A 144,179-nucleotide genomic window follows, 5' to 3' on the forward strand; every position below is an offset into this window, starting at 1 on the left:
TTTACACCATGACTAGGGAAGGTTGTTTGCCTTTGGTCATATAAATAGATGCTGCACATTCTAAACATAACAAGTCTTTGACCAGGAAAAACTCATGTTGTCCACTAGATTGTGTCAAAATAGCAGCATTTAAAATGTAATACTTTTAAAATGAATATGAGATTTTTTATTAAACTCAAGACGCACAAACACATACTTACATGTGTGGGATGTTGTAATTATTTTTCATGAATACACTGCCACGAGTCAAATCCAAATTTGGCCAAATGGTTGAAAAAAAAAATCCCAAAGATCTCGCCAAAAAGTATGGCGAGATCTCACCAAAAACTATTGCAAGATCTCGCCAGAAACTATGGCGAGATCTCGCAAAATACTTGTTTCCCCTCCATGTCCCTTTAGGGGCTCCGTAGTTTTTCAACCTTTTTTGAGCCAAAGCACATTTTTTGCGTTGGAAAAATCCGGAGGCACACCACCAGCAGAAATCATTAAAAAACTAAACTCAGTTGACAGTAAAAAGTCGTTGTCGTAATTGTTGGATATGACTTTAAACCATAACCAAGCATGCATCAATATAGCTCTTGTCTCAAAGTAGGTGTACTGTCACCACCTGTCACATCACGCCGTGACTTATTTTGAGTTTTTTGCTGTTTTCCTGTGTGTAGTGATTTAGATCTTGTCTTGCACTCCTATTTTGGTGGCTTTTCTCTTTTTTTTGGTATTTTCCTGTAGCAGTTTCATGTCTTCCTTTGAGCGATATTTCCTGCATCTACTTTGTTTTAGCAATCAAGAATATTTCAGTTGTTTTTATCCCTCTTTGTGGGGACATTGTTGATTGTCATGTCATGTTCGGATGTACATTGTGGACGCCGTCTTTGCGCCACGGTAAGTCTTTGCTGTCGTCCAGCATTCTGTTTTTGTTTACTTTGTAGCCAGTTCAGTTTTAGTTGTGTTCTGCTTAGCCTTCCCTAAACTTCAATGCCTTTTCTTAGACGCACTCACCTTTTTGTTTATTTTTGGTTTAAGCAATAGACACCTGTTTACCTTCACGCTGCCTCCCGCTGTTTCCGACATCTACAAAGCAATTAGCTACCTGCTGCCACCTACTGATATGGAAGAGTATTACATGGTTACTCTGCCGAGCTCTAGACAGCACCGACACTCAACAACAACAACACATAATTTGCAGACTATAATTACTGGTTTACAAAAAATATTTTTAATCCAAATAGGTGAATTTAGATAATCTCCCACGGCACGCCAGACTGTATCTCACAGTGGTTGAAAAACACTGGTGTAATGGCACGTTGTGTATTTTCAACCATCCCTATTGAGGACAATGACTTGTCCTATTCCCTGACCGTTCTTCCATGATCGATGCATCCTGGGACTCCCTTTGCTGTTGTCTTAGTAGTCCTGGAGGAGAGTGTGTCCACGTGCCCTGAGGATCTTTACACTTGATGAAAACATCCATTTGATTTGATCAAATTGGGGAAAAGATTAGACAACAAAGAGCCTGCATAGTGCTGCGGTCTTGTTGAAGCGTGGGCTTTTTGGCCTGTCTGTCTTGTGGTTGTGTATTGATTTGTTGCCCGATGTACAACAAAACAGTTGGACTCTCGCGCAGTTTTTCCTTGTGTTTTCATATGCACACGCGCCAGGTCGAGTCATTCAAACCCAGCACACGGTTAGGTACTATGCTTTACCATGAAAACATTGACTGTGTATATTTAAGTATATCTAAGGCGTCTTTGTTGCAGACACACATACCTATATGGGTGTGCATGCTCCTTTATGATCTTTCTCTCAGGAGAGTCTGATAGACTCTGATGCCCTGCAGTAATGGCTGGCCGTACCTGGCCATTGCTGCCTTTCTTATAGCCTCAGGCAACTGCTTAGCAATTCCGCTCTGAATACAATGGGCTACACACACACACACACACACACGAAACAGACCTCTTTCAAAGCTCCCGTGCAGTAATGAATTTTCAGACCTTGGACGGCTCCTTCTGATAGACTTCAAAGAACTACTAACTAAAGTAGGCCGATTCTTTCACCTTTGTGCACCACTGCCTAGTTGTGTATTGCCCCTTCAAACTAAGACGACCTGAGTTTTTGGGGCACCCCCCCCCCCCCCCCCCCAAATGATTTGATTGCGTCCTCCATTTAGTTATTGTCTTCTTTTGTAGGGTCATTTAGATTCTGCTTACTCCTCCTGTTCACTCAATCTTCTTTATTCCCATTCCCTTTTGTATGCACATATTTGTACTTCTATTTGTTGTTTGACACTGCCTGTTTGTAAAAAAAAAGAAGAAAATGATCAAATAAAGAAGAGGTTTTGGAAGAATCCGGGTGCCACATATGAAGACGTGCCAATCACAGAGAGGAGAGCAGACAAGGGGTTTATACTACGGCAGACTCTCTCCAGCCAGCGTTTAAAAAGAGAATACATTTCTGTCACACTCACTTCCCATCTGTGGTGTCGTCATTTTTTTTTTCTTTTTTGACTCTGGTGCTGGAGACAGTCAGTCAGACCCTGAAGTACACCAAAATGACACAACATTACATTACCACACTGGAGTCTTAGTAGTGGACACATATGGACGCTTGAATAACCAGGGTGGCTGTTTCTTTGTATGGATGGATCGACAACCAGGGTGATGTAGAGGCATGTAAATATAAAAAGCTTGACTTCCTGCCGTCTCCTCCATTATGGCGGTTACGGAAACCTAATATGGCTGAGCACCGCAGGCTCCTTGCCAGCCTACTTTAACCCCGTCGCCCGTCAGTTCCATCTCTTTCAGGCGGGATTACATTGCAGGTGCCCTGATGCAGTGTAATGCCTACACCAGTGGTTCTCAAAAAATGTTCAAGTACCACCTCAGAAAAAAAGGCTCCCCAAGTACCACCATAATGACCAACATTAAAAAACAGTAGCGTGGTAGGCCAAAGTATTCATTAAAAATCAAAAAGTATATTTAATATTATTGGCCACTGTGACAATAAACTAAATTTGAACAGTAACACTGTGTATGAGAATTTTAATAAGTGATTAGTTGGCATACCACTAGATGGAGCCTGCATACCACTAGTTGTACACGTACCTCTGTTTGAGAATCTCTGGCCTACAGTTTGTCATTTTAAGTTTTCAAGTGACACGTAATTAGGGATGGGTACTGAAATTTGTTTCTGTAATTTTTATATTCAGTCACGTGACTTTTCCTTGCCTGTTTACTTCCGGTCAACCAAACCATTACGGCTACTGGGCAGCAAAGAGTGTGCAAACTACTTGAGTACGCAAGGGACAGAGGTTTTACCGCTAAAAACAGATAAGATGAAAAAAACGAACAATGTAATAGAATACATCCCTCTATGCTTTCAAAAAAAAGATGTGCTGAGTGATATCAGGAATTATCCGTCGGTCGCAGAACATGTCCAAGACATGTCGAACTATCTGGTGCTCCAGACATCATTCTACACGACAAAACAGATGAAAACTTGGAAAAGCACGGAGGTCTACAACTTCTTTGTATAGGGCATGTTCAAGGAAATTGGTATCAAGACTCTCCTGGATAAATATGCATACATTTTGCCAGTTTAGGTTGCATTTCATGATTTAACTTTGCGTCTTGCGAGGACACACGTATTTGATAGCCTTGAATCACTGTTTTTCATTTTCCTATTATGTTAACCACTCATAAAGGTAATCAGAGACAACACTGAAGACCTGGCTGGTTGTAAAAGAAAACAGAGAAGTGATCACAGCTGGGTAATTTTCGGCCATTAGTGTTGTCCCGATACCAATATTTTGGTACCGGTACTAAAATGATTTCAATATTTTTCGGTACTTAAAGGGGACCACAAAAAATTGCATTATTGGCTTTATTTTTATTTTAACAAAATATCTTAGGGTACATTAAACATATGTTTCTTATTGCAAGTTTGTCCTTAAATAAAATAGTGAACATACAAGACAACTTGTCTTTTAGTAGTAAGTAAGCAAACAAAGGCTCCTAATTTAGCTGCTGACATATGCAGTAACATATTGTCATTTTATTTTGTCAAAATTATTAAGGGACAAGTGGTAGAAAATGAATGATTAATCTACTTGTTCATTTACTGTTAATATCTGCTTACTTTCTCTTTTAACATGTTCTATCTACACATCTGTTAAAATGTAATAATCACTTATTCTTCTGTTGTTTGATACTTTACATTAGTTTTGGATAATACCACAAATTTGGGTATCAATCTGATACCAAATATCACGGGCATGTTTTGCAAAAATAAACACTGATTTGCAGAAGAGTTACCTTACACCAGGGGTGTCCAAACATTTTGACTTGGGGGCCGCATTGGGCTATAAAAATGTGGTTGAGGGCTGAGAGTCTACTGGATGTAAAGTAACTACATATATATTTATATATATACATACACACACACACACACACACACACACACACACACACACACACACACACACACACACACACACACACACACACACACACACACACACACACACACACAATATATATATATATATATATATTAATATAATTTGATATTAAGAGTATGCGAAAGTTTGACTCCTACCTTGTTTTACTTCTGTGACAACCTCCTTAAAGTTTTGTGACCAATCAGAATTATCAAGCAGCTAAAATGCACCAAACATGGATAAGTGTGGAGAGTGTTAAGCATTCCCCCACAAAGTTCAGTGACCATGTCTGTTTACATTTTGTGTTGGTCTGATTTTTTTTTTTTTTTTTTTTTTTTTTTACACCATGACTAGGGAAGGTTGTTTGCATTTGGTCATATAAATAGATGCTGCACATTCTAAACATAAGTCTTTGACCAGGAACAACCCATGTTTTGTCCACTAGATTGTGTCAAAATAGCAGCATTTAAAATTTAATACTTTTAAAATGAATATAAGATTTTTTATTAAACTCAAGACGCCGGCGGGCCGTACTTTGGACACCCCTGCCTTACACAAACACATACTTACATGTGTGGGCTGTTGTAATTATTTTTCATGAATACACTGCCACGACCCAAATCCAAATTTGGCCAAATGGTAGAAAAAAAAAAATCCAAATTGTGTCACTCCTTACACTGCACACAAGCTATCTAATTATAACCTCGTCTTATCTCATACGTGACATGGCACTTACAGAATAGCAAGACAGGTTAAGACATCAGTGCAGTGGATGGCACCACCATCCTAGTCACTGCCGTTGTGTCCTTAGGCAAGGCACTTTACCCAGTGCCACCCACACTGGTTTAAATGTAATTTAGATAATGGGGTTCACTATGTAAAGCGCTTCGAGTCACTAGAGAAAAGCGCTATATAAATAAAAAGAAGAAGAAGAAGAAGATGGCAGCCATTTGTATTTTCTGTTGAGGGTGTGGTGAACATCTATGCCATTATTCCACTTTTTTCCTCCCTACAATGACCTTGCGCGTGGAGGGTACTTCCAGTCAGCAGAACGCTTTATCTCTGAGAGCGACAATCAATAAGGATAATTAATGATGCCCGCCGCAATGATAGCCTCAGCAGTCATTACCAAGCATTAATCCGTGCAGTCAGAGGAGGGTCAAGGCCGGCCGCATTGCTCACCTAGAGGCGGGGCACAAATTAAAATAATCTACACGCCGGCTGCTCTGTCAGGCCTTTTCTGATACATTCTCCTCTGTCGGTCCATAATTAAAGATGGCCTATTGCTAGGTGGAGGGGCGCCTGGGTGACAATCCGCAGCGATGTCTCTTTAATATACAACACTTAGCCCGGAGGATGACACTAACAGCAATCTGCGAGAACTCATCTCACCTGCAAGCGTGGGGGGGGGTGGATGTTTCCCTTTTTTTGTGTGTGTCTAGATACGCCGGGACATAAATCAAACGCACAACATGCAATTTTCTAATAACGCGGCACCGTGAGGAATGTGATTTAGCAGTAAATATAATTTGGTCTGGGTGGGAGACATATCAAGTGGATGTATTATCTTTGCCGTAATGCTCCGCTTAGGGAATGAAATATCACCCCCTTTAACAGGTGATTTTGGGATAACTCTGAACACTCCTATAATGCCTTAATATGAGATGTAACATTAGATCCCGTGATGGAGGACGTCAAACAGACAATGTTCTTGCAAGAGATGCAACGGCCTGATGCAGTGTTGTCCCGATACCAATATTTTGGTACCGGTACCAAAATGTTTTCGATACTTTGCTAAATAAAAGGGACCACAAAGAAACTGCATTATTGGCTTTATTTCAACAAAAAATCTTAGGGTACATTAAACATATATTTTTTATTGCAAGTTTGTCCTTAAATAAAATAGTGAACATACAAGACAACTTGTCTTTTAGTAGTAAGTAAGCAAACAAAGGCTCCTAATTTAGCTGCTGACATATGCAGTAACATATTGTGTCATTTATCATTCTATTATTTTGTCAACATTATTAAGGACAAGTGGTAGAAAATTAATTATTAATCTACTTGTTCATTTACTGTTAATATCTGCTTACTTTCTCTTGTATCATGTTCTATTAACACTTAAAATCCAAAGCATTTATTCTTCTGTTTGGATAAATGGATTAGTTTTGGATGATACCACAAATTTGGGTATCAATCCGATACCAAGTAGTTACAGGATCATACATTGGTCATATTCAAAGTCCTCATGTGTCCAGGGACATATTTACTGAGTTTATAAACATAATATTCATTTTTTTTAAACGAAAGAAGATGTTGTGATGCCAAAAAACATACGTAATCATAGTATCGACTAGATACGCTCCTGTACTTGGTATCATTACAGTGGATGTTAGGTGTAGATCCACCAAATGGCGTTTGTTTACATTGTGACGCCGGTGAGCTACGGTGTGTAGTGAAGCATGTTTAGCTATTCCTCGTCCTGCAGGGATGACACTTGTAAGAAACTTACTTTATTTGTCGCCATGAAGGCGAGGATTAGTGATTTAGAAGTAGCTACAAAACTGCAGACTGCGGCTAAACTTTAGCCTCTCGCTAGCTAGCCATGTCTTAAAGCACCTCTTCCTGAGGGCGTTTCAGTGTTAAAACTTCACCTTTATCTTTAGTTTTTAAGCCAAAATGCGTCAGTTCTCCCTTTTCTGTCTACACAATGTGTCTGCTTGTAAGTACTCCGTGATTGTGCGCTGCCGAACATGCTCCTCTGCTCATAAACCAGCAAGAAGCAAGAAGACTCTGGATTTTTTGGGGCGGTATAGCTCGGTTGGTAGAGTGGCCGTGCCAGCAACTTGAGGGTTCCAGGTTCGATCCCAGCTTCCGCCATCCTAGTCACTGCCATTGTGTCCTTGGGCAAGACACTTTACCCACCTGCTCCCAGTGCCACCCACACTGGTTGAAATGTAACTTAGATATTGGGTTTCACTATGTAAAGCGCTTTGAGTCACTAGAGAAAAAGCGCTATATAAATATAAGTCACTTCACTTCACAATGACATGACGTGACGACAACGGGGGCCTTTTCAGAGGCAGTATAGTACCGAATATGATATTGTGGTACTATACTAATACCGGTATACTGTACAACCCTAGTCTGATGTGAAATTACATCGCATATTAGACAATAAATTGAAATGAAGGATTCTCATCACCACAAAAAAATACAAATCTAATGAAGCAATGTTGCCCAAAATGGCTCCTGCCGATCAGCTGTTCTTCAATTTGTCAAGCACAGAAACAGCTCCTTCAAAAAAGGCATGATCCGCCCATCACCTTTATGCCTTTCTGGCTATAGCGCCTCATCGTGGGTAAGGAGCGGCACCTTGTCGTCAAGGACGTTCACAGTTTAAAGCAGGGGTGTCAAACGTATGGCCCGTGGGCCGGATCAGGCCCGCGAACAGGTTTTAACCGGCCCGCGGGAAGAGTTTGCTAAGTATAAAAATTAGCCGAAATTTTTGGAATGAAAGAAACTGCTGTTCTAAATGTGTCCACTGGATGTCGCAATAGCAATTTGTTGTATCTTTGTAGATTATGCTACACACACTATATTGCCAAAAGTATTTGGCCACCCATCCAAATGATCAGAATCAGGTGTCCTAATCACTTGGCCCGGCCACAGGTGTATAAAATCAAGCACTTAGGCATGGAGACTGTTTCTAACCTTGTCTCCAACTTTGTGGGAACAGTTTGGAGCGGGCCCCTTCCTCTTCCAACATGACTGTGCACCAGTGCACAAAGCAAGGTCCATAAAGACATGGATGACCGAGTCTGGCGTGGATGAACTTGACTGGCCTGCACAGAGTCCTGACCTGAACCCGATAAAGAACACCTTTGGGATGAATTTGAACGGAGACTGAAAGCTAACTAATGCGCTTTTGAAAGAATGATCGAATATTCCTACAAACACACTCAGCAACCTCGTGGACAGCCTTAACAGAAGAGTTGAAGCTGGAATAGCTGCAAAAGGTGGACCGACATCATATTGAACCCTACGGGTTAGGAATGGGATGGCAATAGCGCTATTTCTATTGGTATTTGTAATGCTCCATTTGTAGTGGAATAATGCTCATTGTCATTTCTGTATTATTATTTATTTCGCTAACTGCTTCTTCACTTTTAACATCATATTTGTACATATCGTATTTGCTGATGTTGCCCTATTGTTGTTGTTGTTGTTGTGTTTGCTGTTGTTGTTTTTGTCTCTCTGTCTAATCCCCCTCTTGTCCCCACAATTCCCCCCTCTATCTTCCTTTTTTTCTCTTTCTATCCCCTCCTGCTCCGGCCCGGCTGCACCAAATGATAATATAAATACATTTAATAAAGTCAAATACAAATAAGGCAACAAGAGAGGTATCCTACACTTCTCTTTTGTAAAGTACATGCCGATACGGGCATCTACATCAACTATATGATTTGCCTGAGAAGCTGGACAGGACAAAACAAAAAAACAAACAAAACAAAAAAAGGAATGGGTTGGCACTTCAAGTTCGTATGCGAGTCAAGACAAGGTGGCCAAATACTTTTGGCAATATAGTGTATGTAAAAAAAACAAAAAAAAACACATGATTTTAGTGCACCAGATGAGGAAATGAGCAAACTACATAAATAACATCCTGTAATTTGATTTTGATTTGATTTTGGTACTCTTTTTTTTTTATCTTGATAGATTGAAAATTAACACCAATGAGTTGACTGATGAACATTATCACATAATTTATTGAGAAAGTATAAATAACTACAACATGTAAGTGTAAAAAAAACAACGTTAATTTTTAAACAAAGATAACAATCTAAAGTTGTCTTTATTTTTAAGTTATCGTGCCGTGATTTTATCAGTCCGGCCCACTTGGGAGTAGATTTTTCTCCATGTGTCCCCCGATCTAAAATGAATCTGACAAAGTACTGGTATTGTTTATTATCAATAGCACTATTTCTATTGGTATTCATATTGCTCCATTTTTAGTGTAATAATGCTCATTGTCATTTCTGTATTTTTTTTTTTTAAATTTTCGCTAACTGCTTATTTGCTATTACTTTTACCATCATATTTGTACATGTCGTATTTGCTGATGTTGCTCTGTTGTTGTTGTTGTGTTTGCTGTTGTTGTTTTTGTCTCTCTGTCTAATCCCCCTCTTGTCCCCACAATTCCCCCCTCTGTCTTCCTTTTTCTCTCTTTCTATCCCCTCCTGCTCCGGCCCGGCTGCACCAAATGATAATATAAATACATTTAATAAAGTCAAAATACAAGTAAGGCAACAAGAGAAGTATCCTACACTTCTCTTTTGTAAAGTAAACCTGAACAGCCGATATGGGCATCTACATCTGCTATATGATTTGCCCGAGAAGCTGGGCAGGACATTATAAAAAAAAAATTGAATTTTTTTTTTAAAAAAATAAAAAAATAAAAAAAATAAAATGAATTTGACACCCCTGGTTTAAAGTTAGCATAAGAACATTTCCGCTTGTTTCCCCCATAATTTATTGGTGACATTTTCATTGTGCCTAAACTTGAGGCCAAAAATTTAAAATGTGAGATTAAATTTCCTGTAATGTTTAAATTACATCTTTTCACTTGGCCTGCGTCCAAACGCGGGGAAGCGCCGCGGGCCAGAGGGGAGATATTTAAGCAGAGGTTGCGCTTGCTGCCAGCGCCAAAGTGTAGAGAATCTATAATAATGAAAAATGCATTCATCCCTCGGCTGCCTTTCCTTCTTTTTTTCTAGAAAAAAACACAGCAGTTAAAAAAAACCAAACTAATGCAGGACTGTTAGCGAGAGCAGAATTAAGTGTGTGTCACATTCAACAAGCACAAGTCAAGTGAAAAATAACTACATCAACATCCGATAACCTCAAGTGTGTCAAGTTGGAATGGTGCTTCTCCTGAGTGATTAGGAAGAGTCAAACTACACGCATCACGGAGGGCGCTTTATGATGATGGACAAGCGGCGGTTATATCGGACTCCCACGCACTATTACGCTGGATTCATCCGTCCTCTACAAGCCCGCGCTCACCTTCAGCTCTGTGAGGAGGCGTACGGGCGCGTCACGACAGTTATTACCAAGTTAACTTGTGTTTATTTTTGGTTTCAAATGTCATATCACTTACCACGATAGTTATGAGGGTGACCTCTGACCTCCCACAGCTGCAAATCCACACATGCGGTTTGTTTGCTTGTTGGCAGGATTACACAACAAACAACTTTTGGGAGGACTGGGCCAAAGGAGAACTATTAGAAGAATTAGCTATTAGTGCAGAAAGACCATGATAAAGACAAAATGTACTTTGAGTGGTGGTATTTTTTAGTCTATTGTAGTGTTGTAACGATACCAATATTTTGGTACCGGTACTCAAATTATTTCGGTACTTTTCGGTACTTTTCTAAATAAAGGGGACCACAAAAAAATTGCATTATTGGCTTTATTTTAACAAAAAATCTTAGGGTACATTAAACATATGTTTCTTATTGCAAGTTTGTCCTTAAATAAAATAGTGAACATACATTGAACTCAGTGACTATTTAATACAAAATAAATATATTGCGGAATCTATCAATTGAATTAATTTTTTTTAACAGTTAACATGAAAGGCCTACTGAAATGATTTTTTTTTATTTAAACGGGGATAGCAGATCTATTCTATGTGTCATACTTGATCATTTCGCGATATTGCCATATTTTTGCTGAAAGGATTTAGTATAGAACAACGACGATAAAGATTGCAACTTTTGGTATCTGATAAAAAAAAAGGCTTGCCCCTACCGGAAGTAGCGTGACGTAGTCAGTTGAACATATACGCAAAGTTCCCTATTGTTTACAATGATGGCCGCATGAAGTGAGAGAGATTCGGACCGAGAAAGCGACAATTTCCCCATTAATTTGAGCGAGGATGAAAGATTTGTGGATGAGTAAAGTGCAAGTGAAGGACTAGTGGGGAGTTGAAGCTATTCAGATAGGGAAGATGCTGTGAGAGCCGGGGGTGACCTGATATTCAGCTGGGAATGACTACAACAGTAAATAAACACAAGACATATATATACTCTATTAGCCACAACACAACCAGGCTTATATTTAACATGCCACAAATTAATCCTGCAGAAAAACACCTGCGTGTTTGTTATGCTAGCTCCTAGCTCCTCTGCTAGCTCCTAGCTCCATAGAACACGCCAATACAATTCAAACACCTGATCAACACACACAATCACTCAGCCCAAAAGACCGTTCACCTAACCCAAGGTTCATAAAGCTTATATATTTTTAAAAAGTTACGTACGTGACGCGCACGTACGGTACGGTACGTGTTATGCTAGCTCCTAGCCTTTATGCTAGCTCCTAGCTCCATAGAACACGCCAATACAATTCAAACACCTGATCAACACACACAATCACTCAGCCCAAAAGACCATTCACCTAACCCAAGGTTCATAAAGCTTATATATTTTAAAAAAGTTACGTACATACGCAAAAAAAAGTTGCGCACATACGGTCAAGCGATCAAATGTTTAGAAGCCAAAGCTGCATACTCACAGTAGCACGTCTGCGTCTTTGTCATCCAAATCAAAGTAATCCTGGTAAGAGTCTGTGTTGTCCCAGTTCTCTACAGGCGTCTGTGTATCGAAGTCAAAAGTCCTCGTGGTTAGAGTCTCTGTTATCCGAGTTCTTCCATCTTGACTGCATCTTTCGGGAATGTAAACAAAGAAGCGCCGGCTGTGTACTGTTGTGGCTGACTACGTTCGAAAAATACGTCCATTTCGCACAGACAACTTTCTTCTTTGCTTGCTCAGCTTCCTTCTCCATAATGCAATGAACATGATTGAAACAGATTCACGAACACAGATGTCCAGAATACTGTGGAATTATGAAATGAAAACGGAGCTTTTTCGTATTGGCTTCAATGTGGAAGGCATACCCGTGTTCGCCGGTCTACGTCACGCGCATACGTCATCCTCAGAGGCGTTTCGAACCGGAAGTTTAGCGGCAAATTTAAAATGTCACTTTATAAGTTAACCCGGCCGTATTGGCATGTGTTATAATGTTAAGATTTCATCATTGATATATATACTATCAGACTGCGTGGTCGGTAGTAGTGGGTTTCAGTAGGCCTTTAAACTGTCACGCTGCCCTGCGCAAGAACACACACACAAAATCAGCCATTTAAGCCCCTCTGGCGCGTCACAGCTTCACAAATATTTGTCCAAAACAGAACTCTTGACCTCACAAATAACACAAGGGTGGTTCAAATGCAAGTGAAACACAGTTTCAGCTACACACTATTATTCACGTCCAGCCAGGAAGAAGAAGTTGTAACGTGCATACAAACACTACATAACCATGGCAACACAGGTTCAATTCCTATCCCTAGTAAAGAGCCTGCCTTTATTCCAGACTTGCACACTTTTGCCTGATTTACGCGGGGCGGGGTTTGCCGTGTCAGCAGGCTGGATGGGAGAATACAAACAAGAGAAACGTACGTAACTTAAAGCACTTAAGTAAACACTTAAGTGCAAGGCTGAAGAATAGGGTCCTTACTGAATAAGGCATTAATCTGAATGCCAATATCTAGCTGTATGCATGGTGAATATATTCCTTGCAGATCTCAGGAAAATGTCCAATTGTACCGCATTTGTTTGTGTAAGGCTAATTCTTCTACACCTTAATCGCTGCATGCAAAAGGTTGAGAATTTGGCAAAACACACACCCTTACTGTGTTCCCTGTTTTGTTATTTTTCTGACAATTACACTGCATGGTAGCACTGTTTTTAAACCCTAAAGGTTGACCCAATAAGTTGGATTGATTTGAAATGTCTAATTCCACTCAAAAACAAAAACAAAACGCCTGCTGTAACTTTATGGCGTTTAACCAAATTGCCGTGAAAATTGGTACACACTTTAAGGGGACTAATTGATTGATTGATTGAGACTTTTATTAGTAGGTTGCACAGTGAAGTACATATTCCGTACAATTGACCAGTAAATGGTAACATCCGAATAAGTTTTTCAACTTCAATTGATTCATGATACCTATGTAAACTATCAGATATATACTATCATCATAATACAGTCATCACACAAGAAAATCATCAGGGTATATACATTGGATTATTTACATTATTTACAATCTGGGGTGTGGGATGTGGAGGGGGGGGGTTAGGTTTGGTTGTTATCATCACCCCAGTCATCAACAATTGAAAACAGAGAAATGGTCATTGAAACAGTGTAGGTCTGACTTGGTAGGATATGTACAGCAAGTAGTGGACATAGAGAGAGAGAGAGAGAGAGAGAGAGAGAGAGAGAGAGAGAGAGAGAGAGAGAGAGAGAGAGAGAGAGAGAGAGATCAGAAAGCATAAGAAAAAGTATCTACATTTGATGAATTAACAAGCAGAAGTTTGTAAAATGACACTATATTGCCAAAAGAATTTGACCACCTGCCTTGACTCACGTATGAACTTGAAGTGCCATCCCATTCCTAACCCATAGGGTCCAATATAATGTCTGTCCACCTTTTGCAGCTATTACAGCTTCAGCTCTTCTGGGAAGGCTGTCCACAAGGTTGCGGAGTGTGTTTATAGGAATTTTCGACCATTCTTCCAAAAGTGCATTGGTGAGGTCACACACTGATGTTGGTCGAGAAGGCCTGGCTCTCAGTCTCCGTTCTAATTCATCCCAAAGGTGTTCTATCGAGGTCAGGACTCTGTGCAGGCCAGTCAAGTTCATCCACACCAGACTCTATCATCCATGTCTTTATGGACCTTGCTTTGTGCACATGGTGCACAGTCATGTTGGAAGAAGAAGGGGCCCGCTCCAAACTGTTCCCACAAGGTTGGGAGCATGGAATTGTCCAAAATTTGTTGGTATCCTGGAGGATTCTAAGGGGCCTAAGGGGCCAAGCCCAACTCCTGAAAAACAACCCCACACCATAATTCCTCCTCCACCAAATTTCACAATCGGCACAATGCAGTCCGAAATGTACCGTTCTCCTGGCAACCTCCAAACCCAGACTCGTCCATCAGATTGCCAGATGGAAAAGCGTGATTCATAACTCCACTGCTCTAGAGTCTAGTGACGACGTGCTTTACACCACTGCATCCGACGCTTTGCATTGGACTTGGTGATGTATGGCTTAGATGCAGCTGCTCGGCCATGGAAACCCATTCCATGAAGCTCTCTGCGTACTGTACGTGGGCTAATTGGAAGGTCACATGAAGTTTGGAGCTCTGTAGCAACTGACTGTGCAGAAAGTTGGCGACCTCTTTGCACTATGCGCTTCAGCATCCGCTGACCCCTCTCTGTCAGTTTACGTGGCCTACCACTTGGTGGCTGAGTTGCTGTTGTTCCCAAACTCTTCCATTTACTTATAATAAAGCCTACAGTTGACTTTGGAATATTTAGGAGCGAGGAAATTTCACGACCGGATTTGTTGCACAGGTTCCATGCTGGAAATCACTGAGCTCCTGAGAGCAGCCCATTCTTTCACAAATGTTCGTAGAAACAGTCTCCATGCCTAAGTGCTTGATTTTATACACCTGTGGCCAAGTGATTAGGACACCTGATTCTGATCATTTGGATGGGTGGCCTAATACTTTTGGCAATTTAATTGATATAACTTTGAGGATGTCTGTATTACATGTAACCTATCATGTCTTCCAATGCAAAGGAGACCCCACACATTTTTACGACTGTATTTATTTCTACTGTCGCATGTTCATTTTTTTTGGCTTCCACATGACATCGCTGGTGATATGGTCCAGCAAATTAAACCCCATAGATGGTCAATCTCCCACTTACTGTCTCCGACACCCCAGTTTATTTGTATAATTTCCACTGTGCACTCTCGTCACAAATGCATTAAGATGAGCCAGTGCATACCAAACACAATAACATACAGTTGCTAATTGATCATTACTGAGCTCTTCACATGTGTGAAAAATGAGTCTCGGTTGATTGTTCAGCCCACAACCATTTTCCACTGCGGGCTGGCAGTCCAGTGTGGCAATAGAGAATTACAGAGATTAGTAGTATGCATATGAAGGACTGTCAATCATTTGAAATTAATTCTTACGGCCTCTGATGAAGTGATTGCTAGATTGCTGATCCTTAGACTATTAGCTACTGTCAGACACCACAAATGTGTGGAGAAAATTGCTTTTTCTGCCTGGAATTCTGAGAACACGATGCTGGCTGCTTTATGTTTACTTCCCATTATATTTTTAGTCTTGTAAGGACAGGACTGTCTCAGAAAATTTGAATATTGTGATAAAGTTCTTTACTTTCTGTAATGCAATTAAAAAAACCAAAAATGTCACGCCGCATTGGTGCAGTAATCCGTGCAAAAGGATTCCCAACCAAGCACTGAGTGCATTAATTGACATTTTCAAATGTTTGATTTTGTTTTGCTGTTATAAATCTTTTTTTTTTACTTATATAATATCAAAACATTTTGAGATAGGATTTTTTAGTTTTCTTAAGCTGTATGCCATAATCAGCAATATTAAAATAATAAGAGGCTTGCAATATTTCAGTTGATGTGTAATGAATCCAGAATGTATGACATTTTTGCTTTTTCAATTGCATTACAGAAAATAAAGAACTTTATCACAATATTTTAATTTTCTGAGACAGTCCTGGATATTGAGCAGCAGTGAGAAATAATATTACTTGGCTTGCTTTACACACAAGGATATAGGCTGCACACATTAAGCTTATTTTCTCTATACGACACACTAATGTGGGAAGTTCAGTCAAATAGAATAAGGATCGGATTTGCCATGGCGGACATCTATGTGGAGCTCAACTTCGTTTGGCTGACACCTGTGTGAAGTTGCCAAAATATCGGGGGCATTTTTTAAAGTTGATTTAAATGATGCAAGTAAGCAATAACCTGTGATTAATCATTTTTAATTCAAATTTAAAAGTGTAATTAATATGATTTTTTTATTTATTTTACTTGTCAGCACAAATTTCAACAAATATTTTTCAGCAATTATTTATAATTTGTTAAGTCCCATGATGCTTGAAATAAATGGGGGTAAGACATTTAAGAGGAGGCTTTTATTTGCATTTGTGCAATAATATTCTAATTTTGAATTATTTTAAAAACATTTTCAAACAATGACACTTAATGGAATTTCTGGGTAATTGTAAAATCGTACAATTTTTTTTAATTTTAGGCCCTGTCTACATTAAGCCGGATAACTCATTAAATGAATAATTATTTAGCCTAAGCCCCGTTTCGGCCACACTAAATCATCGCTTAAGGTTCCCTTCCTCGGATAATATTTTACACGGGTAAGTGCGCCGTCTATTTCTTAAATCTCCGGCTCTTAGCTTTGTATGGACTCCTTGATCGTTTACAAACTGAGTTTGGAGAGGAAGTGACACCAGAAAGACGCGCCCCACACAGGAAGTGACGTCAGAAAGAACGCGTAACAGCCAGCTTCATAATAAAGCGGTTTTGTAACTCGGAGCTAACCACTGGAAATATGGAGGCGAGTCATCCAGACATGCCCGTGTGAATACCTTAAGAGAAAGCGATTGCAGCTATTTGGGATACAACACTTCTCAGATGGCAAGAGAACTTTCCAATGTCCAGGTCAGCTGTGATTCTACTTAGCGAAAAACATTGTCCATTTGTCAAAGGAGAGACAAGGAGAATGGGGGCTCCCGTAGATGTGATTAAAAAAAAGGTAGCGTGAGCTTTGTATTACCTGGCCGTCGAGAGAAGACTACCAAAAACGGCGAATGCTTATGGACTGGCAAAGCAGACTGTATCAGTTATTGTGCGCCATGTATGTCGTAGACTCAACGTCTAGGTCCAGAGTATATAAAGTCCCCAAAAACGAATGGACAATGAAGGTGAAGGCAAAAGAGTGAGGAGTGTCCTGATCAGATATCTAGATCAATGATATTGATTGATGTAAAATGTTGTTTACGTGTCCATTAAAGTTGTGATTAATTTATGATGTCTCAGGTGTGATTCACTACAATAGGGCCCCACAGCACACTGGATTCCAGTTAATTGAAATACCACAACACTGGATATTGTTCAGATGAGTTAAATTTTAGAACTTGCACACAAAGCAACACTGGAGGTGACTTTGACATGCGCATTTTCTGCGCATGCGTACTAGGTCGCGTTGCGCCGGCGGTCGTATGGGGGGGGGTTCTTAAACGACCATTGTGTGTGTGGACAAGGATAAGCTTGTGGGATTTACCCTGGCAAATGCATATTGGCTTCTATTTAGTCTCTACTACAAAAATAGGGTAAGGCAGCAGCTCTTTATAGACTGTATTTTTTTGTTATTATATTTTAATTTGTTTTATTTTATTTATTTATTTATTTTTTTGTCCTGTCCAGCTTCTCAGGCAAATCATATAGTTGATGTAGATGCCCATATTGGCCGTACAAATTTACTTTACAAAAGAGAAGTGTGGGATACTTCTCTTGTTGCTTTGTTTGTATTTGACTTTATTAAATATATTTATATTATCATTTGGTGCAGGAGGGGATAGAAAGAGAAAAAAATTGTGGGGACGAGGGGGATAAGACAGAGAGACAACAACAGCAAACACAACAACAACAGCAACAACAACAACAATAGAGCAACAACAACAAATAGGATATGTACAAATATGATGGTAAAAGAAGCAGTTAGTGAAATAAATAATAATACAGAAATGACAATGAACATTATAACACTACAAATGGAGCAATACAAATACCAATAGAAATAGCGCTATTGATAAAGAACAATACCAATAATTTACCTCTATTGTCAACAATACAGTACAATACATATACGTAGTGATAACTAGCGATGCAAAAGGAAGCAGTAAAATGGAGGGGAAGAAAGAGAAGCAACCTATATTAACCTTGTAGATTGTTATAGCAACAATAGGTTAAGCTTTGTCAGTGTGCCATGTGTTATTGTTATTGTTATTATATTGTAAATGTTTTATCAATTTCATTGTCAAGATAATTGTTCTACTGAGAAATAATGGCACGGAACTAATCAAATACATGCAGGCCCGGCCCTAACAAATCTGGCGCCCTAGGCAAGATTTTAGGTGGTGCCCCCCCACATCGGCAGTGAAGTGCATTACTCACAAGAAACCGAATAGCTTTGTCTTTGACCTTTTTTTTTACTTAAAGAAAGCAAATTAACAATCAGAATAGTTAACAAGATAAAAAAAATATGGATGAATAAATGAATACAAAAAATAAAAAATGAATATATGAAATACATAAACACAAAATAAAACGTGTCAACAAGTTGCATAAAATCAATTAAAAATATAATATAAATAAGGCACCGCACAAAACAAGATATCAAACCAGTATGACTTTAACAACTATATTCCAAAATAGGGGATCCTACAGAGTTCTCTATTTGTGCTTTTTAATATTGCATTAACTAGAATGACTTACTAATTACTGTACACCAGGGAGTACTGTAATTACCTAACGTTACATTATTATTTTCCATAACAATTTAGCCCCCTCCACAATATTAACCCGACGTTAAAACAGAACTAGCTATTTATTGATTAGCAATTGCCGAATCATGTAACATTAGCTTAATGCTAAAAAGACAGGTTACTATCACATTCTGTAACAGACAAATAATTTCATGTAGGCTAACGTTACCTACCTGCTACCTGTGTCTTTTTCTCGTTTCTCCCCTTCTTTTCTCCCCTGGGCACCTGACAGTTTTGGCCGTTTTGACATCTTGTGTTGATTTTTTTTATGTGGTGACGTCCAAAAAGAGTCATGATACGGGAAGGGAGGGGGCGCACCGTGCCGGGGGAGGGGGGGGCGTAATGTTGTAACAAATAATATTTCTATTAAATAGGCTTTACTTTGCATTTTAATTAACGTGGGATTATTTTATGTATTTAGAAATAACTTTTTTATTAAATTTTTTTTTTTCCTCCAACATTTGTGGCACCTGATGGACGGCGCCCTTAGCATTTGCCTATACGGCCTATGCCACCGGCCGGCCCTAAATACATGTCATGTCTTTTGATCATGTTTTGTTTGGCTTTGTTCTGTTTGGTTTTTGGACTCTTTTTAGTTCCTGTTTGTGCACTCTTGTTTGTTTTTGTTTCCATGACAACCCATTAGTTGCACCTGTTTTCACGTTCGGACTCACACACCTGTCAGCAATCATGTCACTACTATTTAAGCCTGTCATTTTCAGTTGGTCGTCCTGGCGACATTGTCATTATTCATGCCTGTTCATAGTTTTCATGCTGATGTTAAGTTCATGCTCCGCTCATGCCACAGTAAGTGTTGTTTGTTTTACGTTCATAGTTTCTGTCCATGTGTTAGTTTTTGTTTCATAGCCAAGTTTGTTCTCCGCCTTGTACGCGCCTTCTGTTTGTTCCTTTTGTTAGTGTTAAATTAAATCATGTCCATACCTTCACGCCATGTCCGATCCAACTTTTCTTGCATCTCGGGAAAACAAACCCCCCAAATTCCACGTCATGACAACACATTACATGATAATATGCATTATGCTAAAAAATACAGGTACGCATCACACGCTGAAAGGTGTAGCTTTCCAGCTTTACAGATGCCATGACTGGCCGTCCAATGTCCGAAGCTATAGTAACAAAATGTGTGTCTTTTCGGTCTGGTGATTATTGATTTATTCATTAATTACAGCACATTCCAGTCAAATGTAGGCTGTTGATCCCAGCTGGCAGCCGTTGACTCGATTTACAGGTAGCAAATGTTGACGCCTTTGTTTGTGCATAGCTTCGGATTGTATGCGTGTTGCTGTTATTTATGTGCAGAAGTCTCCAGACACGCCTTGTGTGTCTGCGTGCGCCCAATGTCTTGTCGTCAAGAGTCTCGTTTTGAAGCTGCTGGACGGTAATTAGAGCTGGCTTCCAGCCACCTTAGCTTCATTTGACTATCAGCCCCACCAGCCACTTATTCCATAATTTCCTGCCTAAATTAGGGGGGGCTTTACTATCTCTCACCCAGGCCGAGTGGAAGTTTTCGCTTGATCTCCTTCACCGAGGTTCCATGCTGCACTCAAGCAGGACAATGCATGATGATTACAAGCCCAGGCTGTAGAGTTGTGGCAAACTTTTTCATTTTCTTATGTTTTAATGACAGCGCATGAAAAGTGTGTGTGTGTGTGTGTGTGTGTGTGTGTGTGTGTGTGTGTGTGTGTGTGTGTGTGTGTGTGTGTGTGTGTGTGTGTGCGTGTGTGTGCCCTTGTCTTGGGAGTGTTTTCATCCTCGCTGTTGTCCAACCTGCCCCACTGCCTTTTTACTTTTTTATAGTTTTCCTTCCATTAATTGAAAACATGACGGGGTGCTCTCATGGCCTGATGAATGGAGCAGGAGAATTGAGAAAGCCATTAGCGTGACTGGAATCACAGCCTGTCAAGCAGGCAATACACAACAAACACACACACACACACTGCTTTATGTGTCTACTCGCAAAGATGGCACAATTATCCCTTTTTATGGGGCAGCCATACACACTCTTGGCGTAATGGGCTGCATGGCAATCATCTCAAATCAGCCATTCATTACTGTCAAGTACACCTGATTCCCAGTTATTAAAAACAGACATAATAGGAAGATTGAAAAACGTCATTAGTAAACAATTAGATGAGTAATCTTTCTAATAGACATGCTCTGCCTTTGACTTTCAGCCAGCTCTTATATTAGATTGTACTAAAAAGTAATACAGGTTTAAGAGGCGCAACAAAAGCATTGCTAATGTGCTGTATTGTGTTTGTGGCCTGTGAGTATCGAAATGGCCAACCAATTAAATAGTTTTTTATTGTGTGGTACATTATTTTATTGACAAAATATCAGCATAATTCAGCACTAACATCTAGCACGGTACACAGTCGTGTTGTCCCGATACCAATATTTTGGTACTTTTCTAAGTAAAGGGTATCACAAAAAATGGCATTATTTGCTTTGTTTTAACAAAAAATCTTATTAAAATTTCCTCAGGCTTTTATGAGGAAACTCACAAAAGCCTGCCGTGAGTTTTCTCAATTTGTATTCAGTAAAATTGGAAATGTGAATAATTTTACCAAAAAAACAAAACATTAATGTGAGGGGTAGGACATACGATAATGCCAAGGAGAAGTTTGAGCTTGAAAACCCTCAAAAGTCTCCTGTTTGCGAACACACCCAGGGAAATAAACGGACAAAGTGGCCTAAGATAAAAGCAGCCTTGTTCAGTAGAGCTAAAAAAAAAAGTGTTACAATTTCAAAATATCAATGGTGCACTTAAGGCAGGGGTGTACGATACGTCGATTGAAGGTAGTGTGAGTAGATCACATGGCATTAAAAAAAAAATAGACTTCAGCATCAGCCCTGACGGCCCACCACTGACTGTGCATGCGCAAACAACTACGCCAAATGCGGCAAAACTATCAAGCCAGCTTGCCAGTTACCAAGTTAGCCACCATTTTATAGCATTCTTTTTTTCTCTAAACTTAAGAAAGGATATACAAATGAATGGAGGAGCTAGACCAAGCAAAAATCCAAAAACGTATCACTTGCATACGGACTTTTTTTCCCCGCTATGTCATTTTCGAAGTGCACACTGCAAAAAGTCAGTGTTCAAAAACAAGAAAAAAAATACAAAAATTAGGGTTATTTTATTTGAACTAAGCAAAATGATCTGCCAATAGAACAAGAAAATTTGGCTTGTCAAGACTATCCAAAACAGGTAAAATTAGCTAACCTCAATGAACTCAAAAATACCTTAAAATAAGTATATTCTCACTAATAACAACTGTACTACTATATGAGTACGTATTTTCAATTGTTTCATTGAAAATAAAACAGCAAAGTCCATTTGGCTGTCATCTGTTTTAATATGAGACACAATTGTGTCAAAGTCATGATTTTTTTTTTCATGCTTGAAATAAGAAATTATTTCTTTTAAAAAGTAGTTTTATACTTGTGAGTGTTGATGACACAGCTTTGCAACAGTTGATATTCTAGTTTCAAGCATGTTTTACTCAATACAGGTCATAACATCTCATCTACAAGCTGTAATATCTTGCTGAGATAATTTAGGACCAAAACCCTTAAAACAAGTAAAACACTCTAACATAAAATCTGCTTAGTGAGAAGAATTATCTTATCAGACAGAAAATAAGCAAATATCACCCTTATTTGAGATATTTAATCTTACTTAGATTTCAGTTTTTGCAGTGCATTTGCCTCATCCGTCAGACTATCGTTGCACTACCAAAGAAGGGAAATGTGGAGCGGCATTTTTGGACCGTTCATAAAAACTACGACACCGACAAGCGAGCTGAGGAGGAGAAAGGTGACGGAACTAAAATGCCAGTTGTCATTTTTCTCACAGCTAACTTCGAAAGCGAAAGCCGTCCCCGAAGCATGGTTCCGCGTGAGTCATTTCACTCCATCCAGTGCAAGTCATCAGAGTAAGGGAACGACAAAAAAAGTGACATAGTTAATCGTGTTGTGCAATATGGACTCATTCGGTTTTGCAAGGTACATTAACATACATTGTACATATATAATAATTCTCAAAGTGGGTTTTAAGAATAGACTAAGAGGAGAAGTATTGCGGAAAGAGATTATTCTAGATTGTACCTAATGTCATGACTGTTTTTATTGACTATTTTATTGATTATGGGACAAGCAGTAGAAAATGGTGGAGGGAACTTTTTTCGTCACTTATTGTTTGTCTTTGGTACACTAATGTATATATTTTAGGCCATTGGTTCTTTGTTTTATTTTATTTTTTGCAAAAATATATATATATCTATTTTTATATTGCTCTTTTTATCTTTGTTATGAACAATATTATGTAAACTCGAAGTTATTATCATTTTTTTGGTTCTCTGTTGTTGCTATTTTTGTATTACAACATTTTATTATTTGATCATGTTGTACTGCATTTTAATCTTTTGTTTTGTGATTGTGTGATGTTTTTGCCTGGACCCCAGGAAGAATAGTCTCCACTGCGGTGTAGACTAATGGGGATCCTTAATAAACTAAACTAAACTCAATATATTCATAAATATATGTTTTGCATTTTTGTAGTAGGTAGATCATTTTGGCTTGGTCATTTTATAAGTAGCTCACATGGAGAAAAAGTGTGTGTACCCCTGACTTAAGGCGATTTTGAAATTGAATTATCTAAAAATGTATTCATTTACATTTTTTCAAACTGTTGTTGTTGATGCATTTTCCTATAAAGACCATTATTTCTTATGTGTTTGACTGAGATCGGTAGGTTGTGAGTTCAAACCCCGGCCGAGTCATACCAAAGACTATAAAAATTACCTCCCTGCTTGGCACTCAGCATCAAGGGTTGGAATTGGGGGTTGAATCACCAAAAATGATTCCCGGGCGCGGCCACCGCTGCTGCTCACTGCTCCCCTCACCTCCCAGGGGGTTAACAAGGGTGATGGGTCAAATGCAGAGAATAATTTCGCCACACCTAGTGTGTGTGACAATCATTGGTACTTTATAATGATATTTAGTGGAGCATAATCCACTAGAAATACGGCAGTGTTTGATTTTAAAAGGCATCAAATCTGGTTACAGTACATAACATCTGAGCAGTTTTGTTCTCTTAATGTAGCAAATATAAACTGAACGGTGACCTTAAAACCGAGGCATGTGCTTGTCAGGCTTGGGCGAATGGAGGGACTCAGATGCAGAGAGGGGAGGTTCTAAATAAGGCTTTTATTTTGAAAATAACTCTTAACCTCCAGAGCAGAAAATATACAATCACTATGAGGTTCTACTATATCAAAAAACGTTTCCAAAAAGGGAAAGAACCAAAAATCACTCCAACGGAGGAATAGACAAAAATAAGACAAATATAACTAGCAACGAATCTGCTATAAAAAACTTTAACAAAAAGCGCTCCAAACGGAGGAAGAAATAAAGGACTATCAAAACTTACTACTCACACAATTATTCTAACATTTATATAAACAAAAATCACTCAAACTTTGCGGAAGGAAATATTTAAAGAAAAATCATAACTCACCACTGCGGTTGAAAAAGGTTAAATAACAAAGGTCGCTCTAAGGGAGGAAAAGGTTAACTCAAAATTACAGCTTGAAAAACGCTGGATAAACATACGTGGTCGTGGGACGAGGCAAGACAAGAACATGAGCTAGGATGCAAGACAGGCACGAGGGATCGAGACAATCTGGCACAGAACAAGGAGAGGGATGGGCTTATATGGAACACGAGGGTAATGGGAAACAGGTGGAAACAATCAAGGGTCAGGGATGACGTCAGACTGGTGACACAAGAGGAAGGGCCCGTGATCTGAAACAAGAGGAGATGCTTTTCAAAATAATACATGCGAATCACAAGACAGAAAAAACCAAGACAAGACTCTCCTCAGTGCTGAACCGTCATTATGGCGTTCCACCCTTAGTTTGTATCAATAACAGTGCCCGTTCCTCCAGTCAAAAGTTTACATTAAATTTATTTAATAAATTATTTTTTAAAATAATTTAAAAAATATATATGTTTTATGTAAAATAAAAAATAATAGAAAAAAAACATGCAGGAAGACAATGATCACAGTTTAGGGTGGGCTTCTTCTAACATCCCTGTCCTCCCAACCCCTCTCTCTGAGCGGCGCTGAACTGGAGCGAGAGGTCAAAGGTTCAGAGCAGTGGGGGGGTCTCTTTGGTAATAGCAGGACACTGCGGGCTGTCTTTGAGGGGGCTGGAGATCAATACAATGCAGGTATAGAGGCCACGTAAAAGAAGCTGAGAGAGGAGGTCTCTGAGAGGATTAGCGCTGTCAGAAACACAGGGTTAAGTATGCACATAAAGACCCTTCAGCTCAATAATCATTTGTAGTTTTAGTTTTGAAGGCGACCATTTCAAAGAACTTGTCCATCTATAGCAGGGGTCACCAACCTTTTTGAAACCAAGAGCTACTTCTTGGGTACTGATTAATGCGAAGGGCTACCAGTTTGATACACACTTAAATAAATTGCCAGAAATTGCCAATTTGCTCAATTTACCTTTAACTCTATGTTATTATTAATAATTAATGATATTTACACTTAATTGAACGGTTTAAAAGAGGAGAAAACACAAAAAAAATGACAATTAAATTTTGAAACATAATTTATCTTCAATTTCGACTCTTTAAAATTCAAAATTCAACGGAAAAAAAGAAGAGAAAAACTAGCTATTCGAATCTTTTTGAAAAAATTAAAAAAATAATTTATGGAACATCATTAGTAATTTTTCCTGATTAAGATTAATTTTAGAATTTTGATGATATGTTTTGAATAGGTTAAAATCCAATCTACACTTTGTTAGAATATATAACAATTTGGACCAAGCTATATTTCTAACAAAGACAAATCATTATTTCTTCTAGATTTTCCAGAACAAATTTTTTCAAAGAAATTCAAAAGACTTTGAAATAAGATTTAAATTTGATTCTACAGATTTTGTACATTTGCCAAAATATTTTTTTTTGAATTTTAATCATAATAAGTTTGAAGAAATATTTCACAAATATTCTTCGTCAAAAAAACAGAAGCTAAAATGAAAAATTAAATTAAAATGTATTTATTATTCTTTACAATAAAAAAAATCAATTTACTTGAACATCGATTTAAATTGTCAGGAAAGAAGAGGAAGGAATTTAACAGGTAAAAAGGTATATGTGTTTAAAAGTCCTAAAATAATTTTTAAGGTTGTATTTTTTCTCTAAAATTGTCTTTCTGAAAGTTATAAGAGGCAAAGTAAAAAAAAAAAATGAATTTATTTAAACAAAAGAAGACCAAGTCTTTAAAATATTTTCTTGGATTTTCAAATTCTATTTGAGTTTTGTCTCTCTTAGAATTAAAAATGTCGGGCAAAGCGAGACCAGCTTGTTAGTAAATAAATAGAATTTAAAAAATAGAGGCAGCTCACTGGTAAGTACTGCTACTTGAGCTATTTTTAGAACCGGCCAGCGGGCTACTCATCTGGTCCTTACGGGCTACCTGGTGCCCGCGGGCACCGCGTTGGTGACACCTGATCTATAGGAAAGAACAGCAAAAAAAAGAGAGAAGCGCAAAATCTATCTTTGCCAACGCTACTGTATATAAGCACTTTACATAAGATTTATTACATCCAAGCAGAAATATTATCTTCTGTCAGTGCCATTCATCATCCAAGCTGTGAGACGCTGCGAATGATACGACCAAATTATGTAGATCAACCATGTCTGGGTGGGGAGGGTGGGTGGGGGGTTCAGTTTGGTAACCCTGGTAACCCCAAGTGCCCCCCCCCCCCACCCCACCCACCCAATACTTGCGACGGTGGTTCCTCTGCAAACCCAAAAACAGAAATTATAAGCTATATTAAAAGGTTGTCTAAACTTCTGTCACTGACCACAACACCACCGAATATGAGCCACTCCCAAGATGATGGCGGTTATCGCAATGTTCTCAAACATAATTCAGCAAAAGTAACAATGAAGTCGCCATACAAACTGGACAAGAAGTCCAGGAGAAAATTCTCAGCTGTTCATAAAGCTGAGCGCACTGTTCATAGTTGTCAAATTTGCACTAAGGGCCGTGACGCATGTGTAAAAATATGTTTTTAAAGGTGTGAAAATGTTATATTTAGTCTCTATTAAATAAATGCAGGACTTAAAAGGGACACCTTATTTCCCTAAAGAAAATAAAAAATTAAAATAGAGTACCTTTTCTGTATGACATGGTATGGTATGAGACTGAAAGAGTAGTGGAATGCAATAAAATTATATTAGTTGTATCGTGATTAAAATTCATATTCTGATTTAGGGGGAAGGGAAAATGTTGTGATTATCTGATATTTTTGTGTTACTTAAAAAATAAGACAAAAAACTGAAAGTATTTTTTTCCCAGAATGTTATTTTATTGCATTTATCTTCTTCTGCTTATCTGAAGTTGGGTCGCGGGGGCAACAGCCTAAGCAGAGAAACCCTGATTTACCTCAACAGACCAGCTGGGAGACATAGTCTTTCCACTGTGTCCTGGGTCTTCCCCATGGTCTTCTACCAGTCGGACATGTCCTAAACACCTCTTCAGGGAGGCGTTCGGGGGGGCATTCTGACCAGATGCCCGAACCACCTCATCTGGCTCCTCTCGATGTGGAGGAGCCGCGCCTTTACTTTGAGCTCCTCCCGAATGACAGAGCTTCTCACCCTATCTCTAAGGGAGAGCCCCGCCACCCGGCGGAGGAAACTCATTTGGGCCGCTTGTACCCGTGATCTTGTCCTTTGGGTCATAACCCAAAAGATCATAGGGAAAGATAGGGACATTGATCGCCTGGCAAATTGAGAGCTTTGACTTCCGGCTTAGCTTCTTCTTCACCACGACGGCCCGATACAGGGTCCGCATCACTGCAGACGCTGCACCGATCCGCCTGTCGATCTCACTCGTAAACAAAACCGAGAGGTACTTGAACTCCTCCACTTGGGGCAGGATCTTCTCCCCAACCCAGGAATGGCACTCCACCCTTTTCTGGAAAAGAACCATGGACTCGGACTTGGAAGTGCTGATTTTCATCCCAGTCGCTTCACACTCAGCTGCGAACAGAACCAGTGAGAGCTGAAGATCCCGGCCATATGAAGCCAGCAGAACCACATCACTTGCAGCAGAGACCTAATCCTGCAGCCACCAAACCGGATCCCTTCAACGCCCCTCAAGAATCGGTGACAAAGGGTCCAACGCTGACTGGAAACTGGTCCGACTGACTGCCAGTAATGCAAAACTCTGACACTGATCGTACAGGGAGCGGACCGATACCCCATACTCTCTGAGCACTCCCCACAGGACTTCCTGAGGGACACAGTTGAAAGCCTTCTCCAAGTCCACAAAGCACATGTAGACTGGTTGGGCAAACTCCCATGAACCCTCAAGGACCCTGCCGAGAGTATGGAGCTGGTCCACAGTTCCACGACCAGGACGAAAACCACGCTGTTCCTCCTGAATCTGAGGTTCGACTATCCGGCGTAGCCTCCTCTCCAGTACACCTGAATAGACCTTACCGGGAAAACTTTAAAAAAAGTTAAGACGGCCCACAAATTGGTGCATCCTGAAGAGACGGTCAGAAAGCTGCTTGAAGACGGTCTTTAAAAAAATAATCTATGCAACATTTTGACAAAGAACCACCATTACATGTTATGTGGACCACAAAGAAGTGTTTTAAATGTAGAAAAACATCATGATATGACCCTTTTAAACAAAAGGAGGTGCCTCAGGTTTTGTCGTATTTCTTTAAAAAAAAATGTTTCTAAATTTGTTTTGCGCTGACTCACAGGTGTCAAACTCAAGGCCCGGGGGCCAATTCTGGCCTGCCACATAATTTTATGTGGCCCTCGAAAGCCTGGAAAAAATGGGTTTCAATAAAATACTTTTTTTTCTTTTCTTTTTTTTTTTTTTACTAATTGCATTCGTTATTTCCATTTTGACTGAAAAAAAATGGCATATTTTTAACTTTAATGTAGGTTGATTGGCAACACTAAAATTGGCCCTAGTGTGTGAATGTTGTCTGTCTATCTGTGTTGGCCCTGTGATGAGGTGGCGTCTTGTCCGGGGTGTGCCCCGCCTTCTGCCCGAATGCAGCTGAGATAGGCTCCAGCACCCCCCGCGACCCCGAAAGGGACAAGCGGTAGAAAATGGATGGATGGATTATCTGATCATGCCAATTATATTATATACTGTATTGCAAAACTATTTTTGTGAGATAAAAACAAATTTCTGCTCGTCACCTAATATTAATGATTTTAAAGCAAGTTATACATAAAAAAATCTAATAATCAAATGCATGTGCATTTCGATTAATCATGATTAATCACAAGTTATTACCCGCACGCATAATGTAAATTATTTTTTTAAAAGCGGCCCTCTGAAAGCAGCCATTACTGCGATGTGGCCCTCAATGAAAATGAGCTTGACACCCCTGCGTTGATTAGAAAAAAAGCAACTGTCCTAAGGTCTCGTGACCTTAAACAAATCTACTGTTGTCAGGTTCAAACACCAAACTATCTATTAAACAAGACAAGAAGCAAGGAATCACGCAGAGACAGAGTTTAATTTTGCTCATGAGGAGAAACGTATTGGGCTGCACACTCACTTACAGTTTCACCCTACGCTCTTAAGGCAATGGTCTCCAACCTTTTTGTAACTGCGGACCGGTCAACGCTTGAACCGGGGGGGGGCGGGGGTATGGTATATTTTTTTAATTTATTTAATTTTTTATTTTTGTCATAAAAAAATATAATTATGCGTGCTTACGGACTGTATCCCTGCAGACTGTTTTGATCTATATTGATTTATAATGTAGGAACCATAAATATTAATAACAGAAAGAAACAACCCTTTTGAGTGTGAATGAGTGTAAATGGGGGAGGAAGTTGTTTCGGGTTGATGCACTAATTGTAAGTGTATCTTGTGTTTTTTATGTTGATTTAATTAATAAATAAATAAAAATATATTTTAAAAAAAATTTGTATTTCTTGTGCGGCCCGGTACCAATCGATCCACGGCCCGGTGGTTGGGGACCACTGCTCTAAGGTACGGCCCCACGCACTCCTCTATTTATTCGGGAGTTCCCTAGTGAACATCACTGAGGCTGCTTCTGAAGGGAGGGGTAATGCAAGCAGCCCCAGTAGACACAATACGTGATTATTCAGAATGGAAATGTGCTGACACTCGCGATTTCGCCCTGTCTCTGTTTTGTCTGCGTTGAGGTACTCGAAGTCCGTCCTTGGCTGTCAGCGGGCAGGGTCCGGAAACAATGGAAGATTACAAGTTGTGTGCCTTTGCACAGATAGAAAAGTACAACTTGAGCACAATAGATAATAAATATAGCAACGGCCTTTAAGCATAAGAGTTGTGTGATAACTTATACATAATTATTCTAACAACTGTATGTTCTCCTTTCATCTTAAACTGCCCTGAAACAGTCAGTTTTATTATGGTGACTATTATTGGGTGGAGTTCAAAGTCTGCATCTTTGTTTTGGTTTATTAGAAAAAATAAAAAAAATAGCAATAGGTGCAATTACCAGTCGTCTTTGAGCATGTTCAGAAATAAACGTAATCTCCCTTCGCCGCCACTTCTGCTTGCACTCAGCTGACTCAATTATGATGCAAAAGGGTGTGTTTGAAAAGCCTGGCTCATTCCTAATTAAGCCCCACACTCATACCTATTTGTAGCTCATGTCCTGACATCATGCAAATGCTATGTAAATTAACTGCACTGATCCGCCGCTTGCCGCGCACTCGGAGCTCCTCGGTGCTGAGCGGGGCATGGCGTGCCGCTTCGTGCTACTTCGGCGTCCCAGTGGCTGCAACACAGGCGGAGACGGTGGCGGCATCACGACACAGCAGACCGCCTCAAAAACTACTGTTACTGTAAATACCACATTTTTTTCTACTTGTTGACATGTTGATTTGTGGTCCTTTCTGCAGTCTCCAGATGCCTTTACAGGCTACAAGTGAACGCACCTCCGGCCCCCGTCCTTGCTTGGACAGGCCCATTAGCGTGCTCAGTCTGCCGTCACTAAACAAGCACACAAAGGCTGGTTAGGCAGCTGACTGACCATGGCTGAGTGTTATGGAGAGGTTAGGGAATCTGCCACTAGCACTTGACTTCAGGCTGTAACACGTCATAAACCTCCGTGACGCATGGTTTGCCCCCAGAATAACATTAACTATAGTAGGCCATAAATAACAAGAGCACATGGCATAATGGTTCTGTGTAGTATATTACTTGAGGTGGAAGATTATTTTGCTGTTGTGAAGATGGTCAAATGCAAGTTTTTCCACATATAAAATAAAGATTTAATATTTTTTCACATCATAAATCAAATAAAATGTTAAAAAAACATACATTCAAACTAGGGCTGCAACGATTAATCGATTTAATTTGATTAGAAAAAAAAACAGGGAAAACAGCGGAAATTTAAAAAATATATATTTCTATCAATTAAAATTTTAATGCAGATGATGTCCATTTATTACAAAAAAAAGAGTAAAGGTTATGGCAATCAATTTTTTTTTTATATAAGCTATTTTTATTGATTATGTAGTTTTCAGAAAATACATAATAATCAATTAATACAGAGGTGTCAAACTCGTTTTCTTTGAGGGCCACATTGCAGTTCTCAGAGGGCTGCTTGTTACAGGGGATATATTTGAATTACAATGTATAATCGCCTCTATGTTTTTTTTTTTGCGTAAAACTTTATAAATAACGCACTTGGTTTTAAAATCATAAGTTAGGGTACCAGATGAGGTGGTTCGGGCATCTGGTCAGGATGCCACCCGTACGCCTCCCTAGGGAGGTGTTTAGGGCACGTCCGACCGGTAGGAGGCCACGGGGAAGACCCAGGACACGTTGGGAAGACTATGTCTACCGGCTGGCCTGGGAACGCCTCGGGATCCCCCGGGAAGAGCTGGACGAAGTGGCTGGGGAGAGGGAAGTCTGGGCTTCCCTGCTTAGGCTGCCGCCCCCGCGACCCGACGTCGGATAAGCGGAAGAAGATGGATGGATGGATGGAAGTTAGGGTACAAGCATTTTATTCTAGCAAAAAAATGTTTGTCATATATTGTAATACCCTGCAATGAGGTGGCGACTTGTCCAGGGTGTACACCGCCTTCCGACCGAATGCAGCTGAGATAGGCTCCAGCACCCCCCGCGACACCGAAAGGGACAAGCGGTAGAAAATGGATGGATATATTGTAATAATATAGGGGTGTCGCAACGTTTTCCAACAAGGTCCACTGTACTGTAAAGTATATGGGGGCCATTTTTATTTTGTAAAAAAAAAAAAAAATGCTAGAAAACAGACAGGTATGTTTCAAGACAAAAGTATGTGTCAGCTTTGTGTTTCAGGTGACAAAGTATACTGTTACTATTACAAAGGTAAAACATTTTTTTAAAAAGAGCAAAACAAGTAATGTAATGAAAAAAAGCTGAAATGTTGATACAAACACCTAATAATAATAATACAGTGTAGGGTTGTACGGTATACCGGTATTAGTATAGTACCGCGATACTAATTAATCATATTTGGTACTATACCGCCTCTGAAAAGTACCCTAAGATTTTTTTTTAAATAAAGCCAATAATTGCAATTTTTTGTGGTCTCCTTTATTTAGAAAAGTACCGAAAAGTATCAAAATAATTTTGGTACCGGTACCAAAATATTGGTATTGGGACAACACTAATACAGTCTCACCTGTAACACAAAAATAAGTTTCGTCTTTAAATACTGATATCTATAATGTCCTTTTTCATCATTTGTTATCTATGTATTTATTTTTATTTAAAATAAATCAAAATGGCCCCGCGCATAATCTGACTTTTTCCGTATGCGACCCTTGGTGGAACAAGTTTGGACACGCCGGAGTTACTAGTATCAAATGTTTCTCTTTTTTCGCTTCACATCACAAATTTCCGCTCTTTTTATTGACATTTTTACTTTTATTCTTTTATCCAACAATATATGCTGCGGGGGGCCGCACTTTGGACACCCGTGGGTTAGAATAATGTTTTTTTTGCATGGTCAGAGTGTTCTCAGGTTTAAAAGACATGCACTTTTTCTGTCACAAAATATGTTCAGTAAGAAAGATGAAGTGCTTTATCAATGCACATCATTGATAAACTAGACTCTTGACAAGAACAAGAAAGTTTGATCATATTACGCCTATACTATACTGGCTCACCTGCACTGGCTTCCTGTGCACTTAAGATGCGACTTTAAGGTTTTACTACTTACGTATAAAATACTACACGGTCTAGCTCCATCCTATCTTGCTGACTGTATTGTACCATATGTCCCGGCAAGAAATCTGCGTTCAAAGAACTCCGGCTTATTATTGGTATCGGGACAACACTAATACAGTGTCACCTGTAACACAAACCTAAGTTTCGTCTTTAAATACAGATATATATAATGTCCTTTTTTATCATTTGTTATCTATGTATTTATTTTTATTTAAAATAAATCAAAATGGCCCCGCGCATAATGTGATTCCCGGAGCCCAAAAAAAGTCTGCGGGCTACAGAGCGTTTTCTGTTCGGGCTCCAGTACTCTGGAAAGCCCTCCCGGTAACAGTTAGAGATGCTACCTCAGTAGAAGCATTCAAGTCCCATCTTAAAACTCATTTGTATACTCTAGCCTTTAAATAGACCCCCCTTTTTTTAGACCAGTTGATCTGCCGTTTTCTTTTCTCCTTTGCCCCCTCGCCGGGTTATTCCGGTTCCGGTGACCATGGATGATGTGCTGGCTGTCCAGAGTTGGGACCCGGGGTGGACCGCTCGCTTGTGCATCGGTTGGGGACGTCTCTGCGCTACTGACCTGTCCCTGCTCGGGATGGTCTTCTGCTGGCCCCACTATGGACTGGACTCTCACTGTTATGTTGGATCCACTAGGGACTGTACTTAGAGGGGAGGTTACCCACATATGCGGTCCTCTCCAAGGTTTCTCATAGTCATTCACATCGGCGTCCCTTGTGTGGGCTCTGTGCCGAGGATGTTGTTGTGGCTTGTGCAGCCCTTTGAGACTTTTGTGATTTAGGGCTATATAAATAAACATTGATTGATTGATCATTTCCAGGCTTTGGCGGGCCACATAAAACGGTGGCCAGATCTGGCCCCTGGGCCTTGAATTTGACACATGTGCTCGAAACCTTTTTTCTTTCTCTTCTCGTCACCTTCATGTGCGTCCCTGTGTCTGTCTCCGGCGTGCGGGCCATTAATTGTACCCGAACCGTGCCACATGCCTCAATGAAAATAAATTGCTTTTAATTTGGGCTTCCCTTTTTTTTTTGGCCACGGCCAGCTTCACTTAATTTCATTAGCTGTGAACCTGTGGAGCGCTTTTTCAAAAGGCCTCATCTCATGGACGCACTTGAAAATGAAAAGAAGAAGCCCCCTTTTTTTTTCCCCCTTCCCCTTCCCCTTCTCTCTCTCGGTCTCTGTTGCGGCGCTCCTCAATTAACAGAATCGTTTCCTTTAAACTAAAAGGAATGTTATTGAAACCAATTAGCATGGACTGGAAAATCTCTCGTTAATGAGGGGAGTGTGGGTGAGTAAACAGGAATGAAAAGATAAAATTAGAGAAGAGGCTCTTCTTGTTGGCCTGGAATAATGACATGCTTAGTCGCCTAATTGTCTGGTGAAAGGCGCGGCTGCGATAGTAACAGATTGCCGTGTTCATTAGGCAGCAATGAGCCACCTGCTGCTGGGGCGGCGAGCCCACCGTCCCCCCGTACACGTGTTTATCCCAGGGGGCACTTTTTTTTGGACCCGACACTCACTATGAAAAGCAAATGAGCTTGCCAATATGCTGCAATGTTGCGTCCTCATTGCCAAGGCACAGACGCGTGATATGTCAAATCAAATTAAATGAATAAAACCAAATAGTGGAACAATTGTTTGTTTCTTCCTTTTTTGGAAAGTTAAAGGCCTACTGAAAGCCACTACTACCGACCACGCAGTCTGATAGTTTATATATCAATGATGAAATCTTTTTTTATTTTTATTTTTTTATTTATTTTTATAATGTCCTGCCCAGCTTCTCGGGCAAATCATATATCAGATGTAGATGCCCATATCGGCTGTTCAGATTTACTTTACAAAAGAGAAGTGTAGGATACTTCTCTTGTTGCCTTACTTGTATTTTGACTTTATTAAATGTATTTATATTATCATTTGGTGCAGCCGGGCCGGAGCAGGAGGGGATAGAAAGAGAGAAAAAGGAAGACAGAGGGGGGAATTGTGGGGACAAGAGGGGGATTAGACAGAGAGACAAAAACAACAACAGCAAACACAACAACAACAACAACAACAGAGCAACATCAGCAAATATGACATGTACAAATATGATGGTAAAAGTAATAGCAAATAAGCAGTTAGCGAAAATTTAAAAAAAAAATACAGAAATGACAATGAGCATTATTACACTAAAAATGGAGCAATATGAATACCAATAGAAATAGTGCTATTGATAATAAACAATACCAATACTTTACCTTTATTATCAACAATACAATTGTTCAAATGCAACAATACATATACATAATGATAACTTGAGATACGAAAGAATGCAGAAAAATGGAGGGGAAGAAAGAGAAGCAACCTTAACCTTGTAGATTGTTATAGTAACAATAGGTTAAGCTTTGTCAGTGTGCCATGTGTTATACCCAGTTTACCCTAGGGCAACAACGTTAATATATGTTTGATGAAACGTGATTATGTGCATGAGTGTATGTGTGCATATGTACTTGTATATGTACAGTATGTGTATGTGTGCTTGTACAGTGAATGTATATGTACAGTATGTGTATATGTGTGTACAGCGAATGTATATGTACAGTATGTGTATACAGTATGTGTGTTTGAACAGTGAATGTATATGTACAGTATGTGTAAATGTGTGTTTGTACAGTGAATGTATATGTACAGTATATGTATGTGTGTGTTTGTACAGTGAATGAATGTGTAGTATGTGTATGTGTGTGTTTGTACAGTGAATGTATATGTACAGTATGTGTATATGTATGTTTTTACAGTGAATGTATATGTACAGTATGTGTATACAGTATGTTTGTATAATGAATGTGCGTGTGGATGTACGAACTTTGAGTGTGTAAATATGTACTGTATTTATTTGTATATGTATGTGGGAACGTAGGTACCTATGTATGTCTGTATGTATGTGTGTGAGTATATGTGAATTTGCATGTACAATACATTTGACTCCCAGTGTGTGCGGGAGCCAGAGTACGGCCCCAGCCTCCCCGAGAGCCCATCCCACAAACAGTAGGTGTGGTGCCCAGGGAACCAGGGGCCACCGCCTCCACGCAGCCAAGCCGGACAGCGACAGGAACCCCAGAGCCTGGCCCACCGCGCCGCCCACAAGGGCCAGCAGCAGGCCGCAGACAGACGCACCCGGCAGAGGACAAGGCACGGGAAAAACAGGGGGAAGCCAGACCCCAAGCCAGCGAGAGACCACACCCCACACGGACAGAAAGGTGGGACGCCCCGCCCGAGGGGCCCGGAGACCCCCCGCAACCGGACCTGAAGACCGCCCCCGCCCCACCGGCAACAGGGCCCCCACGAGACCCCCCCCAATGATGAAATCTTAACATTGAAACACATGCCAATACAGCCGGGTTAACTTATAAAGTGCAATTTTAAAATTCCCGCCACACTTCCGGTTGAAAAACTCCTTTGGATATGATTTATGCGCGTGACGTCACAAAATCCACGGAAGTGGTTGGACCCCACCGACCCGATACAAAAACCTCTTGTTTTCTTCGACAAAATTCCACAGTATTCTGGACATCTGTGTTGGTGAATCTTTTGCAATTTGTTTAATGAACAATGAAGACTGCAAAGAAGAACGTTGTAGGTGGGATCGATCGGTGTATTAGCGGCTAAGTACAATACTTACAGCAACACAACAAGGACTACTTACTACGCCTAGCCGATGCTTGCCGCCAAACCCACGGATGAAGTCCTTCGTCGCGCCGTCGATCGCTGGAACGCAGGTGAGCACAGCTGTTGATGGGAAGATGAGGGCTGGCTGGCGTAGGTGGAGCGCTAATGTTTTTTTATCATAGTTCTGTGAGGTCCGGTTGCTAAGTTGCTAAATTAGCCTTAGCGTCGTTAGCAACAGCATTGTTAAGCCTTACCAGGCTGAGAATTTTTAACCGTGTAGTTACATGTCCATAGTTTAATAGTATTGTTGATCTTCTGTCTATCCTTCCAGTCAGGGTTTTATTTCTTTTGTTTCTATCTTCATTTGAGAACGATGCTATCACGTTAGCTCAGTAGCTAAGTGTGTCACCGATGTATTGTCGTGGAGATAAAAGTCACTTTAAATGTCCATTTCGCGTTCTCGACTCTCATTTTCAAGAGGATATAGTAGCCGAGGTGGTTTAAAATACAAATCCGTGATCCACAATAGAAAAAGGAGAGAGTGTGGAATCCAATTAGCCAGCTTGTACTTAAGTTACGGTCAGAGTGAAAAAAGATACGTCCATCACTGCCTCTCGAGTCCTTCACTGTAACGTTCCTCATCTACGAATCTTTCATCCTCGCTGAAATTAATGGGAATCTCTTGCTCCATTGTAAACAATGGGGAATTGTGAGGAATACTAGCTCCTGTGACGTCACGCTACTTCCGGTACAGGCAAGGCTTTTTTTTATCAGCGAGCAAAAGTTGCGAACTTTATCGTCGATTTTCTCTACTAAATCCTTTCAGCAAAAATATGGCAATATCGCGAAATGATCAAGTATGACACATAGAATGGATCTGCTATTCCCGTTTAAATAAAAAAAATTCATTTCAGGAGGCCTTTAAGCATGTAAATGACCTAGATCAGGGGTGTCAAACTCATTTTAGATCGGGGCCCACATGGAGGAAAATCTACTCCCAAGTGGTAAAATCACGGCACGATAACTTAAAAATAAAGACAACTTCAGCTTGTTTTCTTTGTTTAAAAATACAAGCACATTCTGAAATTGTACAAATCATAATGTTGTTGTATTTTTTTTGTTTACAATTACCTGTTGCGGCTAACGGTACATATACTTTATTTGTCATTATTTTTATTTTCTGAATAAATGATGTGATAATGTTCATCAGTCAACTCATTGGTGTTAATTTTCAATCTATCAAGATAAAAAATCATATCAAAATCAAATTACAAGATGTTATTTATGTAGTTTGATCATTTTCCTCGACTGATCAACATCATGTGGTTTATTTTGTACATATGTAGCATCATCTACAAAGATACAAAGAATTGCTATTGCGACATCTAGTGGACACATTTAGAACAGCTATTTTTTTCATTCAAAACTTTCAGGGTCCTTTTTATACTTTATACTCATCCCGCAAAAAATTATATCAAAATCAAATTACAAGATGTTATTTATGTAGTTTGATCATTTTCCTCGACTGATCAACATCATGTGGTTTATTTTGTGCATATGTAGCATCATCTACAAAGATACAAAGAATTGCTATTGCAACATCTAGTGGACACTTTTAGTACAGCAATTGTTTTCATTCAAAACTTTCAGGGTCATTTTTATACTTTATACTCAGGCCGTAGATTTGGCACCTCTGACCTAAATGATTCATATGGCCTCAATCATGGAGCTTTACCTGACACATGAAACGTGACAAATTTAGCTGCCAGACAGCAATAAAGTGTTGAATATCTTAAAATGTCTTCTCTGGTGGGCAGTAATGTGGCACAGGGGTTATGGGGTTACAATACGAAAGTCCTGGGTTCGATGCCCGGGCTCGGGGTTTTTAGATCTGCTCAGTGGGCTTGTGGTAAGAGTGTCCGCCCTGAGACTGGAAGGTCGTGAGTTCAAACCCCAGCCAAGTCATACCAAAGACTATAAAAAAATGGTATCCATTGCCTCCTTGCTTGGCACTCAGCATCAAGGGTTGGAATTGGGGGTTAAATCACCAAAATGATTCCCGAGCACGACTGCTGCTCACTGCTCCCCTCACCTCACAGGGGGGAAACACTAAATCAGCCCTAGTGTGTAAATGTTGTGTTGGCGACTTGTCCAGGTTGTACCCCGCCTTCCGCCCAAATGCAGCTGAGATAGGTTCCAGCGACCCCAAAAGGGACAAACGGTAGAAAATGGATGGATGGATGGAATAATAAAACCAAACGCTTGTTTTGGGGTGGTTTTTTCTCTTCCTTTTTGGAATGTTAAGCACATAAATTACCTAAATGATTCATATGGCCTCTATCATGGAGCTTTACCTGACACATGAAACGTGACAAGTTTAGCTGCCAGACGGCAATAAAGTGTTGAATATCTTCAAATGTGTTCTGTGGCGGGCAGTGCTGTGGGGTTACAATACGAAAGTCCTGGGTTCGATGCCCGGGCTCGGGGTTTTTAGATCTGCTCAGTGGGCTTGTGGTAAGAGTGTCCGCCCTGAGACTGGAAGGTCGTGAGTTCAAACCCCAGCCAAGTCATACCAAAGACTATAAAAAAATGGTATCCATTGCCTCCTTGCTTGGCACTCAGCATCAAGGGTTGGAATTGGGGGTTAAATCACCAAAATGATTCCCGAGCACGACTGCTGCTCACTGCTCCCCTCACCTCACAGGGGGAAAACACTAAATCAGCCCTAGTGTGTAAATGTTGTGTTGGCGACTTGTCCAGGTTGTACCCCGCCTTCCGCCCAAATGCAGCTGAGATAGGTTCCAGCGACCCCAAAAGGGACAAACGGTAGAAAATGGATGGCTGGATGGAATAATAAAACCAAACGCTTGTTTTGGGGTGGTTTTTTCTCTTCCTTTTTGGAAAGTTAAGCACATAAATTACCTAAATGATTCATATGGCCTCTATCATGGAGCTTTACCTGACACATGAAACGTGACAAGTTTAGCTGCCAGACGGCAATAAAGTGTTGAACATCTTCAAATGTGTTCTCCGGCGGGCAGCACGGGGTTACAATATGAAGGTCCCTGGGTTCGATCCCCGGGCTCGGGGTCTTTCTGTGTGGAGTTTGCATGTTTTCCCCGTGGCTGCGTGGGTTCCCTCCGGGTACTCCGGCTTCCTCCCACCTCCAAAGACATGCACCTGGGGATAGGTTGATTGGCAACACTAAATTGGACCTAGTGTGTGAATGTTGTCTGTCTATCTGTGTTGGCCCTGCGATGAGGTGGCGACTTGTCCAGGGTGTACCCCGCCTCCCGCCCGAATGCAGCTGAGACAGGCTCCACCCCCGCGACCCCAAAAGGGACAAGCGGTAGAAAATGGATGGATGGATGGTGTTCTCTGGCCATTCCAACTTTGAACCACAGCGTCAGTTGCTATGTAGAGTGGCACTTTCCGTCATTTTCAGCATTTCCCTCTGGTGGGAGACCCACCCAGGGACGGGGCCACACGCATCCCTTCCCTACTGTAGAAACACGGGACCGCGTGGTTTCATTACACGTCCTGAAGATAAGTACAGTATGCTATTCATCATTTCTGTTATCGTTGCTCATCACACGGGTCTTTATTGCTGCTTTGGAGGCCCCGTTTGTGTGGAGCGCGAGGGATAATGGGCCTCTAATTGCGACGCGGATCAGAATGGGTGAGGCAAGGGGGGGGGGGATCTCCCAGCGTTTAATATCCCCCCCCCCCTCACATACCCCCTCCCGCCCTCCACTGCATGAAATATTTAATGGCTCGCCCGGAGAAACAAACTCTACACACATTCTCTAATTCATAACCTGGAGACTTCCACATAAAAACACATGCCTCCATATCTTCTTTGTCTCTCTCGCTGGCATCATCCCTGACTTACAAGTAGCTGCTCCTTAGTGTCATGTTAATTAATTCATCATTAATTCCCACACTCGGACGAAAGATGGGAGGGGGGGAGGTGGGCGCGTATTCTTCTTCAACTCAGTAGGTTCCACTGTTGCAGGGCGGCGAGTGTGGATTTTTAAAGCGACGCGACAAAACAACGTCTGCTGTCTTTTGTGTACAAGTGGTGGGGCTGCGTATTGATCGCGCTCCATATTTGGTTGCCATACCTGCAGCAGAATGCTAATATGGTCCATGGTTGCATGTTGCACGGGGCTACAGCCGTCGGCCATAATTATCTTGCAGACAACTTAACTTAAAGGGCCGTCAATTAAAATGCTGCTCTTTTTTCATCTCTCACGTGTGCCTAACCCCCCCTACACCCCCCTCCCTCACCCACCTCCTGCCTCACCGGGAGTTAAGGTCAAAGGTCGGGGTGGAGGATGGAGACGGGAGAGGCTTGGATCGCTCCAGGATGTTGCGAGCAATTTGCTTGAGAACATGAACTCTGCACGAGAGCCATACCATACCATACCATACCATACCAACTTTATTCCGAAGGCTTTGTCTACGCCGGTGATTCTCACAGTGTGGTGCAAGCTCCATCTAGTGCAGGGGGTGTCAAACTGAGGCCCAAGGGCCGGATCAGGCCCAATGACAGGTTTTATCCGGCCCACGGGATGAGTTTGCGAAGTATAAAAATGGTAACACTTTACTATGGGGAACATATTCTAAGTAACAAAGACTTAATTTAGAGTTATTTGAACACTAGGGGAACATATTCTAAGTAACAAAGACTTAATTTAGAGTCATTTGGTCAGGGTTAGGATTAGGGTTAGAGCAGTGGTCCCCAACCTTTTTGTACTTGCGGACCGGTCAATGCTTGAAAATTTGTCCCACGGACCGGGGGGTGGGTTAATTTTTTTTTTTTTTTTTTTCGTCATTAAGAAATACAATCATGTGTGCTTACGGACTGTATCCCTGCAGACTGTATGGATTTATATTGATATATAATGTATATATTGTGTTTTTTATGTTGATTTAATTTAAAAAAAAAATAATAATAATAATTTTTTTTATTTTTTATTTTTATTTCTTGTGCGGTCGCGGCCCGGTACCAATCAGTCCACGGACCGGTACCGGGCCGCGGCCCGGTGGTTGGGGACCACTGGGTTAGAGGGTTAGGGTTAGTGTCAGAATAATTGTATTTAAGTTATCACAAAACCTTGTGTTTCAATGAGTTCCCGGCGAGCAGACAAAAGCTGTCTTTGATCTTACCAAGCAAAAGGCTTGTAAAACTCCACTGTGTAGGATGGGAAACGACATGAAGGTGTGGGTTTCTTTGATGCATTGTGATCCACAGGAAGATTTTGTCTTGCGGAGAGGAAGCAGGACCTGACTCCCTTCCAGGCACCTTTTCTTTGAACTGTTTTGTGACCGAGGGCAACGGCTGTTTACGACCTTTTCTTTGAACCGACCTTTTCTTTGAACTGTTTTGTATCCAAAGGTGAAGGCTGTTTACGACCCCCGTCCCTTTAGAAACAGCTGTTGCCATGTAATCAGGGAAAGTCTAAATAAAAGAGGAGGCGTACAATCTTTCGTCAAAGCTTGGTGGGACTATACAAAGAGTACAGTCCAGACGTTTTTTCCTCAATTGAGCCAAATTTAATTATGTCTCTGTTTAATTCCTTGCTTCTTGTCTTGTTTAATAGATGTCCTCAGTGTTTGAACCTGACAGTTAGGTTTAGGGTTAGGGTTGTATAATAAGGCCATGCAGAATAAGGCATTAATAAGTATTTAATAATGACTAATTAGGAGCCAATATGTTACTAATTTGCATGTTAATAGGCAAATGGTGAATATGTTCCCCATACTAAAGTGTTACCATAAAAATTAACCTGAGATTTTTGAATGAAATAAACTGCTGTTCTAAATGTGTCCACTGGATGTCGCAATAGCAATTCTTTGTATCTTTGTAGATGATGCTACATATGTAAACACAATAAACCACATGTTAGTGCATTGAGAAAAATGATCAAACTACATAAATAACATACTGTAATTTGATTTTAATATATAATTTGTTTATCTTGATAGATTGAAAATTAACACCAATAAGTTGACTGATGAACATTATCACATAATTTATTCAGAAAATATAAATAACAACAAATAAAGTAGATATACTATTAACAACAACAGGTAATTGTAAAAAAAATCAAACAACAACATTATGATTTGTACAATTTCAGAATGTGCTTGTTCTATTTTTAAACAAAGAAAACAATCGGAAGTTGTCTTTATTTTTAAGTTATCGTGACGTGATTTTACCAGTCCGGCGCACTTGGGAGTAGAGTTTTCTTCATGTGGCCCCCGATCTAAAATTAGTTTGGCACCCCTGAATAGACAAATAAAGTCTATCTTATGCGGTGCGGTTCCATGTTCTTTAGGACAAAATCTGGTTCCCGTGGAGGCTTGCCCTCAGGGTTCCACAAGGCTAAGCGTACCGTAAATGCTCGCCCCACCCCGTTCACGACACACTCACCCACCTCCACCTCTGCTAACCTCCTTCCCTCAGGGACAAAGTAGGGATGTTCCCCGATATGTGTTTAATATCTGCTAATACTACCCTCATCAACAGTGTAAATCGCAGATATTTACGGGCCGTTACCATGACAACCAGGCTTTGGTAATGGGAGCCCAGATTACATTTTGCAGTTATATTGTGTATTTTAAAGGTCTACAGGGATTTGCAGCTCGGAAATTACACCCTCTCCCCGCCTCTCTGTCCCCAGAGAGATTCACCCCACGTTTAATTGATTTACTTTGTGCGCCGTGACACACCCTATTCACACGTCCATCTGATGGCGTCAGTGGCACGTGCCGGGATCGTCACATCTTTTCCACAACACACTTAACACACAGATGGTCATCAGCTCTTTACAAAACAGGACATTTAAAGTTGTAGTCGTGCAATTAATAACTGTTGGCGCTTTACTTTTGGAACTAGTCAGAAGTCAACCCTATATCCATCCTATATTTCTACTATTAGCTAGACCACATGTAGATTAGTAGGGGTGTCAAATTAATTTATTTTAGTATGAATCACGGTTCTTATTTGGAACGATTCTTAATCGATTAAAAAAACAAAACAAACATTGATTAAAAAAATTATATATATATATATATATATATATATACATATATATATATATATATACACAATACAGGCCAAAAGTCTGGACACACCTCATTTCAATGCGTTTTCTTTATTTCCATGACTATTTATGTTATAGATTGTCACTGACTATGACACCTGTGAAGTGAAAACCCTTTCAGGTGACTACCTCTTGAAGCTCATCGAGAGAATGCCAAGAGTGTGCAAAGCAGTAATCAGAGCAAAAGGTGGCTATTTTGAAGAAACTATTATATAAAACATGTTTTCTGTCATTTCACCTTTTTTTGTTGAGTACATAACTCCACATGTGTTCATTCATAGTTGTGTTGCCTTCAGTGACAATCTACAATGTAAATAGTCATGAAAATAAAGAAAACGCATTGAACGAGAAGGCGTGTCCAAACTTTTGGCCTGCACTGTATATATGTTGTTTGGGAAGCATTTTATTCAAAAAAAAGAAAGCCAGTTTTCTGTAAAGTGATAAAGAAACTGAGCAGAGCTGTTTATTTATTTTAATGGAGTAATGTAGTTAATCAAAGAACTGACACCCAATGTTATTTTTTAAAAAAGTATTGATTTTGAATTGAGAATCGATTCTGAATCGAATAATCGAATCGATCGTCTGGTGCCCGAAAGATTCACAGCCCTATAGATTAGTCCTTTTAAAATATTTCTGTGTCGATTACATATTGCTTATTATTATTATGATGAAGGTCCCATGTTATAGTATTTATGAACACTTTTACATAAGTCTCTGAGTTTCCATAAAAGCATGTTGGCCAAAATACATTCATGATGCTGGAGTTTAGATCTCTTTAAAGTGAATTTATTGAGCCTAACTGAGAAAATGCTGTTTTGTGTGTCTGTAGCTTTAATGCTAATGAGCTGTTTGTCCAGTTCTGATAGAGAGTTTGGTTTCTAGTAGCTTTATTGCTGGCCTGCATGATGTCACGTATGTTTTTCTTCTTTGCGGCTTAATTCACACGATGGTCAAGCAGCTTGAGCGTAGCATTCAAACAAGTGAGAGTGAGTGTAGAGTTTGAGCAGAAAATGTCGTATTGCTGTTCTGTTCTTGGGTGTTCCAGTCGTTCGAATAGAGAGATAGGAAAGAGCTTTCATAGAGTCCCGAAAGAAGTGGTTCATAAAGGTAATAAAGTCAGGGAAAAAGGAAAGTGCGTCGAAGGAAATGGCTTTTAAAAATATCACTTTCATCATCTTGTGGAGTGCAATCGGACCATGCTCGTGTCTGCAGCGATCACTTTGTAAAATGTTTGTTTGAACATTTGATATGTTTTAGAAACTTTCTCTGATGTATTTGAGTTTATTCTCTACTATATTAGTTGTGTTAGAGATCAGAACTAAACGTAAAGAAAGGACAAGAGACCGCATTGGTTTGTGTTATTTTGTGGTTGCTATGCCTAAATATAACTTGTGCAAATAAACTAACGTCATGTTAAGTCCTGGTAGTAAATATTGTGATTGTTGGTCCAATCCACCGTATTTTCATTGTTGATTTTCTTAACAGAAACTAAAAACTTAGTAGTTGTTGTGCAGGAAAGACAAGTGCTTTATTCTACAATGATTACCACACTGTAGCATATTCAGTGCTATGCATTAGCATCAAGAAAATATCCTTAATATTATTAATAAACAAGATGAATAAATCTCTGGTAGGCTCTACAGCATATACTGTATCTTGATATCGCTAGCAAACATTACTAAACAGGGACATCTATAGCTAAATAAAGACACAAAATATGAACTTCACACCATAAAAACAACTGCAGACATGAATTGTAGGTGATACTAATATTTGTAGCAGAAATTTCAACTGCAAACAAACTTATCCTTTTTCTCATTCGTGTCACTTCAGCATGGCACTGGTTATGTCTATCAAATACGTTACTTAGCGATGCACAAATAAGTCCAACTTTGTCTTTCACCGATTGATGTTTAATTTGTGGACCCCTCCAGATGTAAAGACATGATGTTTCTCCAATCTTTTCTTTTCTAAATCCTTGTAAATGTTGAAGGAAGTGAGGTCGAGGTGAGCAGTAACGTTTTGGTGATGATAAATGGTTAAATCTTTCCAAAAATATTTTTGTAATGTTTTCTAGCGTTTAAATCCACTCCATCCCATTTTAAATATTTTTTCATGATCGCTTATATATTTCCCATAACCTTTCAAAATATGCCCAAATCTCCACTGATGCTGATAAATAAACAGCAGCCTAATGAAGACCATCGCTTGAAACCCAGAAGTGACCCTCAGTCAGTGTTTTTCAACCACTGTGCCGCGGTACACTAGTGTGCCATGAGATACAGTCTGGTGTGCTGTGGGAGATTATCTAATTTCACCTGTTTGGGGTAAAAATATTTTTTGCAAACCAGTAATTATATTCTGCAAATGATGTGTTGTTGTTGAGTGTCGGTGCTGTCTAGAGCTCGGCAGAGTAACCATGTAATACTCAGTATTATCAGTAGGTGGCAGCAGGTAGCTAATTGCTTTGTAGATGTCGGAAACAGCAGGAGGCAGAATGCAGTTAAAAAGGTGTCTAATGCTTAAACCAAAAATAAATAAAAGGTGAGTGCCCCTAAGAAAAGGTATTGAAGCTTAAGGAAGGCTATGCAGGACAAAACTAAAACTGAACTGGCTACAAAGTAAACAAAAACAGAATGCTGGACGACAGCAAAGACTTACTGTAACTGTGGAGCAATGATGTCGTCCACAACGTACATTCGAACATGACATGACAATCAACAATGTCCCCACGAAGAAGGATAAAAACAACTAAAATCTTCTTGATTGTTAAAACAAAGTAGGTGCGGGAAATATCGCTCAAAGGAAGACATGAAACTGCTACAGGAAAATACCAAAAAAAGAGAAAAAGCCACCAAAAGAGGAGCGCAAGACAAGAACTAAAACACTACACACAGAAAAACAGCAAAAAAACTCCAAATAAGTCACGGCGTGATGTGACAGGTGGTGACAGTACACCTACTTTGAGACAAGAGCTATAGTGATGCATGGTTCGTTATGGTTTAAAGTCATATCCAACAATTGCTACAACGTCTTTTTACTGTCAACTGAGTTTCGTTTTTATTGATTTCTGCTGGTGGTGTGCCTCCGGATTTTTTCAACACAAAAAATGTGCCGTGGCTCAAAAAAGTTTGAAAAACACTGCTCTAAGTCACATGACTGCAACCCAGCAATTGTACATTTCACTCCTCTGTGACATATTCAGTTGAGGTGTCCCGATACGACTTGGTATTAAAAAACGACTTTCCATGACTGTGTGCTTTTTTCTGAAGCACGGCTGCATATTAAGCCACCGGTGGGGCAAAGAAAGTTGCACGTTCTCGCACTTTAATGAATGAAATAAGAAACACCATTGAACTCAAGAAAGAACTGGTGGCACCTTCCCTTCTTCCCCTCCTCTCATTCTCCATCTTTGCAGTCCTCAATGAAAGTAAAAGTGGTGTTAAATGTGGACTTAACTTGTCATTGTTTTAACACCAGTGCCCGATTGTAGCTGAGATAGGCTCCAGCGCCCCCCGCGACCCCGAAGGGAATAAGCGGTAGAAAATGGATGGATGGATGGATCCAACATTAGTAAATCAGATAAGAAATTCATCATAGGTCCCCTTTAAGATGTGTAGAGAAGCCTGCATTTAAAAAAATAAAAAAAAATTCACATGGTCATATAGGGACAGAGACAGAGTCAGAGATGATATAGTAGAAAATATATTTTCCTTCATGATGTCATGAAAAGAAGGAACTTCAAAGCGCCTACCAGCAAACAAATGAGGGAGACGATAGATTTTTGTCACATTTGGCGGACAAAAATAGTCCCTAGGGCACCTGGGTTCGATCGAACCCTAGGGGTTCGGTGAGTCGGCCTCTCGGTGGAGCCTCCGCCGCGGAGGTCAAGACACACCCGACTCATCGTGTAAATAAAAACTTCTCCCTATCGGCGTATTATGGATACCCCCAAACAATGTTCCCTCTAATTTTCCATATGCGTGAGCAAACGCAAAAACTCCTTGAGCATTCAGTGGACCACATGTGAGCGACGTCAGACGTGCACACTGTGGCCACACCTGTCCCAAACCTGACTAAATAACAAGTTAAATGTTTTGTTATTATAATCAAATGACAGCAGTCATTTCCATATTTTCTAATATAAGTGTTTTGGCCCACTTACAATGACAATAACAAAAAAATATTGTTTTTCCTGAGCTGTGTACTAGTATTGTATGTCTGGGTGGAGGTCCTGCTTTGGAAATAATTTGTACCCCTTTCAGATATCGCATTTAGTTCCCACTAAAACATTCACATGTTGCACAATGAGATGTAAACATAGGATCATGTGTACATTCCTTTAACTTTCTGTTTGTAAAAAAATATATTGATTAGTATTTCTTTAATATAATAACATCATTTCATGATTCATATTTATAAATTAAGATTAAATTAAGAAAAAAAAAATTGTTTTCTCTAAAGAAGGGTTCGGTGAATGCGCATATGAAACTGGTGGGGTTCGGTACCTCCAACAAGGTTAAGAACCACTGCCCTAGGGGCTCTTGTTACTGTTAGAACATCATTAAAAAGTCAATTTTACACAATTGGGGACCTTTAAGCAGCCCCACAATAATGCCTGTGTCCGAAAAGGACTTGTTAATAACTCTTGAGGGTTTTGGGGCATGTTTTGCAGGACAGTTCTAATAATAATAATGATTAACTTTATTGTCTCCGAGGAGAAATTTGTCTTGGGCATTAAAGACACAGCGTTTTACATACATAGGTACATACATACTTACATACATACATATATATATATATATATATATATATATATATATATATATATATATATATATATATATATATATATATATATATATATACATACATACATACATACATACATTTATACATACATACCTGTATATACATACATATATAGATACATACGGTTCATCCGACAATACAGTGACGGCAGTGAACTCATTCTCACCATTCACTACAAAACCAGCATTATAAAATGTGCTTTCATTGCTTGTTCAGTTTGAAACTTTTGTTTATTTATTTTAATTTTATTTTGTTTACAGTAAATGCAGGATATGGTAGAGAATCTCATTACAACCCAATTTTAAAAGCGGCGCCTGAAGAAAACAACTTATTGGCAAGTGCGGCATGAGTGGGGAAAGATGCAGGACGCACTCAGGGAGCAGCAAGTATTGATGAATGAATGAATAAGGAGTTATTGAGGAACCTTATTGATTGTAAGCCAATTCAGGATTAATGGATGCCAATAGGTTGTCTTGGTTCTTGAATAGTGGATTAGGCTCAGTCGAATAGTGGGCTGAAGAAGGCTTTTACCAATGGAGCTTGTTTTGGGACAGAGGTGACAAACGTACGGTCCGAGGGCCGGATCAGGCCTGCAAACAGGTTTTATCCAGCCCACGGGATGAGTTTGCTAAGTATAAAAATTTACCAGACATTTTTGAATGAAAGAAACAGCTGTTCTAAATGTGTCCACTGGATGTCACAATAGCAATTATTTGTGTCTTTGTAGATGATGCTACATATGTACAAAATAAACCACATGTTAGTACATCAGTCGAGGAAAATGTTTTGATTTGATTTTGATACAATTTTTGATAACACTTTAGTATGGGGAACATATTCTACCATTCTTAGTTGCTTATTAACATGCAAATTAGTAACATATTGGCTCTTAATTAGTCATTATTAAGTACTTATTAATGCCCTATTCTGCATGGCCTTATTATACAACCAGTAAGCCATTAACTAAGAGTCTTCCCTCAATAACCTGAGAATTATTGATTATTAGTACCAAGTAAGGAAGTTGTTGTATACGATTCTCGATTCTCCCTTTAATACCACTGGATGAATATGGTCTGTTCTTACGTAACAAAACATAACCCTAACCTAAACCTAACCCTAACCCCTAACTCTAAATTAAGTGTTCGTTACTTAGAATATGTTCCCCATACTAAAGTGTTACCAATTTTTTTTATCTTGATAGATTGAAAATTAACACCAATGAGTTGACTGACGAACATTATCACATCATTTATTCAGAAAATATAAATAACGACAAATAAAGATAGAATATTATTAACCGCAACATGTAAGTGTAAAAAAACAAAACCCTTATGATGACTTGTACCATTTCAGAATGTGCTTGTTCTATTTTTAAACAAAGAAAACAGTCTGAAGTTGTCTTTATTTTGAAGTTATCATGCCGTAAAATTCACTTGGGAGTCGATTTTTCTCCTTGTGGCCCCCGATCTAAAATGACTTTGACACCCCTGTTTTAGGAGCTACTGAATGAGAATTGTTTGAAGTGAATATTTTAGAATAAATCATCATGTTTAAACTTTCTCTTCCTGCGCGGGTTGATAATCTAACTCTCGCTTCCGGGTTTTATCATCGGACATTTCCTGTTTTGGTTGTGCATTTCCCCCTCCTGGAGCGCACTGAGGGAAACGACAGGCTGTTTTACCCAACTTGATTAGAGGGAAGTGTGTCTTTTATACACTCTCTGTTTGACCTCAGGGAGACTTTTATTGTCTCATTCCCAGCTACTGTAAAATGTTCTCCAGTGTCTGGTACACACTCGGTATAGGACAGGGAAAGACTGCCAACACTCTTCTGGACTATGCTCTGCTTTTTTTAATCAATGAATCAATCGAGTGCAACTTTGTAAAAAACGTTTACCGAACCATGACCTGGTGCACAAAGTAATACAAGAGAACTTGAGTACTCAGACTAGTGTTGTCCCGATACCAATATTTTGGTACCGGTACCAAAATGTATTTCGGTACATTTCTAAATAAAGAAATTCCATTATTGGCTTTATTTTAACAAAAAATCTTAGGGTACATTAAACATATGTTTCTTATTGCAAGTGTGTCCTTAAATAAAATAGTGAACATACAAGACAACTTGTCTTTTAGTAGTAAGTAAACAAACAAAGGCTCCTAATTAGTCTGCTGACATATGCAGTAACATATTGTGTCATTTATCATTCTATTATTTTGTCAAAATTATTAAGGATAAGCGGTGCAAAATGAATTATCAATCTACTTGTTCATTTACTGTTAATATCTGCTTACTTTCTCTTTTAACATGTTCTATCTACACTTCTGTTATTATTGGTTAATGATCGGGCACAATTAAAAGCCTACTGAAATGAATTTTTATTTATTTAAACGGGGATAGCAGATCCATTCTATGTGTCATACTTGATCATTTCGCGATATTGCCATATTTTTGCTGAAAGGATTTAGTAGAGAACATCGACGATAAAGTTCGCAACTTTTGGTCGCTGATAAAAAAGCCTTGCTTGTACCGGAAGTAGCGTGACGTCGCAGGTTGAAGGGCTCCTCACAGCTGCACATTGTTTACACCAGCAGCAAAAGCGATTCGGACCGAGAAAGCGACGGTTACCCCATTCATTTGAGCCAGGATGAAAGATTTGTGGATGAGGAAAGTGAGAGTGAAGGACTAGAGTGCAGTGCAGGACGTATCTTTTTTCGCTCTGACCTTAACTTAGGTACCACGGCTCATTGGATTCCACACTCTCTCCTTTTTCTATTGTGGATCACGGATTTGTATTTTAAACCACCTCGGATACTATATCCTCTTGAAAATGAGAGTCGAGAACGCGAAATGAACATTCACAGTGACTTTTATCTCCACGACAATACATCCGCGAAGCACTTTAGCTACGGAGCGAACGTGATAGCATCGTGCTTAACTGCGGATAGAAACAGAAGAAATAAGCCCCTGACTGGAAGGATAGACAGAAGATCAACAATACTACCAAACCCTGGACCTGTAACCACACGGTTAATGCTGTGCCGCCTGGTGAAGCCTAGCAATGCTGTTGCTAACGACGCCATTGAAGCTAACTTAGCTACGGGACCTCCACAGAGCTATGCTAAAAACATTAGCTCTCTGCCTACGCCAGCCCTCATCTGCTCATCAACACCCGTGCTCACCTGCGTTCCAGCGATCGACGGCGCGACGAAGGACTTCACCACGATGATCGGTGAGGTCGGCGGCCCGGAGACGCAGGAAGTCAACCCAGACAGGTGAGGACAGCGGCGCGGCGGCGGACGGCGTTGTAGCTTTCGACGACACCCCGGCCGCCATCAGAGTCGGCAAGAAACATATATTTCCCCAAAGTTACGTACGTAACATGCACATAGCGGCACGCACGTACGGGCAAGCAATCAAATGTTTGGAAGTCAAAGCTGTACTCACGGTAGCGCGTCTGCTATCCAACTCAAAGTCCTCCTGGTTGTGTTGCTGGAGCCAGCCGCTAATACACCGATCCCACCTAAAGCTTTCTTCTTTGCAGTCTCCATTGTTCATTAAACAAATTGCAAAAGATTCACCAACACAGATGTCCAGAATACTGTGGAATTATGTGGTGAAAACAGACGACTTAAGCTGGCCACCGTGCTATTCCAAAATGTCTGCTTCAACCCGTGACGTCACGCACAAACGTCATCATACCGATACGTTTTCAGCCGGAAGTTTCCCGGGAAAATTAAAATTGCACTTTATAAGTTAACCCGGCCGTATTGGCATGTGTTGCAATGTTAAGATTTCATCATTGATATATAAACTATCAGACTGCGTGGTCGGTAGTAGTGGGTTTCAGTAGGCCTTTAAGTCTTAGTTTGACTTTATAGACCATTAATAAAATATCCACTGTCAAGATTCTGGTGTGCTGCAATGTGTGTAGTGAAGCATGTATGACTATCACTCGTCTTACTGGGATGATATTTGAAATAAATGAAATTGATAGGTCTCCATGGAGACAAGGAATAGTGGTTCTGAGGTAGTTACAACACTGCTGACTGCAGACAGCTAGCGACTAACAGTGTTATAACTTCCCCTTTATCTCTAGTTATGAAGCCAGAATTTCTGTCTACACACTGTGTAGACAGAAGTAAGTACTCCGTGATTGTGCACTGCCGAACATGCTCGTCTGCATGACACGACGTGGGGGATAGTTAGTATCGCGGTACTATACTAATACCGGTATACCGTACAACCCTATCTTAGACTTCAACCCTATAAAGGATAAGCTTGAAGTTAACACAGTGCGAAATCTAAAATGTGTAAGAGTTGTCCCTTTGGTTCCAAAGGAAGAGTCTGATTAGATTCAGTCCCCTAAAAGGTTAGTTTTTCTCCGTATTTCAGCAATATTAATATGTGTCTGAGTACTGTACATAATATTCCACTGTGTTTTTCAGCTGACGTTATTGTTGTGCATTGATGTTTACAGTGTATCTGAGAACCATTGCTCTCTAAACACAGTGTTTTAATCACAAATAGTGCAGAAATTACATTGTGATCAATGCATACAAAATACATAATTGAACTTGTAATTAACACTAACTTCTCTAATCTGCGGTACTCATTAAATCCCACTAATGCCGCAAATTATGTGACATAAGAAGCGTTGAAGCGAGCATTACTTTTTCATGTTAGGAACACAGCTTAAAGAGAAACATTTATTATTTATTGTCTCTTTTGTTTTCGCCCGGGATCGAGGCGGCGAACACGGCAGTAATCGTTAGCTCTTTTTTTTTCTCCAGTTTTTTTGTTTCTGTGCAGCTGACTGAGATATTTGGTTTATTCAACACACAGATAGATCTTTCTCCACTGTAATTTTATTGGGGAAGGCTTTGTGTGTGCGTGGTGTTGGTTTCAGCTCACTTTACAAAGTACAATATTTTCCTGGGTCGGATATATCAGGCCAAACACAAACGGTATAGTGCAGGGGTGTCAAAGTCATTTTAGATCGGGGGCCACATGGAGGAAAATCTACGCCCAAGTGGGTAAACTGGTAAAAGCACGGCACGATAACTTAAAAATAAAGACAACTTCAGACTGTTTTCTTTGTTTAAAAATTGAACAAGCACATTCTGAAAATGTACAAATCATAATGTTGTTGTTTTTTTACACTTACATGTTGCGGTTAATAGTATTCTATCTTTATTTGTTGTTATTTATACTTTCTAAATACATTATGTGATAATGTTCACCAGTCAACTCATTGGTGTTAATTTTCAATCTATCAAGATAAAAAAAATATCAAAATCAAATTACAGGATGTTATTTATGTAGTTTGCTCATTTTCCTCGACTGGTGCACAAACATGTGGTTTATTTATTTTTTTACATATGTAGCATAATCTACAAAGATACAAATAATTGCTCTTGCGACATCTAGTGGACACATTTAGAACAGCAGTTTCTTTCATTCAAAAATTTCGGCTCATTTTTATACTTAGCAAACTCATCCTGCGGGCCGTATAAAACCTGCCGGATCAGGCCCGCAGGCCGTACGTTTGACACCCCTGGTATAGTGGTACAGTGGACACCTCTGAGGCAGCGCTATTTGCAATAATTTGCAAAAAATACACCGTCAAATTTGCATCAAAATCTCAGACTGAATATCAGCATATTGCTTTTAGGGATGGGTACTTTTCACATTTGAATAGATACGGGGCCTTGATGCTCAACATTACCAATTCTTGGTGCTTTTGTGGTAATTGTTTAATAATTTTTTTTAAGTAATATTCAACACGAAGCTCAACTGTTTCTTACACTCATTTGCAAGCATTATATAGTAGACTTTGCAATTCCAACACATTAGATGGCAGTAGTGTGTAGACTACGATGCCATAAAGTTCAATGTGCCAGTATTTTCCTTTGTTGACCCTTACAAAGTGTTTGTACTGTGAGTATTGTACTTATTACACACCCGCTGTTTGGTTGTAACGTGTAGTTGTAGTTTTGATTACCAAATTTGGATGTGTCGAAATCGTGACGATCTGTCACTTCATTTCTGTGTGTTTCCTTGTTTGATGTTTATTTCCTGTCAGCGCTCTCATTTCTGTTGCTTTTCCTGCATGTCTCGTTCCCCTCACCTGTCCCTGATTGGCACCCAGGCACACCTGGTTGCAGTTGCCAATCAGGCGGCTATTTATGCCTGCCTCGCCTGTTCCTCGGTGCTTGAGGAACCGTTGTATGCATGATGCTTCTCCCTATAGGCCTACTCAGTGGCCTAGTGGTTAGAGTGTCCGCCCTGAGATCGGTAGGTTGTGAGTTCAAACCCCGGCCGAGTCAAACCAAAGACTATAAAAAAATGGGACCCATTACCTCCCTGCTTGGCACTCAGCATCAAGGGTTGGAATTGGGGGTTAAATCACCAAAATGATTCCCGGGCGCGGCACCGCTGCTGCCCACTGCTCCCCTCACCTCCCAGGGGGTGAACAAGGGGACAAATTTCACCACACCTAGTGTGTGTGTGACAATCATTGGTACTTTAACTTTAACTTAACTATTTTGAGTATTACAAGACTCTTACCTGCTCATTGTTCTCCTAGGTTCCTGCATCTTGGGGTCACAACTACCGCGGCCATGCGGGTTCACGACAGAAATCGCCTTGTAAAAATACTTCCTGTCGTTTGTTGAATGAAATTGAATGTGTGCTCTTTATACTTACAAATTGTTGGTTATTTTCTTTCTGAAACACAAGATTCCTATTTACATGATTTCTTGTGGGTACAAATGTTTTGAAATTCAAACAAAAGAGGTTCTCCTGTGTTAAATTTAGCATATTGTGTCTTTTTATTTTGTTAAATAAAGTATTTCTGATTCTGATTCTGAAATACGTATGAACATCAACTTAAAATTTAACCAAAAATGTATGCTTTGCACGATAATTATTTTGATTACACTTTACTCAAGCTAAGATTGAATCAGAGAAGGCCGTTTTTCCCTTCCTATTTAGACCAGGGGTGTCAAACTCATTTTAGATCGGGGGCCACATGGAGAAACATCTACTCCCAAGTGGGCCGGATTGGTAAAATCACGGCACAATAACTTAAAAATAAAAACAACTTCAGATTATTTTCTTTGTTTCAAAATAGAACAAGCACATTCTGAAAATGTACAAATCATAATGGTGTTGTTGTTGTTTTTTTACACTTACCAGTTGCGGTTAATAGTATTCTACCTTTATTTGTCGTTATTTATATTGTCTGAATAAAGTATGTGATAATGTTCATCAGTGTGGTGTTAATTTTCCTAGATTGATGTACTAACATCATGTGGTTTATTTTTTTTACATATGTAGCATCATCTACAAAGATACAAAGAATTGCTATGGCGACATCTAGTGGACACATTTAGAACAGCGGTTTCTTTCCTTCCAAAATGTCAGTTCATTTTTATACTTAGCAAACTCATCCCGCGGGGCCGGATAAAACCTGTTCGCAGGCCGTACGTTTGACAGCCCTGATTTAGACCAATAGCTAACAAAGTGGTTATCAAACTTCTTTCACCAAGTACAACCTCAAAAAAAGCTTGGCTCTCCAAGTACCACCATAATGATTAGCAGTAAAATACAGTAGCGTAGTAGGCCTAAGTATTCATTAAAAAACAGACAGAGGACTTAGTTAAAAAGTATATGTAATACAGTATTTTTGGTCACTGTAACATTACACACAGTTTGAACAGTAACACTGTGTTTGAATGTAGGAAAATAAAACACTGCTTGCCAATGTGCCACTAGTGATAACATCTACAGTAAACCTATGTAACAGGAAGGACATGAAATTAGATAGTACTTTATTGATTCCTTCAGGAGAGTTCCCTCAGGAAAATTTAAATCACACACATACTTCCATAAAGCTGCCCAATATTGTGAGGATCTCACTAAATGGTGCATTAAATATAAAATACACTATATTACCAAAAGTATTTGGCCACTCATCCAAATGATGAGAATCAGGTGTCCTAATCACTTGGCCTGGTCACAGGTGTATAAAATCAAGCACTTAGGCATGGAGACAGTTTCTACAAACATTTGTGAAAGAATGGGTCGCTCTCAGTGATTTCCAGCGTGGAACTGTCATAGGATGCCACCTGTGCAACAAATCCAGTCGTAAAATGTCCTCACTCTTAAATATTCCAAAGTAAACTGTTGGCTTTTTTTTTATAAGAAAATGGAAGAGTTTGGGAACAACAGCAACTCAGCCACGGATGCTGAAGCGCTTAGTGCAAAGAGGTCGCCGACTTTCTGCACAGTCAGTTGCTACGGAGCGCCAAACTTCATGTGACCTACAAATTAGCCCACGTACAGTACGCAGAGAGCTTCATGGAATGGGTTTCCATGGCCGAGCAGCTGCATCTAAGCCAGAGGTGGGCAATTAATTTTTACCGGGGGCCGCATGAGCTACCCGAGCACTGCTGGAGGGCCACATCGACAATATTTCAATTAAATTTTGCTCAATATTATTTTTGATGTATACCGTAAGATAAATAATAATAATAATAATAATAATAATTAATAATAATAGTAATACTTCAACATAGTGTGTGTAACAGCATTCAATGACTAATATAAATAAATTAACATTAATAATAAATGACAGTAAAATAAGCACACGTATGACTGAGGAGTCATAGTGTAACTTTGTGTGGTGTTTGAGTTGTCCGACTTTTTGTGTGGCAATAAACGCACCAGTGGTTTAGTGCTATGCGTGTTGGTGACAGATGACAAGTTGGTTTTGGCCTGGTTTGTACGGCAGAAAATGACTAGTTTTTCGAGATAGAATTGTTTTACTCATGTTTTTGGTGTGGTTATGTCCGAATATAAACAGTTTTGCTCAATAAAGTGATCGATATAATTCCTGTCCTCGAAGCATCTCGATAGACGTTACAATAATTGAACGGTGTTCAATTGAACGGTGTTGACGAACACCATTAGGGCCGCTTGTTGTCACTGTCACTCAAAGTTGCATTGCAAAATTACATAGAATAAATATGTTTATTTTGTTCAGAATTCAGATGGGATTTGATTTGGTGCGGGGCATATACTTGCTGCGCGCAGCGGACGCCTGAGCAGTGCGCAATTGCGCAGGCACGCACCTTAGAGGGAACGTTGCTTTGCAGTTCATGTCTTGTTGAAAACACGGCATTCCTCATCAACTTTTCTCTTTTTAGCGTCTCGGGTGTAAACCGTGCATCACTTGTCGCTGCATGTGCACCTTCACTCGCAGGTTACACACGGACACACGCCCATAAATAATACTTTTCAAAATAAAAGCAGCACAGTTGTATTGCGCGCAGGACATAGATGTTTTTTCAACTTTATTTTGTAATTGCAGCTGTTCACATTCACTCACAATCACGCATACGTCCACACGGAAGTAATACAAATAACGATTTTCAAAACAAAAGCAGCACCGTTGTATTGCACACTCGACATAGATGCTTTTTAAAATTTATTTTGTAATTTATAATTGGCCTCACGCAGGCCGGACAGGGACGCACAAAGGGCCGGATGCGGCCCGCGGGCCGCAGAATGCCCAGGTCTGGTGTATGTCATAGCTGGGGTTTTTTTGACAAGGTTAATATGTCTTAATCCTCGATGGCACAGGCTCATAGCGCACACGCAGGCTGCCATCCTGCATCTGTTGTCACCTGCCGCAACCACACAAAAGAACCCCTGCAGGACGGTGGTCTGACGGGGGGGGGGGGGGAATGTGCTATCATCAAGCTAACAGGGCACCGCAGCCCACTAATCAGTTCAGGAAGCCGTGTGTGTGTGCGTGTGCGTGTGCGTGTGTGTGTGTGTGTGTGTGTGTACGCTTTTAAATTGGGGTGGAGGTCACCCGTCAACACAACAACACAACAGCCACACACTAGTATGTCGCAGGAGGCGCCCGGCGACAGGGCGTGTGGCGAAAGGGTCTTTCCGAGCGTGCCGTCCTCCCTTAGCGTTAGTCAGCTTTCCTGTAAATATTTAGGGTCAGGCACGGAAACAAGTATTTCCCTTCCCTCGCTGCAAACAATAATTGCCTCCTTCTCCTGCTCTCTGGGTCTGCTTCTCAGAATAGCAATAATTATCACACTTCCCTGCATTCATAAGGAGCACCTCATTGTCCTGGGCAAAAAAAAAGAAAAGAAAAGAAGAACAGTCCTTGAATAAGCTGGTGGGTGTTAAGAGCAACTTAAGTAGAGCAGTGTTTTTCAACCACTGTGCCGCGGCACAGTAGTGTACCGTGAGATATTGTTTGGTGTGCCGTGGGAGATTATGTAATTTCACCTAAATGGGTTAAAAATATTTTTTGCCAACCAGTAATTATTGTCTGTGCTGTCAAGAGCTCGGCAGAGTAACTGTGTAATACCCTTCCATATCAGTAGGTGGCAGCAGGTTTGCTTTGTAGATGTCGGGAACATGGTTTGTCGTGATCCCAATATGCAGACGACAGCGAGAGGCAGCGTGCAGGTAAAAAGCTATTTAATGCTTAAACCAAAAATAAACAAAAGGCATTGAAGCTCAGGGATGACTATGCAAAGTAAACAAAAACAGAATGCTGGACGACAGCAAAGACTTGCTCAGTGGCCTAGTGGTTAGAGTGTCCGCCCTGAGGTCAATAGGTTGTGAGTTCAAAATTACCTCCCTGCTTGGCACTCAGCATCAAGGGTTGGAATTGGGGGTTAAATCACCAAAAATTATTCCTGGGCGCGGCCACCGCTGCTGCCCACTGCTCCCCTCACCTCCCAGGGGGTGATCAAGGGTGATGGGTCAAATGCAGATAATAATTTTGCCACACCTAGTGTGTGTGTGTGACAATCATTGGTACTTTAACTTTAACTTTGACTTACAGCGCGTGCAGCAGACGGCGTCCACAAAGTACATCCGTACATGAAATGACAATCAACAACAAAACAGGAGCGCAAGACAAGAACCAAAACACTACACACAGGAAAACACCAAAAAAAACTCCAAATAAGTCACGGCGTGATGTGACAGGTGGTGACAGTACACCTACTTTGAGACAAGAGCTGTAGTGATGCATGCTTGGTTATGGTTTGAATTCATATCCAACAATTGCGAGAACAACTTTTTAATTGTCAATTTTAGCTGCTGAGTTTCATTTTTTTTAAATGTTTTCTGCTGGTGGTGTGCCTCCGCATTTTTTCAGTGAAAAAAATGTGCCTCGGCTCAGAAAAGGTTGAAAAACACTGAAGTAGAGGATCTCATCAAAGTGGAGTCTCTCACAGAAAACTAAATCCGGTCTGATGAAAGCAGCATGAATTTCTCAGCAATTACTGTAAGATTCTGGGGGAAATCATTTCCACTTCGGACAAGTACTCATGTAATCTATGAAAACCATTAAATACAGCAGTATTGCAGGGAGGCGCAAACAAAAACATTTTACAGTATGTGTACACTACTTCACAGCGTTAGGAGACTGAGGGCAGCAAGAAAAGGGACCACTGCAGTGAAGTGGAGATAACGGAGTTTGAACATGTGGCAAGCAGAGGTAAGGCACCACATGCCGAGGTAGCGTTAGCAGAGTGCTACCTCAGATACGGCTTTAATTCGTTCGGTAACTCGGAAAAACTTGTATTGTCGTCGCCCATTGAAATTAATTGACGTTGTAAAGTGCCTTTTGAAAAGAAAAAAGTATTGTATATTATTGTATCAGAAACCATACAATAGAATGTACAATATTTGTGTAAAGTATTTAAAAAATAATGTACAGCATTTACCTTAGAGCAGGGTTATCAAACTCTTCTTAGTGAGGGCCACATTGCAGTTATGGCCGCCCTAAGAGGGCCGCTTGAAACTGTAAATATTTATGAATACAAATATGTATTTGCCTTGTTACACGGTTTACAGAAGCAATTCAATCAATCAATCAATCAATGTTTATTTATATAGCCCTAAATCACAAGTGTCTCAAAGGGCTGTACAAGCCACAACGACATCCTCGGTACAGAGCCCACATACGGGCAAGGAAAACTCACCCCAGTGGGACGTCAATGTGAATGACTATGAGAAACCTTGGAGAGGACCGCATCTGTGGGTAACCCCCCCCCCCCCCCCCCTCTAGGGGAGAACGAAAGCAATGGATGTCGAGTGGGTCTGACATAATATTGTGAAAGTCCAGTCCACAGCGGATCCAACACATCAGCGAAAGTCCAGTCCATAGTGGGGCCAGCAGGAACCATCCCGAGCGAAGACGGGTCAGCAGCGTAGAGATGTCCCCAACCGATGCACAGGCTAGCGATCCACCGCGGGTCCCGACTCTGGACAACCAGCACTTCATCCGTGGCCACCGGACCTGTGCAACTCCCCCTCCATAAGGGAGAGGGGAGCAGAGGAGAAAAGAAAAGAAAAGAAACGGCAGATCAACTGGTCTAAAAAGGGAGTCTATTTAAAGGCTAGAGCAGGTGTCACCAACGCGGTGCCCGCGGGCACCAGGTAGCCCGTAAGGACCAGATGAGTAGCCCGCTGGCCTGTTCTAAAAATAGCTCAAATAGCAGCACTTACCAGTGAGCTGCCTCTATTTTTTAAATTCTATTTATTTACTAACAAGCTGGTCTCGCTTTGCCCGACATTTTTAATTCTAAGAGAGACAAAACTCAAATAGAATTTGAAAATCCAAGAAAATATTTTAAAGACTTGGTCTTCTTTTGTTTAAATAAATTCATTAATTTTTTTTACTTTGCCTCTTATAACTTTCAGAAAGACAATTTTAGAGAAAAAATACAACCTTAAAAATTATTTTAGGACTTTTAAACACATATACCTTTTTACCTGTTAAATTCCTTCCTCTTCTTTCCTGACAATTTAAATCGATGTTCAAGTAAATTGATTTTTTTTATTGTAAAGAATAATAAATACATTTTAATTTAATTTTTCATTTTAGCTTCTGTTTTTTTGACGAAGAATATTTGTGAAATATTTCTTCAAACTTATTATGATTAAAATTCAAAAAAAAATATTTTGGCAAATCTACAAAATCTGTAGAATCGAATTTAAATCTTATTTCAAAGTCTTTTGAATTTCTTTGAAAAAATTTGTTCTGGAAAATCTAGAAGAAATAATGATTTGTCTTTGTTAGAAATATAGCTTGGTCCAAATTGTTATATATTCTAACAAAGTGTAGATTGGATTTTAACCTATTCAAGACATATCATCAAAATTCTAAAATTAATCTTAATCAGGAAAAATTACTAATGATGTTCCATAAATTATTTTTTTTATTTTTTCAAAAAGATTCGAATAGCTAGTTTTTCTCTTCTTTTTTTCCGTTGAATTTTGAATTTTAAAGAGTCGAAATTGAAGATAAATTATGTTTCAAAATTTAATTGTCATTTTTTTTGTGTTTTCTCCTCTTTTAAACTGTTCAATTAAGTGTAAATATCATTAATTATTAATAATAACATAGAGTTAAAGGTAAATTGAGCAAATTGGCAATTTCTGGCAATTTATTTAAGTGTGTATCAAACTGGTAGCCCTTCGCATTAATCAGTACCCAAGAAGTAGCTCTTGGTTTCAAAAAGGTTGGTGACCCCTGGGCTAGAGTATACAAATGAGTTTTAAGATGGGACTTAAATGCTTCTACTGAGGTAGCATCTCTAACTTTTACCGGGAGGGCATTCCATAGTATTGGAGCCCGAATACAAAACGCTCTATAACCCGCAGACTTTTTTGTGGCTCTGGGAATCACTAATAAGCCGGAGTTCTTTGAACGCAGATTTCTTGCCGGGACATATGGTACAATACAATCAGCAAGATAGGCAGGAGCTTGACCGTGTAGTATTTTATACGTAAGTAGTAAAACCTTAAAGTCGCATCTTAAGTGCACAGGATTTTTGTGTTTGATTATTTTATTTTTTACCAACAGATTGTTGGATAACTTGTTTTGGCATCATAAGTCATGGTCACAAGCATTATGTGTTTATTATTGATAACTCCCCCCCAAAAAATGTTTGAAATTCGAGATGTCCGATAAATGCTTTAGAATGTAATATCGGAAATTATCATTTTTTTATTATCGGTATCGTTTTTTTATTATCGGTATCGTTGTTATTTTTTGGTTTGTTTTGGTTCCTACATTATATATCAATATATTTTAATACAGTCTGCAAGGGATACAGTCCGTAAGCACACATGATTGTGCCTGCTGCTGGTCCACTAATAGTACTAACCTTTAACAGTTTATTTTACTCATTTTCATTAATTACTAGTTTCTATGTACCGTATTTTTCAGAGTAGAAGGCGCACCGGAGTAGAAGTCGCACCTGCCGAAAATGCATAATAAAAAAGGAAAATACGGTAACTGTTTTTATATTGTTTTACTTTATGTTTTATTCAAGAAAATGTTTTTAATTTATTTATCTTATTTTATTTTATTTTATTTTTTTAAAAAGGACCTTATCTTCACCATACCTGGTTGTCCAAATCAGGCATAATAATGTGTTAATTCCACGACTGTATATATTGGTATCGGTTGATATCGGTATCCGTAATTAAGGGTTTGGTCAATATCGGAATATCGGATATCGGCAAAAAGCCATTATCGGACATCCCTATTTGAAATATCTTACTGCATGAACAGATAATATTAAAGTTTAGAAGATACACAGTCAAAAATTAATTGACATCCGAATCGCGATTTTTATTTTATTCTGATTCTCTTTATTCTAATTAATTTCGAAAATCGATTTTCAATACAAAACAAACTAAATATATTTATGCACAAATCATAGCTATTTACAAATGTGTGAACAAGTTTGGCGATGAAGCTTACACGCTGGGATTTCAACCGTTGTTGCTGCTTGTCTGGATCAATGTGTTAAAAGGTCCACCAGAAAACAATGACTCAAGCGTTCATACTGTGTTGTCCAATCGTTGTTAAAAGTCCGATTTTTGCAATGTATTTTTTGGTTTTTTTCCCAGTGATAAATGAAGTGAATTATAATATATTTTCTCTAGTAAAAACAAAGCGCTTTTACATAGTTACATTTAAACCAGTGTGGGTGGCTAAAGTGTCTTGCCCAAGGACACAACGGCAGTGACTAGGATGGCGGAAGCGGGGATCGAACCTGCAACCCTCAAGTTTCTGGCACGGCCACTCTACCAACCGAGCTATACCGCCCCGAATGACTAGTCTTCTTCTACCCACTCACTGCTGCTGTGTCACTGTTGCCCCCTGTGGCGTGGCGGGAGTACTGCAGACATGGTCAAACCTAGTTTTTTTTTCCTCTCAAAATAGAAAGAAACAACACATTTAGTAAGACAAGTGTGGAGGGAGATGCGGCCATCTCTGCCTCGCCGCCTCTGTCCATGGTGCTGAGGGCAGAGCACAGACGGGCGGGGGCGTGGCAGTGCCGGCTGCGAAACACAGCTGAACAGGTGATTAAATTTCCCAGGTGGTACGAGTTATCTAATCACCTGTTGTCTTTAACAGTAGCGGCCGGGAACAGGAGGAGGAGAAGTTTTGGAGAGACTGAAAAGTCCGGAAAGAACATTTGTCTGATGAGCTTGTGGAAACAAACACTAAACCTTTGTCAACTCTGCACACCTGGCGTATCTGACGTATGTATCAGTGGGACCACGAGTACGCCACTTCTACAACAAGTAACAGTAGTGATGGGTTGATGAGGCGTCATGAAGCGTTTCGACACATTGCAAAACTGTATTGATACTGTGTCGATACTGTGTCACTAAATACTGACATCTGCTGGACATTAAAAATCCCTACAGGCAACCTATGGACCGACTCAACTGACACTGATTTTATGACCTAGTATATACAATAATATAAACCAAGTCATTGTATTTCATTTAGGATTATTTCATATCTTCATTTAAATACAAATATATTTATATCTTTTTTAGATACAGTCAATAAATAATGTGAACATGTATCATAACATGGAAATCTAAGAGAACGTGTTGTAGTGATGGGTTGATGAGGCCTCATGAAGCGTTTCGACACATTGCAAAACTGTATTGATACTGTGTCGATACTGTGTCACTAAATACTGACATCTGCTGGACATTAAAAATCCCTACAGGCAACCTATGGACCGACTCAACTGACACTGATTTTATGACCTAGTATATACAATAATATAAACCAAGTCATTGTATTTCATTTAGGATTATTTCATATCTTCATTTAAATACAAATATATTTATATCTTTTTTAGATACAGTCAATAAATAATGTGAACATGTATCATAACATGGAAATCTAAGAGAACGTGTTGTGAATGAGGATGCTTGTGGACTGCAAAATTTTTTTTAATTTTTTTTTTTACACATTTTTATTAAAAAAAAAACAGTTTTTACAACGTATTAAATTTTAGACGATTTCTCTTCTTAGTTATTATTTCTCCAGCTGTAGAAAAGACCCGCTCACAGGGCACAGAGGAGGCGTCAGTGCGACACAGTTCGCGTATCGGTCACGTGACCGAAACAGCTCATGATCGGTCACGTGACTTTCTAAAAGCGGTACGCGCACCGACACAGGGTTTTGCTCCATGAGCTCGACGCATGCGCCGATGCATCACTAAGTAACAGTGCATTTTTAATACATATTATTTCCAGGCTTTCGAGGGCCAAATAAAATGAAGTGGCAGGCCACATCTGCCCCCCCCCTGGGCCTCCCTCGCCCGCCTGCAGCTCGTGCAGAACTCTGCTGCTCGTCTGCTAACACAGACCCGCAGACGTGAGCACATCACCCCTATATTAGCGTCCCTTCACTGGCTCCCTGTGCGTTACAGAATCAATTTTAAACTCCTTTTATTTGTTTTTAAATGTCTAAACTACCTCGCGCCAACATATCTCTCCGACCTCCTTCAGCCTTACTGCCCCACCCGATCCCTAAGATCAGCCGATCAGCTGCTACTGACGGTCCCGGACACAAGGCTGAAGCTTAGAGGTGGCAGAGCTTTCGCTGCTGCTGCTCCCAAGCTCTGGAACGACCTACCTCTGAGTGTTAGACAAGCCTCCTCTCTTCCTGTTTTTAAATCTCTCTTAAAAACATACTTTTATTCCATGGCTTTTAACACTGAGTGATATCCATCCTGCAATGACGCCCCATAATACACCTGCTGTGAACCTGTTTTTATGTTTTTATATTTTATTTATTTATTTTTTATCGTGTTCTGTTTGTGTTGTGTTGTGTTTGCTCGGTTCTCGTATTATCTTTTAACCTGCGCATTGTACAGCACTTTGGCTACCCCTGTGGTAAATTTTAAATGTGCTTTATAAATAAAGTTGATTTGATTTGATTTGATTTGAGTTTGACACCATAATGTTGGTCAAAAAACCCATACAAACTATAATGTAGGTTACAATGAAATGGCAGACTTCAGTTTACATTTTTTTTGTTTTTTTTATTTAATAAGCAGCTTGTGAAAGAGGAAATGTAATAGGCGCGTGTGATAAATACAAAATCAATATGTGCAGCCATCAAAGGAGGCAGTGAAGACAGAGAAAGTGTTCCGTTTTGAATAAATAGCCCTTCCCTTCATAACAATCAGCACATTGATTGGAAAGCCAATACCACTCAGCTGGCCAACTAACTGGAAAATGCGAGCGCGGACAATAATTGATAGGAATAGAGGCGGGTTTGACGCGAGCGGACCCATTGCCAGACGGGACGGGATGTATAGGACCGTGACAGGATCAGATCAAGTGCACTTGATGTGTGTGTGTGAGGGGCTGTCACTCAAACCCCCCCCCCACACACACACAGTTATTAGTGTCTCAGGGAGGCCTGATTGTGACAAGCTGATGAATCACCATTTGAAAGCCGTTCTGTTGCCTTGTGCAAACACACACACACACGCACACACCAGCCAGGAAAATCTCATCTTATTTACAATAACCTGACTCTTCAGCGTGGTGAAAAGGCTTCGAGATTCTTGATGACAAATAAAGTGAGTGAGGAAGAGAGGCAGAGAGTGACGGCAATGTTGGGAGGCGGGTTTATTTGGGAAGCTTCATTCCTAAGTATGCATGTTGATCCTGTTTGGCTGAAATGCAATAACAGACTGGTAGGTCGCCCGCACGGGAGCAAAGAGCCCCCCAACTCCCTCTGACTAGCGTCTATTTATCATCAGCACATGAGCTGTCGGTGGAAAGAAGATATTGCTTTAAAAAGTCGCTGCCGTAATAGCATTGATCCAATTTCCATACATTTTCATGGCAAATTTGATATTTTCTTCATCGGCGTACAACATAAACTATTTAAAGGGCGGATACTGGCGTGGCCAACTTTTCCTCCCATCCCTAAATTTGCTTTTGGATATTCTCCCTTGATGGATACTGCAGAAATAAAGCCTAAGAGCGGTTCACATATCGAGCAGAATAAAGAGGGGGGGGGGGCACTTATATCAGCGATGGAGGAGGAGATGTCCACGACCCGGGATGGTCCATTCATAAATCTTTGACATTCACCTCATGCCACATCCAACTCTCCTCAGATATATATTAATGTACACACTGTGCCAATAAATGTCCACTTTGTGAGATGATGTCATCTATTGATCCATTTAACCTAGGTCAGGTTACGTAATATCAGATTCTAATCAATTACTACGATTTGGCCTTAATTATTTCCTATGCTGTCTTCTGATTTAGCTTACTCATATAGTGTGATGTTTCAATCCTGCCAATTTGCACAAATCCAACCAATTCCCCCTAATTTTGTCCAATCGCGGCAATTTCCCCGCACATTTTGGCCAATCATCGACATTTTCACCAATCAAATATGGTTTTGGGTTTTGTACATGTGATTTTTGCTTTGTTTTTTATAAATTTGCTTAAAAAAAACAAAAAAACAACAACATTTCCACATTGTCATTATAGGGTATTGTTTGTCGAACAAAAATGTATTTCTTCCATTTTGGAATAAGACTAACATAAAAAAATGTGGAAAGAATGAAGCGCTGTGAATACTTTCCGGATGCACTTTATTATTCATTGAGTAGTTTTTCGTAATGCTGCCAACCCATGAACATTGAACCTTGCCGGATGCAGTAAAAAGGAATGAAAATGTGTTTCTCACTGTGGATGATAAAACAATTGCTCAGCGATACATTGTGTCGAAATGTAACGATGAGATGTTCGAAGTCAGAGGTGTCAAAGTCGGTTTCACTGAGGGCCCCATCACAGTTATGTTTGGCCCCAAAGGACCGCTTCTAACAGTGAATACTATCATTACGCAATTTTTTAATGCATTTTATTAGTTGATTTTTTTTAAACTAAAATGTAAAAAAAATATGGTAAGTTGCAATAATTTCACCTCAATATGTAGTGTATATTACTGTAAATGGAAAAACAGTACTGCTGTTTTTATGGTAAAAAAAAAAAAAAAAGGCAGCTCAGTTGCCAGAATTTTACTGTAAAATTTACATTTGTTTTGCCAATTCTCCAATAAATCTCCACTTTGTGAGATGATGTCATGTATTGATCCATTTAACCTAGGTCAGGTTACGTAATATCAGATTCTAATCAATTACTACGATGTGGCCTTAATTGTTTCCTATGCTGTCTTCTGATTTAGCTCACTCATATAGAAGTCCCTCCATGATTGTGCGATGTTTCAATCCTGCCAATTTGCGCAAATTTAACCAATTCCCTCAAATGTTGTCCAATCGTGGCAATTTCCCCGCACATTTTGGCCAATTATTAGCATGTTCACCACTCAAATTGGTCCCAGCAGCACTCAAACGCAACGCAACCAATCAAATGTTTCAATTAGGGATGGCAGGTCGATCGGCCACCATTCGGTAAAGGTCGATTTTTGGTCATTTCGATTAATGCTTTTTGATGCCGATCACAAACACCGATCATCTCTGGTTGGCAAGCTAGCAGATAACTATGTGTCTCCATACACAGTGAGGAGCCGCTCCCCTAAACTTATGATAATCACCTCCATTCAGGGTTGTACGGTATACCGGTACTAATAAAGTACCGCGGTACTAATGAATTAAAAACGATATGATACTGCTTCTGAAAAATACCGGTACTTTTTTTTCCGGACGTGTGGTGGATAATACAACAACTGTATCAGTATAATACAGTATACATATGTATCTTGAATTGGCGATGTCGATATTGAGGGTAGTATGAGTATCTGATCGATACTTGAGTGATCAGATCAATATTTAAAATTTTCTCAAAATGTTTTTTTTTTGTTAGTTTATGTTAATGTTTACAAACTCAGGGAATAATTTCCTGGACACAGGAGGACTTTATGTACTTTGTGTACTATTGTTTATTGTTTATTGTTTATTGAATGGATCCCCATTAGCTGATGCCAAGGCGACTGCTAGTCTTCCTGGGGTCCATATAGGAGCATACAAAATTAAAATACAAAGAATACATACATTACCAAACATTATAAAATGGAAAAAAAACAACATAAGATAAAAAAGATAAAAACCCAGTATTAAAAATTCACGTCATGTGGGCAGCTGCAATAGGTGTAACTTCAAAGCTGTCTTGAATGACAATTTACTTTGTGAGAGATTAATGTGAGACGGCAACCGATTCCAGAATGATATACATCTATACATGACTATGTTTGAGGAGATTGGTGCTGGGAGCAGGAAGTGCCAAATAGCCAATGCTGGCATTCCTAGTGTCATGAATATGTGTGTTAGTTGATTTTAAAAACTGTTTGTAAAAGTAATCTGGTGATTGATCTAACATGATAGTGATGAAGAACATAAGGAGACTACAATGCATCTTTTGTTCAACAGACAACCAGGACAGGCGTGAATGCATAAATGAAATATTAGTGTGCAAAGAACATTTAAGTAGCAGTCTAGCCGCTCTGTTCTGAACAAGTTGCAGTTTGTTCAGGTCAGACTTAGTCGTAGCGGACCGTATTATAGGACAGTAATGAAGATGACAGAAAACCAAGGACTGTATGACTTGACCCATCGTTGAGGATGTCAAGAAGGTAGAGCACTTCCTGACCATGGCTAAACCTCTTCCCGTTTTCATTAAAATACCATCAATATGATCGGACCATGACAGTTGACTGTCTAATAGCACACCAAGCAGTTTTGCTTTTTTACCCTGCTCAATGGGTATATCTGACATTGAAATATGAAGCTGAGGGTCACCAACAAGCATATGCCTGGATCCAAAAAGAATGCTTTTTGTTTTGTCAATATTCACAACAAGTTTACTATCATTTACCCAGCGTGACACTCTCTCCAGGTCCTGATTTAAGTTATTTTCTAGGTCATTTAAGGTAGAGGCAGTTCTGTACAGAGTTGTGTCATCTGCATACATAACCATATTGGTGTTTGTTGTAACACAGGGAAGATCATTAGTAAAAATAATAGAGTAAAGGACCTAAGCAGCTTCCTTGAGGCACGCCGCAGTAATTGTACTTGCGTTCAGATAGGCTACCATTAAAACACACTCTCTGTGATCTTCCTGATAGATAGCTCAACATCCAAGAAAGTGACTGTGAATGACTCTGACCGTCGTCCGGGTTCGCAGGACCATCAAGGAAGGACATTGCTTCGAGCAGGGTTGACTTTCTTTTATTTTTCAATAAATCAAAGTCTTTTGCGGATCGCTTATCAGCACTTGCCTCGCTCTGCTCGCTCCTCCGTCTGCTTTTCAGCAGCACGTCGTCATCTCCCTTGGGCTCTCTTGCGCTCTCACTCTGCGTCCGCCTCTCTCTTGCGGTCTCGCTCAGCGTCCGCCTCTCTCTGGCTCCTCTTCCTCTCGCGCTCTGCATCCGCTTCTCTGTCAGCTGCGTGTCTTGCTTCTTGCTCTCGCACTGCATCTGCTGCTGGCTCTCCACCTCCTTATTCTCCGTCATTCTCGGCTGCTGTCCTTTTAAACACTGCGAGGGGATTAGCTGATTGTGACCAGGTGCGCGATCCCCGCACCTGGTCACAATTGCGACGTCGCTCTCTGCGCGCACCGTCTCGCCGCTTGCTCGCCGTCCCCGCTTCCTCTCCGCCATCTTGGAGCGGGCTCCGGTGTGCCCTGCCTCCCTGTTGGACTGCCGGCCACGCCTCCTTGTCGCCAACTTGGAGCGGGCTCCGGCGGAGCAGGCCTCGCTGTTGGTCTGCCGGCCCCGCCTCCCCACAGTGACATACTATTAAAACCATATTTTCTCAGTTTGGAGATCATTATGTTGTGATCTACGACATCGAATGCCGCACTAAAGTCAATCAGGACAGTACCAACCATCTTCTTGACATCCATTTGTGACAGCCAGTCATCAGTCAGCTGAGCTAGAGCGGTAGATGTTGAGTGACCTTGCCTATAAGCATGCTGGGAACATGACATCAGTTTGTTGTAGGTAAAGTAATCTTGAATTTGTTTGGAAACAACTTTTTCCATCAATTTACTAAGAACAGGAAGTATGCTTATTGGTCTACTGTTTTTACCAGTAAAATCTTTATTTTTGTCCTTGGGTAGAGGGATGACCTTGGCCTCCTTCCAAACCCCAGGACAGACTCCATATCTTAATGATTTATTAAATATATGACAAATCGGAGTTGATACATGCCGCAATTCTTAACAATTTGCCATCTAGCATGTCCGTCCCAGCAGGTTTATCAGATGGCAGTGATAACAACAATTTCTCAATATCAGAACTACTAATTGGTACAAAATCGAACCTGCAGTTTTTACCCTTCATTATATGATTTTCAATTAATGTGCATGAGGAGGAGCCATCAGAAGGCATCATATTCACTCTCAGATTTTCCACCTTGTTTGTGAAGTAATTATTAAAATATGTGGCAATTTCCATTGGCTTAGTCAGGTAGGCTCCATAAACTTCTATATACGAATTTGTAAAATTTTCCACAATTGTTTTCCATCATGTCTAAAGTCATAGATCTTTGTCTGATATTATACCTTTTTATTACCTCTATTTATTTTAATTACACGATTTCTTAATTTACGATAGATCATCTCATCAGAAAGTAGACCAGAAGAGTCCGCCAACGTTTTAGCCTGGTTACGTTGCTTCATAAGTGCTTTGAGCTCATTCCCTAAACAGGGGGCGCCATTTGCCTTGACAGTTGTTTTCCTGACAGGAGCATGCTTATCTGCAATCTGCAAAAATAACTTCATGAATGTGCTCAAAGCAGCTTCAGGATCCTCCTCAAGACACACAGTTTCCCAGTTAACATGTTTCACATCATCTATAAATTTTACTTCATTGAAATATGTATAAGACCTTTTATGTATAGTCACACTAGGAGCTTTGGAGAGCTTGGTCTTCCTCCTTATTGCAATTAAGTTGTGGTCCGTAAAGCCAAGAGCTATTGATACTGTTTTAGTGCATTTATCAGGAACATTAGTGAATAGGTGGTCAATGCATTCGGATGACTTTAGCCCATTTCTATTTATAGTTGATCTGGTTGGTAGTGTAATGGTCTGTGTGAGGTTACAGGCATTAGTTACAGCAATAAGTTTCTTTTTCAGCGGGCACATAGCAGACCAATCAATGTTTGTGTCCCCAGTAAAATATATCTCTCTGTTCTCATCACTAGATATATCCAACATCTTGCATATTAAATCCAGGTATTTTATATCGGCACTAGGTGGTCTATAGTAGCACCCAACCAGTATGGGTTTGGTCTGTGGTAGGTGAACCTGGATCCACAGGGCCTCAATATCAGCCAACATTAAATCATGTCTTACTTTCACAGGAGTGTGACTGTGCACATACACAGCTACACCTCCACCATATCTTGTTCTATCCTTCCTAAAAATGGTGTATCCATCTACAGCTAATTCAACATCCTCAAAAGAGGAGTCAAGATGGGTTTCAGATATTGCCATAATGTGTATATTATTAGACTTCATTATCAAACATAAATCAGGGATTTTATTTCTTAAGCTACAGATATTCAAGTGAGCTATCAGTAGGCCTTTGCAGGGTAGTTTAAGGTTGTATGAAACCATGATGAAGAGAGAGAGCGATTGATGACTTATATTGCTTTTTACAATTGACCCTGAAACACAGTAGTGTAGGCCTGCTTTGAGGCATAAAAAGCCGTACAGGTAGACATATATAACAACGCCCAACTAGTACATAGGCATGACATCTGCAACTGCAGCAAAAAACTAAAGAAAAAAACCAACTAAAGAATAAAAAAGGGAAACAATGAGTGACAGTCATTATGTGTGTGTGTGAAAAGTGTCCATGAGTAGACACAGGGGTCCTACCTCGCCGCAGATAGTTCCTCAGACATCGAATTTGTCCAAATCACTGATGTCGTTGATGACGATTGATTGATTGATTGATTGAAACTTTTATTAGTAGATTGTACAGTTCAGTACATATTCCGTACAATTGACCACTAAATGGTCAATTTAGTGGTAAAAAAAAATGGTAAATTTAGTGGTCAAAAACCGAATACGTTTTTCAACTTGTTTAAGTCGGGGTCCACGTAATCAATTCATGACTTTCTCCTCTTCTGGGGTCGTACCATTCAGCTCGATAAACACTTTACAGCTGGCAGTCCATGTCGACTGAATTTTGCTTTGCTTCCTCAGGATTCGTGCGCGCCTGGCGATCTCACCATTCCTTTTGGTGAGGTGTTCGTTAATGTACACCTCCGTTCCTTTTAATTTGCGACCTTATTTTAGGATCGCGATGTTGTTCTTTCTGTTGGTGAAGCGAATGATAATCGCTGGTATCGCTCCTTTGGTTCTCGTGGGCAAGGTGTGACAGGCTTCAATGTCGCTTCTGTCCACGGAGATCCTCCTGCTCCCCAAAAAGCTGACCACCTGCTGCTCCAGCAATTCCGCCTCCGACTCCGATTGAACTCCCTCCCGCCCTGCGGGGCCGTTCTCCCGGGCTGCAGGTGTAAAAGAAAGTGCATCTCTATCCTCCTTCAAAACAGCACTAAAACAACACCTCCAGGCAACTTCAACCCTTGACGAACCCTCCCCCTTCCACATCCCACCTCCCCGGAGTGTAAATCACCAAATGTAAATAATCAAATGTATATACTTGTTCTTATGCTATCTGAACTCACTATGTTCTCTGCTCGCTGTACATTTCCTACCAAGTCAGACCTACACAGTTTCAATGCCCATTTCTCTGATGATGCAATTGTTGATGACTGAAGTGCTGATATCAACCAAACCCTCCACATCCCATCCCCCAGATTGTAAATAATGTAAATAATTCAATGTATATACTCTGATGATTAACTTGTGTGATGACTGTATTATGTATATATTTGTACCATGAATTATTCGGGTGTTACCATTTAGTGGTCAATTGTACGGAATATGTACTGAAATGTGCAATCTACTAATAAATGTTTCAATCAATCAATCAATCAATGCCACACTGACGTAAGACCGATGTTTGGTCTTCAGTCCGCTGACGATCACATTGTTCATGCGGGAGTACTGCTCCAAGTCGGCCACGCGACATTCCAAAACTTTTATAGCTTTGTCTTTCTCCGTGTTCAGTCTTTTGAGTGACTGAATGTCACCCATCAGATACACAATTTTCTTTTGCTGGTCAGCTATTGTTGCGATTCTCAGCCGACAAGAACTCAAGAGATTTCTTAATTTCTTCCATGTCGTCCTCAGGGGGGCTAACCACTCTCCTTGGCTTCGGACCCATGCTAACCTGGGCTACGACTGAAGGCGAGCCTAGCCCGGCTGCAGTGCAACTTGGATCTAGGCTAGGAACGAGCCACACCAACGTAGACACTTAGCGACGCCGGAATTTACTATTTTACCCGGGCACTCAAGGGCTACTGCCCACCCGAGTGGCACAGCACATACCGCTCTGGTCGCTCTGTTGCTGCACGCCGTGAGAAAGTTTCGCCCTGCTTCCTTGCCTGCAGGTAACTTTTTTACTGGTGACAGCAAGGTCCAAATCTATCGCGGCTTGACATTGGATCTTTGAATACTTGTCTACAATCCGATCCAAAGCCTTTTTGTAGATAAGGCCGTTAGCGTGTAATCCTTCCTTAAAATGTAGATCCATGTTGACTTTGTTTTGACATGGCATCGGTATTGGTATCGGTGGATCTCACTCATGGATGATTGGAATTGGCAGCATAAAACCCTGATCAGAACTTCTCCGGGGGCTGAGAGGCAGGTGGGAATCTGAGCTAGTCAGGTGAAGACAGTGCCAGTGCCAGCAACTCAGCGTTTTTTATTCAACTGATGAAAAATATATAATATAATATAATAATATAATCAGCTTCACAATAGCGACAGAAAATAGAGGGCCATTAAAGCCATACGATTTTTTAACCTTAGATTTGTTGTGGAAAATTTGGTTACCTATTTTTGGTCCAAATGCAAGTAAAAAAAAACTTGTAGCCGACTTCCAACTTCCTTATGTTGGCACATTTACCTTGAGAGACGTTAAGAGATGTCCAAAATGTTGAGAGGGGAGAGAAAGTCACATGATTCATGGATTAAACTGCAGGGGACGCCGTTGTGTAACCCTGCTAGAGTTTTTTTTGTGGGGTGATGTGAAGGTGGGACATTAGGATGCAGGCCATGAGGACGAGTACTTTAACAACTCATACTTTTCAATGCGTTTTGGCCCCTGGAAACTCCTTGTCTACTTTTTTCCTAAAAAAATGCACACTTTTAAAAAAGCTTGCCAGGGTGAAGAGTTTTAGAAGTCAGTCCTTAGCGTGTGCATGTAGGCTCGTCTGATAACGTCACGGTTGTGCTGTCATGACCTGTGTAGGTCACGTCTTGTTTTGTGTTGGTTATAGTTTTCCTATGTTTAAAGTATATTTCGGCTTCAGCACTCATTCTTTTGTTTGTAATCTGGTTACTAGAGCAGTGTTTTTCAACCACTGTGCCGTGGCACACTAGTGTGCTGTGAGATACCGTCTGGTGTGCCGTGGGAGATTATCTAATTTCACCTATTTGGGTTAAAAATATTTTTTGCAAACCAGTAATTATAGTCTGCAAATGATGTGTCGTTGTTTAGTGTCGGTACTGTCTAGAGCTCGGCAGAGTAACCGTGTAATACTCTTCCATATCAGTAGGTGGCAGCAGGTAGCTAATTGCTTTGTAGATGTCGGAAACAGCTGGAGGCAGCGTGCAGGTAAAAAGGTGTACAATGCTTAAACCAAAAATATAGAAAAGGTGAGTGCCCCTAAGAAAAGGCATTGAAGCGTAGGGAAGGCTATGCAGAACGAAACTAAAACTGAACTGGCTGCAAAGTAAACAAAAACAGAATGCTGGACGACAGCAAAGACTTCCTGTGGAGCAAAAACGGCGTCCTCAATGTACATCCGAACATGACATGACAATCAACAATGTCCCCACAAAGAAGGATAAAAACAACTGAAATATTCTTGATTGCTAAAACAAAGTAGATGCGGGAAATATCGCTCAAAGGAAGACATGAAACTGCTACAGGAAAATACCAAAATAAGAGAAAAATCCACCAAAATAGGAGCGCAAGACAAGAACTAAAACACTGCACACAGGAAAACAGCAAAAAACTCAAAATAAGTCACAGCGTGATGTGACAGGTGGTGACAGTACACATACTTTGAGACAAAAGCTATATTGATGCATGCTTGGTTATGGTTTAAAGTCATATCCAACAATTGCGACAACGACTTTTTACTGTCAACTGAGCTTAGTTTTTTAAGGATTTCTGCTGGTGGTGTGCCTCCGGATTTTTTCAACGCAAAAAATGTGCCTTGGCTCAAAAACGGTTGAAAAACACTGTACTAGAGCACTGATTAATCTCACCTGCCTCTGATTAGTGATCAGGAGGCTCACCTGCTCTTGATTGCTAATTAGAGAGCTTTATATGTGAGTGTCACCCCTGGTCCATTGTTCGCTCCAGGCGACATTTTGCGTTTTTATGATAACCCGCTCAGTTAGTTTACTTTGCGTTTCATGTGCTCTTCCCAACAGTGTTTCCTGTATTTGTATTTTGCCTTATTGAAGGATTGAAATACTTTCCTTACCTGCACACTGCTTCCTGAGGTCCTTTTGCATCCAGAGGAACACGACTATCGCAGACATGCGACCAGAACGCAACATGTGCGCTGTCATATCCCAAGTACAATGGTAAACAAAACTGACTTGCTGGCTTTAAACGTAAACATGCTTCTAATCTGCGGTCCCCTCCAAGGTTTCTCATTGTATCTCTTTGGGTTAAGTTTTTTCTTGCCCTGACGTGGGAACTGAGCCGAGGATGTCGTTGTGGCTTGTGCAGCCCTTTGAGACACTTGTGATTAAATATATATAAATACACTTTGATTGATTGAATCTGGAATAAAAATGCTTCATGTAAACACGCCATTTAGTAGTCTCGGTATGAAGTGATTGTCTTGCTGTAGGCCCCCACCCCATTCAACATGTACAGAAGTAGTGTTATATACTGTTGAGTTTATTGCTCTAAAACGAGACTAGCAAATACAAAAGTATGGAATGGAGTGTCATGTATCGATGTTTTATTCACAACATTAAATCTACTCCAAGTGCTAACTGCTAGCCTCAAACACATACACAACATTTCGTAGCATAAAGACGTGCGGCAAGTTATACATATGGCAAGATATATGGCACAGAACAGCTCCATTTTAAAGAGGGGTAAAACAAAAGTAGTGAACAGAAGGGGGAAAAAAAAAGATAAACAAATATCGTGATAATGTCGGACAAGCAGAAATGCAGAAGGTTTACAGTGGAAGTCCCTGCTTATTCAGCACCTGCAGTGAGCAAACTCATCCAAAAGATGGCGCCATAGCACAAATAACACACCTTTATGCGTTTATGTTAGGTTCTACGCATGCCAAGGTAAAGAATTCTGATTTAAGGTGTGATGCATGAAAATGCACACAATGATCTCTGATCATTTTTTTCAGGGTGCTTGTACACAGTAACATTCTAATCCGAATGATGATCAGATTAAACAAATGTTGTCCATGTACACAGGGCTCGTGATGGAGGTGCACAGAACAGACTGAATGGTGGAGGTGTAAACATGATCAGCAGAATTTCTTGAGCTGACACAGGATATACATCCTCTGCTGTGCCTTTTTTCCTGATCGTGTGGGAGCTCCACTTCAGGTCCCGTGAGATTGTGGATCCCACAGTGGACACTGCTGTTCAGAATGGTGAGGGGGGGCTTCTCCTGAAGTCCACTGTCATCTCCACAGTCTTGAGCGGGTTCAGCTTTAGATGGTTCTGATTGGCTGCGAAAGCTGGACCTTGACACCCACCCTGCAGAAGTCCCTAGATGGGTGCTACACCAGAATGATACGAGCTGTTCTGAATGTGGACCAAAACATCCACATCACCAACAAAGACCTGTACGGGCAACTGCCGAGGCTCAGGAAGAAGGTAACGGCTAGGAGGATGAGGCTGGCCGGCCACTGCCACAGACATCGGGAGCTCCCGGCCAGCAGGCTGGTCCTATGGGAACCAACGCACGGACATCCATCGCGAGGATGTCCCGTGCTAACGTACGTGGACGTCCTGAAGAAAGATGCGGGAGCTGAAAGCTCCACGGAGCTGGTCGGGTGTATGGAGAACCGGAATGATTGGAGACTCGTCTGAGGACGACTGAGAGAGAGCACCCCACCCCCCCACATAGTATTATAATATTAGGCACGCCATTGCCTAATATCGTCCTGTAAAGGTTTCAAAGTCCTCTGCCCTCCCTCGAGTAATTTCAGTCAGTTTCTCCTAAGTGGTGTTGTTTGCTATTTCCTTTATCCATAATTTAATTGATTGTACATAATTTTTCTTCCAAAATATTGCAATTAATCTCCTGGCCTGCAGGAGTCCAAAGTCAATTGAGGTTCATTTACTTGAACAAACCACAAAACAAGCCCCAAGACAAAAAGTTGTGCTTGCTGAGGTAAATTTACTCTGACAATTTTGGACATGATCTGACCAACTTCTGTCCAATATCTTTGTATTCAGGGCATGCCCAAACACAGTGAAACAAAGTACCCTTGTTCTTTTTCACATTTAGTACAGGTGTCTGGAATATCAGAAGGCCAGCTATTAGTATTAGTAGTGCAGCCTCCCTCCCATGCACCTTCAGCGGTAAAAGAAAAAATAAATTGGTTTCAATGTAGATGCCCATAAAAAGTGGTGGATGTCTCCTGCTTGTTTTAAAACATAGGAAAAGGCCACAGGTAGGCATGATAACATACATGTGCAGTAAATGAGAATGTATCCTTGGGAATGCCCCACATTCTTGTTACTGACAGTAACCTCAGAAACCTTGGGGTTGTCAGTCCATGTCTTTGGAGGGTCACTGCCGTCAACTGACCAAAAACTGTTTTTATCATCTCAGGAATATTTCTAAAGTGAGAAATTTGTTGGATCTCGAAATGATTAGTTTCGTATTGACTATTGCAGTATTCTTTTCACTCTTTTCAACAAGTCAACGCTAAAGAGACTTCAGACTGTACAAAATGTGGCTGCCAGACTTTTGAGCGGTGCACACAGAACAACACATATTACCCCCATTGTTATCCAGTCTTCATTGGCTTCCAGTTAAATTCCGCATTGAGTTTAAGATTTTAGTCCTGACATTCCATGCGTTGCATGGTGGGGCCCCTCAGTACATCGCTGACTTGCTGTGCCCCTACTCTTCAGGGCGCAGCCTCCGGTCTTCAGGCCAGGGTCTTCTAAAGATCCCAAAAACTTGTTTTAAAACGCGTGGAGACCTGGCATTCCAGGCTATAGTTCCCAGACTCTGGAACGGTTTGCACCAGTGCCTCAGAGATCTTGACTGTGTTGAACATACTTGCCAACCTTGAGACCTCCAAATTCGGGAGATTTGTGGAGGGGTTGGGGTTGAGGTGGGCGGGGGCGGGGCCGGGGGTGGGGCCGGGTGGGCGGCGTTAAGGGGGGAGGAGTATATTTATAGCTAGAATTCACTGAAATTCAAGTATTTCTTTTATATATATATATATATATATATATATATATATATATATATATATATATATATATATATATATATATATATATATATATATATATATATATATATATATATAAATAAAATAAATACTTGACTTTCAGTGAATTCCAGCTATATATATATATATATATATACACATATAAAAAAAATAAATTAATGAATTTCAGTGTTCATTTATTTACACATATACACACATAACACTCCTCTCTACTCATTGTTGTATTTGAAGGCACAGCCTTTGAAGGAGCATAGGCATGGGCAGTGTAATATTCTTGGTTGGAGTCAATGACCAGGCGAGGTGACAAAGTTACGTCTCTTTACTTCATACTTCCGAACCGACTCCCACACTTGTAGTCAGGGTGCGCAATACAACGTAAACCGTTGGCCAACCAAAAAGTAACCACAGAACACTATACGGTATAGTGTTCATGCAGTGACTTTATTCCTGCCTTTGAGCGCTCCTTCTCTCACCTGCTCTTGATTGGCGCTCAGCAAAAAGTAACCACAGAACACTATACGGTATAGTGTTCTGTGGTTACTTTTTGGTTGGCCAAGGGGACGTGACGACAGGCTGTCCTCACTCAGGTCCGCACGGACCTGGAATCGGCGTGCCTTAAGTCCGGCTGGAAATCGGGAGAAATTCGGGAGAATGGTTGTCCCGGGAGATTTTCGGGAGAGGCACTGAAATTCATGAGTCTCCCGGAAAATTTGGGAGGGTTGGCAAGTATGGTGTTGAAACTTTTAAGAAACATTTGAAAACTTCTCTTTTTAGCAAAGCTTTTAGTTAATGCACCTTTTAACTATCAATTTTAATCCACTTTGTATCTTTTTTATGGTGTTGCCCCTGTTGTTTTAATTGAATTATTGTTTTACTTCACCTATGTTATGTTTTGTACAGCGCTTTTTGATGTTATCTGTGAAAAGCGCTTCATAAATTAAATGTACTTACTTACTTACTTTTGTCATGTTTGTGTTTTCCTGTGTTTTGTGTTTTAGTTCCTGTCCCGTGTTCTTATTTCTAGTTTCTACTTCCTGTTTTGTGTCTTGTCATGCAGTGACTTTATTCCTGCCTTTGAGCGCTCTTTCTCTCACCTGCTCTTGATTGGCGCTCAGTGGACACACCTGTCCCTGATTGCTAATGAAGAGGGTTTATAGTCCAGTGTCACCTGCCTCTTGATGCTCGATCATTGTACTCGATAGTCTGTTTTGTGTGCCAGTGTTTGGTCCCTGCTTCCTGTTGCAATTAAACTTAGTTTTACCTGCATTCCGCCTGCCATTCTCTGCATTCTGGAGTCATGCTGCAAACAACGCTCATCAAATCGTGACACCTGTATGACAAATCCTCATTTAAATAGTAGCTCAGATGCAACACGCCCACTCATAGTACATTTTTTTAAATTGCACACACTGTTTAGCGCAAGGTATTTAGATCTCTGGCCCTAAATGTGTTACAACTCCACCAATGTTGGGTTTCACAGCAGCACACAGGCCTATGCACACTTTAGGCTCTTCAAAAAGCATTCATGTTCCCTGGGCTGTATGTAAGTGTGGGCAGATTTTTAAAGATAGCGTACATGTCATTGCACGTTTATATATCACAAAAAAACATCATCATATTAACAGAGGCGTAATGTCAACAAGTCAGCCGTGGCTGTTTTTCCGTGCTTTGTCATGATCCGATTCCCTCAGTTCCTGTTTTGATCACCCCTGGGTTTTTGTTTTAGTTGCCATGACTGCAGATTGTTTTTCACTTGCCTCTGATTAGTGTTTGGGATGCTCACCTGCTCCTGGGCACTAATCCGAGAACTACTTATTCCTGCTGTTCGCCACACTAGTCTGGCTTCCTTGTTTGCTTACGCAACACGTTACGTTGAGTAAGTCTGTTTCTTGAGTCTTGTTCATGTGCTGAGCTTCGCCATAGTTGGAGTGTCCGCCCTGAGATCGGTAGACCGTGAGTTAAAACCCCGGCCGAGTCATACCAAAGTCTATAAAAACGGGACCCATTACCTCCCTGCTTGGCACTCAGCATCAAGGGTTGGAATTGGGGGTTAAATCACCAAAACGATTCCCGGGCGCGACCACCGCTGCTGCTCACTGCTCCCCTCACCTCCCAGGGGGTGATCAAGGGTGATGGGTGATGGGTCAAATGCAGAGAATAATTTCACCACACCAGTAAAATCAACATTTTTGGTGTTTGTTTCGTTTTTATTTTATTTTAACATTATAATGAAAACATCTCCTAATTTGTATTTATATTTTACAAATTAAGTTGCTTTAAAATAAATATACAAACTTATATAGAATAATAATGTTGGATATAGAGAACATACAAACCCTTTATTTATTGAATCAAAGATACTGAAATTCCACGACATAGTGAATTTGCAAACAGCTAAGATTATACACAAAGCAAACTATAACCTGCTACCCAAGAATATACAACAATTCTTCTCAAAAAAAGAGGAGAAATATAATCTTGGAGAAAAATGTAATTTAAAACATTTGTATGCACGTACAACACTTAAGACCTTCAGTATATCAGTATGTGGAATTAAATTATGGAATGGATTAAGCAAAGCAATCAAACAATGTACTAATATGATCCACTTCAAGAAACTCTTCAAACTTAAAGTGTTTACAAGGAAGAAGAACCATGATAAACATCCTTCATTTATTTCATCCATCCATTCAATCATTCTCAAAATAATCTTACTCATCTCATCATATGAAATATAACTTACTTCACCAATTATTATTTATTTATTTATTTCTATTGTGATTACTTATGGAGTATATTGTGAATAAATTGAGAACAGGAAGTGAACAAAAGTTTTAGCAACTGTTATGTAAAAGAAAAGGGGTAGGATTAAATAAGCTCTGCTTCTTCCTACTCCTTTCCGAACATGTTGAAAAGAGAAACTGGAAATTGTGATGTATCATGTTCTTCCAAATAAACTCAAACTCAACTCACCTCAACTCAACACCTAGTGCGTGTGTGACAATCATTGGCACTTTAACTTTAACATAGCTCCCACGCTATCGGCGCGCTTTCCTGTCTTTTCGTATTTTAATGATTTATGAAGAATAAATCATTTCCTTACCTGCACTTTGCCTTCGGTGTTCCTGCTGCATCTTGGGAGAACGATCCGCGCATAAACATGCGACCCAGACGTGACAGGCTTCTGATTAGACAAAATGTTCATGAAGGCAGACGTATGCATATGGACAAAGACTGTGGCGTGGCTCATGTGGTAGAGCAACCTGAGGGTTCCAGGTACGACTTCGGCTCCCAGTGCAATGAATGTTTGGTGGCGGTCGGAGGGGCCTTAGGCGCAAATTGGCGGCCACCCTTCCGTCAGTCTGCGCCAGGGCAGCTGTGGCTACAAATGTAGCTTACCACGTGAATGAATATTGGGTTCATATCAACCCCAGATATACTTTCTTTTTAAGTGTCCGTGACATGGCCTACAGTTAAGGAGGCATGCAGAAGAATGAAGGCTCTGACTCAGGCAGGGTGAGTGAATGTGGCTGCAGGTAAGAGAGCGCCAGCGTCAGTAGGGGGATTCATCTGTCCCGGGTTCAGACAGGGCCTCATTAGTGAGCAGTGAATTACACTCCAGACACGTCTTTATGTAGACTAATCATATTACAGCAAGCGTGCTCAGCTTCACCCCGGGTGGGGGGGGTGGGGGGGAGACGGTGAGGTGGGGAGGAGGAAGGAGAGGAGGTTGCAGAACTTTACAATCTGATTTGTTGGGGCCAACTCAATGTAATCTAGCACCTCTGACTGACGCCGTTTTATCTAGCTGTCCATCTATCTGGCGGCGCGCGTCTCATGACTCCTCCCTTCCCTCGCCGGCTTCCAGTCTTCCCCCATCCCTTCCTCTTCCTTGTTTCCCCCCTACTCTCTCCAACCCCCCCCCCCCTCGATGCTGTCACTTCTGACAAGCCGCTTTAATGGGCGCTGTGGCGCGTGCCTCTGACCACTGAGCACAGTCATTAACCTTCACTGGCATAATTGAATTCAAGGTTGATTGCTCGTGACCCTCCCCCCTACCGAGGTCCCTCTCAATGTACATATTCATTACAGGGCCCCGGCTCTAAATGGATTGCACAGGGAAAGCTGTAGCAATCATCCAGGCTGCACGGCGGGGGCAGCGGCACGCCGCTCGGAGGCCGCGAGGGGACCGGGGGGACGGAGCGTGGGCTGGCGAGGGCGGGAGAGGGGGGGGGACGGGAGGGGGGACTAATTGCATGCTAGAGGAAGAGGATCAGATTATGAAAAGAGTGAGAGAATGAAGATGGATCTCCGTGACACTGTCAAATTAAGGGCACGGCTTGTAGCGTGGCGAGACACCGAAATGTACAGTGGCACCGGAGGAAGCGGGAGACGGGAGGGCGGGAGTGGATGGATGGAGGGAAGAAAGGCGGTGAGAAATGAATGAGGGTGCAGGAGGGGGAGAGATGAGAGGGAGGCCATTGAGGCTAAGAGAGAATTGAATGTAGAAGAATGAAGTCACACACAAACACACACACACACACTCTCACACACACACACACACACACACACACATGGCTTGACTGTGAGGGGAAGCATATATCATATCACCCCCAACACCGTCGCCACCCGCCACCCCAAGCCAGCAGGTCCCTAACCCTATGCCCTCTAATAGCTGTCAGATTACTATCAGCCAAACAAGACATCCAACCTCGCCTCCTCCCCTCCCTCTTTCCCCTCATCCCGCTTCCTCCCTCCTTTGCTGTCTTTTTCCACATCACGCTCAGTTCGTCCTCCACTCCGTCTACCAAGCATCCCTCTTTCTGAACGCCCCGTCCTTTGTCCACTTTCCACCCCTCAGGATGTTCCACGGCTCTTAGTGCTACTCTGGGTGGATAAAAAATGAAAATAAACAAAGAAATCAATGTAGTAAAAATAATTTAGTAGCACGATTAGCTAGAAGGGCTAAACTTAATGGTTTTAAACTTGGACAAAACAAGTTTGTCTGCTTTGATGGCAGATGAACAAAAAATAGTACAATATAACAATGACGATCATAATGCAATATGTGATTCTATAGCTTATTTTTGAGCACCAAACACAAGAATAATCTGACATCACCCTCGCTTTGGACAGGGGTGTCAAACTCAAATACAGAGTGGGCCAAAATTTAAAACTGAACAAAGCCGAGGGCCAAGGTTGAACAAATTAACCTTTTAAAGGCCTACTGAAACCCACTACTACCGACCACGCAGTCTGATAGTTTATATATCAATGATGAAATCTTAACATTGCAACACATGCCAATACGGCCGGGTTAACTTATAAAGTGCAATTTTAAATTTCCCGCCACACTTTCGGTTGAAAACATCTAGATATGATGACGTATGCGCGTGACGGAATCAGTTGTTGCGGAAGTATTGGTACCCCATTGAATCCAATACAAAAAAGCTCTGTTTTCATTTCAAAATTCCACAGTATTCTGGACATCTGTGTTGGTGAATCTTTTGCAATTTGTTTAATGAACAATGGAGACTGCAAAGAACAAAGTTGTAGGTGGATTTTGTGTATTAGCGGCGGACTACAGCAACACAACCAGGAAGACAGAGATGGATAGCAGACGCGTTAGCCGCCGAACTCACCTTAACTTCCTCCGTCTCGCCGACCGCATCTGTGATCGGGTGAAGTCCTTCGTCGCACCGTCGATCGCTGGAACGCAGGCGAGCACGGGTGTTGATGAGCAGATGAGGGCTGGCTGGCGTAGGTGGATAGGTAATGTTTTTAGCATAGCTCTGTGATAAGTTGCTAAGTTAGCTTCAATGGCGTCGTTAGCAACAGCATTGTTAACCTTCGCCAGCCTGGAAAGCATTAACCGTGTATTTACATGTCCCTGGTTTAATAGTATTGTTGATCTTCTATCTATCCTTCCAGTCAGGGATTTATTTATTTTTTTTCTATATGCAGTTAAGCACGATGCTATCACGTTAGCTCCGTAGCTAAAGTGTTTCGCCGATGTATTGTCGTGGAAATAAAAGTGACTGTGAATGTCCATTTCGCGTTCTCGACTCTCATTCTCAAGAGGATATAGTATCCGAGGTGGTTTAAAATACAAATCCGTGATCCACAATAGAAAAAGGAGAGAGTGTGGAATCCAATGAGCCAGCTTGTACCTAAGTTACGGTCAGAGCGAAAAAAGATATGTCTTGCACTGCATTCTAGTACTTCACTCGAACGTTCCTCATCCACGAATCTTTCATCCTCGCTCAAATTAATGGGGTAATCGTCGCTTTCTCGGTCCGAATCGCTCTAGCTGCGTTGAAAACAATAGGAAAATGTGAGGAGCCTTTCAATTGACTATGTCACGCTACTTCCTGTAGGGGCAAGGCTTTTTTTTTTTATCAGATACCAAAAGTTGCGATCTTTATCGTCGTTGTTCTCTACTAAGTCCTTTCAGCTAAAATATGGCAATATATCGAAATGATCAAGTATGACACATAGAATGGATCTGCTATCCTTGTTTAAATTTAAAAAATTCATTTCAGTAGGCCTTTAATAGGGACCCAAACAAGTTTTGCATTGAATATTGAACAAGCAAGGCTTATATAACTTTATAGTGACATGCAAAATTGAGTTTCAAATAATAATAATAATAATTAAAAAATATCAATGGCATATCAAATACAATTTAAACAAAAATGTAATGCCTCTTTTCTATTTGCAGCCTTCTGAGGTAAATATCAACATTAACTTTTTCCACAGGCTAATAAATTTGAAAATAAAATAACAATGAATAAACCAACCATTCAGGACTTTAAACTGCTCAGTTTGCAACACACTGATCTAATCTGATGTGCCCAAGCCAGATACCTGCCATCTTTTCTTGGATGCTAGTTCATTAATGTCGGGGCTCAGGCTTTGAGCTGAGGCAACCTTCATTATCGAACGAAGGTGTTCATCAGTCATTATATCTCGTAGTCCACCCGGACCACAGTCTTGGGGGCGTGCCTTTAAAGGCACTGCCTTTAACATCCTCTACGAGCTGTCGTCACGTCCGCTTTTCATCCATTCTAACAACATGCCGGCCCAGTCACAAGATATGTGCGGCTTCTGTACGCACACACAAGTGAATGCAATGCATTCTTGATCACCAGCCATACAGGTTACACTCAGGGTGGCCGTTTAAACAACTTTAACACTGTTAGAAATATACGCCACACTGTGAATCCACACCAAACAAGAATGACAAACACATTTCGGGAGAACATCCGCACCGTAACAAAACATAAACACAACAGAACAAATACCCAGAACCCTTTGCAGCACTAACTCTTCCGGGACGCTACAAAATACACCCCCCCGCTACAAATAAAGGAGTGTCCAAACAATCTAGAAATAACATTCCATTGATTAATTTTTATATATTTTTTTTTTCATTCACCGAAATCCGGTATTACGATCAGAATCAAAAATACTTTAACAATCCCCGAGGGGAAATTACGATTTTCAGTACAATCCCATTCAAAAGCAGACAAACATTACAGGGAGACAGAACAGGATCGCAGACGGGTATGCCAACTTCCAGTGGCCCTTACAAAACAGGTGAGAAACAGGTAAACGCTGGGGAGGGGGGATGAGAAAAAAAATTAAATAAATAAATTTAAATTCAGTCTAAGCCTGTGCCCCTGGAGAGGGGGTCCAGACTGAGGCCAAGGAGAGAGAGAAAACCGCATAGCCATAGCACACATAAACGTGTGTAAGAGGGAAACATCAAATAACAATAAAAGAGCAGAGCTGATGCATACAGCCACAAAAATAAAACAACAACAAAAAAAATAAAAAACATATACCACGCCATCGTCTGCTGGGGTGGGGGGGAGCATGGTCAGAGACAGAAGCAGACCCAACAAAGCAACCAAACCGACTCCACCTTCGGCCGCCCACCAACTCTCGGCCAGTGTCCTGTCCGCATAGATGAGCGAGAATACGTCCAAGGAGACCCAAGGAGACAAGTGACCGACATTGTTTTACATGACTTATAAATAAACTTGTTAAAGACATGCGCAAAGCCAAGGCAAAATTCCTCATTGATTTAATCAATAGTGGCGAAGGAAAATGTCAAATTGGTATGGCAAAATCTAAATTGCCTAATGAAACGCAAAAACAATTATAATTCCAGAGATCCACAGCGAAACATAAATGGAACTCTAACTGACAATTTTGATATTGTAGTGAAAAGTTTATATATTTTTTATCAGCTCAATTAGGACCTAACAATGTGATTAAAATGCCCAAGCATCCCATGCAACCCTGTGGATGCCGTAAACCAATATTCAAAATCCAGGAAATTACAGTTTTACAAATACCGTATTTTCTGGACTATTAGCCGCAATTCAAATCCTTTTTTTTCCCTCAAAACTCAAAAAGTGCGCCTTAAAACCCGGTGCGCCTAATGTATGGAACGATTCTCGTTTTGCTTATGGACCTCGAAGCAATTTTATTTGGTACATGGTGTAATGATAAGTGTGACCAGTAGATGGCAGTCAAACATAAGAGACACCAACATTTTATATGTTCCATTGAAAATATAGAACATTACACACTGCGCTCAAAAATCTATCAAAATGTTTTAGTACGACTTTGGTAAGCTATGAAGCTGCACCGCTTGATGGATTGTCGGCACATTAAACATACGAGTATTATTATGGTGTGTTTATAAGGTAAGACATATTATCTGGCGTTTTGTTTCGCAATAATATGCAAAAGCAAATGTTCTTACCTTCTGTTACCTGCTGATCTGTATTTGGGATCTGCATGAATCCTGAAAAATTGCGCGTGTCCGCCTTTGTAGTCCGTGCCGACAACATAGTCGATAAGCTTCTTATTTTTCTCTATCTTCTAGTTATGGGACATTCATCCTCCACTGTTGCCATTTCTAATATAAAGTAGCACAAAGTTCTTAATTATATCTGTCAGTAAACTCGCCATGAAAGCGCTAAAATATACCGGTGTAGTGAGTTTCATTATTCACCCAAGGAACTTTAGTTATTAGAGAGTTCCGGTCGGACGGTTTTTCGCGGGACACATTTCCGGCGTTGTTGTTGTTTCCGGATGAGGAGATGCTGCTCCGTTATTGATTAAAGTAAAGTCTGAATGTCATTAAAACAGTTAGCTCCATCTTTTGACACTTCTTCCACGCCCGTCCTTGCACGCTACACCACTACAACAAAGATGACGGGGAGAAGACGCTGTCGAAGGTGAGCCACGTAAATAAGACCGCCCACAAAACGGCGCATCCGGAAGCGACTGTCAGAAAGCGACTTGAAGATGATCTGTAAAACATCATCTATGCAACATTTTGAGCAAAGAACCACCATTACATGTTATGTAAACCACAAGGAAGTCTATCACATTTAGAAAATAAATAATAATAATATGACCCCTTTAATGCGCCTTATAATCAGGTGCGCCTTCTATATGAAAAAAGATCGAAAATAGACCATTACTACAGTGGCGGACGTGCGCAAATTTTCAGGACTTGTACAGATCTCAAATACAGATCAGCAGGTACCAGAAGGTAAGAAAAGTTGGTTTTGCATAATATTGTGAAACAAAACGCCAGATAATATGTCTGCTAACGGGTGCCATTTTGCGGCCCTTATACACACACCATAGTAATACTTGTACCTCTGACTACGGTAGCCGTAATGGGCCGACAATCCATCAAGCGGTGCGGCTTCAAAGTCATACTAAAACATTTTGGCAGATTTTTGAGTGCTGTGTGTAATTTCTGCATTTTCAATGGAACATTTAAAGTTTTGGTGTTGTTTACTGCCGTCATATTGCAGTCTACACGTATCTCTTATGTGTGACTACCATCTACTGGTCACACTTATCATTACACCATATACCAAATAAAATTGCTTCGAGGTCAGTAAGCAGAACCAGAATTATTCCGTACTTCAGACGTACTGTCGATTTTTGAGAAAATGAAAGGATTTTAAGTGCGCCTTATAGTCTGAAAAATACAGTATTCCTTACAGTGATGAAATAAGCATTCCTCTGAAAAAATCTATTTGAACAAATCTTTAGTGCCAGGCTGGCACCATATAGGATCAGTCTGTTTTTGCAAAGAGACGTTGTCTGGCGTTGTCTGTGTTTGCTACAAAATGTATGCAAAATTACCCAAATTAAATTTTTGTATTAGATGTGCATTTTTCAAATTTTCCTGCTTTTCTCCCTGAGCCCTCGTTTCCCTCACCTGTCCCTGATTGGCAGCCTGGCACACCTGGTTGCCGTTGCCAATCAGGCGGCTATTTATGCCTGCCTCGCCTGTTCCTCGGTGCTCGAGGATTGTTACTATGTTTTGGACCTCCGCATGCAGGTCTGCTTCTCCTTATTTGTGAGTATTAAAAGACTCTTACCTGCACCTCGATCTCCTGGTTCCTGCATCTTCGGGTCACAACTACAGCAGCCATGCGAGTTCACGACAACAGGAAAAGTTGTCCGAGTCTACCGACTTCAAAAGGTCGAGACTGGAAATAAGCAGCATGAATTAGCAAATAGCAAAATAACGTACTTGCCGCGTTGAGCGAACTATGAACCTGCGAGGAAGGCAGGGTGACAATAGATTTTGAAGCTCTCTGATTGGCGATCAAGAGCAGGCGAGCTTTGTGATCGCTAATCAGAGGCAGGTGAGGTAAATCAGCGCCCCGGTAACCAGAATGTAAACAAAAGGAGGAGCGCTGAAACAGAAAATGACTATTAAACATAGGAAAATGTACACAAACAAAAGAAAACACGACCTGTTGTGCACAGGCCGTAACAGATTTGATTGCAACCCACATCAGCAAGGATGGCTGTTTCATGAAAAGCTCCACAAAAAACATTGTCGTGTTGTCCCGATACCAATATTTTGGTACCGGTACCAAAATGATTTCAATACTTTTCGCTACTTTTTTTAAATAAAGGGCACCACAAAAAATTCCATCATTGGCTTTATTTTAATAAAAAATCTTACGGTACATTAAACATATGTTTCTTATTGCAAGTTTGTCCTTTAAATAAAATAGTGAACATACAAGACAACTTGTCTTTTATTAGTAAGTAAACAAATAAAGGCTCCTAATTTAGCTGCTGGCATATGCAGTAACATATTTATCATTCTATTATTTTGTCAACATTATGAAGGACAAGTGGTAGAAAGTTAATGATTAATCTACTCATTTACTGTTAATATCTGCTTACTTTCTCTTTTAACATGTTCTACCTACACTTCTGTTAAAATGTAATAATCACTTATTCTTCTGTTGTTTGATACTTTACATTAGTTTTGAATGATACCACAAATTTGGGTATCAATCCGATACCAAGTCGTTATAGGATCATACATTGGTCATATTCAAAGTCCTCATGTGTCCAGGGACATATTTCCCGAGTTTATAAACATAATATAAAATGTTTTTAAACTAAATAAGATTTTGTGATGCTACAAAATATAGATGTAATCATAGTAGTATCGACTAGAGACGCTATTGTACTTGGTATCATTACAGTGGATGTTAAGTGTAGATCCACCAATGGCGTTTGTTTATATTGTATCGTCCCAGAAGAGTTGGTGCTGCAGGGAATTCTGGGAATTTGTTCTGTGGTGTTTATGTTGTTTTGCGGTGCAAATACTCTCCCAAAATGTGTTTGTCATTGTTGTTTAGTGTGGTTTCACTATATGGCACATGTTTATGACAGTGTTTATGACGTTGTTCATATGGCCACCCTTAGTGTGACATGTATGGCTGTTGAGTAAGTATGCGCTTCATTCGCATGTAATTAGTGTGTTCAAAGTTAGTATGGTTGCCTCAATGGTTATTGATAGGACAGATTGAGACCGTGTCATGACTTTGTCAACTTTAGACTAGTTTCTACTCATTCATTATCGGAGCTCCGATGTGCTGCGGTGTGAAATGAAGCATGTATATCCATCAGGGTTGATACTTGAAATAATTGTACTTAATTGTGTTCTGCATGACACGACGGGTGGGGGACCGGTACTTTTTAGAGGCGGTATAGTACCGAATATGATTCATTAGTATCGCGGACTGCGTGGGCCCTCCGGGTACTCCGGCTTCCTCCCACCTCCAAAGACATGCACCTGGGGATAGGTTGATTGGCAACACTAAATTGGCCCTAGTGTGTGAATGTGAGTGTGAATGTTGTCTATCTGTGTTGGCCCTGAGATGAGGTGGCGACTTGTCCAGGGTGTACTCCGCCTTCCGCCCAATTGTAGCTGAGATAGGGTCCAGCGCCCCCCGCAACCCCTGAGGGAATAAGCGGTAAAAAATGGATGGATGGATGGAAGTATCGCGGTACTATATTAATACCGGTATACCGTACAACCCTACTTTTGGCTATTACCAACTTCCTCACTTTATTCTGTTTATTACGCTGACCGCATTTTCAGCTACTGTCGTCTGGTCGGAAACTTGGTCGCCCTCACACATGAGCCATCCATCTGTCAGTGCTCCATAATGTTCCAGTCTGGCGCATGTTTGCTGTGTGTGAGATCGTCTTTTATTTCCCCTCATCATCACTAACAGGGTTTCCCAGGCTCTGGCCAGCAAGAGTGTGGGTCACAGGGCAGGAATCAAACAGCAGAACAATGGAGAGGTTTCTCCACTTAACCTCCTAATGGGCTCTCAATGGCTCCCCTGGCTCCCTCAAAACTACCAGCCACTGGATTCACTTACTTCAGCACACAAGCCAGGGTGTGTGTGTGTGTGTGTGGGAATGTGCGGGCTAAGGTGTAAGTCTAAAAGCCAGACCACAGACTGAGAGAGCTGTGATTTGATGAGTTTGTGTCTTTTAGGAATGGCAGGAGGGCAGGAGATGGAGTACTCAAACTTTGCTTGAGTCAAGAATGTCCCTTTTGAGATCTGTTGTATTTGGAGAGTACAAACTGCTGCCATCACAAAAACTTGATTAAGTGTCCAGGCAAAGCAACGCTAAGAAGAAGCAGCAAAATGTTTCATCACAGCATTTTCACCTGAAGAGTGAGGATTATAATGAAATTAACGGTTAGAATTGGGGGTTAAATCACCAAAAAGCAGAGGTGGGACCAAGTCATTGCTTTGCAAGTCACAAGTAAGTCTCAAGTCTTTGCCCTCAAGTCTCGAGTCAAGTCCCGAGTCAAGACAGGCAAGTCCCGAGTCAAGTCCAAAGTCAAGACTAGAAAGTCTCAAGTCAAGTCCCAAGTCCTGCATTTTGAGTTTCGAGTCCTTTCAAGTCCTTTTAACCACAGACTAATATTTTTACGCAGATTGTGTATGCTTTTAAAACGCTGTATTTATTTATTAAAACAAGTGCATTTGAAATTGCAGGGAAAAAAATCGTGCTGACATTGCAATTCATAATAGCACTATTAACCAGTCATTTTAATAGTTTAAACAATTTTAAACATTTAACTCATTCCTTTACAGAATAAACACATTTGCAAAAACAAACATTAACATACTATTGGTTGTATTTTATGAAAATAACATTACCACAAAGTTGAGAAGGAGCAAAGATCTTCAATATTTGTATGTGAGAATCACAAAGAAATCTTCCAGGGGAGGATGACGCCCCTACAGGGGTTTGGTTTACAAACTTTCAGCCCCACCTAAAACAAAATTCACCAGCCGCCATTGATTATGATGCATTCTCATTTTAGGCAAAGTATAAGACAATACTTTCTTAACAGTATAATTGTAACCAGGAATAAGTCTTCAAGTAACAATATTCAAATACTAACATTGTTGGGTAAGACAGCATTTGGTTTTATTCTGAATCCAGTGAAACAGATTGGTGGTTTTAGCTGATATAAAGACTTTCAGGTGTTTATATATGTTTAAGTATTTGGCAGACGCTTTTATCCAAAGCGACATACATAAAAAATAGATATAAAACAATGACTGTAAACATGATCATTTAAGGGAAGAATGTAATACAAAATATCAATACAAAGTGTCAAGACAGAATAAACTCTCTGCTGCTGCAGCAACAGAGATACAGTCTATAGGTCCCTAAGATATATATATATCTAATGTATTCATACATTGTTTATGTAGGATATACGCATGTATATATAATCTAATCATATTGTTCCTTCAATTTAAAAATAGCTGACCGTTTTTTTCCCCCTTCTCTGGGATTATATTCCCAGTTTTGATCTCGGACGTCTGGTCATTTATAGCGTATAAGAATATTATATTACTGTTAAGCAAACTATGAATAATAAAAACGCCAAAACATGTGTCCGTTATCATAGCTACACGTATGACAAAAAAACGCGTGAAAATCAGTGGTATTCAGTGAGGTAAGATTAATTAAATTTGCTGACAGTTCATTGCTCCTGCCAAATGAATTGCACTGAGTGGAGCGGATCACCACTCCAAGATGGCGGCTCCGCGTCTCGTCTGCGCCAGTAGGCAGTAGCGCTCAATGCTGCGTACCCTTATAAGATGTCTATGGTTATAACGTTAGCAGTGAGTTTACAGCCTCACTGATTTAACTACACAGCAAATAAAAGTCATGTTACTTAGCCAATAAACGTTATCTTACATTCAAAACTTACCCTTCTTTGTGCAACTTCAAATGTCGAACGAAGTTGGAAGTTGTTGCGTCTCCGCCTGTAATATTCGAACTACGTGATTTGCATACGGCAATTCGTTTTTTGTTGACCAAGTCGTAGTTTTTATACCCGAACGAAACCAACTTTGGCATAATTGTTTCTCTCTGCCGCATTGTTTGACAACTCTTGTTCGGTGGTTGTCCTGCAATTGGATTGGATGAATGCTGTGTGATGAAAACAACGTAGATTTAATTTGATTGGCTGTTGTACTGACAGCACACACGCTGACAAGCAGCACACACGCTTATAGACACAGACGTATAAAATGAAAGATACGGAGCGCTCCCAAATAACTTTTTAAGGTTTGGGTTTCGGGGAAAGTAGCAAGTCATGTCAAGTCAAAAGCCTCAAGTCCAAGTGAAGTCACAAGTCATTGATGTTAAAGTCTAAGTCGAGTTGCAAGTCTCTTTACATTTTGTCAAGTCGAGTCTAAAGTCATCAAATTCATGACTCGAGTCTGACTCGAGTCCAAGTCATGTGACTCGAGTCCACACCTCTGCCAAAAAGTATTCCCGGGTGCAGCCACTGCTGCTGCTCACTGCTCCCCTCACCTCCCAGGGTGTGATCAAGGGTGATGGGTCAAATGCAGAGAATAATTTTGCCACACATAGTGTGTGTGTGACAATCATTGGTACTTTAACTTTAACTTTAATATTTGGACAATGCATGACTGCAAGCTAATCGATGCTAACATGCTATTTAGGCTAGATGTATGTACATATTGCATCATTATGCCTCGTTTGTAGGTATATTTGAGCTCATTTAATTTCCTTCACTTATTTCCTCTGTGTATTTAATTTATATTTGCATGTCTCTAGACATATTATCTGTATGTAATATTGTCTGCATTTATCATAGTTGTTTGTGTGCCATGTTGTTCCAGACCACAGCAAACGTTACCCAGCTAGCAAAGATTGTAAGAAGACAGCCTGCCGTTTCCTTAAACTTGGACACACACACCTTTGGTCATTCTGAGCTAGTCATTTCCAGAAGTTATCTCATCCTGTGAGAAGGCTCCATTTTACTAATGTTTTCCAATGTTGCAAAAATGTGTAGTATGAAAATTTTAACACAACATTTCTGTCAAGGATTTGCGTCAGCCTTTGATAGTAGGCTAATATAGCTAATATTGACACTTACATCATGTGTTGCCTTCATTATAACACTTACAGTCGTGGTCAAAAGTTTACATACACTTGTAAAGAACATAATGTCATGGTTGTCTCGAGTTTCCAATCATTTCTACAACTCTTTTTTTTTTTTGTAATAGAGTGATTGGAGCACATACTTGTTTGTCCCAAAAAACATTCATGAAGTTTGGTTCTTTTATGAATTTATTATGGGTCTACTGAAAATGTGAGAAAATCTGCTGGGTCAAAAGTATACATACAGCAATGTTAATATTTGCTTACATGTCCCTTGGCAAGTTTCACTGCAATAAGGCGCTTTCGGTAGCCATCCACAAGCTTCTACTTGAATTTTAACCACTCCTCTTGACAAAATTGGTGCAGTTCAGCTAAATGTGTTGGTTTTCTGACATGGACTTGTTTCTTCAGCATTGTCCACACGTTTAAGGCAGGACTTTGGGAAGGCCATTCTAAAACCTTAATTCTAGCTTGAATTAGCCATTCCTTTACCATTTTTGACGTGTGTTTGGGGTCATTGTCCTGTTGGAACACCCAATTGCGCCCAGGAACCAACCTCCGGGCTGATGATTTTAGGTTGTCTTGAAGAATTTGGAGGTAATCCTCCTTTTTCATTGTCCCATTTACTCTCTGTAAAGCACCAGTTCCAATAGCAGCAAAACAGGCCCAGAGCATAATACTGCCACCACCATGCTTGACGGTAGTTATGGTGTTCCTGGGATTAAAGGCCTCACCTTTTCTCCTCCAAACATATTGTGGAGTATTGTCAGGTTCAAACACTGATGACATCTATTAAACCAGGGGTCACCAACGCGGTGCCCGCGGGCACCAGGTAGCCCGTAAGGACCAGATGAGTAGCCCGCTGGCCTGTTCTAAAAATAGCTCAAATAGCAGCACTTACCAGTGAGCTGCCTCTATTTTTTTAATTGTATTTATTTACTAGCAAGCTTGTCTCGCTTTGCCCGACATTTTTAATTCTAAGAGAGACAAAACTCAAATAGAATTTGAAAATCCAAGAAAATATTTTAAAGACTTGGTCTTCACTTGTTTAAATAAATTCATAAATTGTTTTACTTTGCTTCTTATAACTTTCAGAAAGACAATTTTAGAGAAAAAATACAACCTTAAAAATTATTTTAGGATTTTTAATGACATATACCTTTTTACCTTTTAAATTCCTTCCTCTTCTTTCCTGACAATTTAAATCAATGTTCAAGTAAATTAATTTTTTTTATTGTAAAGAATAATAAATACATTTTAATTTAATTCTTCATTTTAGCTTCTGTTTTTTCGACGAAGAATATTTGTGAAATATTTCTTCAAACTTATTATGTTAAATTTCAAAAAAAAATATTCTGGCAAATCTAGAAAATCTGTAGAATCAAATTTAAATCTTATTTCAAAGTCTTTTGAATTTCTTTTAAAATTGTTGTTCTGGAAAATCTAGAACAAATAATGATTTGTCTTTGTTAGAAATATAGCTTGGTCCAATTTGTTAAATATTCTAACAAAGTGTAGATTGGATTTTAACCTATTTAAAACATGTCATCAAAATTCTAAAATTAATCTTAATCAGGAAAAATTACTAATGATGTTCCATAAATTCTTTTTTTAATTTTTTCAAAAAGATTCGAATTAGCTAGTTTTTCTCTTCTTTTTTTCGGTTTAATTTAGAATTTTAAAGAGTCGAAATTGAAGATAAACTATATTTAAAAATGTAATTGTCATTTTTTTCGTGTTTTCTCCTCTTTTAAACCGTTCAATTAAGTCAAAATACCATTAATTATTAATAATAACATAGAGTTAAAGGTAAATTGAGCAAATTGGCTATTTTTGGCAATTTATTTAAGTGTGTATCAAACTGGTAGCCCTTCGCATTAATCAGTACCCAAGAAGTAGCTCTTGGTTTCAAAAAGGTTGGTGACCCCTGTATTAAACAGACAAGAAGCAGGGAATTAAACCGAGACAGAATTCAATTTTGCTCAATGAGGAGAAACGCGTAGACCTGTACCCTTGTACAGTGTCGTCCCACGCTCTGAAGAAAAATTGCACGCCTCCTCTTTTATTTGGTCTTTCCCTGATTACATGGCAACAGCTGTTTCTAAGGGGAGATAGGGGTCGTAAACAGCCGTTGCCCTCGGTCACAAAACAGTTCAAAGAAAAGATGCCTGGAGCTTGCGTCAGGTCTTGCTTCCTCTCCGCTTTGTAGATCTCGGGTCAAGACAAAATCTTCCTGTGGATTACAATACATCAAAGAAACCAACACCTTCATGTTGCTTCCCATCGTACACAGTGGAGTTTTACAAGCCTTTTGCTTGGTAAGATGAAAGACAGATTTGTCCTCTCGCCGGGAACTCACGACAACACAAAGTTTTGTGATAACTTAGATACAATTATTCTGACAGGTATCCTCCACAAAACTACCGTAATTCTGGACAAAGGTACGTGGACAACTTCCGTAGCGTTCATAGTTCAAGGTACCATGGAACAGGATCCTGTGCTGACGACACGGTGGCCCACATACGCTACTTGGCATGGCGGCACTTGACTCTCCGAGTTCCACTTTAACGATGATTACTTTCGCCGTTACGTTCTCTGTCCCCGGAGCACCTTGCAAGCCCCCAAATCTGCACAGACAAGTGGCCTCATTTATTTCCACGGAGGGAAATAATTTAGCGGTGTCAGCCGCTAACGAGCTCCGGCGTGGGGGGGGGACGGGGGTGAGAGGGATTTCTAATTAGATACACTTTGTTTGTGTCATTTTAATTACGTTGCGCTTTTCCCAGCAGTCGAGGGGCCGAGTGATCCTCTCGCGTCTCTCAATTCCGCTGCCATGCACGCTGCAGCGACGGAGTCCCAGCAGATCTTTGCAAAAAAAACAAAAAAAAGACAACAAACTTCCTCAACCCTCCTAAAAGCGGACCAAAGCTGCAGCAGGCCCGGGTTTACGTTGTGTTGATGCGGCGTATGTTTGGACGCCGCGTCCCTTTTAATCCTCGCAAAGCGCCTTAAAGGTCACTGTCATCTGACGCAAGCACATACACCCTCTAAACTTTTTTTTGGCGATGAATCATTATTTATTGGCGTAAATGAAAGGCACGGGGGACAGCTTTTTGCTGCCTGTGTAGTCCTAAGCGTCGTGTTTATGTTCGCCTTTTGAAGAAAGCGCCGCGCAAAAACCTGAACCACTTTGAGGTTCCGTTTGAAGTGTTCCCCGGAGACGCGCTTGCTAATTATTTGCTGTTTCATGATGAATTCAGCCTGACTTCATTAGTCTCTTTTTAACTGATGCTGCTGTCTCAGATCCTGTTTCTTCAGCACGCACTATTAACCATTTAGGCAATTGAGTGATTAATTGATCGCTAATGATCAACACAGACCTTATGTTCTTCTTTCATTCCCAACTTCCTTTATTGAACTGCTACCTGCTCGTCGTTTGTTTGCGTCGGGAAAGTTTTCTGCAGGATGTTTCACCTTCACACATCATGAAGATAAAAAAACTAAACATGGTTTAACCCGCGATTCTAGTGGCTTCCTGGACCTCTTTCACTGATAAGTGTGTATTTGGCAAGTGCCGTTTTGTCCTACTAATTTCAGCGATCCTTGAACTCATCGTAGTTTGTTTACATGTGCAACTTTCTCCGATGCTGCCACAGAAAGGTGTGTTTTAAGCCACTCCTTCTTTGTCTCATTTTGTCCACCAAACATTTTATGCTGTGCGCGAATGCACAAAGGTGAGCTTTGTTGAATTTATTGATATGCTGGAGTGCTTATCAGGCATATTTGGTCAGTCCATGACTGCAAGCTAATCGATGCTAACATGCTATGTAAGCTAGCCTAATGTACATATTGCATCATTATGCCTCGTTTGTAGGTATATTTGAGCTCATTTAATTTCCTTTACTTTTGTCCTCTGTGTGTTTAATTTATATTTGCATGTCTGATGACATATTATCTGTATGTAACATTGGCTGCATTTCTCATAGTTGTTGGTTTGCCATGTTGTTCCAAACCACAGCAAATGATAACCCAGTTAGCAAAGATTCCCAACTTCCTTTATTGAACTGCTACCTGCTCGTCGTTTGTTTGCGTCGGGAAAGTTTTCTGCAGTATGTTTCACCTTCACACATCATGAAGATAAAAAAACAAAACATGGTTTAACCCGCGATTCTAGTGGCTTCCTGGACCTCTTTCAGAGATGTGTGAAAATGGAAAAAGATGTTTTGTTTTAAAATATTTTCTGTAGGAGAACAAACGTGACACAAACCTTCCTAATTGTTAAAAATCCCACTGTTTATATTAAACATGCTTCACTGATGAGTGTATTTGGCAAGCGCCGTTTTGTCCTACTAATTTCAGCGATCCTTGAACTCATCGTAGTTTGTTTACATGTGCAACTTTCTCCGATGCTGCCACAGGAAGGTGTGTTTTAAGCCACTCCTTCTTTGTCTCATTTTGTCCACCAAACATTTTATGCTGTGCGTGAATGCACAAAGGTGAGCTTTGTTGAATTTATTGATATGCTGGAGTGCTTATCAGGCATATTTGGTCAGTCCATGACTGCGAGCTAATCGATGCTAACATGCTATGTAAGCTAGCCTAATGTACATATTGCATCATTATGCCTCGTTTGTAGGTATATTTGCGCTCATTTAATTTCCTTTACTTTTGTCCTCTGTGTGTTTAATTTATATTTGCATGTCTGATGACATATTATCTGTATGTAACATTGGCTGCATTTCTCATAGTTGTTGGTTTGCCATGTTGTTCCAAACCACAGCAAATGATAACCCAGTTAGCAAAGATTCCCAACTTCCTTTATTGAACTGCTACCTGCTCGTCGTTTGTTTGCGTCGGGAAAGTTTTCTGCAGGATGTTTCACCTTCACACATCATGAAGATTAAAAAAAAACATGGTTTAACCCGCGATTCTAGTGGCTTCCTGGCCCTCTTTCAGAGATGTGTGAAAATGGAAAAAGATGTTTTGTTTTAATATATTTTCTGTAGGAGAACAAACGTGACACAAACCTTCCTAATTGTTAAAAATACCACTTTTTATATTAAACATGCTTCACTGATGAGTGTATTTGGCAAGCGCCGTTTTGTCCTACTAATTTCAGCGATCCTTGAACTCATCGTAGTTTGTTTACATGTGCAACTTTCTCCGATGCTGCCACAGAAAGGTGTGTTTTAAGCCACTCCTTCTCTGTCTCATTTTGTCCACCAAACATTTTATTCTGTGCGTGAATGCACAAAGGTGAGCTTTGTTGAATGTATTGAAATGCTGGAGTGCTTATCAGGCATATTTGGTCAATCCATCCTAATCGATGCTAACATGCTATGTAGGCTAGCTGTATGTACATATTGCATCATTATGCCTCGTTTGTAGGTATATTTGAGCTCATTTAATTTCCTTTACTTATGTGCTCTGTGTATTTAATATATATTTGCATGTCTCATGACACATTATCTGTATGTAACATTGGCTGCATTTCTCATAGTTGTTTGTGTGCCATGTTGTTCCAGACCACAGCAAACATTACCCAGCTTGCCAAAGATTGTAATAAATCAATCAGAAGAAGACAGCCTGCCATTTCCTTAAACTTGGACACATACATCTATACTTTTGGTCATTCTGAGCCAGTAATTTCCAGAAGTTATCTCATCCTGTGAGAAGCCTCCATTTTACTAATGTTTTCCAATGTTGCAAAAATGTGTAGAATAAATATTAAAATATAACATTTTGTTATGATATGGACTTTTTCGCAAATTACTGCGAGGATGGTTTTCCCGGGATACAAACGGACTATAGCAGACATGGCTTGAAGGTAGGAACATTCTTAATTTCTACTCAAAAAAGGTTACAAACAAAAAGCGCTCACAGCGGAGGCACAACTTGGCTAAGGAAACAAAACTATCACTTTTACGTAAACTATGACAAACACAACACTTACTGTGACATGAGCAGAGCAGCATGAACTATGAACAAGAATACAAGCGGGAAACTATCCTGAAAAGAGCAAGAACAGGGTAATGTCGCCAGGACGACTCACTGGCAAAACAGGCTTAAATAATAATGTCATGATTGAAACAGGTGCGTGAGTCACATGAGGACAGGTGAAACTAATCAGTTGTCATGGTGACCAAACAAGGGAGCGTAAAAACAGGAACTAGTGGAGTTTTAAACAAACAGAACATAACTAAACAAAACATGATCTAGACCACGGATCATGACACATTTTTGTCAACGAAGAATTGCGTCAGCCTTTGATAGTAGGCTAATATAGCTAATATAGACACTTACATCATGTTATCTTTATTTTTTTGCGACCCCAGAAAGATTTTTTTTTTTTGTAGTTGCAAGCTTATCGATGCTAACATGCTATTTAGGCTAGCTGTATGTACCTCATGTTAGCAGGACAAAAGCTCATTTAATTTCCTTTACTTATGTCCTCTGTGTGTTTAATTTATATTTGCATGTCTCATGACATATTATCTGTATGTAATATTGGCTGCATTTCTCATAGTTGTTTGTGTGCCATGTTGTTCCAGACCACAGCAAACGATAACCCAGCTAGCAAAGATTCCCAACTTCCTTTATTGAACTGCCACTTGCTCGTCGTTTGTTTGCATCGGGAAAGTTTTCTGCAGGATGTTTCACCTTCACACATCATGAAGATTAACAAAAAAAAAAAAAAAACGTAAACCCTTGAGGTGTTAGCGTGTCCCATCACAGGTGGTGTTAGCGAGGGTTTCATCATGTCGTGTGATGGTGATCAGTCTTTAGGGACCCACCTCCACTGATGAGGTCAATCTCACCTGTCAATCACACGGCTGTGGGCCGGGGCCAGGCCTGCAAGGGTCACCTCAAACAAAAGATGCCAAACCCTAACGCCTTCAATGCTTACCAAGACTTTTGTCAGGACTCACCAGTTAGGTCACATGTGTCAAAACTCTAAACTCTGGCTCACAACATGGAAAGCCTGGAAATGATGTGCATTGATAAAATACTTTATTTTATGTTGCATGTCTTTTGAACTTAAGAACAATCTGACCATGCAAAAAAACGGTGTTTTAACACATGGATGTCCACAGTGCGGCCCCCGCAGCTCCAGATTTGTTGGCCCGCAGCATATTGTTGGATAAAAAAATAACATTAAAAATGTTCAGTTCAGTTCAGTTCAGTTTCAGTTTATTTGGAACATGCATACAATACAATCTAATGCATCACATATTTCCAGTTGTTTCATTATAGCACGTCCAAAAAGGAGTAGGAAGAAGCTGAGCTTATTTAATCCTATCCCATTTCCTTGTTCTCTGTAACATAACAGTGAACAAATAAATAGTAAACAAATAATATACTATAGTAAGTAAACAAATATTAAATACATAAATAATCTTTGTCTCAATTAAAAAAAAAGTTCAAGGTTCAAGATATTTATCATGATTCTTGTTCTGTGTACTTTGTGAACACTTGTAGTTTGAACAGTCTCTTAAACTCATATTGGTGCTTTGTTTGATTTCTTTGCTTAATCCATTCCATAATTTATTCCACGTACTGATATACTAAAGGTTTTAAGTGTATGTAAAAAAAAAAAAAAAAACAGCAAAAATGTGTTATGAAATGCAGAAAAAGTTAAAAATGTGATAGCAATAACACAGGTGTGTCCAAACTTCTTCCACCAAGGGTCGCATACTGAAAAGTCTAATTACTCGGGGGCCGTTTTGATTTATTTTGAAATAAAAATGAATACATAAAAAGTAAAAGATAAACAAATGGCGTCATACATGTCAGTATTTAAGTACAAAACTTAGGGTGAGCTTTGTGTTATAAATGACACTGTATTGTTATAAGTTTTTAGTATCAACATTTCAGCTTTTTCTCATTACATTACTTGTTTGCTCTTTTTTTAAAGTTTTTTACTGTTGTTTTTTCCCCCTATGTACTAATTAATAATGGTACACTTCGTCACCTGTAAAACAAAGCTGACACTAAGTTTTGTCTTTAAATATATGTCATGTCTGTTTTTAGCATTTGTCTACAAAATAAATAAAAAATGATCAAAATGGCCCCTGGATACTTTTGACTTCACAGTACGTGGCCCTTGTTGGAAAAAGTCGCGACACCCCTGTATTAGCCACATATATTCTAAACATTTGATTTCAAAAGCAAGTATGTTATTCATCAATTTGCGCGTAAAAAAAAAAGAATAATCAAATGTATAGGAAATTATGTAATAACATAATGAGGCGATTATACATTACAATTCATACATATTCACTATATAACAAGGGCCCCCTGAGAACATCCAATGTGGCCCTCAATAAAAAGGAGTGTGACACCTCTGGATTAGGTTATATTAGGATGAAACGCTGCAAAAAGTTATTAATACAGTGATACTAGGGATGGGTGATATTGCCTAAAATATATATTGCAGCCTCCTGCAATAACAATATATATCACAATATATAATTTGGTATGTAAATGATGATTGAACAATTTCAAAATGGGTTAAAAATGTTTAAAAATGTTTAAAATACTGCTACTGATACTTAGAATGTTCAAATCATTGAATGAGTCAACTTTTGATCACAATTATAATCAGACAAAAATACACAATTTAAATTTAAATTATTTCTTACTAAATTCTATCAAAAAAGACTTGAAATATGTACTAGTTCCACCTCGTAAATCGGAACAAACCTTTGCACAATATTCTATTTTTTTTAGTTCACCAGCATAATTACCACCGATGACAAAGATTCTTAAAAGTTTACATTTTTTTTACTAAATGTTACATTCTTGTTTAATTTCAACATGTTTTATTTAGTTAAATTCTACAGAAGAATCTTTATTTCTTACATTTATTTTCAAAAATGTTTTTTATGCTACGTACAGTATGTGCCTCTTAAGACCGCACCTCAAGAACCAATAAAGAACTAAATAATTAAGCGGAATGGGAACAGGAAAACTCTTATCAATTGCCATCCCTACTTGACCCTATCACAACATTCATCTACTGATGACACAGCTGAGGTTCAGTATCTTGCTGAAGGATATGTTGACGTGGTCACAGGGGGACCGAGGATCAAACCCACAACCATCGGGTTAGGAGCCAACCACTCCACCACCTGAGCCTAATGCTTCTTCTTACTCCTTTTCGGATATGTTAAAATACGACATACTTCAGAAATACTCGGATGACTCTCCTGTGGTCGGGGAGGGACAGGAATTGGAGTACAGGACACTGATCGCTGACTTTGTGGAGTGGTCTCAGGCGAAACATCTGCTCCTTAATGTGGACAAGACCAAGGAGCTGGTCATCAACTTCAAGAAGAAAATGACCCCTGTGGAGCCCATCAACATCCAGGTGGCAGTAGTGGGGCAGTACAAGTACCTGGGAGTCCACTTGAACAGCACACTGTACTGGAAGGACAACAGCAAAGCTGTTTCCTGAGGAAGCTTAGGTCTCAGACCTACTGAAATGAAATGTTCTTATTTAAACGGGAATAGCAGGTCCATTCTATGTGTCATACTTGATCATTTCGCGATATTGCCATATTTTTGCTGAAAGGATTTAGTAGAGAACATCGACGATAAAGTTCGCAACTTTTGGTCGCTGATAAAAAAAGCCTTGCCTGTACCGGAAGTAGCGTGACGTCACAGGTTGTGGAGCGCCTCGCATCTGCACATTGTTTACAATCATTCCCACCAGCAGCGAGAGCAATTCGGACCGAGAAAGCTACGATTTCCCCATTAATTTGAGCGAGGATGAAAGATTTGTGGATGAGGAAAGTGAGAGTGAAGGATTAGAGGGCAGTGCTAGGACGCCAGGATGTATCTTTTTTCGCTCTGACCGTAACTTAGGTACAAGGGCTCATTGGATTCCGCACTTTCTCCTTTTTCTATTGTGGATCACGGATTTGTATTTTAAACCACCTCGGATACTATATCCTTTTGAAAATGAGAGTCGAGAACGCGAAATGGACATTCACAGTGACTTTTATCTCCACGACAATACATCGGCGAAGCACTTTAGCTTCGGAGCTAACGTGATAGCATCGTGCTTAACTGCGGATAGAAACAGAAGAAACATGCCCCTGACTGGAAGGATAGACCGAAGATCAACAATACTACTATTACTTCTACTATCAGGAGACACTGAACTAAACCCCGGACCTGTAACCACGCGGTTAATGCTGTCCTGCCTGGCGAAGCCTAGCAATGCTGTTGCTAACGACGCCATTGAAGCTAACTTAGCTACGGGACCTCGACAGAGCTATGCTAAAAACATTAGCTCGCCACCTACGCCAGCCCTCATCTGCTCATCAACACCCGTGCTCACCTGCGTTCCAGCGATCGACTGCACGACGGAGGACTTCACCACGATCATCGGTGCGGTCGGCGGCCCGTAGACGGAGGAAGTCAACCCAGACACCGGTGAGGACAGCGGCGCGGCGGCGGACGGCGTTGTGTTGCTGTAGCCAGCCGCTAATACACCGATCCCACCTACAGCTTTCTTCTTTGCTGTCTTCATTGTTCATTAAACAAATTGCAAAAGATTCACCCACACAGATGTCCAGAATACTGTGGAATTTTGCGATGAAAACAGACGACTTAAGCTGGCCACGTGCTGTTTCAAAATGTCTGCTACAATCCGTGACGTCACGCGCAAACGTCATCATACCGAGACGTTTTCAGCCGGATATTTCCCGGGAAATTTAAAATTGCACTTTATAAGTTAACCCGGCCGTATTGGCATGTGTTGCAATGTTAAGATTTCATCATTGATATATAAACTATCAGACTGCGTGGTCGGTAGTAGTGGGTTTCAGTAGGCCTTTAATGGGTCCCATTTTTATAGTCTTTGGTATAACTCAGCCGGGGTTTGAACTATCATATACTGTATATATAATATGTAAATATCACATATATGTTCTATTTTATATTGCTACTATGGTACTTTTTTAGTCTTCTTGGGGCGGTATAGCTCGGTTGGTAGAGCGGCCGTGCCAGCAACCTGAAGGTTCCAGGTTCGATCCCCGCTTCTGCCATCCTAGTCACTGCCGTTGTGTCCTTGGGCAAGACACTTTACCCACCTTCTCCCAGTGCCACCCACACTGGTTTAAATATAACTTAGATATTGGGTTTCACTATGTAAAGCGCTTTGAGTCACTAAAGAAAAGCGCTATATAATATAATTCACTTCACTTTATACCTTTTGTTTTCACCCTCTTTTTGTGCCCTTATGTGCATTATCCTTTCCATCCTTTGTAACTGAGCTACTGTTTGGAACAATTTCCCTTGTGGATCAATATAGTTTATTTAAGTCTAATCCATCCATCCATTTTCTACCGCTTGTCCCTTAGAAATGAATTAAACCATGACTAAAGGGAGCACGGCGCACATTCCAACTAAAAGGGTCGCCATACCAAACCACTCCATGTTCCTGTTCAGCCAGACTAACGCAGATGATGAGCTGTGTAAACAACGGAGCTGATCCCAGATATCCTTTTGTCCTGAAATAATATTTGAAAATTGGGGGACAATGGAGGCACAGCTGCGTGTGCACCGCCGCCGTCCTGGGTCATCGGACGCAGCGTACAGTGGCGACCAAATTCCTTACAACAGGAAGAACCCGGAGCGCTACGCCGAGGAAAGGTTGGCGTTGCTACATCATTTTTGCAGTCTTTCAGTGTTGTTACTTTCTATAAGATAGTGTTTTCAGTGAGGCGCCAGGAGATTGTGGTAGTTTGTGTTCAGTGAGTGATAAGTGACAATTTATGATGAGATGGTGAGGTCTGGTATGAATTTAATTTATTTTAAAACTTCGATTGTTTTCAGGGGTTGTTTTTTCATATCAACAATACGTCTCTTACGCAAATGAGCATTGTGGTCACATATGCAGTTCAGGCTGCGCAGTAAAATACATCGACAATGCACTTCAATGAATTACTTTAGTAGGTTAATTCAGATAAAAGACCACTTAAAAGGTCAGTAAGCCTTTGCCTTCATTTGCTTATCACACCTATCCTCAAATGAGTCCACTGGCTCTCTATTGCATCCCGGACCGAATTCAAGATTAACCTGCTAACACATCAATGCATCGACGGCAACGCCTCCTCCTACTTCAAGGACCTAGTTTCCCCTCAACCTCCTACCCGCAACCTCCACTCCTCAAACACTAACCTCCTCAAACCCATCAGGACAAATCTACAAACAATGGGCCGCCGGGCTTTCTGCTCGACCGCACCTGAACTCTGGAACGGTCTCCCCGACCATCTTAGAGCACCACAGTCGGTCGACCGTTTTAAGAAGGGACTAAAAACCGACCTTTTTAGCACAGATTTTATCTAATTTCTCTGCCTTCTGTTTTATCCAGTGCTTTCACGTTTTTATTTCAATTTTATCTATTTTTCTATGTTTTATCTAGTGTTTTTCGTGCTATTATTTATATTTTAATGTTATATTGTATATTCTAACTTTCTATTTTTATTTTTTACCTTTTTTTTATACTTTGTAGCACTTTGAGATTTTAACAAATGTAAAGTGCGTTACAAATGTAATTAATTATTATTATTATTATTATTATTATTAGAGTCTGACACCAGGACTTTACAATATTCAACTTTTCCATTTTAAGTTTTTCTATAATTTGTCATCTAAATTATGAAGAAATTAGGAAATACATTCTTGAAATATTCCACGCTTTCTGTAGTAAAGCTGTACAATTCAAACTATGAAGCACATAAATGTCAGTCAAACTGACATAACCCCAAGTTTGAGGACGCGGTTAGATTAACCCAGCATTGGTTTGGTCCGTTAGTTACCCAGCAGTTTTTTAGAGTGTAGCTCCTCTCCTCGGTATGCAAGTGCTCCTACAGCAAGAATACATGTTGATGTGGTTAATACATGTTTCCAAATAGTGTACCTATATTTCATACATCAAAACAAACACTCCACAAACATGTTTGCAGAACCAAATACCTTGACAAGGGCTTGGACACTTCTACTTTGCCATTTATTTTTTTATACGTGTAATCTATTTGTTTCCACCTCCTTCAGAGTGATAGATTTAAACCTTAAAAGCTAAATCCATACACATACACAGTGAGCGTCAAGTAATTTAGCCAAACTATGAAGCACATAAATGTCAGTCAAACTGACATAACCCCAAGTTTGAGGACGCGGTTAAATCAACCCAGCATTGGTTTGGTCCATTAGTTACCCAGCAGTTTTTTAGAGTGTAGCTCCTCTCCTTGGAATGCAAGTGCTCCTACAACAAGAATACATGTTGATGTGGTTTATACATGATTTCAAATAGTGTACCTATATTTCCATACATCAAAACAAACTCTCCACAAACATGTTTGCAGAACCAAATACCTTGACAAGGGCTTGGACACTTCTACTTTGCCATTTATTTTTTTATATGTGTAAACTATTTGTTTCTACCGCCTCCAGAGTGACAGATTTAAACCTTAAAAGCTAAATCCATACACACACACAGTGAGCCTCAAGTAATTTAGCCAAACTATGAAGCACATAAATGTCAGTCGAACTGACATTACCCCAAGTTTGAGAATGCGGTTAAATTAACCCAGCATTGGTTTGGTCCATTAGTTACCCAGCCTTTTTTTAGAGTGTAGCTCCTCTCCTCGGAATGCAAGTGCTCCTACAGCAAGAATACATGTTGATGTGGTTTATACATGATTTCAAATAGTCTACCTATATTTCCATACATCAAAACTCTCCACAAACATGTTTGCAGAACCAAATACCTTGACAAGGGCTTGGACACTTCTACTTTGCCATTTATAGTTTTATATGCGTAAACTATTTGTTTCCACCGCCTTCAGAGTGATAGATTTTAACCTTAAAAGCTAAATCATACACACACACACAGTGAGCCTCAAGTAATTTAGCCAAACTATGAAGCACATACATGTCAGTGAAACTGACATCACCCCAAGTTTGAGGACGCGGTTAAATTAACCCAGCATTGGTTTGGTCCATTAGTTACGCAGCAGTTGTTTTAGAGTGTAGCTCCTCTCCTCGGAATGCAAGTGCTCCTACAGTAAGAATACATGTTGATGTGGTTTATACATGATTTCAAATAGTGTACCTATATTTCATACATCAAAACAAACTCTCCACAAACATGTTTGCAGAACCAAATACCTTGACAAGGGCTTGGACACTTCTACTTTGCCATTTATAGTTTTATATGTGTAAACTATTTGTTTCCACCGCCTTCAGAGTGATAGATTTAAACCTTAAAAGCTAAATCATACACACACACACAGTGAGCCTCAAGTAATTTAGCCAAACTATGAAGCACATACATGTCAGTGAAACTGACATTACCCCAAGTTTGAGAATGCGGTTAAATTAACCCAGCATTGGTTTGGTCCATTAGTTACCCAGCCTTTTTTTAGACTGTAGCTCCTCTCCTCGGAATGCAAGTGCTCCTACAGCAAGAATACATGTTGATGTGGTTTATACATGATTTCAAATAGTGTACCTATATTTCATACATCAAAACAAACTCTCCACAAACATGTTTGCAGAACCAAATACCTTGACAAGGGCTTGGACACTTCTACTTTGCCATTTATAGTTTTATATGTGTAAACTATTTGTTTCCACCGCCTTCAGAGTGATAGATTTAAACCTTAAAAGCTAAATCATACACACACACAGTGAGCCTCAAGTAATTTAGCCAAACTATGAAGCACATAAATGTCAGTCAAACTGACATAACCCCAAGTTTGAGGACGCGGCTGACGATTTGCTGCTCGAAGCTTTTATGTTGAATGAAAACTGATTGAAGACATTTTTACCGAGGCGAGCGGGGTAATGTTATAAATCACGCGCACTTGAGGATAAAACAAAGCTTTTAAAAATGATTTTATAGACAAGCATCGGCGCTGTGTGAGCAGTTTTAATCAAAACTTCACGGTGGGAAAAGCGGCAGTGAGGAGAAGTCTGAAAATCTGTCACTGTTCTGACAACTCTGATATTTGTATAATTAAAAAGGAGAGGGTATCGTCTGCCTCGTATACGATATGACTCCTGCATTGATGAAATTATCTATCTTGAAATAAATTAATATGTTTATCAGGTACGGGGGACAATTTAATAACTCACCTGTCAAAAGTAGCTGATTATGTCGGGGGGAACTGGCAGCTGGTGATTACCCACAATGCAAGCCAGCGGTTTGAGTCTTTGCAAAGCGAAATTGATGAAACACAATCTAAATTAGGTACAGTAATCCGTTCCCATGTTATGATGGGAAAAGGCCCATCGGATTGCGGCTAAATGAAGAGGCCGTGGTTAGATCCGTATAACCGTAAAAGCTCTTACAAGCTTCAGTCTTTAGTTACGCTCCGTGTGATCCGTTACAAAAGCCACGACAGGAGTGTGTCTCATGTTCAAAACCACCTGGATGTGGACGAGCAGGCTGCATGCTGAGTGCAGTCTCAAGTCTGCCCGTCTCGCTATCGGGTTAACGCTCGCTCATGCTAATAGATGTCTCTTAAAGCATTCTGTGGTCATTCAGAGAGAAATGAATAGTGGCCCCCGGCGCTCTACGACTGTCTCGTATTTTCGAAAAAAGAACACGTGTGCGCGAGGGATGCAGTGATTCATGTGCAGCAGTAAAAAGTTAGGCACTGCACATTCACAACAGCCACTTTTCCCAAACCACAAACTTTAATTAACCTAGGATTTGACAAAACTCGGTGAGTTTCCTCTTAAAGGCCTACTGAAATGAGATTTTCTTATTTAAACGGGGATAGCAGATCCATTCTATGTGTCATACTTGATCATTTTGCGATATTGCCATATTTTTGCTGAAAGGATTTAGTAGAGAACATCGACGATAAAGTTCGCAACTTTTGGTCGCTGATAAAAAAAAGCCTTGCCTGTACCGGAAGTAGCGTGACGTCACAGGTTGAAGAACTCTTCACATCTGCACATTGTTTTCAATCATGGACGCCAGCAGCGTGAGCGATTCGGACAGAGAAAGCGACGATTACCCCATTAATTTGAGCGAGGATGAAACATTCGTGGATGAGGAAAGTGAAAGTGAAGGATTAGAGGGCAGTGGAAGCGATTCAGATAGGGGAGATGCTCTGAGAGGCGGGTGGGACCTGATATTCAGCTGGGAAGGACTAAAACAGTAAATAAACACAAGACATATATATACTCTATTAGCCACAACACAACCAGGCTTATATTTAATATGCCACAAATTAATCGCGCATAACAAACACCTCCCCCCTCCCGTCCATATAACCCGCCAATACAACTCAAACACCCGCACAACACACTCAATCCCACAGCCCAAAGAACCGTTCACCTCCGTAAAGTTCATACAGCACATATATTTCCCCAAAATTACGTACGTGACATGCACATAGCGGCACGCACGTACGGGCAAGCGATCAAATGTTTGGAAGAAAGCTGCGTACTCACGATAGCGCATCTGCTATCCAACTCAAAGTCCTCCTGGTTGTGTTGCTGCAGCCAGCCGCTAATACACCGATCCCACCTACAACTTTCTTCTTTGCTGTCTTCATTGTCCATTAAACAAATTGCAAAAGATTCACCAACACAGATGTCCAGAATACTGTGGAATTTTGCAATGAAAACAGAGCTGTTTGTATTGGGACACAATGGTGTCCCAATACTTCCGCACAATCCGTGACGTCACGCGCAAACGTCATCATACCGAGACGTTTTCAGCCAGATATTTCCCGGGAAATTTAAAATTGCACTTTACTAATCTAACCTGGCAGCACGGTGGAAGAGGGGTTAGTGCGTCTGCCTCACAATACGAAGGTCCTGAGTAGTCGTGAGTTCAATCCCGGCCTCGGGATCTTTCTGTGTGGAGTTTGCATGTTCTCCCCGTGACTGCGTGGGTTCCCTCCGGGTACTCCGGCTTCCTCCCACCTCCAAAGACACGCACCTGGGGATAGGTTGATTGGCAACACTAAAATTTGGCCCTAGTGTGTGAATGTGAGTGTGAATGTTGTCTGTCTATCTGTGTTGGCCCTGCGATGAGGTGGCGACTTGTCCAGGGTGTACCCCGCCTTCCGCCCAATTGTAGCTGAGATAGGCTCCAGCGCCCCCCGCGACCCCGAAGGGAATAAGCGGTAGAAAATGGATGGATGGATGGATAATCTAACCTGGCCGTATTGGCATGTGTTGCAATGTTGAGATTTCATCATTGATATATAAACTATCAGACTGCGTGGTCGGTAGTAGTGGCTTTCAGTAGGCCTTTAAATTACCTGCGGAAATACATTTCCAGCGTCCCCAAACTTTCCATTATAATGATACCTAGTAGAGTGGTAAAACTATTTAGGTTACCGTATTTTTCGGACTACAAGGCGCACTTAAAATCCTTTCATTTCCTCAAAACTCGACAGTGCGCCTTATAACCTGGGTTTGTGTTTTGGTTGCCAAGGGCGCAGATTGGTTTCACCTGCCTCTGATTAGTGGTCGGCACGCTCACCTGCTGCCGGGCACTGATCAGAGAGCTACTTATTCCTGTCTTACGCCACACACGGTCTGGTTTTCTTGTTTGCTTCCATGCAACACGTTACGTTTGATGATTCCCTGCTTCTATGATTCTGGATTCCTGTTTATATGCTAAGCTTCCGCGCTAGCTCGTTCTTTGCTCCCCGTGCGATCGGCACGCGTCTCTTTTGTTTATATCTTCTATTTTTTGTGATTTATGGACAATAAACCACATTCTTACCTGCATCTTGCCTCCGGAGTTCCTGCTGCATCTTGGGAAAACGACCCGCGCATAAACATGCGACCCGGGCGTAACGGCTTACATCTAGGGTGTCCAAAGTGCGGCCCGTGGGCCATTTGCAGCCCGCAGGTCATTTTTTAACGGCCCCGCGACACATTCTAAAAATACGATAAAAAAACCCAAACAAACGTGGTATAAAAGAGCAAACAGGTGAAATGTAACAAGAAAATGTTGCAATGTTTACTCTAATAACACAAAGCTGCCATGTAGGCTGTTTCTTTCTTTAAAAAATAATATTTAATCGAAATCAACATCATTATGAATTATTGACCTATTCAAGGCTCCAATTACGTCACATTAAATATTCCACTTTGAGATATTCTTTGGGGAAAATGTTGCATATTTTGTGTTTGCCATATAAAAAACTGAGCTGTTGTTTTTTAAAAGAAGGGCCTAAAACGAACAAACAAAAAACATAATCAACAATAAAACTTAGAATTGACGGACTGATCTCGAGATTATTGTGCTAAAAGTAATCAGTAAAAAAAAAAAAGTATAATTTATTTTTTAACACTTTAATGAGTAGGACCCTTTTGGATCCCCAATAATTTTAGTGGGATTTTTTTTTTTGCGTGTGTCATTGCTCAAAAAATGTCAATGTTGTTATGAGTTATTGACCTTTTTAAGGCTCCAATTATTTTATAATCTCAAATGTTCTACTTTAAAATTTAATTGGGGGAAAATATTGCATATTTGGTGGGATTTTTTCCATAAAAAAACCTGGGTTTTCTTTGACAAAAAGGGCATACAACTTAAATGTTTAAAAACGTTTTTTTGACGGATAGACCAAATGTTGATCTAGAGATTTAAACTTTGAATAATAATAATAATAATAAATAATGACACATTTTTTATATTTTTTTGACCAAAACTCTTTGGGTTCACCGGGATCAAGCCTGAGGGGCGGCCTAAATGTATATTTTTTTATACATTTATTGTATTGGTTTTTAAAATAAAAAATATCCAAATGGCCCCCGCTTGCTTTGATTTTTCACTGTGCGGCCCTCAGTGGAAAAAGTTTGGACACCCCTGGCTTACATACTAACCATGGCATGTTTTTTATGCTTGCTGGAGCAGCTTGTCAGCTGTTAACGCGAGAGTTTGAAAGCTCCTGGCAAAAAGACAACGCCAAGGAAGGAGTGGGTTTTAAGTACACACACGCGCACACACGCTTCCACACGCAGCTCGTCTGAACTCTACCTTTGGGGGTTCCCTTACTCACCAGCAGCCTGTTAAGAGCAAATCAACGAATAAACGCCCCACTTCCCTTCCCTCTCCCTCCGTCTCAGTCTTCCTAAGAATGCCACTCCAGGCCAGGTAGGAGGGTGAATAAAAGCCGGCCACATTTCCCCTACTCCTCCACCCATTTGTCTTTCTTAACATCTCAAGCCGCTCTCCAAATTCTACTCTGATTCCTAATTCCTCCAGCTTCCGAGTCTGTTCCCAACTGCTGACGTTTGTGTGAAACAGTTTTTACAAATTAGCGAACAGGCGGGCTCTTATTAGAAGAAAAAAAAACAAAAAAAACCTTGATGCGTACACATTAGCATGAGTTAATTGATGCCTAATTACTTTCCGCTGCCATGCATAAATTTCCCTCTCAGCGCCACAAGAGACCCGAGGATGATTTCCAAGGCCGCCATAAATAAATGAATAAACATTTGAGCCGGGTCAGAGAGGTGGCTGGTCTCACAGTAGTTGCCAGGTGGGCAGGGTTAAAGACCGACTATGTAGGCGTGCACACACACGTGCTAATACAAATCATCTCAGAAACTTACCAGAGCTGCCAGGCTAAATACGAAGGGCCTTATTTACTAAAGGTTTGCGTGTACTAAAACATGTGCAAATTTGATAGCACACACAAAGCTGATGAACGAGTGCAAAGTGGATTGCGTCCTGTTTCATCTGACCACAGAACTTTCCTCCAGAAGGTCGTATCTGTGTGATGTCAGATGAAAGAAAAAGTGAGCTGTTTGGCCACAAAACCCAGCAATATGTTTGGAGGAGAAAAGTTGAGGCCTTTAATCCCAGGAACACCATTTCCTACCGTCAAACATGGTGGTGGTAGTATTATGCTCTGGGAACTGTTTTGCTGCCAATGGAACTGGTGCTTTACAGAGAGTAAATGGGACAATGAAAAAGGAGGATGTGGAGGGGGGCGTGGCCTGCGGGCCTGCCGCGGAACGGGGTGTGTCAGGACCGGCCTCGAAGACAGTGACAGGTGCGTAGATGGCACAGGTGGGCCTTGTTAGCTAATCACCTGTCGCCTTTATTAGGAGCAGCCGTGATGAAACGAGCAGTGGTAGTTGGAGGTGCTGCTGAAAAGCAAAATACTTTGCACCATTGGATAGAAATAAAACAGTGTTATATCCTGAATTCATGGCAGTCTGTGGTGGTCTGAAGAACCCACTAGAGGGCAACCTCTACAGAGGATTACCTCCAAATTCTTCAGGACAACCTAAAATCATCAGCCCGGAGGTTGGGTCTTGGGCGCAGTTGGGTGTTCCAACAGGACAATGACCCCAAACACACGTCAAAAGTGGTAAAGGAATGGCTAAATCAGTCTAGAATGAAGGTTTTAGAATGGCCTTCCCAAAGTCCTGACGTGTGGACAATGCTGAAGAAACAAGTCCATGTCAGAAAACCAACAAATTTAGCTGAACTGCACCAATTTTGTCAAGAGGGGTGGTCAAAAATTCAAGCAGAAGCTTTTGGATGGCTACCAAAAGCTCCTTATTGCAGTGAAACTTGCCAAGGGACATGTAAGCAAATATTAACATTATTTGAAACTCAAGACAGCCATGACATTATGTTCTTTACAAGTGTATGTGAACTTTTGACCACGACTGTATATATATATATACTGTCTTCATTATTATGCTAATCATCAAAATGGCAGTGGCGGGCCGTGCGTTTCTCACCTAGGCCTTCAGTGATGTCCTACTTAGTCCGACTTCCCCTCTCAAAATACCGTTATTTATGTCACCACATGGACACGGCTGGAGATACTATACAGAAACACACTTGCACACTACTGGATATTGAAACCCCTCAACAGTGTACAAAACGGTACATTTTTCGGCGCATTTAACATTCAATAAATCCGCTTCAGCAATTAAAACACATCTTACGTAGTACTGTCAAAATTAAAAGAATTGTATAAAACAAATGAAACATGAACAAATTAAGAAATAAAATATTTGAACACAGTTTGTAGCACCCATTCGAAGGCGTATAAGCCAGTGGTACCGCTCGTCGGTTGATTTGTGTGAAAGTCGCGGGCACCACCGGGATAGCTTCAGATATCGGCCGACCTCGCCTCACATTATGTAATTTCTCTTAAGTATCCTTCTTGAAAATGGCCTTGCAAATATATATCTGCCACCTAAACAACATGTTGCTCTCCTTCTTTGTGAGTTTTCTGTGGCTTTCAATGGCTCGTATGGCTCCGGTGCCACTTCCTGTTGTTGCAACTTGTGATTGGATACTCACTTGGGACTCCCAAGTGAGTATCCAATCACAGCGTTAGGCCAGCTAGAAGGTCTTACTGACAACAACTCGTGATCTGATTGGCTGTGGAAATTATCTATCAACCGTATGTGTCCGTTGACTTACAGCGCATAGACGTATAAAAACGGATAAAAACTCTAACCCACAAGTGTCAAACTCAAGGCCCGGGGGTCAGATCCGGCCCGACACATAATTTAATGTGGCCCGCAAAAGCCTTGAAATAATGTGAATACTTCATCTTATTAACTAAATGTTTCCATTGTTTCCATTTTGACAGAAAAACACAAAATTGCATATGTTTTAAACTTTGATATATATTTATAAATATTAAATTGTTACTGGTGTGAATCTTTGGGCTCCTCGCCATTCGATTCCGGTTCTTGGAGTGAGGATTTCATTTATAATCGATACTCGACTCAACACGATTCTCGATTAAAATGGATTTTTGCAATGTATTATTTATAATAATAATAACAACACCTTAACAAAACAGGTTACAAAACCTAACGTATGACACAAACGTGCACCAGAAAAGCATAGAGATGGCCTAAAAAAATGTTTTTATTTTTTTATTTATCCATCCATCCATCCATCTTCTTCCGCTTATCCGAGGTCGGGTCGCGGGGGCACCAGCCTAAGCAGGGAAGAATAGACTTCCCTCTCCCCAGCCACTTCGTCCAGCTCCTCCCAGGGGATCCCGAGGCGTTCCCAGGCCAGACTGGAGACATAGTCTTCCCGACGTGTCCTGGGTCTTCCCCGTGGCCTCCTACCGGTCGGACGTGCCCTAAACACCTCCCTAGGGAGGCATTCGGGTGGCATCCTGACCAGATGCCCGAACCACCTCATCTGGCTCCTCTCGATGTGGAGGAGTAGCGGCTTTACTTTGAGCCCCTCCCGGATGGCAGAGCTTCTCACCCTATCTCTACGGGAGAGCCCCGCCACCCGGCGCAGGAAACTCATTTCGGCCGCTTGTACCCGTGATCTTGTCCTTTCGGTCATAACCCAAAACTCATGACCATTGGTGAGGATGGGAACGTAGACCAACCGGTAAATTGAGAGCTTTGCCTTCCGGCTCAGCTCCTTCTTCACCACAACGGATCGATACAGCGTCCGCATTACTGAAGACGCCGCACCAATCCGCCTGTCGATCTCACGATCCACTCTTCCCTCACTCGTGAACAAGACTCCGAGGTACTTGAACTCCTCCACTTGGGGCAGGGTCTCCTCCGCAACCCGGAGATGGCACTCCAACCTTTTCCGGGCGAGAACTATGGACTCGGACTTGAGGATGCTGATTCTCATCCCAGTCGCTTCACACTCTGCTGCGAACCGATCCAGTGAGAGCTGAAGATCCTGGCCAGATGAAGCCATCAGGACCACATCATCTGCAAAAAGCAGAGACCTAATCCTGCAGCCACCAAACCGGATCCCCTCAACGCCTTGACTGCGCCTAGAAATTCTGTCCATAAAAGTTATAAACAGAATCGGTGACAAAGGGCAGCTTTGGCGGAGTCCAACCCTCACTGGAAACGGGTCCGACTTACTGCCGGCAATGCGGACCAAGCTCTGACATTGATCTTACAGGGAGCGGACCGCCACAATCAGACAGTCCGATACCCCATACTCCCTGAGCACTCCCCACAGGACTTCCCGAGGGACACGGTCGAATGTCTTCTCCATGTCCACAAAGCACATGTAGACTGGTTGGGCAAACTCCCATGCACCCTCAAGGACCCTGCCGAGAGTATAGAGCTGGTCCACAGTTCCACGACCAGGACGAAAACCACACTGTTCCTCCTGAATCCGAGGTTCGACTATCCGGCATAGCCTCCTCTCCAGTACACCTGAATAAACCTTACCGGGAAGACTGAGGAGTGTGATCCCACGATAGTTAGAACACACCCTCCGGTTCCCCTTCTTAAAGAGAGGAACCACCACCCCGGTCTGCCAATCCAGAGGTACCGCCCCCGATGTCCACGCGATGCTGCAGAGTCTTGTCAACCAAGACAGCCCCACAGCATCCAGAGCCTTAAGGAACTCCAGGCGGATCTCATTCACCCCCGGGGCCTTGCCACAGAGGAGCTTTTTAACTACCTCAGCAACCTCAGCCCCAGAAATAGGAGAGCCCACCACAGATTCCCCAGGCACTGCTTCCTATTTTTTATTTATTCATCAAAAAAAAAAATATACATTCGATTTTTGAAAATTACACAAAAAAAATCGGGATTCGAATGTGATAAAAAACATGTTTTAACACCCCCACTTATTATATACCATATGATAGTTTGTCAAAATAACAATAAATACTTAAGTATATGCTTGTCACCTTACCTTTTGATTTCAAAGCAAGTTATCCATCTATTTATAGAACATGAATACTTTTAGATATTTAGGGAAAGTAAATAAAAAATTACTTTTATCTTTAATTATGACCATGATTTCTGGTTATGTTAGGCCAGCAGAGAAGGCCTTGTTGGCCCTGACGGCACACCACTGCAAAACGGCCGCAATACAGGGAGGAGAAGATGCAAACATATTAAACCGCACACGCAATGTGATTTATCCACACTCATTACCGTTTTGCAAGCACTATTGAGCATTTTATTTAGAACGCAAAGACAGACGATTGACAGGGAATCCTCCGTCATACGCATGTGTGTCAACATATTTGCATGGTCTGTCAGAAATAAAAAATATTGTCTGTTTAGCAACATTCTTTTATAATTGTATAGCTGCATGCTGGGTGGCTTGAGGGGCAGATTAAAGCAAATTTAATTGGTGTGTTTTGATGGCTTTTTTTTTAATGCAATTCATTTTTTCATTTCTAATACATATTATTAACATGACTCGTTATGTAAAAAACCTCTTAAAGTATGCATTTTTTTGTGTCGTGAGCACAAATGAGTGCAGCCTTTCTCCCTTGGGCATTAAAAAAAAGGGAGGAAAAAGTGGGTTGCGTTGTAGATGTGTCTAAAATGTTTCTAAAATGTCAGCGAAGCCGGCGGCGTTTCTGGGTGTTGTTGATAAATGGCTTTCGCGTTGCATAGTAGAGTTTTAACTTGCACTTACAGATGTAGCGACCAACTGTAGTTACTGACTGTGGTTTTCTGAAGTGTTCCTGAGCCCATGTGGCGATATCCTTTACACACTGATGTCGCTTTTTGATGCAGTACCGCCTGAGGGATCGAAGGTCACGGCCTTGCCGTTTACATGCAGTGATTTCTCCAGATTCTCTGAACCTTTTGATGATATTACGGACCGTAGATTGTGAAATCCCTAAATTCCTTGCAATAGCTGGTTGAGAAATGTTCTTAAACTGTTCGACAATTTGCTCGCGCATTTGTTCACAAAGTGGTGACCCTCGCCCCATCCTTGTTTGTGAAGGACTGAGCATTTCATGGAATCTACTTTTATACCCAATCATGGCACTCACCTGTTCCCAATTAGCCTGTTCACCCGTGGGATGTTCAAAATAAGTGTTTGATGAGCATTCCTCAACTTTCTCAGTCTTTTTTGCCACTTGTGCCAGCTTTTTTGAAACATGTTGCAGGCATCCAATTCCAAATGACCTAATATTTGCAAAAAATAACATCGTTTTCCAACTTGAACGTTAAATATCTTGTCTTTGCAGTCCATTCAATTGAATATAGGTTGAAAAGGATTTGCAAATCATTGTATTTTGTTTTTATTTACGATTTACACAACGTGCCAACTTCACTGGTTTTGGATCTTCGGAAACCCGGCCCCAAGTCATTGCTCGGTGGACAGTCACACAATCTCCAACACTCATGTGCACACTCTATTATCTATTCTACCTCCAGCGTGGCACTACATCCGCATCCCTCAGACCTGGATGAGGAGCGTCCTCTCTCTCGCCTAATTTGTAGTAATTTCAGCTCATTAGGGGAAGCGGGTCAGTGTCACGGGGAGCAGGCTGTCAGGGCGCCAGGTTAATGACAGAGAGGCATGCGTCGGAAAAAAAAAAAGTTATACAGCTATTCTTCGTATGAACACTGCAGAGCGATATATTTGCAGGCATAAAAGTGAGTTAATGCAACTGTGGGGAGTAATTACTTCGGGTGGCATGAATGGAAATAGTTTGCAAAACAATTATTAGATGGTGATGATCCCATTTCATTTGTCACGTGCAATAAATCACCATCCTACTGTGGAGTCCGCTGACTAGCTTATCATATTTGTCTTGTTATTTACTCCTCCAGTGGGTGTGGCCATCTGCTACTGTATTGTGCTAGTATAGACTCAGCTAGCAACTAGCAAGGCTAATGTACATGACGGCACAGCAATGCAGGATGGCCATCCTACAGGACTGACCCAAAAATGTTTTTGTTGCATTCAAACGTTAAGATTTTTTCAATCAATCAATCAAACTTGATTTATAGAGCGCTTCTCATTCATGAAAGAAATGCAAGCTATAACATTTTGGTGTTTACTTGAGTCATATGGCAGTCTACTCGTATCGTATCTCTTATGTGTGACTGCCATCATATTGCAGTCTACACGTATCTCTTATGTGTGACTGCCGTCATATTGCAGTCTACACGTATCTCTTATGTGTGACTGCCGTCATATTGCAGTCTACACGTATCTCTTATGTGTGACTGCCGTCATATTGCAGTCTACACGTATCTCTTATTTGTGACTGCCGTCATATTGCAGTCTACACATATCTCTTATGTGTGACCGCCATCATATTGCAGTCTACACGTATCTCTTATGTGTGACCGCCATCATATTGCAGTCTACACGTATCTCTTATGTGTGACCGCCGTCATATTGCAGTCTACACGTATCTCTTATGTGTGACTGCCGTCATATTGCAGTCTACACATATCTCTTATGTGTGACTGCCATCATATTGCAGTCTACGCGTATCTCTTATGTGTGACTGCCATCATATTGCAGTCTACACGTATCTCTTATGTGTGACTGCCGTCATATTGCAGTCTACACGTATCTCTTATGTGTGACTGCCGTCATATTGCAGTCTACACGTATCTCTTATGTGTGACTGCCGTCATATTGCAGTCTACACATATCTCTTATGTGTGACTGCCATCATATTGCAGTCTACACGTATCTCTTATGTGTGACTGCCGTCATATTGCAGTCTACACGTATCTCTTATGTGTGACTGCCATCATACTGCAGTCTACACGTATCTCTTATGTGTGACTGCCATCATATTGCAGTCTACACGTATCTCTTATGTGTGACTGCCAACATATTAGAGTCTACACGTATCTCTTATGTGTGACTGCCGTCATATTGCAGTCTACACGTATCTCTTATTTGTGACTGCCGTCATATTGCAGTCTACACGTATCTCTTATTTGTGACTGCCGTCATATTGCAGTCTACACGTATCTCTTATGTGTGACTGCCGTCATATTGCAGTCTACACGTATCTCTTATGTGTGACTGCCGTCATATTGCAGTCTACACATATCTCTTATGTGTGACTGCCGTCATATTGCAGTCTACACGTATCTCTTATGTGTGACTGCCATCATATTGCAGTCTACACGTATCTCTTATGTGTGACTGCCATCATATTGCAGTCTACACGTATCTCTTATGTGTGACTGCCGTCATATTGCAGTCTACACTTATCTCTTATGTGTGACTGCCGTTATATTGCAGTCTACACGTATTTCTTATGTGTGACTGCCGTCATATTGCAGTCTACACGTATCTCTTATGTGTGACTGCCGTCATATTGCAGTCTACACGTATCTCTTATGTGTGACTGCCATCATATTGCAGTCTACACGTATCTCTTATGTGTGACTGCCGTCATATTGCAGTCTACACGTATCTCTTATGTGTGACTGCCGTCATATTGTAGTCTACACGTATCTCTTGTGTGACTGCCGTCATATTGCAGTCTACACGTATCTCTTATGTGTGACTGCCGTCATATTGCAGTCTACACGTATCTCTTATGTGTGACTGCCGTCATATTGCAGTCTACACGTATCTCTTATGTGTGACTGCCATCATATTGCAGTCTACACGCATCTCTTATGTGTGACTGCCATCATATTGCAGTCTACACGTATCTCTTGTGTGACTGCCATCATATTGCAGTCTACACGTATCTCTTATGTGTGACTGCCATCATATTGGAGTCTACACGTATCTCTTATGTGTGAATGCCGTCATATTGCAGTCTACACGTATCTCTTATGTGTGACTGCCGTCATATTGCAGTCTACACGTATCTCTTATGTGTGACCGCAATGATATTGCAGTCTACACGTATCTCTTATGTGTGACTGCCATCATATTGCAGTCTACACGTATCTTTTATGTGTGACTGCCATCATATTGCAGTCTACATGTATCTCTTATGTGTGACCGCCATCATATTGCAGTCTACACGTATCTCTTGTGTGACTGCCATCATATTGGAGTCTACACGTATCTCTTATGTGTGACTGCCGTCATATTGCAGTCTACACGTATCTCTTATGTGTGACTGCCAACATATTAGAGTCTACACGTATCTCTTATGTGTGACTGCCGTCATATTGCAGTCTACACGTATCTCTTATTTGTGACTGCCGTCATATTGCAGTCTACACGTATCTCTTATTTGTGACTGCCGTCATATTGCAGTCTACACGTATCTCTTATGTGTGACTGCCGTCATATTGCAGTCTACACGTATCTCTTATGTGTGACTGCCGTCATATTGCAGTCTACACATATCTCTTATGTGTGACTGCCGTCATATTGCAGTCTACACGTATCTCTTATGTGTGACTGCCATCATATTGCAGTCTACACGTATCTCTTATGTGTGACTGCCATCATATTGCAGTCTACACGTATCTCTTATGTGTGACTGCCGTCATATTGCAGTCTACACTTATCTCTTATGTGTGACTGCCGTTATATTGCAGTCTACACGTATTTCTTATGTGTGACTGCCGTCATATTGCAGTCTACACGTATCTCTTATGTGTGACTGCCGTCATATTGCAGTCTACACGTATCTCTTATGTGTGACTGCCATCATATTGCAGTCTACACGTATCTCTTATGTGTGACTGCCGTCATATTGCAGTCTACACGTATCTCTTATGTGTGACTGCCGTCATATTGTAGTCTACACGTATCTCTTGTGTGACTGCCGTCATATTGCAGTCTACACGTATCTCTTATGTGTGACTGCCGTCATATTGCAGTCTACACGTATCTCTTATGTGTGACTGCCGTCATATTGCAGTCTACACGTATCTCTTATGTGTGACTGCCATCATATTGCAGTCTACACGCATCTCTTATGTGTGACTGCCATCATATTGCAGTCTACACGTATCTCTTGTGTGACTGCCATCATATTGCAGTCTACACGTATCTCTTATGTGTGACTGCCATCATATTGGAGTCTACACGTATCTCTTATGTGTGAATGCCGTCATATTGCAGTCTACACGTATCTCTTATGTGTGACTGCCGTCATATTGCAGTCTACACGTATCTCTTATGTGTGACCGCAATGATATTGCAGTCTACACGTATCTCTTATGTGTGACTGCCATCATATTGCAGTCTACACGTATCTTTTATGTGTGACTGCCATCATATTGCAGTCTACATGTATCTCTTATGTGTGACCGCCATCATATTGCAGTCTACACGTATCTCTTGTGTGACTGCCATCATATTGGAGTCTACACGTATCTCTTATGTGTGACTGCCGTCATATTGCAGTCTACACGTATCTCTTATGTGTGACTGCCATCATATAGTCTACACGTATCTCTTATGTGTGACTGCCGTCATATTGCAGTCTACACGTATCTCTTATGTGTGACTGCCGTCATATTGCAGTCTACACGTATCTCTTATGTGTGACTGCCATCATATTGCAGTCTACACGTATCTCTTGTGTGACTGCCGTCATATTGGAGTCTACACGTATCTCTTATGTGTGACTGCCGTCATATTGCAGTCTACACGTATCTCTTATGTGTGACTGCCGTCATATTGCAGTCTACACATATCTCTTATGTGTGACTGCCGTCATATTGCAGTCTACACATATCTCTTATGTGTGACTGCCGTCATATTGCAGTCTACACATATCTCTTATGTGTGACCGCCATCATATTGCAGTCTACACGTATCTCTTATGTGTGACTGCCATCATATTGCAGTCTACAAGTATCTCTTATGTGTGACTGCCGTCATATTGCAGTCTACACGTATCTCTTATGTGTGACCGCCGTCATATTGCAGTCTACACGTATCTCTTATGTGTGACTGCCGTCATATTGCAGTCTACACGTATCTCTTATGTGTGACTGCCATCATATTGCAGTCTACACGTATCTCTTGTGTGACTGCCGTCATATTGGAGTCTACACGTATCTCTTATGTGTGACTGCCGTCATATTGCAGTCTACAGGTATCTCTTATGTGTGACTGCCGTCATATTGCAGTCTACACATATCTCTTATGTGTGACTGCCGTCATATTGCAGTCTACACATATCTCTTATGTGTGACTGCCGTCATATTGCAGTCTACACGTATCTCTTATGTGTGACCGCCGTCATATTGCAGTCTACACGTATCTCTTATGTGTGACCGCCGTCATATTGCAGTCTACACGTATCTCTTATGTGTGACCGCCGTCATATTGCAGTCTACACGTATCTCTTATGTGTGACTGCCATCATATTGCAGTCTACACGTATCTCTTATGTGTGACTGCCATCATATTGCAGTCTACACGTATCTCTTATGTGTGACTGCCGTCATATTGCAGTCTACACGTATCTCTTATGTGTGACTGCCATCATATTGTAGTCTACACGTATCTCTTATGTGTGACTGCCGTCATATTGCAGTCTACACGTATCTCTTATGTGTGACTGCCGTCATATTGCAGTCTACATGTATCTCTTATGTGTGCCATCATATTGCAGTCTACACGTATCTCTTGTGTGACTGCCATCATATTGGAGTCTACACGTATCTCTTATGTGTGACTGCCGTCATATTGCAGTCTACACGTATATCTTATGTGTGACTGCCATCATATTGCAGTCTACACGTATCTCTTATGTGTGACTGCCGTCATATTGCAGTCTACACGTATCTCTTATGTGTGACTGCCGTCATATTGCAGTCTACACGTATCTCTTATGTGTGACTGCCGTCATATTGCAGTCTACACGTATCTCTTATGTGTGACTGCCGTCATATTGCAGTCTACACGTATCTCTTATGTGTGACTGCCGTCATATTGCAGTCTACACGTATCTCTTATGTGTGACTGCCGTCATATTGCAGTCTACACGTATCTCTTATGTGTGACTGCCGTCATATTGCAGTCTACACGTATCTCTTATGTGTGACTGCCATCATATTGCAGTCTACACGTATCTCTTATGTGTGACTGCCATCATATTGCAGTCTACACATATCTCTTATGTGTGACCGCCATCATATTGCAGTCTACACATATCTCTTATGTGTGACTGCCATCATATTGCAGTCTACACGTATCTCTTATGTGTGACTGCCATCATATTGCAGTCTACACGTATCTTTTATGTGTGACTGCCATCATATTGCAGTCTACATGTATCTCTTATGTGTGACCGCCATCATATTGCAGTCTACACGTATCTCTTGTGTGACTGCCATCATATTGGAGTCTACACGTATCTCTTATGTGTGACTGCCGTCATATTGCAGTCTACACGTATCTCTTATGTATGACTGCCGTCATATTGCAGTCTACACATATCTCTTATGTGTGACTGCCATCATATTGCAGTCTACACGTATCTCTTATGTGTGACTGCCATCATATTGCAGTCTACACGTATCTCTTATGTGTGACTGCCGTCATATTGGAGTCTACACGTATCTCTTATGTGTGACTGCCGTCATATTGCAGTCTACACGTATCTCTTATGTGTGACTGCCATCATATTGCAGTCTACACGTATCTCTTATGTGTGACTGCCGTCATATTGCAGTCTACACGTATCTCTTATGTGTGACTGCCGTCATATTGCAGTCTACACGTATCTCTTATGTGTGACTGCCGTCATATTGGAGTCTACACGTATCTCTTATGTGTGACTGCCGTCATATTGCAGTCTACACGTATCTCTTATGTGTGACTGCCATCATATTGCAGTCTACACGTATCTCTTATGTGTGACTGCCGTCATATTGCAGTCTACACGTATCTCTTATGTGTGACCGCCATCATATTGCAGTCTACACGTATCTCTTATGTGTGACTGCCATCATATTGCAGTCTACACGTATCTCTTATGTGTGACTGCCATCATATTGCAGTCTACACGTATCTTTTATGTGTGACTGCCATCATATTGCAGTCTACACGTATCTCTTATGTGTGACTGCCGTCATATTGCAGTCTACACCTATCTCTTATGTGTGACTGCCATCATATTGCAGTCTACACGTATCTCTTATGTGTGACTGCCATCATATTGCAGTCTACATGTATCTCTTATGTGTGACTGCCGTCATATTGCAGTCTACACGTATCTCTTATGTGTGACTGCCGTCATATTGCAGTCTACACGTATCTCTTATGTGTGACTGCCGTCATATTGCAGTCTACACGTATCTCTTATGTGTGACTGCCGTCATATTGCAGTCTACACGTATCTCTTATTTGTGACTGCCGTCATATTGCAGTCTACACATATCTCTTATGTGTGACCGCCATCATATTGCAGTCTACACGTATCTCTTATGTGTGACCGCCATCATATTGCAGTCTACACGTATCTCTTATGTGTGACCGCCGTCATATTGCAGTCTACACGTATCTCTTATGTGTGACTGCCGTCATATTGCAGTCTACACATATCTCTTATGTGTGACTGCCATCATATTGCAGTCTACGCGTATCTCTTATGTGTGACTGCCATCATATTGCAGTCTACACGTATCTCTTATGTGTGACTGCCGTCATATTGCAGTCTACACGTATCTCTTATGTGTGACTGCCGTCATATTGCAGTCTACACGTATCTCTTATGTGTGACTGCCGTCATATTGCAGTCTACACATATCTCTTATGTGTGACTGCCATCATATTGCAGTCTACACGTATCTCTTATGTGTGACTGCCGTCATATTGCAGTCTACACGTATCTCTTATGTGTGACTGCCATCATACTGCAGTCTACACGTATCTCTTATGTGTGACTGCCATCATATTGCAGTCTACACGTATCTCTTATGTGTGACTGCCAACATATTAGAGTCTACACGTATCTCTTATGTGTGACTGCCGTCATATTGCAGTCTACACGTATCTCTTATTTGTGACTGCCGTCATATTGCAGTCTACACGTATCTCTTATTTGTGACTGCCGTCATATTGCAGTCTACACGTATCTCTTATGTGTGACTGCCATCATATTGCAGTCTACACGTATCTCTTATGTGTGACTGCCGTCATATTGCAGTCTACACGTATCTCTTATGTGTGACTGCCATCATACTGCAGTCTACACGTATCTCTTATGTGTGACTGCCATCATATTGCAGTCTACACGTATCTCTTATGTGTGACTGCCAACATATTAGAGTCTACACGTATCTCTTATGTGTGACTGCCGTCATATTGCAGTCTACACGTATCTCTTATTTGTGACTGCCGTCATATTGCAGTCTACACGTATCTCTTATTTGTGACTGCCGTCATATTGCAGTCTACACGTATCTCTTATGTGTGACTGCCGTCATATTGCAGTCTACACGTATCTCTTATGTGTGACTGCCGTCATATTGCAGTCTACACATATCTCTTATGTGTGACTGCCGTCATATTGCAGTCTACACGTATCTCTTATGTGTGACTGCCATCATATTGCAGTCTACACGTATCTCTTATGTGTGACTGCCATCATATTGCAGTCTACACGTATCTCTTATGTGTGACTGCCGTCATATTGCAGTCTACACGTATCTCTTATGTGTGACTGCCGTCATATTGCAGTCTACACGTATCTCTTATGTGTGACTGCCGTCATATTGCAGTCTACACGTATCTCTTATGTGTGACTGCCATCATATTGCAGTCTACACGCATCTCTTATGTGTGACTGCCATCATATTGCAGTCTACACGTATCTCTTGTGTGACTGCCATCATATTGCAGTCTACACGTATCTCTTATGTGTGACTGCCATCATATTGGAGTCTACACGTATCTCTTATGTGTGAATGCCGTCATATTGCAGTCTACACGTATCTCTTATGTGTGACTGCCGTCATATTGCAGTCTACACGTATCTCTTATGTGTGACCGCAATGATATTGCAGTCTACACGTATCTCTTATGTGTGACTGCCATCATATTGCAGTCTACACGTATCTTTTATGTGTGACTGCCATCATATTGCAGTCTACATGTATCTCTTATGTGTGACCGCCATCATATTGCAGTCTACACGTATCTCTTGTGTGACTGCCATCATATTGGAGTCTACACGTATCTCTTATGTGTGACTGCCGTCATATTGCAGTCTACACGTATCTCTTATGTGTGACTGCCATCATATAGTCTACACGTATCTCTTATGTGTGACTGCCGTCATATTGCAGTCTACACGTATGTCTTATGTGTGACTGCCGTCATATTGCAGTCTACACGTATCTCTTATGTGTGACTGCCATCATATTGCAGTCTACACGTATCTCTTGTGTGACTGCCGTCATATTGGAGTCTACACGTATCTCTTATGTGTGACTGCCGTCATATTGCAGTCTACACGTATCTCTTATGTGTGACTGCCGTCATATTGCAGTCTACACATATCTCTTATGTGTGACTGCCGTCATATTGCAGTCTACACATATCTCTTATGTGTGACTGCCGTCATATTGCAGTCTACACATATCTCTTATGTGTGACCGCCATCATATTGCAGTCTACACGTATCTCTTATGTGTGACTGCCATCATATTGCAGTCTACACGTATCTCTTATGTGTGACTGCCGTCATATTGCAGTCTACACGTATCTCTTATGTGTGACCGCCGTCATATTGCAGTCTACACGTATCTCTTATGTGTGACTGCCGTCATATTGCAGTCTACACGTATCTCTTATGTGTGACTGCCATCATATTGCAGTCTACACGTATCTCTTGTGTGACTGCCGTCATATTGGAGTCTACACGTATCTCTTATGTGTGACTGCCGTCATATTGCAGTCTACAGGTATCTCTTATGTGTGACTGCCGTCATATTGCAGTCTACACATATCTCTTATGTGTGACTGCCGTCATATTGCAGTCTACACATATCTCTTATGTGTGACTGCCGTCATATTGCAGTCTACACGTATCTCTTATGTGTGACCGCCGTCATATTGCAGTCTACACGTATCTCTTATGTGTGACCGCCGTCATATTGCAGTCTACACGTATCTCTTATGTGTGACCGCCGTCATATTGCAGTCTACACGTATCTCTTATGTGTGACTGCCATCATATTGCAGTCTACACGTATCTCTTATGTGTGACTGCCATCATATTGCAGTCTACACGTATCTCTTATGTGTGACTGCCGTCATATTGCAGTCTACACGTATCTCTTATGTGTGACTGCCATCATATTGTAGTCTACACGTATCTCTTATGTGTGACTGCCGTCATATTGCAGTCTACACGTATCTCTTATGTGTGACTGCCGTCATATTGCAGTCTACATGTATCTCTTATGTGTGCCATCATATTGCAGTCTACACGTATCTCTTGTGTGACTGCCATCATATTGGAGTCTACACGTATCTCTTATGTGTGACTGCCGTCATATTGCAGTCTACACGTATATCTTATGTGTGACTGCCATCATATTGCAGTCTACACGTATCTCTTATGTGTGACTGCCGTCATATTGCAGTCTACACGTATCTCTTATGTGTGACTGCCGTCATATTGCAGTCTACACGTATCTCTTATGTGTGACTGCCGTCATATTGCAGTCTACACGTATCTCTTATGTGTGACTGCCGTCATATTGCAGTCTACACGTATCTCTTATGTGTGACTGCCGTCATATTGCAGTCTACACGTATCTCTTATGTGTGACTGCCGTCATATTGCAGTCTACACGTATCTCTTATGTGTGACTGCCGTCATATTGCAGTCTACACGTATCTCTTATGTGTGACTGCCATCATATTGCAGTCTACACGTATCTCTTATGTGTGACTGCCATCATATTGCAGTCTACACATATCTCTTATGTGTGACCGCCATCATATTGCAGTCTACACATATCTCTTATGTGTGACTGCCATCATATTGCAGTCTACACGTATCTCTTATGTGTGACTGCCATCATATTGCAGTCTACACGTATCTTTTATGTGTGACTGCCATCATATTGCAGTCTACATGTATCTCTTATGTGTGACCGCCATCATATTGCAGTCTACACGTATCTCTTGTGTGACTGCCATCATATTGGAGTCTACACGTATCTCTTATGTGTGACTGCCGTCATATTGCAGTCTACACGTATCTCTTATGTATGACTGCCGTCATATTGCAGTCTACACATATCTCTTATGTGTGACTGCCATCATATTGCAGTCTACACGTATCTCTTATGTGTGACTGCCATCATATTGCAGTCTACACGTATCTCTTATGTGTGACTGCCGTCATATTGGAGTCTACACGTATCTCTTATGTGTGACTGCCGTCATATTGCAGTCTACACGTATCTCTTATGTGTGACTGCCATCATATTGCAGTCTACACGTATCTCTTATGTGTGACTGCCGTCATATTGCAGTCTACACGTATCTCTTATGTGTGACTGCCGTCATATTGCAGTCTACACGTATCTCTTATGTGTGACTGCCGTCATATTGGAGTCTACACGTATCTCTTATGTGTGACTGCCGTCATATTGCAGTCTACACGTATCTCTTATGTGTGACTGCCATCATATTGCAGTCTACACGTATCTCTTATGTGTGACTGCCGTCATATTGCAGTCTACACGTATCTCTTATGTGTGACCGCCATCATATTGCAGTCTACACGTATCTCTTATGTGTGACTGCCATCATATTGCAGTCTACACGTATCTCTTATGTGTGACTGCCATCATATTGCAGTCTACACGTATCTTTTATGTGTGACTGCCATCATATTGCAGTCTACACGTATCTCTTATGTGTGACTGCCGTCATATTGCAGTCTACACATATCTCTTATGTGTGACTGCCATCATATTGCAGTCTACACGTATCTCTTATGTGTGACTGCCATCATATTGCAGTCTACATGTATCTCTTATGTGTGACTGCCGTCATATTGCAGTCTACACGTATCTCTTATGTGTGACTGCCGTCATATTGCAGTCTACACGTATCTCTTATGTGTGACTGCCGTCATATTGCAGTCTACACGTATCTCTTATGTGTGACTGCCGTCATATTGCAGTCTACACGTATCTATTATGTGTGACTGCCATCATATTGCAGTCTAGACGTATCTCTTATGTGTGACTGCCGTCATATTGCAGTCTACACGTATCTCTTATGTGTGACTGCCATCATATTGGAGTCTACACGTATCTCTTATGTGTGACTGCCATCATATTGCAGTCTACACGTATCTCTTATGTGTGACTGCCATCATATTGCAGTCTACACGTATCTCTTATGTGTGACTGCCGTCATATTGCAGTCTACACGTATCTCTTATGTGTGACTGCCATCATATTGCAGTCTACACGTATCTCTTATTTGTGACTGCCGTCATATTGCAGTCTACACGTATCTCTTATGTGTGACTGCCGTCATATTGCAGTCTACACATATCTCTTATGTGTGACTGCCATCTACTGGTCACACTTATCATTTCACTATGAACCAAATAAGTTAAAGTTAAAGTACCAATGATTGTCACACACACACTAGGTGTGGTGAAATGTGTCCTCTGCATTTGACCTATCCCCTTGTTCACCCCCTGGGAGGTGAGGGGAGCAGCAGCGGTGGCCGCACCCGGGAATACTTTTTTGGTGATTTAACCCCCAATTCCAACCTTTGATGCTGAGTGCCAAACAGGGAGGTAATGGGTCGCATTTTTATAGTCTTTGGTATGACTCGGCTGGGGTTTGAACTCACGACCTACCGATCTCAGGGCGAACACTCTAACCACAAGGCCACTGAGCAGAGAAAGCAAATAAAATAGTTTCGAGGTACAGCGTTTCTATGTAAGTATCTCATTTCACAACGTACTGGTATAGATCCGCAGCTTGTAGTCCGGTGCGGCTAATATATGGAGAAAAAAAATGTTTCTAAAGTTTTCTGGTTGCAGCTTATATAAGTAAGTAAGTAAGTACATTTGATTTATTAAGTGCTTTTCACAGAAAAAATCACAAAGCACTGTACAAGTAAAACAACAATTCAATTAAAACAACAGGGGCAACATCATAAAAAGGATACAAAGTGGATTAAAATTGATAGTTAAAAGGTGCATCAACTAAAAGCTTTCCTAAAAAGAGAAGTTTTCAAATGTTTCATAAAAGTTTCAACACAGTCAAGATTACGGAGGGACTGGTGCAAATTGTTCCAGAGTCTGGGAGCTATATACCGTTGGGGCTTATAGTCCGGAAAAAACTTCCTCACAATCTCCACCTCTTTCTGTGCTGTTTCCAACTGATCCTCATCAAACACGTTTGCATTTCTTGGAATTATTCCCACGTATGGGTCATAAACCTCCCTCATAGGAGATGCCACTTGGATGGATGCGTCCTTCGACAATCTAACTCATTTTTGGACAAAGTTCTAACAACGGGCAAGACTACGCAACCCTCATGTTATGATCCATTGCCCGGGTCATGTTTTGTTCTGTTAGTTTGACTACCTCAGTTCTGTTTTCAGCACCCCTAGGTTTGTGTTTTAATTTCCATGAGTGCTAATTAGTTTCACCTGCCTCTGATTAGTGTTTGGGACGCTCACCTGCTCCTGGGCACTAATCAGAGAGCTACATATTCCTGTCTTTCGCCACACACTGTCTGGCTGTCTTATTCGCTTCCACGCAACAGTTACGACGTCTATTCCTACGATTCCAGAGCTAAGCTTTGCGTTTGTTTGCCTGTTTTTATGCTAAGCTTTCACGCTAGCTATTTCCGTAGCTTAGCTTCTCGTGAGATCGGCATGCTAGTTTTTGCATGTTTCCTAGACAATAAATCATTGTCTCACCTGTACCTTGCCTCCGGAGTTTCCTGCAAGGTGCAAACCCAAAACAAAAACAAATCTTAGCTCTGGAATCGTAAGAATAGACGTCGTAACTGTTGCGTGCAAGCAAATAATCAGAATCAGAATCACTTTATTAATCCATCCATCCATCTTCTTCCGCTAATCCGAGGTAGGGTCGCGGTGGCAGCAGCCTAAGCAAGGAAGCCCAGACTTCCCTCTCGCCAGCCACTTCGTCCAGTTCCTCCCGGGGGATCCCGAGGCGTTCCCAGGCCAGCGGGGAGACATAGTCTACCCGACGTGTCCTGGGTCTTCTCCGTGGCCTCCTACCGGTTGGACGTGCCCTAAACACCTCCCTAGGGAGGCGTTCGGGTGGCATCCTGACCAGATGCCCGAACCACCTCATCTGGCTTCTCTCAATGTGGAGGAGCAGCGGCTTTACTTTGAGTTCCTCCCGGATGGCAGAGCTTCTCACCCTATCTCTAAGGGAGAGACCCGCCACCCGGCGGAGGAAACTCATTTCGACCACTTGTACCCGTGATCTTGTTCTTTCGGTCATAACCCAAAGCTCATGACCATAGGTGAGGATGGGAACGTAGATCGACCGGTAAATTGAGAGCTTTGCCTCACGGCTCAGCTCCTTCTTCACCACAACGGATCGATACAGCGTCCGCACTACTGAAGACGCCGCACCGATCCGCCTGTCGATCTCACGATCCACTCTTCCCTCACTCGTGAACAAGACTCCGAGGTACTTGAACTCCTCCACTTGGGGCAGGGTCTCCTCCCCAACTCGGAGATGGCACTCCAGCCTTTTCCGGGAGAGAACCATGAACTCGGACTTGGAGGTGCCGATTCTCATCCCAGTCGCTTCACACTCCGCTACGAACGGATCCAGTGAGAGCTGAAGATCCTGGCCAGATGAAGCCATCAGGACCACATCATCTGCAAAAAGCAGAGACCTAATCCTGCAGCCACCAAACCAGATACCCTCAACGCCTTGACTGCGCCTAGAAATTCTGACATTTTCTACCGTTTGTCCCTTTTGGGGTCGCGGGGGGTCGCTGGAGCCTATCTCAGCTACAATCGGGCGGAAGGCGGGGTACTCCCTGGACAAGTCGCCACCTCATCACAGGGCCAACACAGATAGACAGACAACATTCACACTCACATTCACACACTAGGGCCAATTTAGTGTTGCCAATCAACCTATCCCCAGGTGCATGCTTTGGAAGTTGGAGGAAGCCGGAGTACCCGGAGGGAACCCACGCAGTCACGGGGCGAACATGCAAACTCCACACAGAAAGATCCCGAGCCCGGGATTGAACTCAGGATTACTCAGGACCTTCACTTTATACTTTTTATTGTCTCGATTTTTTTTTACATTGCCTCTTAGTTGCCTCTTAGTTACTTCTAGACTTCCACCCCAGATCCCACCTCACTCCTACCCACTTCTCTAAAGTGGGCTGGCTCAAGGGGAAGGACAGAGTTAAACAACTTGCACTGAGCCTAGTCTATAAAATCCGCTACACCTCCCTGATACCGAAGTACATGTCAAACTACTTCCTTAACGTAAATGACCGCCATAACCACAACACCAGGGGGAGCTCCACTAACCACGTTAAACCCAGATTCCAAACTAACAAAGGTCTTAACTCATTCTCTTTTTATGCCACATCAATGTGGAATGCGCTCCCAACAGGTATAAAAGAAAGGGCATCTCTATCCTCCTTCAAAACCGCAATAAAAGTTCACCTCCAGGCAGCTACAACCCTAAACTAACACCCTCCCCGGATTGCTAATAATCAAATGTAAACAATCAAATGCAGATACTTTTTCTTTTTCTTATGCCTTCTGATCTCTCTCTCTCTCTCTCTCTCTCTCTCTCTCTCTCTCTCTCTCTCTCTCTCTCTCTCTCTCTCTCTCTCTCTCTCTCTCTCTCTATGTCCACTACTTGATGTCCATATCCCCCCACCCCCCTCCCTCCACACCCCTGATTGTAAATAATGTAAATAATTCAATGTGATTATCTTGTGTGATGACTGTATTATGATGATAGTATATATGATAGTATATATCTGTATCATGAATCAATTTAAGTGGACCCCGACTTAAACAAGTTGAAAAACTTATTCGGGTGTTACCATTTAGTGGTCAATTGTACGGAATATGTACTTCACTGTGCAACCTACTAATAAAAGTCTCAATCAATCAATCAATCAGTCTAAGGCCATATTGTATATTGCATATTGTGTATATTGTGTTGTTTCTGTATATTGTGTGGTTTCTTCTTTTTTTTTAAATGCAAAGCACCTCAGGGAAGCGACCTAAATTTCGTTGGACCTGTACCTGTACATGCACAATGACAAATAAAGATCATTCATTCATTCATTCATTCATTCTTCATTCATTCATATTGTGAGGCAAATGCACTAACCCCTCTCCCACCGTGCCGCCCACTTCATTAATCCCCAAGGGGAAATTAAGATTTTCAGCACAATCAGCGCAAAGAAAAAAAAAATTCAGTCTAATCCTGGGCCCCTGGAGAGGGGGTCCAGACTGTGGCCAAGGAAAAAAAACAAAAACCTTCTAGCCATAGCACATAAACACACATAAACGTGTGTAAGAGGGAAACATCAAAGAACACAAAGGACATTAAAGACATTAACACTAGAAGTCCCAGCATTTTTCTGTCTACCTAGAAGACCCAGAGAGGGGTCATTTGGCCCGACGCTTTTCCCGAATACACTAATCACTCATTTTGTTATGGTAATGAGGCTGTTAGGGGCAGTTTGTCTAGGTAGACAGAAAAATTATACATGTGGGAAATGCCGAAAGGAGCAATGGCAGTGCCAGGATTGTGAGTGACTGCTCAAATGTATGTCAGTCACGTTTACATGGACATGGTTTTTCATTCTTTGTAAATATGCTTTTTTCTTTGTAAATTTTTTTTTTTAAACTATTTTTGGCACACAAAAATAACAATTGCTTCTGCAACAACCCTCCACACCAAAACTGGGAAAACAGTTGCTTTTTCATTCTTTGTAAATATGTTTTGTTTTGTATTTTTTTTAACAATAAATGTCAGAGTGTTGATCCCTTCATTCTGTTGATCCTTGCAAAAACACACACAACCTACCTCAGAACTAAAGCTTGAGCTGTAAGGTCCCCTCCCCCACACAGGCTCAAGTGGCCCCCTGCCGTGTGCCACTAACAGCCACATTTTCATAACAAAAGGAGTGTCCACAGGGGGGACTAGGGGTCAAATGACCCTCTTGTGTGTTTTCTAGGTAAAAATGTCAATTGACCCTTCTCTGGGACTTCGCGTGTTAAAAGAGCAGAGCTGATGCAACCAGCTGCCACTTCTACATACAGCCACAAAAGTAAAACGACAACAACAACAAAAATAATCAACCAATAATATACATTGTGCACACACGATTGCACCATGCATAGACAAGTAACCAAACAAAAACATCATTTCAACACCCACAGACACTGGTGGCCTCTGCGGCCCAAAGACAGGAGCAGACCCAACAAAGCAACCAAGACAGTGTGTGGCGAAAGACATGAATATGTAGCTCTTTGATTAGTGCCCAGGAGCAGGTGAGCGTCCCGAACACTAATCAGAGGCAGGTGAAACTAATCAGCACCCATGGAAACCCGAACACAAACCCAGGGGTTGCTGAAAACAGACCTGAGGTAGTCAAACTAACAGAACAAAACATGACCCGGGCAACGGATCATAACACCTCAGTCTGTCGTCTCCTCTCCCTACAAGCCATGATCTTGAGAAGGAGCTTTAAATTGGGAATTATTAGACATTAAACCCTCCGCGTGCAGGCCTCGATCGAACCGGATCAATAACTTGCCCGGCGCGATAAATCAGAGGCTTTCTCTCTCCGCTTCTCCTTCTCAGGTGGCTATAGGCCACAGTCGCACTGGGACATATTTAAATTTTCTTGTAACAAATTAATTCCAACATTTTCTCTTGATTGAATTAGGGCAAAGCGCCGGTGCTGTCACAAGTGTTTGGGCTGCTCCCGGGGAGAGACAAATTGCCAGGCCTGGACACGGGTAACAAGCGGCGGTGTTGAGTCGCTGATAATCTCCCCACTAATTCTCCATTACAGCAAAATGAGGCCATAAATCTTCCTGACAGCTGATCGATGTAAACATTGTTTCCCCCATGATTGCCAGCTCTCCCAGTGGAGCTACTGTCCGCTCACAATCCGCTGAAATTACTCCCGAGCCAGCCCTTCCTCCCTGGAACGTGCATGTGTGCGCGCGTGTGTGTGTGTGTGTGTGTGTGTGTGTGTGTGTGTGTGTGTGTGTGTGTGTGTGTGTGTGTGTGTGTGTGTGTGTGTGTGTGTGTGTGTGTGTGTGTTCTTGTATTTCCACCCTTCTTGAGACATCAACAGGGAAAAGTACCTTCCATATGAGGACCGGTGGACAAGTTAGGACATAAATCATGGTCCCAATATGGAAAACCATTGCATCTAATAGAGAATGTCTCATTTGCACCCCTGGTGGTGAAATCTATCAAAATGAGGGTGGTCCCAAAAAGGAGGGGTTTTTCAAATTGACTGTGTGTCGGTTTTAAAATAAATTAACTAAAAGCTGTCTTTTTCTCACAATTGGGAACAATTTCTCATATTCTTTCTGTTTCTGTATTATATTGCAATATTTTCTCGTAAAATTATTACTTTTTTTATGTAAAATTATTACTTTTTTTAGGTAAAATTATTACTTTTTAATGCAAAATGGTGACTTTTGTCATATAAAATTCTGACTTTTATCACAATATTGCCAAATTTTTGTGTTTTTCTTGTAAAATAGTGAAATTTTTTGAGTGAAATTATGACTTTTGAAATAATTTTGCCAAGTAAAATTCAGATTATTATTATAATGTTGCCAAAATGTTTAAGTTTTCTTATAAAATTGTGATTTTTGTCGAGTAAAATTATGACTCTTTTAATAAAATCGCCAAAATCTTAAGCTTTTCTTGTAAAATTGTGACTGTTATTGAGTAAAATTCCAACTTTTATCATAATATTGGAGAGAATGTCTCATTTGCACCCCGTGTGGTGAAATACAGTATATCAAAATGATGGTGGTCCCAAAAAGGCGGGATTTTTCAAATTCACTGTGTCGTTCTAAAATAAATTAACTAAAAGCTGTATTTTTTTCACAATTGGGAACAATTTCTCATATTCTTTCTGTTCCTGTAATATTGCAATATTTTCTCGTAAAATTATTACTTTTTAATGCAAAATGGTGACATTTGTCATATAAAATTCTGACTTGTATCACAATATTGCCAATTTGTATTTGTTCTTGTAAAATAGTGACATTTTTTGAGTAAAATTATGACTTTGTCATAATTTTGCCAAGTAAAATTCAGCTTATTATTATTATAATATTGCCAAAATGTTTACGTTTTCTTATAAAATTGTGACTTTTGTCGAGCAAAATTACGAATATTTTAATAAAATCGCCAAAATCTTAAGCTTTTCTTGTAAAATTGCGACTGTTATTGAGTAAAATTCCAACTTTTATCATAATATTGCAGAGAATGTCTCATTTGCACCCCTGGTGGTGAAATCTATCAAAATGAGGGTGGTCCCAAAAAGGAGGGATTTTTCAAATTGACTGTGTGTCGGTTTTAAAATAAATTAACTAAAAGCTGTCTTTTTCTCACAATTGGGAACAATTTCTCATATTCTTTCTGTTTCTGTATTATATTGCAATATTTTCTCGTAAAGTTATTACTTTTTAATGCAGAATGGTGACATTTGTCATAAAATTCAGACTTTTATCACAATATTGCCAATGTTTTATTTGTTCTTGTAAAATAGTGACATTTTTTGAGTAAAATTATGACATGTCATAATTTTGCCAAGTAAAAATTCTGATTATTATTATAATATTGCCAAAATATTTAGGTTTTCTTATAAAATTGTGACTTTTGTCAAGAAAAATTATGACTATTTTAATAAAATCGCCAAAATCTTAAGTTTTTCTTGTAAAATTCAATCAATCAATGTTTATTTATATAGCCCTAAATCACAAAAGTCTCAAAGGGCTGCACAAGTTGCGACTGTTATTGAGTAAAATTCCAACTTTTATCATAATATTGAAGAGAATGTCTCATTTGCACCCCTGGTGGTGAAATCTATCAAAATGAGGGTGGTCCCAAAAAGGAGGGATTTTTCAAATTGACTGTGTGTCGGTTTTAAAATAAATTAACTAAAAGCTGTCTTTTTCTCACAATTGGGAACAATTTCTCATATTCTTTCTGTTTCTGTATTATATTGCAATATTTTCTCGTAAAATTATTACTTTTTAATGCAAAATGGTGACATTTGTCATAAAATTCAGACTTTTATCTCAATATTGCCAATGTTTTATTTGTTCTTGTAAAATAGTGACATTTTTTGAGTAAAATTATGACATGTCATAATTTTGCCAAGTAAAAATTCTGATTATTATTATAATATTGCCAAAATATTTAGGTTTTCTTATAAAATTGTGACTTTTGTCAAGAAAAATTATGACTATTTTAACAAAATCGCCAAAATCTTAAGTTTTTCTTGTAAAATTCAATCAATCAATCAATCAATGTTTATTTATATAGCCCTAAATCACAAAAGTCTCAAAGGGCTGCACAAGTTGCGACTGTTATTGAGTAAAATTCCAACTTTTATCATAATATTGAAGAGAATGTCTCATTTGCACCCCTGGTGGTGAAATATATCAAAATGAGGGTGGTCCCAAAAAGGAGGGGTTTTTCAAATTGACTGTGTGTCGGTTTTAAAATAAATTAACTAAAAGCTGTCTTTTTCTCACAATTGGGAACAATTTCTCATATTCTTTCTGTTTCTGTATTATATTGCAATATTTTCTCGTAAAATTATTACTTTTTAATGCAGAATGGGGACATTTGTCATAAAATTCAGACTTGTATCACAATAATGCCAATGTTTTATTTGTTCTTGTAAAATAGTGACATTTTTTGAGTAAAATTATGACATGTCATAATTTTGCCGAGTAAAAATTCTGATTATTATTATAATATTGCCAAAATATTTAGGTTTTCTTATAAAATTGTGACTTTTGTCAAGAAAAATTACGACTATTTTAATAAAATCGCCAAAATCTTAAGCTTTTCTTGTAAAATTCAATCAATCAATCAATCAATGTTTATTTATATAGCCCTAAATCACAAAAGTCTCAAAGGGCTGCACAAGTTGCGACTGTTATTGAGTAAAATTCCAACTTTTATCATAATATTGAAGAGAATGTCTCATTTGCACCCCTGGTGGTGAAATCTATCAAAATGAGGGTGGTCCCAAAAAGGAGGGATTTTTCAAATTGACTGTGTGTCGGTTTTAAAATAAATTAACTAAAAGCTGTCTTTTTCTCACAATTGGGAACAATTTCTCATATTCTTTCTGTTTCTGTATTATATTGCAATATTTTCTCGTAAAATTATTACTTTTTAGTGCAAAATGGTGACATTTGTCATAAAATTCAGACTTTTATCACAATATTGCCAATGTTTTATTTGTTCTTGTAAAATAGTGACATTTTTTGAGTAAAATTATGACATGTCATAATTTTGGCAAGTAAAAATTCTGATTATTATTATAATATTGCCAAAATATTTAGGTTTTCTTATAAAATTGTGACTTTTGTCAAGAAAAATTATGACTATTTTAATAAAATCGCCAAAATCTTAAGTTTTTCTTGTAAAATTCAATCAATCAATCAATCAATGTTTATTTATATAGCCCTAAATCACAAAAGTCTCAAAGGGCTGCACAAATTGCGACTGTTATTGAGTAAAATTCCAACTTTTATCATAATATTGCAGAGAATGTCTCATTTGCACCCCTGGTGGTGAAATATATCAAAATGAGGGTGGTCCCAAAAAGGAGGGATTTTTCAAATTGACTGTGTGTCGGTTTTAAAATAAATTAACTAAAAGCTGTCTTTTTCTCACAATTGGGAACAATTTCTCATATTCTTTCTGTTTCTGTATTATATTGCAATATTTTCTCGTAAAATTATTACTTTTTAATGCAAAATGGTGACATTTGTCATAAAATTCAGACTTTTATCACAATATTGCCAATGTTTTATTTGTTCTTGTAAAATAGTGACATTTTTGGAGTAAAATTATGACATGTCATAATTTTGCCAAGTAAAAATTCTGATTATTATTATAATATTGCCAAAATATTTAGGTTTTCTTATAAAATTGTGACTTTTGTCAAGAAAAATTATGACTATTTTAATAAAATCGCCAAAATCTTAAGTTTTTCTTGTAAAATTCAATCAATCAATCAATCAATGTTTATTTATATAGCCCTAAATCACAAAAGTCTCAAAGGGCTGCACAAATTGCGACTGTTATTGAGTAAAATTCCAACTTTTATCATAATATTGCAGAGAATGTCTCATTTGCACCCCTGGTGGTGAAATATATCAAAATGAGGGTGGTCCCAAAAAGGAGGGATTTTTCAAATTGACTGTGTGTCGGTTTTAAAATAAATTAACTAAAAGCTGTCTTTTTCTCACAATTGGGAACAATTTCTCATATTCTTTCTGTTTCTGTATTATATTGCAATATTTTCTCGTAAAATTATTACTTTTTAATGCAAAATGGTGACATTTGTCATAAAATTCAGACTTTTATCACAATATTGCCAATGTTTTATTTGTTCTTGTAAAATAGTGACATTTTTGGAGTAAAATTATGACATGTCATAATTTTGCCAAGTAAAAATTCTGATTATTATTATAATATTGCCAAAATATTTAGGTTTTCTTATAAAATTGTGACTTTTGTCAAGAAAAATTATGAATATTTTAATAAAATCGCCAAAATCTTAAGTTTTTCTTGTAAAATTCAATCAATCAATGTTTATTTATATAGCCCTAAATCACAAAAGTCTCAAAGGGCTGCACAAGTTGCGACTGTTATTGAGTAAAATTCCAACTTTTATCATAATATTGAAGAGAATGTCTCATTTACACCCCTGGTGGTGAAATCTATCAAAATGAGGGTGGTCCCAAAAAGGAGGGATTTTTCAAATTGACTGTGTGTCGGTTTTAAAATAAATTAACTAAAAGCTGTCTTTTTCTCACAATTGGGAACAATTTCTCATATTCTCTCTGTTTCTGTATTATATTGCAATATTTTCTCGTAAAATTATGACTTTTTAATGCAAAATGGTGACATTTGTCATAAAATTCAGACTTGTATCTCAATATTGCCAATGTTTTATTTGTTCTTGTAAAATAGTGACATTTTTTGAGTAAAATTATGACATGTCATAATTTTGCCGAGTAAAAATTCTGATTATTATTATAATATTGCCAAAATATTTAGGTTTTCTTATAAAATTGTGACTTTTGTCAAGAAAAATTATGACTATTTTAATAAAATCGCCAAAATCTTAAGCTTTTCTTGTAAAATTCAATTAATCAATCAATCAATGTTTATTTATATAGCCCTAAATCACAAAAGTCTCAAAGGGCTGCACAAATTGCGACTGTTATTGAGTAAAATTCCAACTTTTATCATAATATTGCAGAGAATGTCTCATTTGCACCCCTGGTGGTCAAATCTATGAAAATGAGGGTGGTCCCAAAAAGGAGGGATTTTTCAAATTGACTGTGTGTCGGTTTTAAAATGAATTAACTAAAAGCTGTCTTTTTCTCACAATTGGGAACAATTTCTCATATTCTTTCTGTTTCTGTATTATATTGCAATATTTTCTCGTAAAATTATTAATTTCTAATGCAAAATGGTGACATTTGTCATAAAATTCAGACTTTTATCTCAATATTGCCAATGTTTTATTTGTTCTTGTAAAATAGTGACATTTTTTTAGTAAAATTATGACATGTCATAATTTTGCCAAGTAAAAATTCTGATTATTATTATAATATT

Source organism: Entelurus aequoreus, linkage group LG10 (genome assembly GCF_033978785.1).
Source record: "Entelurus aequoreus isolate RoL-2023_Sb linkage group LG10, RoL_Eaeq_v1.1, whole genome shotgun sequence".
NCBI lineage: Eukaryota > Metazoa > Chordata > Actinopteri > Syngnathiformes > Syngnathidae > Entelurus > Entelurus aequoreus.